This window comes from Rhododendron vialii, chromosome 4a (assembly GCF_030253575.1).
Source record: "Rhododendron vialii isolate Sample 1 chromosome 4a, ASM3025357v1".
Lineage (NCBI taxonomy): Eukaryota > Viridiplantae > Streptophyta > Magnoliopsida > Ericales > Ericaceae > Rhododendron > Rhododendron vialii.
In genome coordinates, this window is record NC_080560.1 from 3,263,470 (window position 1) to 3,402,554 (window position 139,085).

General features: G+C 39.7%; 13 protein-coding genes and 2 long non-coding RNA genes across 28 annotated transcripts; 8 read left to right on the forward strand and 7 right to left on the reverse strand.

The window, feature by feature from the left end:
* Positions 1-823: 823 nt before the first annotated feature.
* Positions 824-21,019, forward strand: LOC131323331 (uncharacterized). 2 transcript variants are annotated; one of them, XM_058355067.1, is made up of 4 exons: positions 824-833; positions 12,037-12,184; positions 16,859-17,064; positions 20,417-21,019. In XM_058355067.1, exons 2-4 carry the CDS (start codon positions 12,101-12,103, stop codon positions 20,676-20,678), a joined length of 552 nt encoding a protein of 183 aa, XP_058211050.1. In that variant the 5' UTR covers positions 824-833; positions 12,037-12,100; the 3' UTR covers positions 20,679-21,019. The 2 variants fall into 2 exon arrangements, with proteins under 2 accessions (XP_058211050.1, XP_058211049.1); XM_058355066.1 differs by lacking the exon at positions 824-833 and having other exon boundaries at positions 12,003-12,184.
* On the reverse strand, positions 8,738-10,290 carry LOC131323332 (uncharacterized). The gene is made up of 2 exons (XM_058355068.1): positions 10,122-10,290; positions 8,738-9,167 (listed from the first exon to the last, which is right to left on the reverse strand). The coding sequence occupies exons 1-2, from the start codon at positions 10,213-10,215 to the stop codon at positions 8,872-8,874; spliced, it is 390 nt and encodes a 129-aa protein (XP_058211051.1). The 5' UTR covers positions 10,216-10,290; the 3' UTR covers positions 8,738-8,871.
* A 1,573-nt stretch (positions 21,020-22,592) lies between the features above and the next one.
* Positions 22,593-27,609, forward strand: LOC131323334 (protochlorophyllide reductase-like). 3 transcript variants are annotated; one of them, XM_058355072.1, is made up of 5 exons: positions 22,593-22,847; positions 23,194-23,292; positions 25,384-25,921; positions 26,437-26,795; positions 27,262-27,609. In XM_058355072.1, the coding sequence occupies exons 1-5, from the start codon at positions 22,818-22,820 to the stop codon at positions 27,415-27,417; spliced, it is 1,182 nt and encodes a 393-aa protein (XP_058211055.1). In that variant the 5' UTR covers positions 22,593-22,817; the 3' UTR covers positions 27,418-27,609. The 3 variants fall into 3 exon arrangements, with proteins under 3 accessions (XP_058211055.1, XP_058211056.1, XP_058211053.1); XM_058355073.1 differs by having other exon boundaries at positions 22,639-22,841; XM_058355070.1 differs by having other exon boundaries at positions 22,643-22,877.
* Positions 24,215-25,003, reverse strand: LOC131323335 (uncharacterized). Its single transcript, XR_009199155.1, has 2 exons — positions 24,927-25,003; positions 24,215-24,882 (listed from the first exon to the last, which is right to left on the reverse strand). It is a non-coding gene; the product is annotated as an uncharacterized LOC131323335 (long non-coding RNA).
* A 68-nt stretch (positions 27,610-27,677) lies between the features above and the next one.
* LOC131323333 (lanC-like protein GCR2) lies at positions 27,678-30,938 on the reverse strand. Its single transcript, XM_058355069.1, has 6 exons — positions 30,570-30,938; positions 29,675-29,853; positions 29,024-29,135; positions 28,753-28,869; positions 28,343-28,657; positions 27,678-28,109 (listed from the first exon to the last, which is right to left on the reverse strand). Exons 1-6 carry the CDS (start codon positions 30,738-30,740, stop codon positions 27,771-27,773), a joined length of 1,233 nt encoding a protein of 410 aa, XP_058211052.1. The 5' UTR covers positions 30,741-30,938; the 3' UTR covers positions 27,678-27,770.
* A 4,216-nt stretch (positions 30,939-35,154) lies between these two features.
* On the forward strand, positions 35,155-36,489 carry LOC131323336 (uncharacterized). Its single transcript, XR_009199156.1, has 2 exons — positions 35,155-35,215; positions 35,867-36,489. It is a non-coding gene; the product is annotated as an uncharacterized LOC131323336 (long non-coding RNA).
* A 1,702-nt stretch (positions 36,490-38,191) lies between these two features.
* LOC131323337 (CBS domain-containing protein CBSX5-like) lies at positions 38,192-40,961 on the forward strand. Its single transcript, XM_058355074.1, has 2 exons — positions 38,192-38,651; positions 39,964-40,961. The coding sequence occupies exons 1-2, from the start codon at positions 38,320-38,322 to the stop codon at positions 40,799-40,801; spliced, it is 1,170 nt and encodes a 389-aa protein (XP_058211057.1). The 5' UTR covers positions 38,192-38,319; the 3' UTR covers positions 40,802-40,961.
* A 2,378-nt stretch (positions 40,962-43,339) lies between these two features.
* LOC131323338 (nuclear/nucleolar GTPase 2) lies at positions 43,340-55,697 on the forward strand. Of its 4 annotated transcripts, none has more exons than XM_058355077.1 (12): positions 43,340-43,497; positions 43,662-43,907; positions 44,876-45,009; positions 45,769-45,898; positions 46,113-46,273; positions 46,634-46,735; positions 46,817-46,921; positions 47,789-47,917; positions 48,532-48,672; positions 49,173-49,273; positions 49,814-49,871; positions 50,205-50,786. In XM_058355077.1, the coding sequence occupies exons 2-12, from the start codon at positions 43,676-43,678 to the stop codon at positions 50,505-50,507; spliced, it is 1,596 nt and encodes a 531-aa protein (XP_058211060.1). In that variant the 5' UTR covers positions 43,340-43,497; positions 43,662-43,675; the 3' UTR covers positions 50,508-50,786. The 4 variants fall into 4 exon arrangements, with proteins under 4 accessions (XP_058211060.1, XP_058211058.1, XP_058211061.1 ...); XM_058355075.1 differs by having other exon boundaries at positions 43,343-43,497; positions 43,602-43,907; XM_058355078.1 differs by lacking the exon at positions 50,205-50,786 and adding an exon at positions 55,247-55,697 and having other exon boundaries at positions 43,360-43,559.
* On the reverse strand, positions 50,830-56,912 carry LOC131323339 (uncharacterized). The gene is made up of 2 exons (XM_058355080.1): positions 56,720-56,912; positions 50,830-51,795 (listed from the first exon to the last, which is right to left on the reverse strand). Exons 1-2 carry the CDS (start codon positions 56,874-56,876, stop codon positions 50,984-50,986), a joined length of 969 nt encoding a protein of 322 aa, XP_058211063.1. The 5' UTR covers positions 56,877-56,912; the 3' UTR covers positions 50,830-50,983.
* An 811-nt stretch (positions 56,913-57,723) lies between these two features.
* LOC131323340 (choline transporter protein 1-like) lies at positions 57,724-65,150 on the reverse strand. Its single transcript, XM_058355081.1, has 10 exons — positions 64,857-65,150; positions 63,435-63,793; positions 63,154-63,299; positions 62,272-62,455; positions 61,875-61,948; positions 61,680-61,793; positions 60,989-61,345; positions 60,073-60,333; positions 59,223-59,450; positions 57,724-58,015 (listed from the first exon to the last, which is right to left on the reverse strand). Exons 1-10 carry the CDS (start codon positions 65,039-65,041, stop codon positions 57,830-57,832), a joined length of 2,094 nt encoding a protein of 697 aa, XP_058211064.1. The 5' UTR covers positions 65,042-65,150; the 3' UTR covers positions 57,724-57,829.
* A 20,541-nt stretch (positions 65,151-85,691) lies between these two features.
* On the reverse strand, positions 85,692-90,259 carry LOC131323342 (omega-amidase, chloroplastic-like). Of its 3 annotated transcripts, XM_058355084.1 has the most exons (10): positions 90,036-90,259; positions 89,185-89,301; positions 88,814-89,035; positions 88,638-88,731; positions 87,321-87,395; positions 87,138-87,216; positions 86,535-86,550; positions 86,370-86,450; positions 86,183-86,265; positions 85,692-86,101 (listed from the first exon to the last, which is right to left on the reverse strand). In XM_058355084.1, exons 1-10 carry the CDS (start codon positions 90,117-90,119, stop codon positions 86,026-86,028), a joined length of 927 nt encoding a protein of 308 aa, XP_058211067.1. In that variant the 5' UTR covers positions 90,120-90,259; the 3' UTR covers positions 85,692-86,025. The 3 variants fall into 3 exon arrangements, with proteins under 3 accessions (XP_058211067.1, XP_058211069.1, XP_058211068.1); XM_058355086.1 differs by lacking the exon at positions 86,370-86,450; XM_058355085.1 differs by lacking the exon at positions 86,535-86,550 and having other exon boundaries at positions 87,122-87,216.
* A 1,649-nt stretch (positions 90,260-91,908) lies between these two features.
* LOC131323341 (uncharacterized) lies at positions 91,909-100,417 on the forward strand. 2 transcript variants are annotated; one of them, XM_058355082.1, is made up of 10 exons: positions 91,909-92,063; positions 96,370-96,733; positions 97,892-97,978; positions 98,073-98,137; positions 98,446-98,541; positions 98,678-98,755; positions 98,990-99,052; positions 99,136-99,309; positions 99,557-99,652; positions 100,059-100,417. In XM_058355082.1, the coding sequence occupies exons 2-10, from the start codon at positions 96,547-96,549 to the stop codon at positions 100,140-100,142; spliced, it is 930 nt and encodes a 309-aa protein (XP_058211065.1). In that variant the 5' UTR covers positions 91,909-92,063; positions 96,370-96,546; the 3' UTR covers positions 100,143-100,417. The 2 variants fall into 2 exon arrangements, with proteins under 2 accessions (XP_058211065.1, XP_058211066.1); XM_058355083.1 differs by having other exon boundaries at positions 98,079-98,137.
* A 20,465-nt stretch (positions 100,418-120,882) lies between these two features.
* On the forward strand, positions 120,883-123,061 carry LOC131322661 (disease resistance protein RPM1-like). The gene is made up of 3 exons (XM_058354067.1): positions 120,883-121,126; positions 121,319-121,691; positions 122,107-123,061. Exons 1-3 carry the CDS (start codon positions 120,883-120,885, stop codon positions 123,059-123,061), a joined length of 1,572 nt encoding a protein of 523 aa, XP_058210050.1.
* Positions 123,062-131,108: 8,047 nt separating this feature from the next.
* LOC131323343 (F-box/LRR-repeat protein At3g59190-like) lies at positions 131,109-135,105 on the forward strand. 4 transcript variants are annotated; one of them, XM_058355090.1, is made up of 5 exons: positions 131,109-131,350; positions 132,534-132,688; positions 132,810-133,799; positions 133,916-134,062; positions 134,673-135,105. In XM_058355090.1, the coding sequence occupies exons 3-5, from the start codon at positions 132,837-132,839 to the stop codon at positions 134,976-134,978; spliced, it is 1,416 nt and encodes a 471-aa protein (XP_058211073.1). In that variant the 5' UTR covers positions 131,109-131,350; positions 132,534-132,688; positions 132,810-132,836; the 3' UTR covers positions 134,979-135,105. The 4 variants fall into 4 exon arrangements, with proteins under 4 accessions (XP_058211073.1, XP_058211074.1, XP_058211072.1 ...); XM_058355091.1 differs by lacking the exon at positions 132,534-132,688 and having other exon boundaries at positions 132,744-133,799; XM_058355089.1 differs by lacking the exon at positions 132,534-132,688.
* A 166-nt stretch (positions 135,106-135,271) lies between these two features.
* Positions 135,272-138,342, reverse strand: LOC131323344 (pentatricopeptide repeat-containing protein At4g21705, mitochondrial-like). 2 transcript variants are annotated; one of them, XM_058355093.1, is made up of 3 exons: positions 137,938-138,075; positions 137,707-137,842; positions 135,272-136,814 (listed from the first exon to the last, which is right to left on the reverse strand). In XM_058355093.1, exon 3 carries the CDS (start codon positions 136,800-136,802, stop codon positions 135,696-135,698), a length of 1,107 nt encoding a protein of 368 aa, XP_058211076.1. In that variant the 5' UTR covers positions 136,803-136,814; positions 137,707-137,842; positions 137,938-138,075; the 3' UTR covers positions 135,272-135,695. The 2 variants fall into 2 exon arrangements, with proteins under 2 accessions (XP_058211076.1, XP_058211075.1); XM_058355092.1 differs by lacking the exon at positions 137,707-137,842 and having other exon boundaries at positions 137,919-138,342.
* Between the last annotated feature and the right edge of the window lie 743 nt (positions 138,343-139,085).

Sequence of the window (139,085 nt, forward strand, 5' to 3'; positions counted from 1 at the left end):
AAGGGGTGTTGCAGTAGCTGGGGAAATACGAAGTTTACAATTGGTACATTGGGGACCAAAATGGCACGGCGGAAATACTTTGTAGACCAAAAAAGAAAATAAAGCTATGGAGTGGTGAAATACCAAGTTTGCCCTTCATTTTGACGAAGGAAATGAACGCCGTGACCTCCAGGGACCATTTAAACACAAAATTGATACGTTGGGAATGCAATGTTTATAATTGAAATATTGGGGACCAAAGTGACACGACGAAAATACTTTGGGGACCAAAAAAGTAAATAAGCCCATAACCGTTCCCCAATGCAAATATTTTCATTATGTATTACACGAATAACATCAGTTGCTGCGTATAACAATTTCATAAGGCAAATTTCACATACATCCTTTTTGGTTTGGTCGATATGCGGACGGATCCCCTGAACTTCATTTTGTAGCACATATAAAAACAAAACACCCTCCTAGGCTCTTTAAAACTTTACAAATAAAAAAGCATAGGAGATGAATGTATATAGGGTCTAATTGCTAGATTCAAATATTTTGGCACGTGCGTTGTTTATCAACTCAAGTGCCAAAAAGGAGAGGTGAAATTAAGACAACGTATATTTTTTCCTTAAGAAAAAAGATTTTATTAATCTTTGGAAATGATATAAAGATTACGGAGCACATCGACAAAAAGCCACCCGAGAATCAAATCTAAAGAATGGCAAGATGTTGACCGAAACCCCACAAATTAACAAGACCGAAAGACCACATGCCCTAGGAACACCAACACCTACAACCGAAAACCAAAAGGGCCTCGAACCAAAGACCTAGCCGCCGCACTGAAACGGAGACCCAAGCCGGATCACCCTGCTCCAAAAGAACCCTAGCACCGCTGCCTAAGAAAATCTCCTTCTGCCGCCAAGCGGCTGCCACAAACCAACTCCTCGAAATTAAAAATTCAGAGAAAGAGAAATTAAGACAACGTATATGAGGGTGGTCAACAGTACAGACCAACAGAAGTATAAAATTTAAATTCCATTGGTCTCACCATCTTGTAAAACTCCGCAATCCTTCCCAACAGCTTCTGAGAAATCAAAGTAACGAATCCTCCGACTTAATCAAGCCAAGACCGAAACTGATCAACAGAAATGAATGTATGTAGGGTCTGATTGCTAGATTTAAATCTGTCACGTGCGTACGTTGTTTATGGCCCATAACCGTTCCCCAATGCAAACCCGGCCACCATTGACCAAAGTAAAAATCTAGACACTCTCTCTCTCTCTCTCTCTCTCTCTCTCTCTCTCTCTCTCTCTCACACACACACACACACACACACACATTCATGTTGAAGAAGATTGAGATTTGCAGGAAGTTGATCATCGAGTCCCTTTGGATTTCAGATTATGTTGATTTCAGATTGGGGTTCAATGGAGAAGTATTTTGGAGAGTCCTATTGTTGGGTGTGTAAAACACTCATGTATATGTATTTGTACGTGTATGCGTATATGAGCACTAACATAAGTATGGAAAGAGTCTACAATACACACCCCTAAAAAGTGTGTACCATATGCATCTATTTTATGGTCTATTCATAACATTTTAGTGTATTTAGTAAATTTTGTTCTAGAACTCATAATCTTTCAACAATACGATTCGTAATATTTTCATTATGATTCATAACATTTTGATGCATCTCGTAGCTTTTATACTAAAAAATTACAACTTTTTAGCAACACAATTCGTAATATTTAGGATTCGTAACTTTTATACTAGAATCGTAATTTTTTTACAATATAATTCATAACATTTTCTCTATGAATCATAATATTTTCGGGGTGCATATGATGCACACTCAATTAATAAGAGGTGTGTATTGTAGTCTTTCCTGTAAGTATGATATGCGAATGTAGGTATAGTGTTCGAATAGTTGCGACACGAACCACAAGAAATTTATTGGGATTTCGTTCGTTACTTTTGGCATCTGGTTGTCGGAATGCTGACTGATGATCAAGGGATCGCCGTAGTGGTTTGTGAGACTCTGGAGTGAAAACCTGTGAATCTAAACCTCTTGATTATTGTCTCTGTTTTAGGATTGATAATCCTCTTTGATTGTATGCTTATTTCGTATGAATAAAATCTCCAATCACTTTTGCAAAAAAAAAAAAAAAAAAACAAGGAATTTATATGAATTCATTCGCACATTGACCAAACCACAAGGGAGTGTGAAGTTTGCCCGAATATATCACATCACTGATTACCGTAATATCCCTGTATATCCCCCAGGTCGGACTTTAATAGTTAGCGATGCACAAATTAAACCGAATCAAACTTCAATAAATCCAACACAAGGATTAGGGGAATTAATTTTTTTTGAAGGTTTCCAACCTAAAACTAATTGGTAATAGGTAGAGTACCATTTAGATTATATTAATCAAGTTTCAGTGGTTTAAGTGAGCGGTGTGAGATAGTAAAATCTAACACTCTTCCCCACGTGCAGCCCGAATGCACGTAAATATATGATTGTTGAAGTGAGGCGATTAACTCAGGCAGAAAACTCGACCAATGATTAGGTGATGCTACCTAAAACTTAACTCGACCAATGTTTTACTAACAACTCGACTATGAGTTGTTAGAGGGTTTCAACATCAAATTTACTGGTCATAGGTGGGGAGTAGTCTGTAGAATATATTAACCAATTTTTTTTTTATCGGCATTTTATTAACCAAACTTGGTGGATTAGGTGAGCAATGACAGATAAAATCTAACAAGAAGTAAAGCAGAATCAAATAAGGATAATTGAGCACGTTAACGAAGAATCCGAACTAACTCTCTTTGTTTTGGACAAATACCAAATGAATTCATTCTCAAGAAAAAAAGAAGAAAGTGAAATGATCATCATAGACAAAGTGGAAGCTAATTAACTGATTTCTTATTTAGAAAATTAATTTCACATTCTACAGAGGTCTGTGACAATTCACGTTAGTACATAGATCTGTGCCCATAACCTGTGCTTCTTTTCCACAAATGAAAGCAAATCAATAAAATCATCTATCCTAAAAAATGAAATTAAGTACTTTTACAGTTTTATTAGTGAGATGGAAAATATACCAGAAAAAAAATAAAATAAATGGTCTTAATTAGTTCTCAACTACAAGTTTCAGTTCTTAATTGTAGTGAAAAATCGAACTATATAGCAGCGGCCAAAAGCACTGCTAAAGATCGCGAAAACCGCTGCCGGAGACCCACGAGTACTTTAAGCGACGCCGTCCTCAATATTGCCTCGTTATTTGCGAAGCCTGAGCGACGTGCGGGAATGAGATTCCGGTTCTCCGGCGTCGGAGTTGCTCTTCCTCCTGGACTTCTACCAGGCTATCTATCACAATGTCAGCAACACTTGTTACCACATCCGACCAGTTCCTAAAAAAAAAAACATAAACACAAACCATAATGTTAGAATAAGAAATGGCATTACTTCATCGCTTTGTTCCTTTCTAGTTTTCTAACTCTGCCGGGCATCCGATTGTCGTGGTTCTTGTTTCTAAGTGTCTTTCAATGCCAATGTCCTTCAAAAATCATGAAATTAATAGGAGGGACAAATGATTGTCGTTCGGGATACGTTTTTTCATTGGTTATGATGTTTTGTACTTTCTATGCTTTTACTCATTGTAATTTTACTTTGATTAATCAAAAACAAATTAATTTTCTCACTCGGGCATCCGATTGCCGCGGTTCTTGTTTCCATTTGTATAAAAGTGTACTTATCGAAAATTTTGTTACTGTGGTCAGAACCAATTCTACAAAACACTTCACAGAATTGGGTTTTGTCAACAAAAATGCTCATTGTTTTCATATTTTATTGTTGTTACAAAAATGGTTTTTATTTATTTATCCGTGAATGTTAGTATTGTTAGAATAGTAGATGGACTCAAGTCACTTAACCCACCCTTTAACGGAATCAAACGTGACCCCGACGGTGAACTTAGCCTCTTCAAGAGCTGCTTTGAACCTTTTCACTCTCATCTCTGGAATACTCCCCGTGTCCAAAACCCTCAGCTCTGATGGCTTGATGTCGCAAAAGAGCGGAATGATCTTCTTCTTGGACTCCATAAGAAGAGCCAGCTCGTGAAGGCAGAAGTGCGACTCGCAGTAACGGGGCGAAAACACCGTGACGCCGACCTTGCAGTCCCTTACCGCGGCATCGATCTTCTCAAACAGCTTGTCCCCGGGTTTCATGTTCTTGTTGTCCAAGAAAGGCCGGAGGTTCAGCCGGGAGAGGTGGTCGTAGAGCAACGAGGCCACCGTCCGCTTTGTGTCGATGCCCCGGTGGTTGATGAAGACGTCGCATGGCATTTGTATCGGCCGGCTCCGCTGGTTGAGAACCTGGCGTTGTATCAAGCTCATGGCTCTTGAGCTATGGTTCATGGTTTCTGTTTTTGGTATTTTTTCGGAAACCCTAGCTAGGAATCTCTCTCTCTCTCTCTCTCTCTCTCTCTCTCTCTCTCTGTGGTAAGCTGTTTTCTGTCGTGATTATGGCGATTGTACTTGTGCGTGTTACGTTGGTTAGGTGCTCCTTAAATAGGGCTTTCAAAACCCTAATAGGGGTCTTGTTTTTTTTCGTTTCTAGTCAGAGAAAATTTCAAGTTTATACTAAAAAAAGAAAATGTACAAACGTTGAACGTGAATTCGATAAGCGTGTAATTTGACAGAAGACACAGGAAACAACAAAAATCTTTGACTCTTTGAACAGGCCTTTATAACGCCCTTGGGAAGTTCGGTTGACGGGTAAATTGCGTTATCTATCCCTGTAGTTTTAACAAGAGTTCAATATGGCACTGTAACTTGGAAGATACTGTAGTAATTATATGGAGTGAAATCCACACATTTTAGGGTGAAACTCATATCGGTTTGTTGAAAAAGACCATTTGAAATATTGTTCTATGTGTAAAGAATAATTTTACCCACCCTAAAAACCACATGAGCTTTTCCCATGTGTAATTGTAGCCGTAGAAATACACCACATTTTCGCTTGTTGTTCTGACTTCGGTTTCCAATTGGCTCCTCACCAACTATGTTTTCTAATTCTTTTCCTAGGCCTAAGATAACATATGGTTGCCGAGGGTCAGGTGCCAACCTAATGGGGATGCCGATTTCTCTGTAATAATGTCTGATCTTAGGTCTGTTTAATTGTTGTATCCATTGTTTTAATGTTTCAATGATTAACAGTAAATTCCTTTTTGCCAAGCCTAAAAAAAATTGTAACAATGTCCAACCACGGTGAAAAAGAATTGAAGTGTGAAGCTAAAAGTTGGTCAAATTGAAGCACCATGACCTAAGTAAAATGTTGAAAAAACTACAGGACCAGATGGCGTAATTTCCCTTCAACGGCCCTTCAAGTACGGATTCTCTAGGTGTCTCGATAAATTTTGGGGAATGCTAGGTACAAAAAAACTTACCTTGAAAGTACTCCGAAAACAGCAATCGATGGTTGAGAATCACTTTGATGATTGTGTCACACATATCAAAGTAATCTCAACCACTAGTTGATCTTTTCGGGGTAGTTTCGGGGTAAATTTTCTTTATTCCTAGCATTTCTGATAAATTTTTTGGTCCTGAGCGTATCCTTCGGTGATGCCAATCGTATTTTTTATTTACTCTTTTTCCTCACCCCATCACTCTCTCTCCTTTTTTCTTCACTTTAAAATTCGGACCGTCCAAAACATGTTTGGACAACAATGATCGCCGATAGAGTACCATGTGGGTGGTACCCACCTGACAAAAAAAAAAAAAACATATCGTGTGTCTCGCCTTCTCTGTATGCACAGTACTATAAAGGGATAGAGAACTCCTCCATTGGCCGACCAACGTACCACTTTTTCCAATTTGATGCCGGGGGCGGCTGAATTGTATTGTCTCTGAAAACTGTAGTACTCGATCAACTATTAGTACTAATTCTTTTGTAGTATGTTGCGGGGAAATTAAGGATTTGATTGAACAGAAATGTGTAAGCGTATACCGATTCTTCAGTATCTTGCGAAGAACGTAAGAATTATTTTTAACAGAAATGTGTAAGCGTATACAAATTTACATTTTTATATTTTCCACCTAATTAGTACTCCGACTAGTGTTCTACCGTGGATGGCTCGCCTTTAACCTGACCGGATGAGAAAATAGTCGAGGTGCAGGTGAGCGACCCTGACACTCTGGATGGTCAGGCAAAAATAAATAAAGAAAACTAGTGTCCCACAATGCATTCGGAACAATAAAAATTGCTAGATGGGATTTGTGCGAATCTGATCCATCCATTTTTGAATTTTGAACTATTTTAATTGAAAGACTGCTGAAACCATAGATTTTGCCTTACAATCTAGTTTTTTTGGGTAATAAGTGGAGACAGAAATAGAGAAATAAGAGTGAAAATTTATTACGTACCGTGTGCAAAGAGGAAAATTTGAGTCTAGAGTCCCAAAACGAACATGACCATATGTCGTGGCAATGAAAATCGCTTTTGCCGATAAAAAAATGAAAATTGCTTTTCTATGCGTTGTTGTAATCATCCATGTAGATATGACCTTAGGGAGTGTTCGGACAAATAAGCCAAAGTGGCTTATTTTTTGTCCTTATTTAAATTTTTTTCGTATCACTTGCCTTATTCTCATTTTTTTTGGGATTATTGCATCTTCATGACGAGAGGAATCTAAAAAGTATAAAATTTTGATCGAAATCCAATATTTTTTGAATAAAGACGAAAAAAGTGACTTATTGGCTTATTTTTGTTTTTATGTGGGTTTGTTTGGCTTATTTTTGGCGGAAAGCCAATGGCTTTTTTAGAAGAACAAGCCCTTAGTCACATAATAACCCTTGAAAATATCATGAGTTCCCACTCCCAATTCTTAACTCTGCGCTCGAGCTCTAATCCTCATGCTTGCAAATTTTAGTAATTTAGGATGTGTGTCAAAGTCGCTTTCACGTTTGTGCTTCTGTCGACGCCTGTGAATGCGAATTATCGGAACATAATAGTACGGTGAACAAGTGGTTTCGGAATGACCGTACCTTTTTCTTCAGCTTCGTTGTTGTGGTTTCAGAATGACCTCAGCTTTTCTGAGATCGAAGACAACCGTGGGGATCCAGCAAGGTACGTAGGTCGATCGGAGGAGTCGATGGCAGACTATTGAGGTATTGTTTATTTTTTCTTTTTTTTATCGGCAAAATATTTATTAAGGAGTGTTTTCCAAGTTTGTCTGGTTGAAAGATGGTGTTTGAGTGTTGACCCCACCTCGTAACAAACGAGGTTTTGGGCCGTGAGGGTGTATTGTTAGCTGGGTTACATTCGCGTTTTGGGTGTTTTACGATTTTTTTGCATTTAACTTTTAGTTGGATTTTCCTCTTCTGCTTCCGACTTGAAAAAACCTTTTTCAAGTTTTATTGAATAGAATGTTACTTTTGCCGATTAAAAAAATTTATTTTGGGATGAAAAAAATAGAAAGATGGACAAAAGAATGGGACGGAGGGAATGACGTTCAACAAAAATTACCAAAAGGCAGAATACATGAAACGTAGTAAACCAAAAGGACTCCGCCGGCCAACTCCAGTAAGGTGTAAACGATCATCACCAAAATCAGATTTTGCCAATACAAATTGTTGAAAATACATTCAAAAAATAAATACTAATTTCAATCAACGTATACAATTCGTAGCATATATATCTTAATCTATGGCTATAAATGCATGAAAATTATTTATCCCTGTCCCTATCCATTAAAAAGACAAAATATTATTATAGAAAACAATTATTACAAATAACATTAATTTTCTCAAAAAATCTTGGCAAAGGGACTTGCGTGATTTCAAATTGTTGACAAAAAAGTTACTATATTTCTAAAGAAAATTTGAAGCGTGAGTAGGGCGGCCGTCCAAGTCTATCGGCCTCTTGGTCTGTCCTTACATAAATCGACACATGTAGTTTGAAAACATGAAGTATAGTCCTAAAATTAGTTTTTTTTTTTTAATCATATCAACATTGAACAAACCTTAATTAGGCATCGTTCCGCTAACTAAAATAAGTACTTATTTTTCAAATAAGTTCTTATTTTTTGAATTAAAAGTTATGTATTGTAAGTTTACCAAAAAAAAGTTATGTATTATAACAGAATGACCTGTCTCGTAAAACAAAAAATATGTACTTAAAAGTAAAAAATAAGTACTTAAAAAATAGAACATTAGCCGAACGGGGCCCAAGAATGGTCTATCAGTCTCTTGGTCTCTCCTTAACATGAATCACCGCAAGTAGTTTGAATATGAGCAGTAAATAGTCCTAAAATTAGTAGTTTTTTTTTATCTATCAACTTTGAACAAACCTTAGTTAAGTTGATGTGGACTGGACAATTTGGTCTTGGGTTTCTTACAATATCAACTTGTTGGTCAGTCGGTATGCATTTATAATTAATTAATGACCCAAGTTCAATTAATGATGTTTATTTTATCTCATTTGTAAGGTGAGCAAGTCAAAAATTGTAGAATCCCACTAATCATCTTTGATATACTCCATAATCTTTAATTAATGCTGCATTTTCAATGTGTCGAATCATGTCATGATATAGATACATACAAAATTCATGTACCCAAGAAAGAAAGAAAAAACTTATGTAGACCAAATTTTTCGTGGGTGTAGCATACAACACACGAACTTTGTATATACGCCATACATACAAAGTTTTCTTTTACCAATCAGAAAAAAAATATACGTCATACATTTCACCTATTAATAATAATTAAAACTCCTGATCAGTACAGAATTTGATAGTAGAAGATTTCGACTTGACGGACATTGGAAGAAGACAATACTATGAGAGAGAGAGAGAGAGAGATATATGATGATGATGATGATGATGATCATGGAACAGGGAACGACTTGGTATTGCAAATGCACTTGTAGGCCATGGGACATGTCTCGGCCTCGGCTAACAACGAGCATTTGAAGCTAACCATAACAAGTCGACAAGGGGAGCACGAACCACAGGCGTGAGCGCAATCTGGTAGTCTCGAACCTGCGATTTGGACCGTCTCATGACCTCTCCTCTTTCTCATCGGTCTCCTCTTCACGTGCAAATCACGTTCAACCGCATTGCTCGTGTCCAATCCCACCGGGCTAAGAGTATGTGGAGAGAAATCAACGTAATCACCTACTCCTGTTGATTGATAGATAGAGACAACAATATTTAGAGCACTAGTCAAATTTACCAATCACAATCAGTTAAAGCTAAATTTTGTTTCCCTTACCCAATTTTGTTCGTATTAGAGAAATTCCAACCTACTTTTGTGTTTCATTATGCATATACTTCGATTTTGCCTCAATTTTGTTATGTCAAAAGGCAGGAGAATTACATTAAAAGAGTTACGGAAAAAAGAGTTTATTGTATTAATTATGTGAACTCCGGCCGCAACAACTAAATCAAGCTCAATACACAAAGAGAAATGGTTTCACGTGGGTTTATAAATGCACAAATAATAAAAGAACTATATACTTGAGATCCTATAACCAATTCTTGCATTCCACTAGATTTGATCTTTTGACTTCTAATTTTGGCCTCTAAGTCAACAGTGTTCATGGATGGCCAACTAAGCTGGACTTACTTGGGCCCTACTCATATTATCCTTCAAAATAGTCTACGCTCTCTCGATTATCGCTCTGCACTCGGGTTCGATATCCTCGCACTCACGAATTTTAGTTGTTTTGGAGGTTTTTGGAAGACGCTTCTGCGCTCATGCTCTCGCACCCACACTGCTCTTTATGTGACTTAGGTTGAGCTCTAAGGGTTAGTCTGGTTGGTTAGTGGGTTTGTTCCCAACACAATTGATCAAGTTCTATTCTTAGGGTCAGACCACCAGAAAATAATTTATTGTGAATTCCGTAGTCCAATCGTGGATAGTCTGTCTTTGACCGGATCGAAAAGGAGATTAGTTGAGTTGCGCGAAAACTGACCTAGACATCCCTGACCGTAAAAAAAAAAAATTAATTGAATCTAGTTGGTCTTTATTTCTGTCAGCTCATTTATTCCATAGCCAAAATTCATGCAACCAAAATTAAAGAACTACATACATAGTACATACAACTCAAGAAAAAGATAGACATATGGCATTACTTGGATGAGACTGTGCTATGTTTCTTGCGAGCATGACGTCTGGAACAAGGAGGAGAAAGGACAACAGCACCAATATACAGATGAACCCTTTCATGGCTGAGAGAGAGAGAGAGAGAGAGAGAGAGAGAGAGAGAGAGAGAGAGATGTGATTGAATTACATTGGAAGGGGAGAGGGAGAAATGGTTAAATACACGAGTAGTTAAGGCATGTTGAGGCAAGGGAGGGTATATTGAAACCAATCACAGGCAGAATATGAGAAGGCCGTGTATGGGGATTATGGTAATCAAATCACATGAAAGAAGAAGAGCTCATGAAGAACAAGTTCTCTCTCTCTCTCTCTCTCTCTCTCTCTCTCTCTCTCTCTCTAAGTCACATGGTTTTCTACTGCACAGTGAATTCTGCATACAATTGCTCATGTTCACGTTCAATGCAACACCTCCTTTCTTGGAATTTTTTGTGGTCCTATTACGTGGAAATTTCAGGCCCAACAGTAGGCTTTGATGGGTTTGCATAATGGGTCCATGAGAGACAATGGGCTGAAAGATGGGCCAGTTTAAATACCGGGTTCGAATACCGGGCTCCGAAGCCCATATAATATGGACCGTGGTAGTAAAGGGCCGGCCTTTTGAGCGAGCGCTCCACATAATTATTCGCGTGCGTGTGCTTGAGCGAAAGCGTGATGCTCTCTTAAAACACATTTAGAATTATCAAAATCTATGAGAGTGATGATTAAAAGTGCAAATGCTCTGGACACTTTCAAGATTACAGGACTAGACTCCACTCTTCTTGACTTTTTTGCCTAAAACTTTTTCCGTTTTACTTTTCATTTTTTTTTGGATAATTTTTCATCGTAAATTTTAAAATTAATCATTCGTCTCGACAAGATAAATTAGAAAAGTATAAATATATTGATGGATGTTGAAATAAATGTCATATAAGACCATACTTTAGACCAAAAAGACGATTATTTGATACTTCCTCCGTTCCTTTTTAAGTGTCCTGCTTCGTAACACCAACTTATTAAAAAGACATCATCATTATACCTTTCACATCAACTTTTTCCTCCATTTTCCCTACTTACCCATCATCATTACACTTTTACTCACTAACTTTTCAAAATGAAATCTACTTTTAGGGGCAAAATGGAAAATTCACCAACTTTTACCCACTTATTTTACAAAATGGACACTTATTAAGGGACAGCCCAAAATGGAATACTGAACTATAAAATAGGGACGGAGGGAGTATTTTTTTTGTCTTTATATAGTAAAAAAAATTGTTTTTATAATAAAGTTTTACTTTTTAAACTCCTCTTGTAAATATAGATAATTAATCTAAAAAATATAACGTGAATTTAACAAAAATTTAAAAAAAAAAACGAAACGAAAAAAACAAAAAGTTAAAAAGAGAATGGATTCCTACTTTCTTCTTGCATTTTCAAGGAGAGCAAGACTACACTTCCCGACCGGGAATTCCCAACCGAATTTCCGACGCCGCGCTGGGCCCATTCCGGCCACCGGACGGCTGATCGAAGCCGACCAAAAATTCTAAAAAAATATATACAAAAAAATGGAATGTTTGGATCGGCCACTTACACACATCGGATGCCATTGATTCTCGCGTAGACCCACTCAGTTTTTTTTTTTAGAATTTTTGGTCGGCTCCGATCAGCCGTCCGGTGGCCGGAATGGGCCCGGCGAGGCGTCGGGAATCCCCGGTCGGGGACTTTCTGTTTCAAGGAAGGAGAGAGAGAGAGAGAGAGAGAGAGAGAGAGAGAGAGAGAGAAAAGTGATTGGGCGGTTGACTTTGCTGTTGCAATGCCTATTGTCAGTCAACACAACAGTTCGCCTTTGGGGACTTCTGGTCATCTGCTTCACGAACTCTCCGGCCTAAATTGGAGAGAGAGAGAGAGAGTGTGTAAAAAAGGATAAGAGATATACTAAATCAGTGTGAAGGAAGGGAGAGCTTTAATTCAATCCATGGCGTCAAGAATCTGGCTGGTTGTGATCTTCAATGTCATTGCTTTTTCCCTGGCTGTTGCGGCTGAGCTTCGGAGAAGCACCGTGAGCTCTCTCTCTCTCTCTCTCTCTCTCTCTCTCTCTCTCTCGTGGATTGTTTGGCTTTTGAAATCAAAATCGTGTTGATTGATTCGAATTTCATTACAACTGGGACCTTAGGGAAAAAGCTAAACTTGAATTCCACTGACCTGGTCCTGACGTAGTTGTTCTCTCTTAACATGTGGAATATGACAGTCCATGAACGGGGTTTGAAATGTGGACGGGAGGTCGGTACCAATATCATTTCTGGTTTGGAATCAAGGTAAATTGGACGGGGTCGCTTTCTCACACCCAAAATGAGATTTCTTGTTCGCCAGAACCCTAAATTTACTTTCAAGACAGGAACAGCTTCTTTTTTTTCCGTAACTCATGGGCAGTGCCAGTATGTGTTGCACTAATAAAGCATGGTTACGTCTCCTGGCCTTTGTATCCGTATCGCAGGACAAGCTCCGACATGTGAAAATATTTTTCTGAGTATTTCTTGTTTTTTCAGAATTGGACATGTTTTAGACATGCTCCGACACGTATCTGGCGCGGTTAAAATCGTTATGTAATATATGAATTTTATATGTGTATAATATATAGTATCAATTTAGTTGTTAGTTTTTAGCATCTCTCAACGTGTTCGTGTTCTAGACTTTTAGTTATTGAAAAAATCACGTGTCTATGTATCCGTGTCGTGTCATATCTGTGTCATGTGCTTATGTGGTGTTGCCCTGCCAATGATTAGCCGGAGAACCCACTGATGCCTAATATGTTTGGATTGAGATTTGAAATTTTTTTTGAAAAATAGTATGTGTAATAAATGGAGAGAGATAGAAAGAGAAATGTTCGAAGTAAGGAGAATCTAGAAAAATTTTTAAAAAAAATGCATTTTAAGTTGTGAAGAGAACAAAGCAAAGTTCGTGAATCGGGAAAAACTAGGAAAGAGAGCACAAGTTTTTCTGATTGCATAACTTCACTTTTGGGGGTGGAGTTATGTTTATAGGAGAGTGTGTGTGTATATGTATATGTATATGTGTGTGTATATATATATATATATATATATTTTCAATTGAGGAATTCCTCATTTTGTTAAAATGAGGAACTTTCATTTTCCGATCAAATTTTAAAAATCCGAACCGTTCAATGTGTGCAGAACGTAATTTTACGGGTCCCCGCGAGAAATCAGCAAAAAAATGACCGGGAAGGGCGTCATCCGAGCAGTTTTTTTTGAACCGTTCAATGAAAACTGTTCGGATGAAGCCTTTTCCGGTCATTTTTTTTGCTGATTTCTCATGGGGACCCTTAAAATCACGTTCTGATCACTTTGAGGGCTCGGATCATCGAAATTCAATCGGAAAGGAGAGTTCCTCATTTTAATAAAATGAGGAATCCCTCACCGGAACCTAACTCTATATATATATATTTGATGGTACAAGGCTCTACAGCACTTAGGACTTCCCCAACTATAGGCAAGCCCTTCTTTAGGATTCCCTTTCCTTATCAAGATACGCATTAGTGCACATAAATCAGTCCGGGTCATTTCCCAAATCACCTTGGGGTCTCTTTGTTCCTCAGAGAAGGGCGGTGGAGATACTCCAGGATGAACGAGGAAACCAAAGTGATTACGGAAATGAAACCTGCTTTATGAGGGATTGATGCGTCATTTGATGAGAATGGAATCTCCAATTTCTACCCTACCAAACAAACGATGTCTCCTGAAAGCACTTCCGGGCTAATAGCTATCCAATTGGCAAGATCTATAGAATGATTAAAGTTTCGCCCAAATTCACCAACTACTCGATAGCTTTTTACACATTTCTGCATATAGCCAAGAATGCTTTGTTGAACCCTTCATCATTAAGAAAATAAACTAGAATACATCAGGCAAATTGTAGGGCAAAGCCTTTAAAACCAAACAAAACAGGAACAAAGCATGCTGAAAAAGATAAAAAAAAAAAAAAAAGACAACAGCAAGGGACATGCCCCTTGAAGCAAACAAACCAAGGCCTAAACGGGCCAAAGATACAATGGAACACCCTCCAATCTCTAGCCAAGAGCCTATTATTGTCTGACTCTTAGTTGCACGAAGCGGGAGCGGGAGAGCGGAGGTACCAAGAAGCTCCTTAGTTTGAGAGCGGCTATATATATATTTTTTGAATATATATATATATGTATATATCTCTATTACAAAACAGAAAGGTGTGAACCCCACACAAACACAAATTGTTAGAACGGTTGAGATTCATTTGATCTAAGGGCTGATGTGTGCTCCCAACTCTTTTATATTAGGGTGTTCGGACAAATAAGCCAAAGTGGCTTATTTTTTGTCCTTATTCAATTTTTTTTCGTATCACTTGGCTTATTGTCATTTTTTTTGGGATTATTACATCCTCACGACAAGAGCAATCTAAAAAGTGAAATTTTTTAACCGAAATCCAATTTTTTTAAATAAAGACGAAAAAAAATCAATAAGCCAATTTTTTCGTCTTTATTAAAAAAAATTGGATTTCGGTCAATTTTTTTTACTTTTTAGATTCCTCTTGTCATGAGGATGCAATAATCCTCAAAAAAAATGACAATAAGCCAAGTGATACGAAAAAATTTTGAATAAGGACAAAAAATAAGCTACTTTGGGTTATTTGTCCGAACACCCAGAAAGCACCTACATTTTTACAAATATATTACAAAAATGCCATCAATTGAGCCACTATTAAGATTTAAAGAAAAATTTCAATTTCAATCAGGGTGAGAAGTGCCGTAGGCACGCAACTACTAGTATACTCCCCCGTCCCACTTTGTTCCGTCTGTTTCCTTTTTTGGACGTCCTAAAAAATTGTCTATATCTCACAATCTATAATATTTTATATATTCAATATGGAACTTGTTTGATAGATCTCAATTTATTTTATTAAACAAAATTTTTGAAATCATAAAAAACATTATAGATTATGAGATATAGACAATTTTTGGGATGTTCCAAAAAAGAAACAGGCGGAACAAAGTGGGACGGAGGAAGTATATTAAAGCATGAGTATATAGTAGAAAATTGAAATATTGGGGTTAAAACTTGATTTTGGCTCATTTTTCATTGCTCACTACCCATCATAAAAAAGAGGGGAAGTCGGTCATAAAAATAATTTCACTTCACTACCAAAACAAATTCACTTTCCCACTTTTCAATTTACTTTCCCACTTTCCAACAACTATACAGCTGTACACAATACACCAATTTATTACTTTCCAACTGTACAGATGTACTGTCTACAAGCAAAGGAGTAAAGTGAACCTGTCACGTCTTCCCCTCTCTCTCTCTCTCTCTCTCTCTCCAAAATCGAAGAAGCAGGGGAAGATGATGCAACGGTAATGGTAGATCTGTGATCTTCTCTCTCCATCTTCGTCCTGCTTTCATATCCGGAGAGCATCTCCAATCCATCTTCATTTCCTCCAAAATAGAGTATGGACATTGAGGAAAGATTTTGTAATTTATTTCATTTTTTTTTCACTTTTTATACTTTTTGGAAGAATCTTTGAGGAACCCATCGTCCTTTTTAGAGTTTGGAGAAATTTTTGTACTCCAAATTTACTTTTGATCCTCCATTTTTAGAAGACCAAATTTACTTTTGGAGGACCAAACTTTAAAAAGGACGGTGGGTCCCTCAAAAATTCTCCCAAAAACTACAAAAGTGAAGAAAAAAGAGAATAAATTATAAAATATCCCCTCAATGTGTCACATCCATCCTCTATTTTGGAGAAATAGAGGTGGATTGGAGATGCTCTTAGAGCATTTTCTATCCATACTCTATATCTCTATTTGAGAGTACCAAAACATTTCAATCCATCCTCTTAATCCTCCTCCATTTGAGAGTATTGAATTTTGATCCTCTATATGTTTAGAGGGTAAGAGAAAATATGGAGGATCAACTCCATAATACTGTTCACCTTTTTAAAAGACGTTTTTGTCCTTGTAAGCTTTTCTTACTAAATTTTTATACCAATCATATCCTTATAAGAGTATAAAAAAAAGGTTTTTTTTTCGTAAAATGATTTTAGAGTGAAAAATAGAGGGTTTGTGGTTAGAGTAAATAGGAATAATGATTTCCTCTAAAATCTTATGAATAAAATAGAGTATTTTGATACTTTTTCAAATAGCGTATTGAATTGGAGATGCTCTTAGGAGCGTGATCCCTTCTCAAAGGGTTTCTGACTGAGAAGCGGGGATTCGTGTTTCTCGTGTGGGAGCGCCTCCAATTTAGGCGTTTCTTGCAACTAAGGTCTGACTTCTTCACCTTCCTCCAAGAACACATACAAGCTCTAACTTCCTCCACAATCCGAAGAAGGAAAGTTTCAGCAGTGATCTCCTTCTTCTGAAATAACCTGCAATTTCTTTCCCTCCATGGCCACTAAATGGAAGCAGCCAAGGACAGCTTGTGGACAATATGGGGGCAGGAGTTCCCAGCTCTGTTGCCACAAACCCAATCTCCCAAGTTTCAGGATTCCATTCTCCTTAGGTATAGGACTGATTTGGATCTTTGTTCTCTAAATGGGTGCTTAGGATGCAGAAACCAGAAGGCAAAACAAGATCAAAGAAGCAAAATTTTGATCTTTTTATATTCTTTTGGTTTGGTAGAATGGAAATTTGTGCTTAACTTCTTTTAATGATTTTATCTGTTGATCTAACAGTATTTTTAACAACAGGCCACAGTCAAACCGGACTCTGAATTCAATTACAACTACTGTGTCTACAACTCAGGCATTTCTACTTGGTATGGTGTTGGTGCGATGTTGTTCGTCATGGCTAGTCAACTGCTCATTATGGTTTCCAGCCAATGTTTCTGCTGCGGGAAGGCTTTGAAACTTGGAGGTTCAAGGGCTTGTGCAGTTCTTCTTTTCATAACCTGCTGGTATGTTCCCGTATTGAAGCATTCAAGTTTACACTTGCGAACTGATCTTAGCTACAATTGGAAAAGTTGGGTGTCACATTTCTTGACCAAAATGACCACTATACTGATATTTTATCCTGTTAGTGTGGAAAATCCACTCTTGCAATAGAGTCATAATGCATAACTCTACGCTTTAGGGCTGCAAATATAAATGTAGATTGTTCAAAAAAGGGGAAATTGCATACCAATGGGAAGAGGGGCAAAAAATGCCTAGGTCATGGACTAGTTTTTAGGAATTCAAAAGTCATGGGAAGGAGAAGATAATAGGCTAGCAATACCAGTGTTTACTTTGAAGCACATCCAAGAAAAGTTGAAAATAATAGGCTAGCAAGCACTAAGTCAAAATTAGGGGGCACATATCATCCACAATAGGATACGGTATGTATTGGGATTAGTTACGTACCATGTCGCATTTTAACACATCATAACCAACTTGAACAGGGTCGCAATACATTGCTAAATTTGTGATCGTCACTTTGAACTGCAAGTAGATTGGACGGGAAAAAACAAATTTACAATACAACACAAATAAATCATGAATGAAAAGTAAAGTGGCTATGTTACGGCAAAGTCTGGAAAGAAAATGTGATGGGTGACCCTTAGTCGCTCGGGCTCTTTCCTTCAACATCCGCCAATCTCTAAATGTGTACATAACCTACATGTAGTCTTGCGTATGACAGTTAGGCAACGTTATGACATAAATGGAAGTATGAAACATACCATACTAGGCCCCTCGATCGAAACGATTCGGCAACTTCCTTCCGAGTAAGAGGCTACTTTGCCCCTTCAATATGGATCAACAGCTCGTTGTGTCAAAATAATTTGTTAGTATACCAAAATTGGAAAAGAAATAGCATAGTTTCAGAAATCTAAATCATTTCTCGATAAAGATACCTTAAATCATTTCTCGCTTCCCTAATAAGATAGGTGACGATTGAATTTTCTTCTTCTGTTAATTTTGTTGTCCTAACGGAGGGTTGTGCAACATAAGGAGATTCAATACAATGGCTTTGTCGGACCAGTCGAGATTGCTTCCTGCTTTTGCTTGTAGGACGCCGAATCATCTATGATTTTTGATTTGTCCCCCACCTCCCTGTCCTCCTCAATCTGATCCACTTAGAAATTTTCAGTAAATGGTGGCGAATGACCTTCATTTTGAACATTTTGTTGCCTTGGACCATCCCCCTCAATCTGATGCACTTCGAAATTTTCAGTCAGTAGATTGTGCGAATGACGTACATTTTTTTGTCATGGACCATCTTCAGGCGAGATTGAGGGTGACATACCAGGCAACGAACCATATTCAGGGCTTCCAACAACCGCCTCAATCATAGCAGCATCCATTTCATGCAAGCTTTTTGCATTAGCAACAAATTGACGAATTAAGTCTTCATACATGTTAATGCAGAGCTGAAATGGTAGAAGATAAAGAAAAAAATGAGCTTATGTGGAAACTAATGTAGGCAATATAAAATACCCATGAATCTAGGAAATATATAAACTAAGCCAATACCATCACCTGATTGCTCAAATTATGGGGAGGAAACTAAGAAAAAATGGAATCCTCAACTGGCTTATCTTTCGGCTCTTTGGTAATTCGAATATCCATCAATTTCTTCATCCATGAGGCTGATGTTCCTTCCCAATTTTAACATTCATCGTATTTAGGTCGAAATATATGACCTACAAAACATAAGTCTTAATTTTTAACTTTTTACATAAACCATAATATTGTTATTAAAAGAGTTAAATACAATGATGGAAAAATTAAGTAAACATACCATCAAAATGAACAAACTACCACCAACTCCTTCCCCAGATCGTCCACGACCTTTGCTTGTTTTAACCTTGTAATTTCGAATCTCATTAACCAACCAATCCAAGATAAAGGCAGACCACTTATAAGTCTTTAAAGTTTCAACGTTGTCGTCAACCACCCATGAGAACAATCTATTCCCAGTGACTTCCTTTGTTGTGGGGCACAACAAGCATCCCAAAGCAAATAGTATATAAGCCCTTTGAAACTTCCCATCAGTCTTCCCTTCCCGAATCACATTTTCCAATCTGGATATTTCAATACCCTTAAAACCTCCTTCAAAGTCCTCCTCAATATTTTGTCTATGTGACTCAAGGCATTCATTGGGCATGGGTGTGTCCCCAACCGGCATTCCCAAAACCCTCGCCACATCTTCAGTAATTGGGAAAACTACTCCCCTCCTCAATTCAATGCTGCAAGTGTCAGGATTAAGACATTGCACCAACTGCATAGCAAAGGCTCTATGCAAATGTGCACACTTGACATCAAGTAGTGTATGGAATGGATTAATTTCTTTCATTGCCCCAACTTGGTCATCAATCAAAGCAACGAATTTTCTTGGGGGAACTCATTGTCTTTATAAAAAGGTTGTAAGTATAAACAAAAGGAAAATTATATTACCATGCTAGTAATTTCATTTTATTACCACAAAGGTAGCAAATATTGGGTCGTCATTTTGTTGGTTGGCAAGAAAGAGAGGAGGAGAGAGGGAGCAACAAGATGGAGGGAGAGCAACACACAGAGAGAGATAGTGTGGGGTTTCAGCGCTAGGGTTTCAGAGTGATTTGGGTGGGAGGGTTTCAATCAGCGCTGGAAATTCCCCCAACTTCAAACCCACTGAATTTTGACGAAACCTGATCGAGGAAGATGATTGCTCTCTGGTCGTCGGTTGGCAAGAAAGAGAGGGAGCAACGAGATGGAGGTAGTGAGCAACGGAGAGAGAGGGGTTTCAGCGTTAGGGTTTCAGAGTGATTTGGGTGGGAGGGTTTCACGTTTTGGGGAGCGAATAGAGAGAAGGGGAACGACGTTGTGTAGGAGAAGGGGTATTTTTGTCCACCTCTGTTTTGAATTCCATGTATTTGGAATTACTCTTCTCCTTCCCATGACTTTTGAATTCCTAAAAACTAGTCCATGACCTGGGCATTTTTTGCCCCTCTTCCCACTTTTATACAATTTCCCCTTGAAAAAATCGGAAGTGGTTGATATATTTCTCGAAGTATTTGTCAACTATAGGGCTTTGCCCCTAAGATTTCCTTAATAACTTAATTTCCTTAAAGATCTGTTCAATTTTAGTCATTCGAGCCGATCTCAAATTGCTTCAGTCGAGCCAAGAACTAAGTTTCACATATCGATAGCCTTAGTTTGTTTTCACTTTCCACAATGAACTGATCTCAAACTTACTTTTGGCGAGCCGACCTGGTGCAGCTAGGTTGTTTTTACATCTGCATATGGATATATACCTCACCAACTTAAAATCAGCTCCATTATTTCTATCAGGATGTTTTCCATCACGGCAGAGGTGTGGTTGCTGGCGGCTTCAGTGACTAATGCCCACCAAACTAAGTACCGAACGATTTTCAGTGCAGGGTCTGCAGACCCTCTCTTCTGCCAGACCATGAGAAAAGGAGTTTTTGCAGCGGGGGCAGCTTTCATTTTCTTGAATTGTATTGTCTCTGAGCTTTACTATGTGTGCTTTTCCGAGGCCAGGGAAATCTCCGAATCATATGAGGGAGAGGCTGGTATTGCTCTAATTAAGTAAATAACTAAGCTCGTTTATGGCGATAATGAGCATCGTATTGTGCTATCTGCAACTGTGTCAACTCTCAGCAATAAATTTGATCGCTTCATGCTGCCTGTATTGGTGTGATTTGCCTTTCGGGAGTTTAATCTAGTTAGAGACAGCTTGTCTTGTAGTACTTTGTTTCATAACTCTGTTTCAATGTTCTTCTAAACTTCTCCATTCGTATTTTCGTGTCTGGTGAAGCTCTTGTAACTTGTATCCATTACGGTATATTGTTTTCTTTTCCTTCACAATGTACTATAAAATTACAAAAAGTTACTTATGGGTGTGATAGTATCCATTGTTTTCTAAGTGAAAAAGGTACATATTGCAATTTTTCATGTTGGAAGTTTCTGTGGGCTCTTAACATGATTTCGTCAGAAGCTAGAGGGTTAACTCAGCAAAACACTCGGTGGAGAGAGGTGGGGAAGGAGAAGACAATGCTGTGCTTATCCATTCTCTTTCGATGCACCTTATGATAAACATCAATATTTATCCGCGTTACTATGATTGGAGTACAGAGTTATTTGTAGACACTATGGCCTTGTTTGTTAACCCGCATAGCCCGCGGGATTGGATTGTTGAGGCAAGGCAATGGGATACATAGAACTGAGCCACGTACATGTACAAATACATGCCTGACCATTCAGCTTTGTACATGAACACTTTACCTAGGACTCAAGAAATTTCCAGAACCGAAACTTACTCATCTAAGTCAAAATTAACGTCCAACTCCTTCCCCTGAACTTGTTTCCTTTTGTTGAAGTCCTTATTTTTTGAAAGTCTTGTCAATGCGGATTGCAGGGTTTGATGTAAGACTATCAACGTGGTCTTGAAATCCACCACCCACGGAAACAATTCCTGGCCATTTCTTTGAACCTTGACGTCCTCTTTCTGCACACAATCGAAATTCTTCTTCACATGAGCGTGTAATGCTTATGATTCTACGAATTGTTGTCATCTAGTTTGGCCTTTCGCATGGACGTTCCACAAGTCTTTCCATTCTTGAATTTTTATATTTATGTATTCCTTAATTTTCTTTTTTGTTCAACCAATTATCCTCCTACACCAGTTGAACAGATGATTGACTATTGAGGACGAGAATTCGCCATTGCCAGTTGAACAGTTGATCTGCAATTTTTATGTCACCCTAGGTTGAACAGATTTTTTTGGTGTGATTTGTTTTATCAGTCAGTTTTTTACCTTATTTCCTTGTAGGGATCTGATATTATTACACTGTAAGAATAAAACAGATTTGTCATAGTTAGGGAAATTTCAGTTTCATAATTAGATTTGGAAGGATCGAATTTTGTCAACTTGATAAATTGGGCGTGTTTGCGATAGTTGTAGATACAGATTTTAGACTCATTCCTCCCTTTCTTTCCAGGGAGAAATTAAATCCTCTTTCCCCTTTCCCTTCATCCATGCCTTCTGCTTAACAGAAGGATAAGATTTCTCCAATTTCTCTGCCCTGGAACCCAATTTAGCAATTCCGAAAACAAGAGTGTGCCCGAATCCTAATCCATAATATGCTATCCTTGTGCAAATTTCCCATGTCCCAGCCCATAACATATAGCAGAGGTACAACTATTATGGGGATAACCCAAATATCCATTTCTGAAAAAAAAAAAAAAAAAAAATTCTTGGGTCCACACAGATTATTGAAAAAAAAGGAAAAATTATTCAATGTCCCTGGGGCACCGCCAAGTGGTGCCACAGGGCTCTTATCAACCATACATTTCTGTAGGGCTCGAAACTAAATGTATGAACTCCACAACAATGTGTGATGAACAAAGACTTAGGGCATCGCCAAGTGGTGCTCCAAGAGCACTAAATAATCTCTCGAACAAAAGTGTTTTATAAATATCACCCGAAATCCAAAACTCGAAACCTGATTGGTTACTTGGAATTGAAGTGGCAGAATACAACTGCCAAAATTATCTTATCCTCTCTGCCCTTTCACATCCATTTCACAGGAAACCCACTTCGGTTTCTTCATAACATCCATTTCCTCTCCGTATAATTCTGCACACATCACTGAAATTTTTTCTCTCATCCAAACAGTCCTCTACACATAAAAATTGAGATTTTTGTGGAGAAACCCAGTACAATTTGAAGATGCCCATGGCTCTCCAGGCTGCAGCTCTGGTTCCTTCTGCTTTCTCCGTTCTCAAAGAGGTTTTCAGCCCATTTGGATGGAGAGAGGGCGAGATAAGAAAGGGGAGCCATTTTGGTGAGATTTTGTGAGAAATGGGAGAAACCAGTCAAAATATTTCATTTATGTACTTTTGTCTCCATTTCTCACCAAAATAGTCATACAAACGAGTGATCTGGCTAGAAACCAAAACTCTTTCTTTTCCTTTCTTCTGAAATCACTCCATCCAAATGGGGTGTTAGTCCTGTTCGGTAGCTAATTTCCATAGCTTTGAATCTGCAATGAATGATAAAACAACTTTAGTATATCTTGTGGGAAATGTGTTATTACTGGTTGCAGGGAAAGTCCAGTGTATCACTAAAGGAATCCTCTCTTTTTGGAATTTCAATTTCTGACCATGTCAAGTATGATTTCAGCTACTCTTCTTTGAGATTCAAGGTACCAAGTTCTAACTCCATCTATTTACTTGTTTTATACAGAAAAAGAATCAAATTCTGTTTGGAACTAGTGGAAAAGATGGGAAAGGAAAGGAAAATAAAAGAAGGGATAATGTGAAAGAAAGTAAATTCTTTTTTCTTGTTTGGTTGTAGAAAGAAAATGAAAAGAAACTATGAGAAAAATGAATTTCTCTTGTTTGTCTTCAACAGAAAAATGGAAATAAAAGGAAATTGTTTAACTATCTTTTCCTAAAAATTGTGTGGTGGATTTTCTCTTCCATTTTCCTTAACCATTTCCCTTTCCGTAGCCTTCTTTCCTTCCTATTTTATTTTCCTTTTCCTTCAAATAGGAACCAAACAATCATTAGGGAAAATTCTTTCTTTTCCTTTCTTTTCCCTCATTTTCCATAGGTTCCAAACAGAAGTTTTCTGTGAAATTGAAATTTAGGTAAGGAAAATGACGGGTAACCAAAACAATCAAATTTAGCTTACAGTTTTTTTTTTTTGGACAACAAGGAGGTATCCCACACCCAAACGATGAGACTAATCCACCTATGGCCGGTTGTAGGGAACCAACACCAACACCCACGGAAAGCATTTAGAAACAGATAGGAGGGGGACCACTTGACACGCCAATGAGGCTACCCACATGGACTTTCACCTTCCAATTATTGGTTGACCTACCCCTCAGTAATCGAACTCACACCTCTAGGGTGGGAGCAAACCCCCAGCCAGTGGAGACAACTGGAGACAACCCTGGTTGGGTTTAACTTATACTACTTGTTTCTTTCTTTGTTTTTTCTATTACTAGCTAGTAGATTTGGCTTTGATCACTGCATTCTCATATTTTATTTTCTTTCACCTTTTTGTTTTCCTCCATAAATCACTCCACGTACCAATGGTACCATGACCCAAGCAAAGGCCAATTTTCTCTTCTTTTTTTTTCTTTTTTTCTTTTTTTTTTGAGGATCGGCCACTTGTGTTTCTAAAAATGATAGTCCATTCTAAAGCATTACTGATGACAAAATGGTTATGGATTGCTTTTGGTACTTGGAAATCTAATTAAGAAGTTTAAGTGGCAGAAAAGGCATATGATTATTGAAAATGACCAGTAATTTGTCTGAAAATAGAAAATATTGAATGTGAACTTATTTGCCAGTTTGGTGTGTTTCAATGCCATTTTGTTGTTTAGAAGTTAGTCCTTATGTCGAGTTCGAATGCTTTCTGGGTGGTACGCTTTGTTGCCATAGGTACATATCTCTGATTTAGAACGAGGAAACAATGTTCCTTCTCTACGTAGTGACCAATATTTGAAATCTCATGGTTTTGGTGAATAATTTGTTGGGAAAATTATATGATTAGGATATTTTTGCTAGAAATTAAATGCCTAAACAAGAACAATAATCAACCAAGTAAGGCAACTAGATATTATTAGAGAAAAGATAAGAATAGCCTGTGGGGTGGTTGAGGCACGTGATGGCGCCCTCCTAAGGAATGATACATCCCCTTCTACACGGGGTTGGATGGCGTTCTTTCCCCAAGATACAACGACCTTCAAGTTCTCTTCGGTGCAGCGAATCAAACTCACGAACTGTGTAGTTTCCTGACACTTAAAATCCAAATATAATATTGAACCAAATATGTATATATGAACCGAATATGATCAGTCACTGTGTATGTTTTCTAAAGCAGTAGAGAGAATGAGATGTAGATACAGTTTTTTTCCTAATCAACAGCCGAAACAATGAACACTGTTTTATAGTAAACAATAGTTTGTTATGAACTCCACGTTCATGCTAATAACATGGAGAATAAAAAAGAAGCCAAGTATATCTCTGTTTTATGCCAACTGATAAAACCTTTAGATATAGGCAGTACCGATAGTGTTCTAATTTGTTGGAGGAAAAGTAGGAGACCAAGTCAAATTAGTTATCAATTAACCAATCCCAGATATTTCCAACAATAATAACTTGCCCACCATGAATGACACTTCTACGTGGTAAATAATATATCAGTTGACAACTCCAATCAAATATATTAATGTAAAATATTAAATTAAACCAACATAATTTAAGTTGGTTTTTTATCACAGACGAAATCCAACCAAAGAAAGCATTCAATCAGACCATTAAGAGTTCGAGCAGTGGTTACTACTCCATCAGTCAGCAGCGCTACAAACGAAGGGAAGAAAACACTAAGAAAAGGCATTGTAGTGATCACGGGAGCTTCCTCTGGATTGGGCCTAGCCACCGCCAAGGCCCTAGCAGAAACCGGAAAATGGCATGTGATTATGGGCTGCAGGGACTTCCTCAAGGCCGAAAGGGCAGCCAAAGCCGCTGGCATTGCCAAGGAGAATTACACAGTCATGCACTTGGACTTAGCTTCACTCGACAGTGTAAGGCAGTTTGTTGATAACTTTAAGCGATCGGGGAGCCCCCTTGATGTGCTGGTTTGCAATGCGGCAGTCTATTTGCCCACTGCTAAGGAGCCTACTTTTACTGCTGAAGGGTTTGAGCTTAGTGTTGGGACTAATCATCTCGGACATTTCCTTCTAGCACGATTGATGCTCGATGAGTTGAAGCAATCAGATTTCCCATCGAAGAGACTCATTATTGTAGGCTCAATTACAGGTACTGCAGATAATCGTCGTGTGAAATAGTCAATTATAGCTTAACCCTGTTTTCATGGACCTACATTTCTTGCTAATAGTCTATTGATTTGATATTGGTGTCCAAAAGTGTTTGTTGCATCATCTGCGAAGCATTGATGACCTAAAACGGTATTTTCGTAAGCTAACATAAAATTGATTGAGCTGAAGTTGTTGGATAGTTGATGTTTCTATGTTTTATCGTAGACCTGATTGCTTACTCCCCAATTACATGAATCAATAGTTTAAACCGCACTCAAGGTTGTGCATTCCCATTCTTATAGGAACATTTGTACCAGTACAAATGGTATCTCCAATTACAGCTCTCTATAGGATCTAAAAAATGTGTCTCTTCTCATCATCCTGTGGTTGTAGATTACAGATTTTAAGCTTCCTAGAAGCTGCAAACACCGCCTAAGTTAATGGCTAATGGATACTTTTCCTATCAATGTTGATGTACTAATTATGGTGTTCTTGCAAACTTGCGACCTATGATAGGTAACACCAATACCCTAGCTGGAAATGTGCCTCCAAAGGCAAACCTAGGGGACTTGAGAGGGCTAGCTGGGGGGTTGAATGGATTAAACAGCTCAGCCATGATCGATGGTGGAGAATTTGATGGTGCCAAGGCCTACAAAGACAGCAAGGTCTGCAACATGCTGACCATGCAAGAGTTCCACCGCCGATACCATGGGGAAACCGGGATCACATTCGCTTCCCTTTACCCAGGTTGCATCGCCACAACTGGCTTGTTTAGGGAACACATCCCCTTGTTCCGCCTCCTTTTCCCTCCGTTCCAGAAGTACATCACCAAGGGCTATGTATCCGAAGAAGAAGCAGGAAGTCGACTTGCACAGGTAAATATTGCTGGTTCATATATCTTTTGTTCTCTGCATTTTATGTTTTAACTTTTGTTTGTCGTGTTTGGAGGCAGAAGAGTCTGAGATTTCTGAAGCACTCACCCTTTCCGATCGCTTAATAGCCCTCAGAATGCGATAATGTGTTTTGGTCTTGTCTGGAAAGTGGGTGTTTTCAGAAAACATCTGTGAACAGTTTTTGGTTTGGTGTTTCTTGAAAAGTGGAAAGTTGTTATAAACAGTCAATAAACAGTTTTCCGGAGCATTTCACCATAGAAGTATTCTTCCTTCCCTTTAAAACGAAGAGAATACAATGAAACCATGCCATCTGATTATTCACCATAGAAGTATTCTTTGTTTCCTTTAAAACGAAGAAAATACAATGAAACCAATGCCAACTTCATAATCCGAGTTCCCACTGACTAACGTATTTTTCACAAGTCTGAGGAGTTGATTCTTGATTCAGGTTGTGAGCGAACCAAGCTTGACAAAGTCTGGTGTCTACTGGAGTTGGAACAAGAACTCTGCTTCCTTTGAGAACCAATTGTCTCAGGAAGCAAGCGATGAGGCGAAAGCTCGTAAAATATGGGAGCTTAGTGAGAAACTTGTTGGTTTGGCATAAATGGGAGCTTCAAATTGGATTCTTCAAACCAGATTAATCTTCATGGAGATAGAGGATTAACATCGGGATCCTGTTGTGAATGTAGAATTAGGCTATGGAGTTAATTTGTAGTTAAAGAGATTTTCCCTACTGTAATACCATGAAATCTGAGCCAAAGTGCACAATAAGATCTCTCAGTATTTTCAAGCTTAATCATATTCTACCTTTTGCATTCTCTACAAATTACTTGCAACTGGAAATATTACTTCAGAGCAACACAATTTTCATGAACATTGGTTCTCTCATATATTTACAGAACGTTTGGGTCTTCTTACGCAAAGTGGCATGCATACATGTATAATATATCCTGTCAACTACAGCTCATAGCCAGGAAACCTAGCCTCAGATGGTTCACTCATGTCCAGAAAGACATAAGCCATTCCTCCAATGCCTTCAAACAGTGAAAAGGGGCGATCACCTCCGTGCATTACCCCCTCCGATATAAGCCTTTGAGATTTGTCATGTAGAAAGCAAGCAAAAGCTTTGGCCCTGTATAAAAACTCCACTTTACCTGTTAGTCGGTAGAGTGCAAGAAACACATAGGTATTCCCGCTGATGCCGTGACAAAGTCCAACTCGTTTAAGCAACCCCCGGTTCCACACCACCTCCCCTGCATCTATGGCTGCCTTAAGGAACTCCTCATCTCTAAAAACCTGACAATATGGAAATCATCATTGTAAGCAGAATAGGTAAGATCTCAAGACTCTTCTCCTGACAGACTTTTCCTACGGAAGGTAATCCAAGATGTCTCCCTAGTAGGGTAGTACACTACAAATCAACAAGGGCCCAAATTAACTAATAGCTAATTGGCCACAAGTAGCTAGTACGCGATTCTAATTTCAAATAAAAGTTGAAAATAACAGCCCCGAATCCCGATACGCTTTACCTCGGCTGCTTTGACAAGAGTAAGAGCAACCCCAGAAGCACCATGGCACCAATGCACAAGACGGTCTGATTCACTTCCATGACTTGAGGGATAGTTTCCACTAGGGAAACGGTTTCTTATCATAAAGTGCAGTGTACCCTTAACATCCTCCACCTCTTCTGGCTTCAGCTCCATATCCATCAAAACATGCATAATCCCAGCTAATCCATGAGCAGCGCCCCAGTACTTCTTCCCATGCCATTCATACATCAACGGGCATCTTCCCTTGTTTGCCAATCTTCTACCAGAGCTGATAATTTCATCGACAACAAGCCTCTACAGAAGAAATGGAGAGAAAAAAAATGATCTGACCGTCTAAATTCAAAAAAAAAGGCAGTCAGAAAGACGTCAAAGTTTTCACAAGGTCTAACTGTGCGGTTAGAAGATATTGCATCTCTTCCAATATTCTTATTTAAGAATGAGCATGCCCACAAGAACCCTGCTCTCCCATATAGCAACTCATTTGGAAGATCTTTAGGAAGGTTAATCTGCAACCATAAGCCAAAAGAAGGGTAGGAAAAAAATAAAAAAAGAATTATTGCATAAAGCAAATAAAGAAAAACCAATGCTACATTTTATTAAAAGACATCAAATGCCAAAGGAAACAGAATCAAACTGAAATTATGAATGCACAGTCACTACCTCTTTAAATTTGGTCAAATATTGGTCACAGAGCCCTACATCACCGCTGTGCTTTGCCACAACAGCACCAAGAGCATAAACACCACCCCGCCCACAAATGAACGTCACCTGCCTGCCATTGGACAAATCACATAACACAATTCTACTTAAGCAAAATCACCCTTTTCAATGGCTAATCTAGAACAAGTAAGCCTTGACACAATCCGCAAACTAGAGCATCGGCAATCGATCAACCCCACGGCCCACACATAAGATGGCCACCCAAGTTAGCCAAGTGTTACACTCCCAATACATTATTTTTGAGCATTTCAGCATATCTTCACATACCTAACCATCATCTAGTTTAGTATGTGAACTATTTCAATTAAAGGGGAGCTAAGAGTAATTCCAATATAAGGCACAGGTCTAATCAATTTAGTACCCACAAAATTTGAATAACTTCTTATCTGGTCCAATTTGTCCACTTTCTTAACTCTGTACTTAATGTTACTTCCTGAACATTAGCACTATCTCAGTTTTAACTTTTAACCACTTCACGTTTTTCTTTTGAGATAGATCACTGGTGCACGGTTCCACAAGCACCATGTTACACCATTCATTACCACATATACACACATATCTCAACCTATTGATATATGCAGATAAAATTACCTGGAATCGCGAGATACAGTGTCACAGGCCTTAATAATCTCAGAACAAAGGTAAAGATCGTCCTTATTGTTAGTAATTTGATAAGCTTTGAAGAGCAGGTAAGCAGTCCCAAGAGCCCCAGTATAAACGGTATAGTCTAGTATACGTCTCCCACTTCGCCCCCATGTCTCCTTCACAACCTGAAAGGCAAAACCCAGTATGTAAAACAAACACTTTGTGGACATTTCCCTTCGGAAAATTAGCAACAACAAAACGGACGACAGATAGCTCAGAAATAAAAGGTTAAGTGGGTATCTGACTATCTGTCTATTTAAATGTCAGGGCAATATCCAGCCCTTAGTCACATCTTTCATCTTTGACTCAAAACATGATTTTTAGATATATATATTGCAAACCCTTCTCCCACCTTAACTCAATGTCTCTAATTGTCCAAGGCTGCTTTGTGACTTCGAAGAGAATCTACAATGGTAAGCCATTTCTCAAGCCAAAGCCAATATCTGGCATGAGGTCCCAATGAGCTGTCGGTCATTTCTCAACCAAAAAATGGCTTTGCCATTTATCAAGCCAAATTTGGCACAAAATCATTCATCGTCATTCGTTTGTTGCTTACTTTTTTGTCCAAATATGAAATTATTCAAGTGATAAAAATAGTTTTGACACCACCGAGCAACCTTCCCAAGTTTGGCAAAATACTAGTACTATAGCAAGCTAAAAAATAACTTTGGCGCATAAAAGATAGGTCGGTACTATAAACTAACCACTGTGTCATTAAAGAAGTTAATTATTCAAATTTCTGATTAAATCCAAAGCTACAAATGGGAGTGCTTGGTATAATTGAAATATTTATTCAGACTAAGCAAAATTTCGAGTAAAGAAGGGGAGATGGTGATTTAACTGTCTGTTTTGCTTCAATAGCTGCTCGTTTTAGTGCGTCGGCGACTGTGTTGAAAGGAAGAGAGAGTAGCTTTGTGAGCGAATCTCCACTTCTTTCGAAGGTTGATTGCTCCTCTGCTGGTGTTTCTGGGACGAAGTCGGGCATTTCGTTGGGGAAGAAGCGGTCCGCCATCTCTCTCTCTCTCTCTCTCACACACACACACACACTAGGCGCACGCGCCTCTAAAGTCTTCCTATATGTGAAAGAAGTCTCTGGTTCTTTCTCTTGCCTGTCATCGAGCTATGTGGAGAAAAGCTCTTAGGAAGATGCCTTCCGGCGATTCTGAGAACTCACAGCCACTTGGGTAGAGTGGATTTAACAAGAAAACGAAAAAATTAAAATAAAAAGTTTCAAATCATTTACAGTTTAGGAGTAATTTTGATTGTAATTGTAAAAATAAATTATTTAGTACTTTATTGGCTCCTCGTCTTTCTCACTCAAATGAGGAGATTTGATGAAAAATGGCTCCTTTTTTTTGAGTCGCCTCCCCTCCAGTATTTTGTAGGTTTATTTCGGGCCCACGTTAATAATTGGAATCATTCATCATTTAGATCTCGTTGAGACGAGCCACCACACCAAAAATCACGTCTATTGGATTTGTATTGATACGTGATCGAAACACATTTATTTGATAATAATGGTGTTGGGCACATTGGATAGGAACCCACCTAACACCATTTTTATCAAATAAATGTGTTTTGAACATGTATCAATACAAATCCAATGGACGTGAATTTTTGATATGGTGGTTTGTCTTGTTTTACATGATGAACGGTTCCGATTATCAACGTGAGCCCAAAATAGGCCCACAAATTGCAAACTTGACAGTAGATTGGATGGAAGACACTAGAGGGGAGGCGAACTCCCTTTTTTTTTCTCTCATTTTTTCCACCATCCAAATGAACTGTATTATAGAGTAGAGATTAAATTTTTTACACCGCCGGTGTAAACATTTGTTTTTTTCAAATTAATTATATTGCGCCATATCACCATGTTTTATTGATTGGGACCACTGTTTTGCAACGTGACGTGATATAATTAATTTAAAAAAATAAATATTTACACCGATAGTGTAAATATATATATAGATATATACTCTCTCCGTTCCATAATGTTTGTCCGGTCCGTAAAATAAGGACGTAAAAATAATACAATTTTTGCAAGAAAAATTAAAAGTTTTTTTAACAATTTACTAGATATCGACGAGTTCTTTTAATTTATGAAAAAAAAAAAATTTTTTCTTGAGAGAAATGCATTATTTTTTAGTCCCCGTTTTGCGGACCAAACAAACAATTTGGGACGGAGGGAGTATATTTTTTGGGTAATATAATTTATTCTCTATGGAGTAATGTGGAACTGTACAGTATTTCTTTCTTTCGGGTATCTTACGTCGAAGGTTGGGATTCAATTCATCTAACGCTCCTCATTCTTTTTGGTTCAAAATTTGATAGTATTTTCTACACTCTCCAACAACAGTCTAGAACCGTAACAATAATGCTATGGGTACACCGGTTGTGTACATATACCGCCCACGGGACAGCCTTGGTTAAGCAAGAGAGCCCATCTTTTCTACTTGCAATTCAGAATTTCACCCAAATTTTGATCTTAGAGTTTTACCCACATTACTAAAACTCAAACCCACCACCCTCCAGAATATTACTCCCATTATCGACACCATTTCCACCTACCACTGACGACACCGCCGCACCGGCAATCACCACCATCGCCGCCGACCACCATCAAGCCACCACATTATTTTCAATTCAAATTTCCATCCACAAGTGTCCAAGAAATCGAGGAAAGGAGACCCAGATTTTTGGCCCAAACCCAAAAACCATTGACGAACCCATCTCTCCCAAACCACTGCTCCCTTTCTCTCTCTGTCTCTCTCAACCACACAGCTTAAAATGTGCACTCAAAGGTAAATCCAAATTTAATAGTATGTCAACTCTATAACCTCTTCTTATTTCTTTTTTTAATGTGCTCAAAATTATTGGCGGTGGGTTGTTGAATATTAAAGGTTTTTTTTTTTTTCTTCTCTCTATTGTGTATTGGTGTTTACTAAAAAATTATTTATGTATAAGTTTTTATTGTTTTATATATGTAATTTTATTTGCATTTTTAGACCTATATAAGAGTATAAATATATGATATTATTGGTTTGTTAAGACTCATGAATAAGATCGAGTTTGAGTCAAACCTAGGCAAGCTTAGCTCGAGCTCGACTCGTCAAATTTTCATTGAGTTTGGTTCAAGCTCGAATTCATTCAAAATTTAATGAACTAATTCGAATATTTTAGTATTCAGCACAACTCAGCTCGTTTACGGCTCTTCTGGTACACAAAAGCGGTATTGGTGCATGGGGCCCAAAAAATAGCCCCAACCATTGGATGAGAATATTGATCTTGATCCGCTGATTTAGGGGAAAAAAAAAAAGAAGCTAAATAACTTGACTGGCTTTAGCTGGATCCTTGTGTTCGTAAATAAGTCTTATAGACGATGAAACCAACCCACCCATGACTGGTGACATGGCAGTGGGCCTCACACCACGTTAGCAGAAGCCCCAAATTTTTTTTAAAAAAAAATTGAAAATTTTCTCCTAGTTCACGTATAGGGAGGGGGAGAGAGAGAGAGAGAGTATGGGGAGGAGGAGGTCGACACCCACCACCGGATTCACCTCCGGAGACCAACCCTCCGGGCCTCCACCCACCACAATGTCATCGCCGCCTGTCACCTGTGTGGCTATGTCGGTCCACCCTTGTTCTCTCTCTTCTACATGGCCCGTCGCCAACCCGTCCACAATAACCCACCGCGGCCAACCCAATGGTCTGATTTCCTTTTCTTTTCCAAAACCAACGGAAAAATTAATGACAGTATTTCCAAGGAATGGGTTTGCTTTCCTCATGGTGGTAAATGGTGATGGTCATACTGAGTCACCATGTCGACTCGGATCCGACCCAGGACAAGCAGGCCCTCCTCGCCGTCATCTTCAAGGTCCCCCATGCCAGCCTCCTCCAGTGGAACCCAAACACCTCTGCCTACACCTGGGTCGGCGTCCAGTGTTGTCGACGTTGCACTTGATGCCGACGTAGGTGCAGGCAGAGGCATTTGGGTTTCACTGGAGGCGGCTGGCGTGGGGGACGTGGGAGATGACGGCGAGGAGGGCCTGCTTGTCCTGGGTCGACTTCGAGTCCACTCGGCGACTCAGTACGACCATCACCATTACCACCATGAGGAATGCCCAATTAAACCCATTTCTTGGAAATACTGCCATTAATTTTTTCGTTGGTTTTGGAGAAGAAATCAGACCATTGGATTTGCGGTGGGTTATTTGTGGATGGGCCGGCGATGGCCCATGGAGGAGAGAGAGAACGAGGGTTGACCGACACAGTCACACAAGTGACGGGCGGCGATGATGTTGTGACGTTCACTGGAGGCGGCTGGCGTGGGGGACGTGGGAGATGACGGCGAGGAGGGCCTGCTTGTCCTGGGTCGACTCCGAGTCCACTCGGTGACTCAGTACGACCATCACCATTACCACCATGAGGAATGCCCAATTAAACCCATTTCTTGGAATTCGTTGGTTTTCGAGGAGAAATCAGACCATTGGATTGGCGGTGGGTTATTTGTGGATGGGCCGGTGATGGCCCATGGAGGAGAGAGAGAGAACGAGGGTGGACCGACACAGTCACACAAGTGACGGGCGGCGATGATGTTGTGACGGGCAGAGGCTCAGAGGATTGGTTGCCGGAGGTGAATCCGGTGGTGGTGGGAGTTGCCGGTGGCAGTGGGTGTCGACCTCGTCTTCCCCCCCCCTCTTTCTCTCTCCCTCTCCCCCTCCCCGTATGTGAACCATGGAAAAATTTTCATTTTTTTTTTTTTTAAAGTCTGGGCTTCTGCTAATGTGGTGTGGGGCCCACCGCCATGTCAGCAGTCATGGATTGGGCGTGGGTTGGTTTCTGTAGACTTAGTGCCTGTTTGGCAATCTCCTTTTTGCATTTTCATTATTGCATTTTTCAAGTTTTGGAAGTTTGGCAAGGGTGACCCAAAACTCATTTTCTAGAATGATTTCTTCAAATTGTTGTTTATAGAAGAAAAGTGAAAAAGAGGATAGGAGGAGTTTTTTGACTTCTCATTTTTGACTTTTTTTTATTTTGGTTAACAAAAAAACCTACATAATATATTCTGTACATATCTCTCAAACACTAATCATGTTGCAAAATACATTCTACACGTATCATCCAAACGCTCTACTAAATTCAAAATATATTCTAACTATAAGTCAAAAAGTTAAAAATGAGAAAAACAAAAAATAGGCTCTCAAACACCCCTGTGTGTTTCTTGAAAAATGTGGGCATTCACTACAACGAGAAAAGGAGAAAACGAAACAAGAATGATTTAGGTGTCAAGTCTTTTATCAGTTGAGTTACGATATGTCTAAGTCTGGTGAGCTCCGAAACGCTACCTGATGTGATGCTTCTTGTTGAGTCCTTAAAAAACCATGAACTATTATATTCTCCTCACATAATTTGTTTTCCTTATTTCCGAAATGCAGACCAAACCCAAGAAGCATATTTTGGAGTACTACAAAAGCAGTATAAATTTGGGTAATATAAGTTTAAACATTATCGAAATTTGCATATGAATTTGTCCATCCATACTTTCTCTTGTCATTGCCATCATACTATGTTCTATTCCACAAGTTCTTCATGTCTCTTCTGCTTTGCTTAAAAATTGCTATCATGTTGTAAACTCTATTGTTGACTTTACAGGCTTCAATCCATCTTAAGCGTTGTTTGTTTAGCAAGGATTCTAAAGTAACTTTTGCCGGCAGATAGCTGTATCTGTTCATTGATTTGTTTTTAGAGGCACTTTTTGCTTCCTTTCTTCTATTAGTCTTTAGGTTTTGAAAATTTACCGCATTTTGCTGCCATTGAAGTGCTTTGGCTGTGTTTGGATGTTTTTCTCGTGATAGCCCTGTTGAGGAGGTATTTACTATGACACGCTGTATCATAAAAGATGGTCTACAAAGTACACTTCTCAAGTGCTGCAACCAAATTCTGTCAAACCTCCCTATACATCCCTCTCCTCCTTAATTCTTCCCTCAAACGCACTTCTTTAGAAGGCCTTTTGGTTGACATTATATGCAAACAGATCTGAAAATTGACTTTTTCACTTATCTCATGAGCTAACTAGAGTGAAAATTGGTTCTCTTAGTAGGATTTATTGGAGATTTTCTCTGTTTGAGGATGTTGCAGCCTACCTCATCTCAATTGTTTACTAAGTGTGTTGATCCTTGGATGCTCCTACGGGACATCTTGTTGGACTTGTGTCCGTTTATGTTCTAGTACACTTTCTCATGCTGCCAGATTCATGCATTAGAGAAGAGGCAGAAGGCTGCTAAATATGCAAAGAAAGTAAAAGCCAAGAAGAGGAGGAAGATACATGAGCTATCAAATCCCCTGGAGCCTAATGAGTTTGCTGATACGCGGAAGGAGGAATAATGAATCAGTCAGCCATGTGTGGATCACGGTATTCTTATCGCCTTGAGTTTTCTTGTTATTTTTTTTCGTTAAATCACCTTGATTCCAACATGAGATGGAAGGTTTTGTTATGTTATCATTTATTAAAGCCCTTTTTTGACTCTAAAGTTGTGTCTGTGGTAGTGTGATCAGTGATGGATTAGTGTGTGTTTTAATTTCCTACAGCAATGCTCCTCATATCTATAACTTCGTTATTTGTGGTGTAAATTAGAACATTGGTCCCTGTAGCTTTGGTGGGATTTCCATTTGAATCCTTTCTTATCAATTCATCTATTTGTGGTGTAAAGTTTGATCAAATATGGATAAGCTCGTGAACAAGTTGCATTTTGTCTGGTAAATGAATGGTTTAGGTTTGCAATATATTTATCATCAACTTTACCGAACGAAATGCAAATTATTCACATACCTAACATTACCCGATCAAACTAGTTTCTTGTGGTATATGTTAGCCGATCGAACTAGTTTCTTGTAACATTACCAGATTTCGGGAACCCAAAGAATTCCTTCCTTTGGTTGAAAGAACTGAAAGAATACATACGCTAGGAATGGAGCTTGGTATACTTTTGTGCTCCCTCCTTTCCCTTTGTCTATTTCATGCAATGGAGGCAACACACACCCGTATGTTAATTTAGCCCAGACAAATTTTAAACTCAATGAATGGTCAAGCAAAACCCACAAAGAAATCAATTGGGTCGTCCTAATTGGCAAGAACTTATAACTCTCATAAATGAATAATGAGACTGAACCTTAAAGGGCGAACCTCATAAATTTATGATAATTGTCTATTTGTATTTTTTTAATAACTCAGGTGTCTGGACTAATTTACGCATACCTCGACTGATGAGAGACCAATCGATTCTCATGATTTTACTACATCCTAAAGCCCATACTTCCCTATTCAGTATAACAGCTTCTTTTATCTTCTTTTTTTTCCTTTTTGTTATGTGGAGAAACCTGCCATTTCTTGTGATGCTTAGCCGCATGAACTGAATCTCTACTTTTGGGTAGCATGTAATGTGGAGAAATTTTTGGGTGCCGCTGGTGCCCAAGCAGCGCATTTGGAGCGTCTATTTTGGTATTGGACGGTTCGGATTTGGAGAGAAAAAATGGAGAGAGAGTGGTGGGGTGAAAAGAAAGAAAGAGTTTCGATCTGAGCCGTCCAACACACTTTTGGACGGTCTGAATGAGCTGGTCGGACACCGCATGGCAAGGTCATGTGATACCTACCCGGCACCCAAAAATTTGTCCTTAACGTGAGGTATGGCCTGTGATGATTGTCCTTGACAGTAGAGTATTGTGGTGGCAGAGGTCACCCTTCTTTGAAAGTACTTCCCCCCTCCTCTTCTTTATTAAGGGTACTGACTTGATTTGCCTAGAATATAGGCCACAACTGCCTTTGCCCAGGTACCACAAAATGATGTACTACTTAGCTGAAATAGTCCCATTTCTAAAGCCTCTTCAACAGGTAACTGTACAATACGTTTTCTACAATAAGCAAGCATGCATGCACCACCAAAAGCAAATCCAATGTCACCAACATGGATGGATCACTCCCAAAAAAATTCGTAAAGATTTCATATTTTACCACTAATGTTACTGTAATCATGAAATTAAAAGGGTTCATCCACCCTCGGATAATGTTCAAAAACTGCTACTCATTATATAGATTTCTAGATAATAGGAGGTCGCACGTCTAAAGTCGGGATATGATAGAAGCTCGTCCTCAAGATTTGAGCGTTGAATACCGTCTCAATTTTTAAAATACGTCACGACACAATCAGTACTATTGCAATGTGGCTGCATAATTAATGTAAAAACACGATTCAATCAATTTGATTTTTGAGACTTACAAAATGCATAATTTAGATTATCTTTTTACGTCGCATGGGAAATCACATGGAAATGTGAGGATTAGGAATAAATCGACGAAAGGGCAACATTATTTACAGCAGTAATAATCCCGTGCCAATAGAAGTCGGTAAACCCCAAGCTTATAAATATGTATACATGCATCCAGGCTGATTCCCCCAACCCCTCTCTCTCTCTCTTTCTCTCTCACACAGACACTTTTCCTACAAACTCTCCTGAGTCCTGACATTCAACCTCACTCTCCAAACTTTCTCACTCTTTTCTTTCCTCTCTCCAAACACAGAAAATCCCTGCTTCGTATGGCAGTTGGCTTACTTGACAGTGAGGTAGCTGACCTCTGCCTCGGAAAGCCGCCGCTGAGGCCTCTCTCCGCCTCCGCCACCATCACCGACGCCTTGTCCGCCCTCAAAACCTCCGAGGACGGCTTCCTCAGCGTGTGGAAATGTGACCAGTACTCTTCTGAAAACTCCGGGGAGTGCCTGTGCGTCGGAAAAGTTTGCATGGTTGACGTTGTCTGCTACCTATGCAAACCCGAAAACCTCACGTCTCCGTCCTCGGCCATGGATTCCCCTGTTTCTGCTCTGCTGTCCGAAGTTCCAGGTCGGGTCAGGCATGTCGAACCCCATTTGAGGTACCATAATCCAGTTTGATTTTTAATTAGTCTCAGATATAAGAATTCAACCTAAGACAAAAAGAGACTGAGGAATCTTTTTATTTATTTTTGTCTTTTGGTTGAAACGAACCGAACAACAAACAATACAAACAAAATGTGTCTAGGAACACACACCTCTAAAACACAACTTTGGACACAACTATATCCGGAATCGTTAGATATATTTGTGGATTCAGGTGCATCCAATGGTTTCAAAAACAACCTTATCCGTGTCCGAAGTTGCGTTTAAAGATGTATTTGTAGTATTGCTCCAATACAAAATGATTTTAAAATGTGAATTTCCAATTGAAAACTACTCCTATAAAATATTCAAAGAAAGAAGAAAAACATGACTTCTAGACTTCTGGGACGGATGTGGATTCTCTCTCGCTCTCTCTGTTTGACTGTGAGTTTGGAACTCGGGAATCCTGTAGTGAGCAAGTCACTACAAAGGTGTAGTGATCCTCCAGTTCGTCTGTTTCCCTAATCGATGGTTCAGATTCGTTGTTGAACTTTTACCGGTAAAATATATTTAACAAATATATATGAACTATTGATTGTCAAAATAAATGGATCGAATTGCATATTACAGAAAACACTACAGAATTGCTCATTACAAGGTTCCCGCTCCGATTTGTTTACGTACTTCAAATTTTGAAAGCAATCACTTTCTTCAACAAATGTTTGTTTGTTTGCCCATAAATTTTCTTTACTTGTTCAGATCTCCAAACGCCCTTTAATGGAGTAGGCCCGGCCCCCAATTGTTAATGTTTGCGTGTCCTACTTTTCCTCTCCAATTTTTTTTAACCACAACTGTGTTGTTTTTCTCGTTTACAGTAACAAACTGCATCTGCTATTAAAATTTTCCATGATCCACTTCTTCTCTGTTTTTGCTCTGTCTCTTTCTCTGTAGGCCCCAATTGTTTAATTAGCTTCCTTGGAAGAAGAACTCAAGATTTTGCCATATAGCTAGAAAAGCCACCTCATTGTTTGTTTTATAATTCAGGGTGTTCAGATTATCTTATGCATACCATAATTAATTTCTCATCACTTCGTGAACTAATTTCACTATCCACTCAAAAAAATCCAATTAAAATTGGTTCAAACTCCTAAGAACTAGCTTCGGCAAAAGTTGATAGAACTCAAGAGTTTTCGAACACAAGATCTTGAAAAAGAGTAAACCCCGAAATACCAGCGCCTTTCGACCACTAGTCCAACCAATTACTGTTATAATAGCCCCTGCAATTGAGTGTACGGTGTAGGTTGTGATTGTTTTGTTGGTGTTTTGCAGTCTATTGGAAGCCATTGATCTCATCCTTCAAGGTGCTCAAAATCTTGTAGTCCCAATTAAGAGCAATTCAAGAAAAACACAACAGAAATCTTCTATTAATCCAACGTCTCATTACGGCCGTGAATTCTGTTGGCTGACCCAAGAAGACATCGTCAGATTCCTCCTGAGCTCGATCGGCCTTTTCTCATCCATCCCGGCGCTTTCCATCAGCACGCTCGGACTCATCAGCACCAACTTCTCGTCCGTCGGATCCCACTCCCCTGCCTCCTTGGCAATGGGAGTCATTTCAGACTCCTTGGCCGATCAAACCGCCGTCGCAGTTTTAGACGACGACGGAGTTTTGATCGGGGAGATATCTCCCTTCACCCTCGCCTGTTGCGACGAGTCCATCGCAGCCGCCTTCATGACCCTCTCCGCAGGGGACCTGATGGCCTTCACTTGCTGCGGTGGTCCCCCGGAGGAGATTGTGAGGGTCGTGAAGACGAGGCTGAAGGAGATGAATCTGGGAGGAGTGTTGGATGAATTAATCAGTGTCTCCTCTGGCATTCCTTCCACCTCCCCATCGTCTTCATCAGACGATGATTCATCATCCCAAAACACGCCGTTGCCGAGTCCAGGGAGGTATAGTAGGTCGTGCAGTTATTCCGCGAAGGTGATGCGGAGGGCAGAGGCTGTAGTGTGCCATCAGGGGAGCTCTTTAGCGGCAGTGATGGTTCAGGCAATCGCGCACCGGGTTAACTATGTTTGGGTCATAGATGAGGATCGTAGCTTGGTTGGCATTGTGACTTTTTCTAACATGTTAAGAGTTATTTATGAACATCTACAGTCCATGGCCTAAAGATTAAGGGTATAGACCACAGTTCCAATTCTGTTCAACATGCAGGAGATTGGGAAAGACTAAGGTTTGGCTGATATGATATGATATGATCTGTTTTGTTTAATTTAAAATTTCTCCTTTTTAATGGTAGAAAATGAAGAAATCAAGCATTGACAGATTTGATCTTCGTCTCATTTTCTGTTGCGATATAAGTATTGATTTTTTGTTCATTCAACTGGGATATTTAGGATTTGTTCGTTTAGAGTCTCAAAATCCATGCGCATGGTCTCAATAATTTTTTAGTTATTTATTCCTCAACTCATTGCTTTTAAAAAGCTTCTTCAAAATCCAAATCGAACAGGCATTAATGTTCTCTAAACTGGATCGGACTATGTAAACAAATCAATTGCTATAGACTCTTGTGAAAAGGCTAGTTCATGATCCCAACCTTGCCAAATCTTGTGTGTTGTAAAAGTTCCAAAAGCAGCAATAATAAATTTCTTTAAGGTTCTGTCAATTGCAACTTTGGATTGTTGGGCTAAATAAGTTGAGTGGCTTATTTTTTTTGTCGCTATTCAAATTTTTTTTTTGCATTTGTTAGTTTTTCGTCAATTTTTTTTGGAATTATTGCTTCGTCATGACGAGAGAAATCTAAAAAGTAAAAAATTACGATCGAAATCTAATTTTTTTGAATAAAAACAAAAATAAGCCAATAAACCAATTTTTTCGTCTTTATTAAAAAAAGAATTTCGATCATAATTTTTTACTTTTTAGATTCCTTTTGTTATGACGAAGCAATAATCCCAAAAAAAATTGACGAAAAACTAACAGATGCAAAAAAAAAAAATTGAATAAAGACAAAAAAAAAATAAGCCACTTAGCTTATTTAGCTGAACAACTACTAAGAAGTAAGTAATTTTTTTTTTTTTGCCTGGGAATCTTGAGAGATGAGAAGATTTTAAATGATATAATTCAACGACAGAGATATATATACGAAAACACCAGTACAGACAAAATGGTTACAAAGAATTTGAGCGGTGGAAGAGTGGGCTGGTGACGATGACTACCAAATTCCTTTATTATTATTGAATTATTGTGGCTCCCCTCGACTATAAATATCTCGGACAAAGGGCATACCCAGGGTTGAATTTTGAGCGGTTTTGTTTGGACCAGGGACATATCAATTGGGACGAGGATAAGAATCTTGGCTTTGCTGAACCCCGAGGGGCAATGTAGTTGGTAATCGGTCGGGACGGAGGGATTTATCATTTCGAGGTCTCAGGTTCGACTCTTCTGAATTGCGAAAAAATTATTGGGGTCACTCATGTGTAAAATTCCTTTGGGTTAGCAGAGGATGGTGGGGATCGTAAAGATTTAGTCCAGTGATATGCATAAGCTGGTCCGGAGACACTCCGCGTTATTCAAAAAAAATATAATATATCTTGGCTTGCTGACGATTTAGACATTAATCTCAAGTGTTGATTTTTCTCAGGTATAACAGAGTAACCAGACATTGAATTTGCGTGGTCCGAGGAGGAGGTTAGGGTGTAATGTGTGATGCGTCTGGCTCGATTTTCCCCTTCCTGGAATTTCCATCTGGCTATATTATTTTTATTTATTTTTTGACAAAATAAGAACGTCATTTCATATGGGAGAGTATAAGAAAGGAAATACAATGAGTGTAACATGATACAAACCAACAAAAGCAACAATGCAACATATATAAAAACGCTTAGGCTTTGTGTGGAACTTATGGAAAAGAAAGGAAAATTAAAAAAATTTCCCTTCCATTATTTGGTTGGGAGAGAAAGGGAGAAGAAAATAAAAATTTTAAGTTCAGCGACTAGTAATTTTCCCCCTCTATTTTTCGCCCTTTTTTTTTTTTCATATGTTCCAAACAGAGCCTTAGTCTGAATGCCTAAATGTAGAAGAACCATCCAAATCCGTATCATATAAATGTGTTGTGAAAACAACCAACGCCAAAAACACTAATAGATCCTAGCATAAGAAGAAACCAAACTTAGACACCGAACAAGCAACCCTCCCCAACAAAGCCATCTGTCAAAAGCAAACTTCCGAAGCGTTGCAAGGAATTATAGAGGGACTAGAATCAAGAGCAATTCCCAGCAAGAAACAAACACCTGCAAAAAGAGCTTTAAAAAAAAACGAAAAACCATACTCCTTTGGTTAATTCTCCTTTAAATTTCAACCATCCAAGCATAATTTTTCTTTTTTAATCCTCCTCAAGAAAACATTCACTTTAACCAATAAGTCTACACTTATCGCATGAGTCCACTGTTCGGTCCATTGCACGCCTACACCTTCTTCAGACTTCACAAAATTTCTACGAATTCAGAAAACATACCTACTTATATGCGATTGAGAAGCTTTCTTACAAGGCTTCATAAAAAATATTTTAAAATTTCTGAATATTTTTCTGCATTTTTGTGAGGTATGAAGTGGGCCCCACATACTCGCTCGGTGAATGTATCATCTTTGAAAAAAAAAAAAACATTTCACTTTAACAAAGCGTTGTATATGACGAGCCCACAGTTTTGTAAAGGGAGGTCCGGCCCACCTCACATCCAAACTTCGACGTCGGTCCATGAACCCGCCAAAACGACCCACGGGCTCGTCACTCCTTTCGAAACCCTAGCTGGTTCCTACCGCTTCGGACTCAAGACCACCTCTCTCTCCCTCTAAACTCAGACTCTCAGGTACTTCATTTACTTGTCCTACTGAAAAAAAATCAGAACTTTAGGGATTTCGTATATCGTGGGTAAATCCCTAACACATTTTCTTTACATTTTTGGATTTACAGAAGGTTATATCATAGGTGCATGCGTGTTGAGCTGCAACAATTGCTGTGATTGGTCTACAGGGTTATAGGTGAAGATGGCGAAGAGAAAAGAGAAATCGGTGAACGTCTCTGGAAAGCCGAAGCATTCGCTGGATGTCAACAGGGAATCGAAATCGAGCAAGGGCGGCCGCAGCGCCGCCACGGTGCGGCGACTCAAGATGTACAACACGAGGCCGAAGCGCGACGTCAAAGGGAAGGTCATAAAGCACGACCTTCAGTCCTCCGAGTTGCCCTCCACTCGAATTCAACCCGATCGCCGATGGTTTGGTACCTATCTAGTTCCTAGTATTTTCTATGCTCAACTTTGAATGTAGTGCTCCTTAATCGCTTGATAATCTTACGGTGAGATTGGTCCCCAATTAGTTGAGGTGTAAGTAAACTGGCAGGGTCCAGGGACAACTGAGTTATATAAAAAAAAATTGCTCAGACAATCTTGATTACCGCTTCTTTCTTGTGTGCCGGCAGTCTTTCGATGGGCTGCGTTAGGGATGCAAACAAACTGAGCTTTCGTGAGCAGCTTGAGGCTTCGTCTCGGCTTGACTAGTTAGTGATGGAGTAGCTCGAGCTTGAGTTTTAAGCTTGTTTAATAAACGCGCCGAGATCGAGTTAGTTGTAACTCGGCTTGTTTAGTAAATGAACCAAGTTAGTTTGGCCCGCTGCTCAATGTCCATGCTACTTTAAGTCCATTTTCTACTACGATTGTCCTTCTGCTACTGTGTGATGATAAGTGGAGGCAATTGTTAAGTGAGGCTCCCATGTGGGTGAATCACTCAATCGCAGATTCATTGAGCTTGAGCTCAAAAATTGATTTTGCTGATCACTCATTTTTCAGCCCCTTGGAATTGTGAGAAAGGGTGAGAAAAAGAAAGATAGGGGAATCATATCACTTGTTTGGAACTTTGGATAGCTAAAATGTGTGCAATAGTGACAAAGGATGAGAACTGAAGAGAAAAGATGGATATTTAGTGGTCCATTTTTGTTTCTCACCAATCTCTCGAGAATGGTGAGATTTGGCGCAAGAAACTACATTCCATTCCTTTCTCTCCCTTTCACGCAATCCAAAGGGCCTGTCAAATTAGGCGTGTCCCCAATTGGCTAATGGTGAACCAGAGATTAGATTCTACGGTATCTTCAGAAGAAGCAATCTCAAGAGTATGCGTCTTTGTTTGCCATGTGTACTTATTTTGATCATTAGGAACTTATCTAAAGTGTTTTCTTTCAATCTTAAATTGTAGGTAATACTCGAGTTGTAAACCAGAAGGAGCTTGAGTTTTTCCGTGAAGAGCTCCAAAGTCGAATGTCGAGTAACTATAATGTCATTTTGAAGGAGAAGAAACTTCCCATGTCTCTTTTGAATGATCACCAAAAGGTAGGAACTTTCTATAATTCGGAGCTAGCTATGCCCTTTTGGTCATGTTTGATTCGGTTTGGGTATGCGCCATAGTCCACTCTGATTAATTTCACCTTTATGTTGTTAATTTGAGGTTTTTCGTTTCTGAAATTTAAATGCTTTAATTTCACCTTTATGTTGCTAATTTGAGGTTTTTCGTTTCTGAAATTTAAATGTTTTAACCACATTGCTCACACAAGGTTGTCAGTAAGAGAGTCTAGCACGTTAATTAAGTTTGATCAAGTTGGTTTAATAAGCTGATCAACTATTGCATACCTTTGCTGTTCAAAAAAAAAAAAAAACTATTGCATACCTTCTTGGTGTCTGGTGGACTCATGAGATAGGGTTTGGCTCTACCCACGCAGTTGTACTATTTCAAAGACTACATGGTCTGTCAATTCCTAGTTAAAATCTTATGTATCTCCTTGTTAGCTGCAAACAAGCGTTTGTTAATATGGTCATCTTACCTCGTCTTTCTGTTGTGCTTTCACCAAATGAGTTATGTATCTCAATTCCCCACATTTCACCGATGATCTTTTCTGCTTGAGCTGTCTTAATGGTTACCGACCCATCGAACTAACAGTTCATGGGCCACTGTTTGGTTGTCAGACTACATAAACTAGTAGTTGAATGTTAAACAGTTTTCATGTCCTCTTAACAATACTATAAATGTGAGCTAGAACAAATTGAAGGTTCCTATTTACGGCTGCTAACTTTGTTCTTTTTATGTCTACCCAGCAAGCAAGGGTTCATCTTCTAGATACAGAGCCTTTTAAGGATGCATTTGGACCTAAGAGGAAGAGGAAGCGCCCAAAGCTCATGGCATCAGATTATGAGTCATTAGTTAAGAAAGCTGATGGTTCTCAAGGTAAGTTAATTGCTTGCTTTGCTGCTGCCTATACTTTGACATCTTTTGAAGAATATTATAGTGGAAATACGGCAGAAGAAGTAGGACCCCACTTTTGCTGATAATTTATGATAAGCCTTGAAACCCTCAACCCCCTCCGCCATTTCTTTTCCCCACTTATGTAGCTACTACAATACATTCTATTTACTTCTGAATTTGTGCCTGAATTTTGTAGATGCCTTTGAACAGAAATATGATGCCAGTATGTCTGTAGACGGTAATGAAGGGGATGGATTGAGAGACCTAGTTCGGCATACAATGTTTGAGAAGGGTCAAAGTAAACGCATTTGGGGTGAGCTCTACAAAGTTATAGACTCTTCAGATGTTGTTGTCCAGGTTAGTGTGTTGTAAGAAAATGATAACACATTACTCTACAGATTTACTTTTGCAGAAGTTTGTAGTAAAAATGTGGAAGCTTTGTGTTGGTGTTGCCCCAACTGTAATTATAATACTATGTCCTGGTAGAGAACCATCATGATTGTGCATCACAGTGGTTCGTTTTTTTTACAAGTAAATAATTGTATTAGAAACAAGGCATTAAGGGAATGCCGCCCGTATACCATCGCAGTGGTTCCTTTTGTGACCCTATGATAGTTCATTTTGTTGGTTTTTGCAGGCATATTGCGGTGTTGATCTTTTAGGTCCGTATGATAGTTTTTTATGGACATGTGTTTGGTGCTGGTGCTTTTGTTACAGGTTTTAGATGCCAGAGATCCGCAAGGTACTAGGTGCTATCATTTGGAGAAGCATTTAAAAGAGCATTGCACACATAAACACATGATTCTTTTGTTAAACAAGGTTTGTTGTTTCCTACCTCTGATTTTTTTGTGGGATTGTTGTTTTCTATGATTCTCTCACAGAATGTTTTACTTATCTCAGTGTGATTTGGTCCCTGCCTGGGCAACAAAAGCCTGGCTTAGAGTGTTATCCAAGCAGTATCCAACTCTAGCATTTCATGCAAGCATTAACAAGTCATTTGGGAAGGTATCTTCACTAGTTTCAATAGAATACATATGTTCGTACACTGCAGGCACACCACCTTTTGGATCTAGGATTCTTTTGGACTCCTTTAAACTCTGATTCCATTGTTGATCAGATCCGGAATTGTATAAATATATATCATATTAAATTTATAGAACTCTTTTTATGTTTTTGGCTGTTTTTCGCTTCAAAAGGGCGTACTGAATCTTAAGAAGAAGTGTAGTGGTGGACTGGAAGGTACTGAGGGAAAGATTGCATACAAACCTGGCTCGAACTTGCAATATCATTGGACATCCAAACCCATACTTTTACAATTGCACCAGTGGCCATGATTCCATGAAAGGGAAGTGGGAAAAGAAAAACAGCCAAGGCCCACAGATGGAGTTGATACTTTTGTGTGCAGACCACCTAGGTGACTGATATCAAATATCCTGATGCATAGATCATATGTTTTGGAAGATGATGTTATCGCATTTTGTCAACTACACGATCAGCATTTGTTGCAGTGCCCTTCGGCTTTACACGTTTATGAGATAAAATTTGATGTACTTATTTATTCTGTTTACCAATGGGTTCAAAAAATTGGTTTGATATGCTTATTGACCAACATTATCTCTCAAGGGATTGCCCAATGTCTTGGCTTGCATTCTTCCTTTGAAGAGGTTCATGTTTGAGTCTCATGAACTGCGTATACAAAAAAAAGGAAGTATATCAATTCAACAAAAACCCTGTGTATCTGACTCTAACTTTTATCGGTAGTTAGCAATCATCACCCTTCCTTGTGGGGGAAGCTTGTAATGTCCACATTTTGTGTAGTTTCATTGCAAGGTTTTGTGATTGTTCATTAATTTGTTTCTTTGTTGCCTTCAGGGTTCTCTTCTATCAGTATTGAGACAATTTGCTCGCTTAAAAAGTGATAAGCAAGCAATATCTGTGGGGTTTGTTGGGTATCCGAATGTCGGGAAGTCATCAGTTATCAATACACTTCGTACGAAAAATGTAATGCCCCGTTGCCATTTTCTCCCTCTTCCACTTTTGCTGTATAATTACTTGCACTTATGTATATTTGTTTTATTATGTATCTATTACTAATATTTGTTTTGAAAATTAACCATGATTTGATAACCTGGTAGATTGTTTGTATGATATACTTCGCATGCTGCACGGGGGTTATGATTCAGCAGATTATCATAGTTTTGGTATGGTTAACTGAATTGAGCAATGTCATTCTCACGTCGTCGTTCTGATGGTTGTCAAGGAGATATATGTGGACCTTGGAAGGGGATAACAATCAGTTATGTTTTACTCGAACTAAACAATTATTTCTTCGACTAGTTGAATAGGAGTGATTCTAAGCTCTACCTGTTTCTTATATTTCAGTAGCCTTATAACTATGTAATTAATGGACTCAAAATTTTCTTAAGAGTACTTGAGAGCGTATTTCTGCTTTGATTTCTGTATTCATTTGCCTTTGCAAGCCCTCCTCGTTTTTATATTTGTATCATTGCTTGCTTTTTTAAGTGTTGAATATTTGTCTCCCATTCTGCTTTTAAGATTGACTTGATGAATGCTATTCAGCTGGCTCATAATTATTCATCCTTCCCTTTTGAAAGGTCTGCAAGGTTGCTCCCATTCCAGGAGAAACTAAAGTGTGGCAGTACATTACACTCACAAAGAGGATCTTTTTGATAGACTGCCCTGGAGTTGTTTACCAAAACAGTGACTCGGAGACAGATATTGTATTGAAAGGCGTGGTATGTCATGGCTGCTTTAGGGTTTATCCCTTGTGAGTTGTGTGTTTGTCCTTTCTTATTTTACATTATTCTTATTGGATGAGTTTCCCTGTTGTTGATGTAACCCGAGATGATCAACATAAATATACGATAACTTTCAAAGGACTTGTTTGGTTGTTTTTTTTTTTGTTGGTTTGAAGTAAATAAAACATGGGCGAAGATAGATCGATCGCATTGTTATGTCTGTGATGTGGGAATGCTTTGTTGATGTTTTTTTTTTGAACGGCGAAAAAGAAATTTTATTAACCTCTGAAAGAAATGCTGTGTTGATGTGGGAATGCTGTGTTGGTGTTGGGTAATTAACATTCTATGAAGAGATTTATCCCACTTCATGGATCGACATAAGCCGATTATCCCTATGGCATGTACATGGGAAAACATTCTTTTGTATTTCCATTGTGCTGACATAATTTAGTTTTCACTTGTTTGGACCAGTGAACTGACTTTGCTCTGGTCTCCAGGTACGTGTCACAAATTTGCCTGATGCTTCTGAACATATCGGAGAAGTTTTGAAACGTGTGAAGAAGGAGCATCTCAAAAGAGCATATAAGATAACAGACTGGTTACCTTTCTTATTCTTTCTTTTTGTTAATCCTGTTTCGCAACTCTTTCATCTACTTATCCCTGTTTCTAGTTTTTTTTAATCCAATCCCTGTTTCTAGTTGACTTGTAGTTTCTGTCCATAGACTCCCTTCATCTTAAATTTTGCCTATGAACATTTGTGCGGTGTTATGACCCTTAAAACTCATCACATGCCTTGGATTGTGAAACTAGTCCCCCACGCTCCCTCCTTTTGAGGGCAAAATATTATCAGTAACAAAATGGATGTTAAAAAAAACAAAAAGCAAAGTTGAAATAGTTTCTAGAATAACTGAGAATAAACATTCTGGTTCATTTTCACTTCTTGATTTAGCTAGTTGGGCAGGTCAAGTGGAACCTTTGCTCATACAGTAAAAGTTTTGTTTTTTTAAATGGTTCATTTCGTTATGCTTTACATTTTTTTATTGTCATAACTGGACTTGATCTCTTTATGGATTTTGAATATTTCCCCCATCCTATTGTGTGCGATTCATAATATGACTATCTATTGTTTTGTTTTCAGGGAGGATGATAACGACTTTCTTGTTCAGCTATGCAAATTAACAGGCAAACTGTTGAAGGTAACTCCGTATTATGCATGCTTGATTTCGTTGTTCTTGAGCTTTGTTAGAAGTCGATTAATTTGCTTGGTGCTTAGCCAAGCCCATTTTATTTTATTTTCTAGAATATAGAAGCATCTGTTTGTCCAAGATAGTATCAGGTTCACAGATCTCCGAAGTCAAGTTTTTCTAACTTAGTTTTCTATCGTACAGTTCCTTATTTTTGTCCGTTTTGTAGGGCTCCGAAAGTAGCTTCTTTTGTTTATATTCCTCAACATTTCAACCGTTCGGTTTGGGTGCTTGGTAACGTCGGGTCACTGAGAGTTTATTAATTATGACGGATTTTTCATGTAGGGTGGCGAACCTGACTTGATGAATGCAGCCAAGATGGTCCTTCATGATTGGCAGAGGGGTAAGATACCCTTTTTTGTGCCACCACCGAAAGAAGAAGACGGCTCGTTAAAGGATGAACCCAATGAACCTGATGTTGAGAAAGACAATGCTGTTGATAAGGACCAGGCCTCCGCAGCGCGAAGAGCCATTGCCAACGTTATTTCATCCCAACAGGCAAAAGATGTCCCTGTTCAGAAAGATCTTTTCGATGAGAACGAGTTAAAGGGTGAGATTTCGGATCAGCTTCCGTCCACCGAGTCGTAGGTTTTTGTTCCTAGTGTGCACTTCCAACCCTTCCCGGCAAAAGAGGGAGGGCAGTATCTTTCGTTTTTTTTTTTTTATTGGCACTGAAAAGGAAAATGACCCATCTTTAGTTCTGTATTTTTTTTCGCCCTTTACGTAGCCTGTGTAGATTTCAACAACTCCATTTTCAGCTTGTTTTGTTTTTTTGTTTTTTGTTTTCGCAAGATGTAATGCTTGGATACACACAATGGCGCAACGTAAAACAGGAGAGAATTAAGCTAAGTTTTCATTTGCTTTCAACTTTTTATTATATTCAGCTTGTTTTGTTTTTTTTGGCAAGATATTTGACGATTAAAAGTACCAGTTTATTTAATGCTTCGATAAACACAATGACACGGCTTAAAACAGGAGAGAAATAAGCTAAATTTTCATTTGCTTTCAACTTTTTATTGTACTCAACTTGTGCCTTCTAAGCGACTTATTTGATAGCAAATGATTTATGTTCTCGGATCGCCAACCACCATGTGGTTGCCCTTCGTCACCTTCTGATCCTCCCTTTCATTCCTTTCCGGGGCTGACTCATCCGGTGGCGCCGGTTCACTGTCGTTCGTTGCGAACTCAAACGGCCCATAACGACTGCGGGCCCGATGGGCTTCCTGATCTTCCTTGGGGGCATTAGAACTTATGGGATCATTGTTGGCTCCAATATTGGACCTGCCACCGGGCATCACCATTCTTCCAGCAAATTCGGGCTCAAGTTGTGCTGCAGTCTTACTATGTGATTGAGGCTCACCCCACCCACCTTCTCCCGGACACGGGCACGTACAAGAGCCCACACTGGGGTACGGGTTGTATGGGGGCTGCAAGACAATGGACCCTGTACCCATACCTGTAATCCCGACACTGGGTATACCCGTACTTTTAGCTAATTCCGGTTCAAGATGTGCCGCGCTCTTGCTATGTGATTGAAGCTCACCCCACCCGCCTGATCCTTGACATGGGCAGGCACAAGAGCGCACAGGGCGGCAAGTCCCACATCCTATGTCAGGCATAGGCGTGGGCACATAGATAGGCACAGGTGAGGGCTCATAAATAGGCACAGATTTATAAACAGGTACAGGCTTTGGCCGATAAATAGGTTGCCCAAATCCAGGGTAGGGTGGCTGCCAAGGTCCACCAATGATCCCCACGCCTCCACCATGACCACTGCCAACCCCGTATCCCCTGCCACCTCCGAAGCCACCACCCCAACCTGAGCCGCTTCCATAGCCAATCCCCACACCCATACCTGTACCCATACCCGTAATCCCTACACTGCCACCACCTCCGGCCAAGTTGGATATAGATTCTTTTGGCATGCGAGGGTCATAGGAGTCTAAGAGGAGCCTATGAGCAGAACTAAGACCTAAACATGTTAGAAGCAAGAAGCCCATGGAGATGCACTTTTGTGAAGCCATTTTGTGAGGTTTGTTTGTTTCCTGGTCTAAACCATTAAGGGGCTTCGCTATATATAGGTATAGAAAAAATGAGACTGCAGAGAGAGAGAGAGAGAGAGAGAGAGAGAGAGAGAGAGAGAGAGAGAGAGAGAGAGAGAGAGAGAGAGAAGGAGTAAAATTTGCATTCCCCTAAAAATCAGAAGATTTTGCGCTAGTTAGTTCCAAGATTTCAGAGTCACGAACTCTGTGTGGGTAGAAGTATTTACGTGTTGAATACCTTTGTGAAAATGGCATTAGTAGAGTCAATTTCCCCAAGTCCAGTATTAGACGGTCCTATCCAGTTAGTGAGCCTCCCAGAAACTCCACTTTGATGATATGGACTATATGTATTTTCTCCCCTGTGCGCATGGAGGCCTAATAAACGAACCAATGGATCATTAAGGCGAGTCACTTGATAAACCTTGTTGTAAGGTGTCATACGGGATGATATCCATCTATGATCGCCCTAGCGTTACTGCTATTATACACTGCAAAACAACACACTGCTGACAGAAAAGTAAAAGATGCTAATGCTTCCCAAACAAAATATATGCAATAAAGGGAAAGGGGTAAGAACTCAACAAACAAAATGGTTTTTTTTTTTTGAACATAACAAACAAAATGGTTATGCTCAAGACACAGAAGATGAGTGCGGACCAAAGCATATAGATCATATTATACATTGAGGATTCTCAAGTTCCATTGCATCTCATTTTGGTCATTGAGTGTCTCAAGGAGAAGGGGAGGGGCAAATTGAGCAGTGCCTTGGTGCTCATCAGAATCCTGGCAGAATGAGAGGATGATGGTATCAATAGACATCTCCACAACACCAAAGAAAAGAGTAGCTACAACATAGACGAGACCCCAGCATACCTGCATTAACAAAAATGCGATTACTTCTTCAATCTCAACTCTGTAACAGAAATTGAAAAAAGAGCAGAAAAGGTTCTGCTATGGCAGTGTTTGGATCTTGGATATGTATGGGATTTCGGTTGGGGAAAAGAAAGAGAAAGAGTGAAAGTAATCAATTTTGGGTCTTTCCCCATTCCTTATATTTTCCCTCCACAAATCCCTCAATAAATCCTAAACACAACCTTGTCTTGGATTTGTGGAGGAAAAAGAAGAGGAATGAAAAAGGAATTCAAACGTGTCCAAGTTTTCGCTTTGTTTTTCCCTTCCTTTGCAATACCCTCTACAAATTGCTAAACAAACCCTTACAAATTTCCCATGGTTGCTTCATGCTGTTGTCTATAACAAAAATTTGCCTAAATCACATCATAAAGCACACATTTTTTTTCTTTACGACCTAACCTTGTTGCTTTCACTTGCTTGTAACCAGCTATTCTCAAATTCAGCACTTCATATGGTATAATTTGTTGTTCTATTTATTAATAGGAAATAGATACCAAGAAACATACCAGCATGGGAAATAGCGGGGAGGAGATCTTGTTGTGGGCAGAGTTGTATTTGTGAGTGTTCAACATGAGGAAAGCAAACACTGCACTTGAAAGGCTGACACACAACTTCCCAAGAAAGAGAATAACATCACCAATCACGTTTCACTTTCCCTATCCGAAGGATGTTGCTGATGATCAATTCTGTCGCGAACTCAGAAGCCTTAAAGAAGCTTTTTCCCGTGATAGCAATCTGAAAGTATCGACAATGTGCTATACACTTGTATTGGCATTGAAGTCCCCCTTTTTTTGGTAGATAGATTAAGGTCTTACTTATTCCAAGTACCATAGCTTACAAAGGGATGATCTCAAACAAAGAAAAGTCGGCACAAATGTAGTAGCGTCTGGTAGTCTTGTTGCAACATGTAGTGAGAATATAAACAAATTGATCAAATTCTTAACTTTCACTTTGTTTTGACGCACAGGGAACAGGACTTAAGTTGCCAGGTATCCTCCTTGTTATGGTTTAGACTTTGTCATGTAAAATTTATTGCCTGCGTTGAAAGTTGTTTCCATAGAAAGGAAAACGATGACATACAGTCAAATGTTAGATGACGATATCATCAGCTTAAGTTCATTTCGAGAAAATTCTCAACACATTCAATCTTAGGAATATGTAATATCTCCACAAGGGAAAGTGCATTCTCCGCCTTCCAGGCCAGTTTAGAGTTTTCTCCACGTGCAAGTCATTTTCTAGCTTATCAGCTCCATGAAACACAGACAAAAAAACACAGTTAGCTTGCTTATTCTTTCTTTTTGTTAATCCTGTTTCGCAACTCTTTCATCTAATTATCCCTGTTTCTATTTTTTTTTAAAATCTGATCCCTGTTTCTCGGTGACTTGTAGTTTCTGTCTATATACTCCCTTCATCCTAAATTTTGCCTATTTGTGCCGTGTTATGACCCTTAAAACTCATCATGTGCCTTAGATTGTGAAACGAGTCCCCCACGCTCTCTCCTTTTGGGGGCAAAATAGTATTAGTAACAAAACGGCTGTTCAAAAAAAACAAAAACAAAAACAAAAAACAAATTGGAAATAGTTTCTAGAATAGTTGAGGCCAATAAACTTCTGGTTCATTTTCACTTCTCGATTCGGCTAGTTGGGCAGGTCAAGTGGAACCTTTGCTCAAACAGTAAATGTTTTTTCAGAAATGATTCGTGCACAGCAAGCTGTGCACAGCAGCCTTTTTCTCCCGCCCCGGGTCGCACAAAGATGATCGGAGCCGCTCATTTTGTTTAAAAATATGTCTAAATTCTGAAGTGATTTTGGGTGTTTTGTTAACGCCTCTAACTATATCGAACGAAGCTCATTTTTTACAGAAACCTTAAACGACATATTTTGAACAAAATGAGCGGCTACGATCATCTTTGTGTGACCCGGGGCGGGAGAAAAAGGCTGCTGTGCACAGCTTGCTGTGCACGTAGCACAGCTCATGTTTTTTAAAAAATGGTTCATTCGTTACTTGCTTTACATTTTTTTTTTTATTGTCATAACTGGACTCGATCTCTTTCTGGATTTTGTATATTTCCCCCCAATCCTATTGTGGGTGATTCATAATATGACTATCTATTTTTTTTAAGGGAGGATGATAACGACTTTCTTGTTCAGCTATGCTAATTAGCAGGCAAACTCTTAAAGGTAACTCCTTTTTATGCATGCATGATTTCAGTTGGAGCCCTACAAAACTGACAAAAATAAGGAACCGTACGATGGAAAACGAAGTTAGAAAAACTTGACTTGGAGATCTGTGACATTTTCAACAGTTCAGTTTGGGTGCTTGGTAACGTCTGGTCACTGAGAGTGTATTAATTATGACGGATTTTTCATGTAGGGTGGCAAACCCGACTTGATGAATGCAGCCAAGATGATCCTTCATGATTGGCAGAGGGGTAAGATACCCTTTTTCGTGCCACCACCAAAAGAAGAAGACGGCTCGTTAAAGGATGAACCCAATGAACCGGATGTTGAGAAAGACAATGCTGCTGATAAGGACCAGGCCTCCGCAGCTCGAAGAGCCATTGCCAACGTTATTTCATCCCAACAGGCAAAAGATGTCCCTGTTCAGAAAGATCTTTTCAATGAGAACGAGTTAAAGGGTGAGATTTCGGATCAGCTTCCGTCCACCGAGTCGTAGGTTTTTGTTCCTAGTGTGCACTTCCAACCCTTCCCGGCAAAAGAGGGAGGGCAGTATCTTTCGTTTTTTTTTTTTTATTGGCACTGAAAAGGAAAATGACCCATCTTTAGTTCTGTAATTTTTTTTTTTTGGGTACCTTTACGTAGCCTGTGTAGAATTCAACTTCATTTTCTGCTTGTTTTGTTTTTTTTGGCAAGATATTTGATGATTAAAGGTACCAGTTTATGTAAACACAATGACACGGCGTAAAACAGGAGAGAAATAAGCTAAATTTTCATTTGCTTTCAACTTTTTATTGTACTCAACTTGTGCCTTCTAAGCGACTTATTTGATAGCAAATGATTTATGTTCTCGGATCGTCAACCAGCACGTGGTTGCCCTTCGTCACCTTCTGATCCTCCCTTTCATTCCTTTCCGGGGCTGACTCATCCGGTGGTGCTGGTTCACCGTCGTTCGTTGCGAACTCAAACGGCCCATAACCACTGCGGGCCTGATGGACTTCCTGATCTTCCTTGGAGGCATTAGAACTTATGGGATCATTGTTGGCTCCAATATTGGACCTGCCACCGGGCATCACCATTCTTCCAGCAAATTCGGGCTCAAGGTGTGCTGCAGTCTTACTATGTGATTGAGGCTCACCCCACCCACCTTCTCCCGGACACGGGCACGAACAAGAGCCCACACTGGGGTACGGGTTGTATGGAGGCTGCAAGCCAATGGACCCAGTACCCATGCCCGTAATCCCAACACTGGGTATACCTGTACTTTTAGCTAATTCCGGTTCAAGATGTGCTGCACTCTTGCTATGTGATTGAGGCTCACCCCACCCGCCTGATCCCTGACATGGGCAGGCGCAAGAGCGCGCAGGGCGGCAAGTCTCACATCCTATGTCAGGCATAGGCGTGGGCACATAAATAGGCACAGGCGTGGAGTCATAAATAGGCACAGGCGTGGGCTCATAAATAGGCACAGGTTTATAAACAGGTACAGGCTTTGGCCAATAAACAGGTTGCCCAAATCCAGGGTAGGGGGGCCGCAAAGGTCCACCAATGATCCCCACGCCTCCACCATGACCACTACCAACCCCGTATCCCCTGCCACCTCCGAAGCCACCACCCCGACCTGAGCCACTTCCATAGCCAATCCCCCCACCCATGCCTGTACCCAAACCCATAATCCCTACAGCGCCACCGCCTCCGGCCAAGTTGGATATAGATTCTTTTGGCATGCGAGGGTCATAGGAGTCTAAGAGGAGCCTATGAGCAGAACTAAGACTTAAACATGTTAGAAGCAAGAAGCCCATGGAGACGCACTTTTGTGAAGCCATTTTGTGAGGTTTGTTTGTTTCCTGATCTAAACCATTAAGGGGCTTCGCTATATATAGGTATAGAAAAAATGAGACTGCCGAGAGAGAGAGAGAGAGAGAGAGAGAGAGAGAGAGAGAGAGAGAGAGAGAGAGAGAGAGAGAGAGAGAGAGAGAGAGTTTGCATTCCCCTAAAAAACAGAAGATTTTGCGCTGGTTGGTTCCATGATTTCGGAGTCATGAACCTTGTGTGGGTAGAGGTATTTACGTGTTGAATACCTTTGTGAAAATGGCATTAGTAGAGTCAATTTCCCCAAGTACTACCCACCTATGGGTTGTCAATCTAGTAAGGGCAAACTTGCGTTTGCAACATAGCAGGATTCGATTTCCCCTGGAGGCAAACCTTGATTTAAGTTGGGGGCCATGGCTGTGGGTTGCTGTACTAGTCTTCCCCGAGGTTTGGATTGCGCAATCGGGTCCAATAACGGCTCGGCTGCAGCGTTATTCCTCGGTTACCAAAAAAAAAAAAATTCCCCAAGTACTAGACGGTCCTATCCAGTTAGTGAGCCTCCCAGAAACTCCACTTTGATCATATGGACTACATGTATTTTCTCCCCTGTGCGCATGGAGGCCTAATAAACGAACCAATGGATCATTAAGGCGAGTCACTTGATAAACCTTGTTGTAAGGTGTCATACGGGATGATATCCATCTATGATCGCCCTAGCGTTAATGCTATTATACACTGCAAAACAACACACTGCTGACAGAAAAGTAAAAGATGCTAATGTTTCCCAAACAAAATATATGCAATAAAGGGAAAGGGGTAAGAACTCAACAAACAAACTGGTTGTGATCAAAACACCGAAGATGAGCGCGGACCAAAGCATATAGATCATATTATACATTGAGGATTCTCAAGTTCCATGAAGAGAATACAACAAAACAAAACAAGCATTGGAAGGTTTACAAAGGGGTTATTGGGTAAGTCTTTGCATCTCATTTTGGTCATTGAGAGTCTCAAGGAGAAGGGGAGGGGCAAATTGAGCAGTACCTTGGTGCTCATCAGAATCCTGGCAGAATGAGAGGATGATGGTATCAATAGACATCTCCACAACGCCAAAGAAAAGAGTAGCTACAACATAGCCGAGACCCCAGCATACCTGCACTAACAAAAACGCGATTACTTCTTCAATCTCGACTCTGTAACAGAAATTGAAAAAAGAGCAGAAATGGTTCTGCTATGGCAGTGTTTGGATCTTGGATATGTATGGGATTTTGGTGGGGGAAAAGAAAAAAGAAAGAGAAGTATTCAATTTTCAAACATTTTCGGGTCCTTCCCCATTCCTTTTATTTTCCCTCCACAAAACCCTCAATAAATCCTAAACACAACCTTGTCTTGGATTTGTGGAGGGAAAAGAAGAGGAATGAAAAAAGAATTCAAATGTGTCTAGGTTTTCGCTTTGTTTTCCCCTTCCTTTGCAATACCCTCCACAAATTGCTAAACAAACCCTTACAAATTTCTTGACGCAAAATTATCAAGGAATCTCACTGCAATGTACAGAAAAGGTTAAAAAGATTAAAGTGTTATTGTGAGTAAATATGTTCATAAGGACCCAAGCATAGAAATGTGACACGTAACACACCATCTGATTGAATATGTTGTTGGCATCAAGATTATTATGACTAGATGTCATTTTATCTTCTCGTAAAACTTTTTTGAGAGCACCCACTTTGTGCACATATTTTTAAAGGTTAGGTCTGCCTCAGTCTTCACCAGCCCATACCCCCATTGGTTGGGGATTACACGGGTACTGTTATTGTTATTTGTTGAGACGTCATTTTATCTTAAACCTAACAGGTTGAAAGGTTAATGGGAAAGCAACTCAACATATCATGATAAATAGTCTGCGCGGATAGATATTTTACAGTAGAACACAAAAGTATAAAATCATGTTGCCTTGCATTCTTCACAGAAGTTAGTGCTGGAAAAAAAAATCTGAAAGGTCATTGTAAGAAAATATAACCACAATGAAAAAAAAAAAAAAAACAAAGCCACCACCTACCAGCTTTCGACATGAACAAAAATTTAAATCATCACGAAGTCATCCAATATCATAGCAGTAAAATTTCATTTTGGAAGCTGTCAATTTAAGAATTACATCATGAAGACGTTCCATGGTTGCTTCATGCTGTTGTCTATACCCAATAATTTGCCTAAATCACATCATAAAGCCCACATTTTTTTGCTTTACAACCTAACCTTATTGCTTTCACTTGCTTGTAACCAGCAATTCTCAAATTCAGCACTTCATATGGTATAATATGTTGTTTTATTTATAAATAGGAAATAGATACCAAGAAACATACCAGCACAGGAAATAGAGGGGAGGAGATCTTGTTGTGGGCAGAGTTGTATTTGTGAGTGTTCAACATGAGGAAAGCAAACACTGCACTTGAAAGGCTGACACACAACTTCCCAAGAAAGAGGATAACATCACCAATCACGTTCACTTTCCCTATCCGAAGGATGTTGCTGATGATCAATTCTGTCGCGAACTCAGAAGCCTTAAAGAAGCTTTTTCCCGTGATAGCAATCTGAAAGTATCAGAAGCATGTTTCTAAATACGTACACATCAACAATGTGCTATACACTTGTATTGGCATTGAAGTCCCCCTTTTTTTGTAGATAGATTAAGATCTTATTCCAAGTAACATAGGTTACAAAGGGTGATCTCAAAGAAAGAAAAGTCAGCACAAAAGTAGTAGAGTCTTTGCAGTCCTGGGGCAACATGTGGTGAGAATATAAACAAATTGATCAAATTCTAAACTTTCACTTTGTTTTGACTCACAGGGAACAGGACTTAAGTTCCCAGGTATCCTCCTTGTTATGGATTAGACTTTACCATGCAAAATTTATTGCCTGCTGTGAAAGTTGTTTCCAGAAAAAGGAAAACGATGACATTAATAGTCCACATGTTAGATGATGATATCATCAGCTTAAGTTCATTTCGAGAAAATTCTCAACACATTCAATCTTAGGAATATCTAATAGGAGTATCTTCACAAGGGAAATTGCATTTCTCCTCCTTTCAGGCCAGTTAAGTTTTCTCCACGTGGAAGTCATTTTCTAGCTTATCAACTCCATGAAACACAGACAAAAATACAATGCAAATGAAAAGGTACATAATTTGGCTGAAAAGAAGTTTCAGTAAATTACCATAATATAGGCATTGCGGTTCACGGATTTGGTGGTCCATTCAATACATCGTCGGAAAAACTGAGAAGAGTGAAATGCCAACCTTCCAATGTGGCTATCAGGTACCACATTAGCAACTTTCAATTTGCGACGAATAGCCTCAAGTATAAACCGGATGGACTCAACAAAGGATACAAGTAGGCAGCCAATAGCTACAGAACCAAGGCTGTAACGCATCAGCCGCTTCATGGAGGAGACAACAGGAAGAAATGGAATCTCTGGCTGCATTAAAATATTACCAACTATCAGATGAAAGAAAATGCACGAGATATTGATATTGAAGTGTAAATCTGAACCTAAGGAAAATTATCCTCAACTCCTCAAGTACCTTGTTTTGCAGAAGTAGCAGTCTATCCCAATTTTTTTCCCTCAGACAGAAGGATACAATCCCCAAGGACCCCTACATAGTAAGCTAGAAAGGTCCAAAATTTCTGCTGTATAGTATAACTTTGTCCACAGGGCAATCAAGGACAGTATATTGAAGCCTGGGCAGACTGGAAGATGGGAGGATGTATAAATCTAAAACCTTGGACTAGCTGATCTAAGCCCAATTCGTCAACTGAGGGCATAGTAATCCATAGGCATCAATGTCAAATGGAGTAATACACAAAAGAAGGGATGCGGCAATTTACAAGAGCACATTATAAACTGAAGATATTATGCTTCCCATCCACCTATACTCAAAAGAATCTCACTTTCCTAAAAAGAAATTAAGAGTACACCATCTTCCCTTACAAAACATATAAGGTAACACCACAACGCAAACCCACCCCAAGAAGAGAGAGCCTATTCGAAAAAGATTCTACGATTGATCCAAGGTATCATGTAGACTATGCGTGTAGAGAAAATTCTTAATGGTTATGATTGAGTAACTTACCGATGTTTCACCACGTGCCCAATAGTAGGAAGCAACAGAACCCGCAATCACAGTTGAAGAGCATGCTATAAAAAACTGTGTGGCCCAGTAACAGCCAAATAGGTGGAAAAGGATTGCAGCACCGATATGGGAAGTATAATGGATGCTATAACCGCAGCAACGATCACAGCTCACCCTTTTCAACCCAAGCTCATAGGCACAGCAGTTGGAGTTGCAGTCATTTTCGAGGACCTGACCGGAACTGAAAAGATGGAGAGCAGCCGAAAGCCAGAACATGTAAAAAATTGCAAGGATAAAGTAAGGTATGACTGGAAAGATTATAAGTGCCTGAACTTCTCCGATGACCTTGGCAGCAACCTGCATACAGATGTAGTAGCAACTGCACTTATAACCCCATAAAATCGTCTATAAACCAGCTCATCGACCTAATAAAAGGAACGGCAAGGCTATAATGTCAATAATCCAAGTTCTTTTTTTGGGTATGTAGGTTTTGTCCAAGTTGAAGTGAATATTGATGGGTTAAATGTCCTAGTATTTGATATGATCCTCAAAACTAGTTCATGCTTCCGTACTTATCAGAGTTTGACGGAAAGTTAAGGGTGACAAACTCATAAATTAGGATCAAATACTAGTTATTCAAATGTTTTGTCGAGTTTCATATTAATTCTAGAGGAATAGACATAATGATTACCTTGAGAACAGATGTTGCCATAAGGATGCGGCGGACTATTGCAATAGATGAAAGAATGGAGATAATCATCACAATGGTCATGAGAATAGCAACAGCTTGAAGATGTTTAAGCTCCTGAAAGTTGAAAAATGCTCGAGTAAATAACAAATCTATATCAACTGCTATCAATAATAGAGGGTTTAGTTAAGAACCCACCCTGGAAGATACGTTATAATATGGATCATGCTCACCAATAATAGGAGATATGGCAGTGTTTCCCATCCATCCAGCTAAAAACAAAAGAAGTCATCGTCACAAATGATTAACTGAGTTATAATGCTCCAAAGCAGCTAAGACACACATACTACTTTAAACAGCAAGCAACTTAAGTATTGTAGATCCTAGCAAACAAAGTTAGGAACCTACATAAAACTTGACGCAAGATGTTTTATTCCCTAAGACGAACGTCAACAGCTAATTTCATCATAAAAAGGGTGTAAATATATGTAGCATAACATGTGCACATATGGAAGACAGCTCGAGAAGCATGAAACCACCATTTGATTTTTTCTAAACAGCTCAGATGGAAAACAGTAGTAGGAAATTTGCTTACCCTTCAAATAATAGAACATTGTAAATGAAATTATGAGGACGTTGAAGAGGATGACTGTTATCCATGGCATCCCAGCCACAAAATGTCTAATCATCAAAAGCCATATTACTGATAGGAACAGTGGCAGGATTCCTCCACAAACAATCAATACAGGCCAAGACTTGCCAATGTCAGCGACATATCTCTGCAAAATAACAACGGTAAATTTTCCTCAAAAATCAATGTGTGAGAAAAACCAAATAACCGCCAGTGTTGGGGGCAGGGGTAACCACTACCCAGTGAAACTCCATAAGAAGAAAAAAAGGATGTCTTCTCAACAACCAAAACTGTTGGCAAGGTTTACTGAGGTGAGTAGGTTGTAGTTGTTGGACCAGCAAATGTGTGCATCTCCACAAACAAGTCACTAGGCCTTAAGTCTAAAAGGCTACACATTGTGATCGCATTCTAATTTTTTAAAATATAGATTCTTGCCAGAACATAAGGTGTACAAGCCTGCACTAGCTACAGATGGGTTAACCCCATCGTATACTAAAAACTGAGTTGGGGAACCACTCATGTGCAGACAAACATAGATTGCAGAATTTTCACGAAGACAAGATTGGTCCATCAAAATTAACACGGTCTCAACATGGTTCTACAAGTCTGAACCCGTGTAGCTAGGATTAAATAATATGATTGATATTTTGTAGTTTGTACCACTGTTTGCATGTCTCTATCTCAATGAAGAAGAGCAAGCGGTATGTTCTGTACTGTCTCCCATTTTCTTAAGACTTTGAACACAAACAAGAACAATTTTATAGTGTTTGTGAACAACTTCAAAGCAAGAGTGTTATAAAGTAGGGAGACACACACACACACACACACAAAGAAAGACTACTCAACCTTTAAAACTGCTGACTGTGAATTGACGGACTTGTGGATTGATTTATCTATGAGTATGTCCTCAACAACGCTTACTCCACCCATTTGCTGCCAATGTCGCAAAGACACATTTGATGCACGTGCAATCAACTGGCAGCTCCAGTAAACTGAACAAGAAAAGGATTCCCACAGTTTAGTGGACAAGTAATAAACACATAAACTAACAAAAGCTCAATCAATGTGATACAGCTTTATCTCCATCAAAGTGATTAAAGTGCAAACCGTAACTCCGGATTACTTACCGTTCACGCTTGGAAAGATAACCGGATAACAGGGACCTTGAAGTTGAAGAGAGGTGTTCCTTAGAACAGGAGTTAGATCAGCAAAATAGTCATAATTCCTATCTATCCAGTCGTCAGTTGATAGATGGATATCTCCCTCTGGATAATCACACACCCAATTGAGAGAATCTTCGGATGGGATAGGGCAATCCAACAAACAGATACTCCGGGCATTATCAAGTGTGAATTGGCTGTTCTTTAATCCACTCTGGTAAACCTGGTTGGGATTCAACCAATATCTGAGTTCCAATTGCCGAAGGTCGGGATTTCCATGCCTATCGCCGCACACATTTCCTTTGTAGTCCAGCCCATAAGTAAGCCTAATGGTCCAAACCACATATCACGATCATGAAGAAAAGAAAAGGATCATCTAAGTAAATGAAGGGAGCTTAAAGTGAGTACATCAGCATGCACTCATACATAAACAATCCCATTGTAAAAATGCATACAAGTTAAACTAATTTCTAAATAAATAAGCAAGCAAAGCTCGTGTTCTGCCAATATTTAGAAGTTTCAGTGAACAATTGAGCAGGGTAGAGGGTGGTCTTACAATAGAGCGACAGTAACAAGTTCACTGACAGCTTAAGGTACTAGTATCAAGCACCGTTTGCAGCGTGCCCCTTAGATAACAGCAATGTCGAAAAGAACCCAACTTTTTGAATTTCAATAATCCTACATCCTGGTAAGAACGCGGAAGAACCCGCAATTCTCTTTACCATTCTTACATGAGAGGTTCACATAACCAGAATCATCCAAAGCCAACTAGCTCGTACAAACCATAATCAATAACTATTGATATCGCAAGAAATCATGAAAAACAACTGCTATCCAGCAAAATGGACTCTCAGTTCTATCGAATCATCAGCTACAGCACTGTAACCTACCCAAGGAACACCCATCTCACAAACCCAGAAATAGTGTCCCTAAAGATCAGCATTACAGATTTATTTACTAAACAAAACATCAGTCTTTACAAAAGAAAGAGGGGAGGAGGAGAAAAGAGACCACAAATTTTAAAAATTGGAAGTGTTCCATTTCCCAGAAGCAGAAGAACTATAAGCTGCCAATCAACAGCTTGCTCTCAAAAGCCAGTATAAAATACAAAAAAGAACCCAAATTTGGGATTTTAGTTAAGCCTACATCTTGGAATCTACCATTATTTAAAACTTCAGTCCACACTTCCATGGGAAACAAAACCATCAAAGAACATCACTAACAAATGAATCACATTGGTGATAAAGGTGAGAAATTTCAGCAAAAGAAACAAATTGGAGAAACAGAAAATCTGAAAAATTCGTTTGGAGATGAAGCAAAGATTTTTGAAAAAGAACATTAAAAATCAAAAGATACCCCATGAGGATTCTGAAACCAATTGTTGCGTACCTCAATGGGTTTCCTCTGTTGAATCCAAAGCTGGAGTTAACAATCATTCCCACCCAGAAGGCAATGAAGATGACAAGGAACACAACATCTCTGCATTTCCTGTTGTGCTTTATGATTCCACCCGTTTCGGCACTTCCGTCGCTTGATGGGTACCTCCCTATCACTGCCCCCATAGAACTCCTCATTATCAAGTTCTTGGGGAGAGAGAGAGAGAGTACAGCTGGGATGTGTGAAGTGAGGAACTGTGTGTGATGCAGCCAAAGGGGTTTTAGCGAAGAATTTGGGAAAGTTTGTCGAAAGCATTACTATTACACTTATTATATATAGCTGTATAGGAGTAATTGGTTATAATTATATAAATTTTTTTTTTTTATCAAAGGTTATAATATTTGATGTTAACATTCGTTTGAGTGACTTTGACTTAAGACAAAGATTATGTTCAGAATCTAAGGGCCAGGTGGCTCGGCTCTTTCCTTGAGTTCAAGTTGGCTCGGCTTTTGCCGGGCCACTTCCGACATTTATTAGATTGGGTTTTTGCATAAACTAAAGTATTAGTACAAGTAAATTACAGTGTATATTTTTCCCATGCTTATTATTTTTGGTTTTGTTAGTTTTACGTCAAGTTTTTTTTTATAATTTATTAATTGAGTCGATAAGAGGACTCAGAACAGTAAAAATTTATAAATCAAATTTAAAATTTTTTTTGTCTCTTTTTAAAGTTTTTGATCATATTTTTTTTACTTTTAAAATTTATCTCGTGCAGGCAAACTAACAATCTTTGACAATCTGACGAAAACCTAACCCAAAATGAAAAAAAAAATAGCGACAAAAAAATTACTGTAATAATTAATTTAGACCAAATGAGGCCTTAATTTCAAGGAAAACAAACCCAAACACTTTTTCTTTCTTTGAACATTCGACAATTTTATTACAAAATAATGTAAAAGTTGGTCACGATTAGCCAGAAAAATGCTAAAAATGTTGTAAGTAGTGGGGAGGAGAGCTAAAAAATGCTAGGCTTACAACAAAATTCTATAACATACTTACAACATCCTTACACGTTAGTACTGGGTATTTCGCGATTTTTGTATTTTGTTTTTTTTCGTTTTTTTTTTCTCGCATTTTTAGACCGATAGTGTCCTTTTTACTTTTTATTATGAACACAATATGTTTGTGCTCCTTAAAAAAAAAAAAAGAAGAAAAAGATGTTAGGAATCAAACTACTTGTTCAACTCACAACGCCCTATGAATCTTGGAAATTATGATCACAGAAATCGCAAGCAAACAAAAAAATAGTGCGTAACAAACAAGAAAAGAAAGAACACAAGATATACGTGTGATAAGCCCTCAATAATGTAAATAATAGGGCTTATCCCTCTCATTTTTGTCACACACAAGTGCATAACTTGCTTGATTTGAACGATATTGTACGAAAGGTGTGTTTTTGGCGTTTTCAGGTGAATGGCGTGAATAAGGCATGTTTTGACGCCATGGATTAACTCTAAGGGTTTCCGTACACCCGAGGCCTTGTGGCACTCCGCCATCGAGTCCCAAGAATGATGAATAGTAGCTTCGGAGGGTGTGCGGGACAATGGAAGGCCAAAGGGCATAGAAAGGCTGAAGAAACAAAGGAAAAAGAAATCTGTCCAGCCACTACCCGTAGTTCCAAAATGGTACTATCTGTAGCCAGTGATCAGAAATTGTGTCAAAATTGCAAACCGAGACTACTACTGGTAGCCCAAAAATGGTCCTACCCGTAGCACTTGGAATTTTCTGCAGATTTTATGTTTGACTTTTGGACATTTTAGGGGTAGTTTAGACTTTTATATCCCGAATGTTTGGGACTATAAATAATTTTTAACCTCATTTTGAGAGGATATCTTTCATTTTCAATCCTAGGAACTTCTCTCTCTACCTCCTCTCATCTCATCTCATCTTCTCAATCTCTCTACAAAAGGAGGTTGATTACTTGGATTTTAAGGTATTTCACTTTTATTAAAGTTGTTCGTATTGTTGAGATCTTCATTAATCTTAAGTTTATTTTCGTTTTCGTCCATGAATCACGTTTCTCTTTTTATGCTTATGTCTTGTTCTTCGAATATGAGTGAGTAGTCGAATAGGCTTGGTCATGGGGTGATTTCTACGGTTCTACCCCATGATTTAGGTAGTTTAATGGCTTCTCTCATTTTTTGTGCTTAATGTGGTTTGTGAATGGATTAAGTTTATTTTTATGTAACAAAACCTAGGGTTGTTAACCTCTTTGATTATGTTCAGGCAAGGACTTGATCTCTTGTCACACATAATGTTTGGAGCTATGTCACTCTAAGTGTTTGCCAAAATGCGTCAAAGAACTTGTTGAACTCTAATATTTGGTCTAAACTTAGGGTTGTTAACTTCGTTGATGTCATGTCGACAAGTCTCCTTGGCACACGACATGCTTGGAACTCTGTCACTCTAGGTGTTTGATAAAATGCCTAAATGAGTTCCTTTCCATCTCCAAACCTTGTTGTATGAGTTAAACTTGATTTTCCTGGTTAAATCTTCCGAGTAAGATCACATGACAATGACTCTCACTTGAGTTATCGAAGAGAAGCATTGAACGACCTAAGTTATGGGCGGAATAAACCCTAGACCTTGCCGCTTTTTAATTTCTAGACAAACTTCATTTTCAATCAAGTTAGGAGGTAGAGAGAATTTCAATCGCTCAAAAGTTAGCCGTCTCAAAGCCGAACCTAAAGGTTGGCGATCCTAACGCTAAAAACCCTTCGTACATCAAACCTCCGGCCTAGCTCCATTGGCTCCCTGTGGATTCGATCTCGGACTTCCGAGTTTATTATGCTGCAACCGACCTAGCCCTACGCTTGGGGCGCTCTTTACTACGTCACACTTTGGTCGAGCAAGCAACGTGAAAAACCTCAACGTGAGAAAAAACCACGGGAGCCACACCAGTCCGCTATGAAATCGAATCAAAAGTACAAGTCTTCTTGCAATCTCTCTAGGACCTACGTTTTCTCTCGCCTTTCTTTGTTTTTCTCTAAAAACTGATTACCCTAATTTCCTCACACCGTATTCACTTTGTAGGATTTTATTTTTTGATAACTAGATGTTCGTATAGGTTTATTCGTATATTAACTAATTCTAAGAGACTATAAACCTACCGTACACTACCTAAAACCCACTTGTTCATTTCGTATGGTTCACATAAGCTACCATCAACGACTCTTCCATTTGAATTTTCTACTCTTCCATTTTTCCATTTACATTTGTTGTAATCCATTCTGACGGCAAATTGTTTGTTAAAAAGTAAAAACCTCAAAGCCATAAGTTTTTTTTGGGTAATGTAAGGTGTCTCGGGCCAGTTTGAACGCACCTCGGACTAATTCCTACAGCCCGCTTCACATGCTTACGCAGGGGGTGAGGTGGCCCTCCAAAAACCATTGTTAAGGAAAATCGAACCTAAAACTTTAGAATAGATCTTAAGTCTCGGCTAAAATACTTGGCCAACCCCAACCCGGTTGGAGTTCTCATAGCCATAAGTTGGAGTCTGCAATGGAAAGAACTAATGTCCACGTGAGAGTGGTGGTTAAATCTTTTTTTTTTGGTAAAGAAGTGGTGGTTAAATCTTGATTATTTACACATAATATTATGTTAGACTTTGGCAATTGGGATTTGAAGAATCAGATGAGAATATAGCTACGGTGCTTACACAATTTTCACTTGTAAAACCTCGCCATTGGGTATTTATGTCTTTTGTTAATCACCTAGGATCCCACATTGGTTAATTATCACTCGATGGTTCACTTTGTAAATTATAGCATTGCACTTTCTAAATGCCGAGCTCAGTAGCATGAGCTTGTAACCAAGTGAGGCTTCAAAATATTTGGACAGTGGTCTTTGGGACCCTAATAGGACAGGTGCATCGCTTTCTCTACTCCACAACAAAAAATGAAGGTGCGCACCCATCCCACCATGGGTTGGCCAAGCAAACAAAAATTGACTTATTAAAATTATACGACTTATTTAACAAACAGTCTAAAATTTTAATTTAGCTTATTAAAACCTACACCAAACACATCTGAAGTCAAGTATATGCCCAATTTCTATCCCATAGAACATTTTTGATGGTTGAATCTGTTCAGGGCAAGAATCGATAATTTCTCTCTTGAGATGGGGTCTTCCTTTTGTTTCTTGGGAAAATAACGATCCAAGACGGGTTTTGATAATTAATACTTGCCAAGAACATGCTGAGAATATTTGTTAATGCTGAAAATGTCCTTGACATTTATTAATTATCAAAACATGTCCTTGATCGTCATTTTCCCTCGTTTTTTCTTTGTTTATTTCCTACAAATGATGGGCTTATTTATTGTGTTAGTTGAGTTGTATGTTGGGCTATGTTATCTCGTGAACTTCAAAAAAATATGTAGTGTCCGTTGGTTTGTATTTTGTAATTCATAAACAATGTATATATATGATCTCTCCTGTCAATCAACAAAAAGAAAACAAAAAAAATTGACGGCGTTATATATTCTTAATTTAGGCAATGACAAAATAATTTGAGTCAAGGGGAATTTAAAATTTTCAACAATACCTCAAGGTCAGCTAGCGAGGCAGGGGACCAGATTAAGACTAGGATGGCAATGTGGATGAAAGCAAAGTTCGATATCAAGGTGTACTCAGTGGAGGATTTTAAATGTTTTCTTGATGGTATTCAAAAGCTAAAGCTCTAATTATGGGTTTGAGGTGTTGCACTTCCAACCCCCGGTTGGATGGTGTGTTTTTAATTTTTGTGTTTCTTATTTCGTGGTTGGGCAAGTTCACTCTTTCTTCTTTTTCTCTTGGTGTACCTCCTTCGAGATTTATAAAATTGTTTCGTTTGTCGAGAAAAAACGAAGAAGATAATTTGATATGTGGTTTATTATCTTGAAAAAGTTAAGACAAGTATTCAATGGGAACGAGGAGTTAATAATCTCATCGTCGGTCCACTGACCGAACTATTTTTCAAATATATTACTTGTAATTTTTCCACCTCAGTTATGATAATTGAAAGGGAAAATGACGGCCCAGATCACAATAACAGCTAATTAAGCTGCTTATAGAATTTCCACTCATAAAACATGGCCATTACGGGTTTTGTTAATTAGGTGCGATGTTAATAATTCAGGATCCCACATCGGTTAATTATCACTCAAAGGTTCACTTTATAAGGAACTATTTCACACTTTTTAAATGCTGAGCTCAGTAGTGTGGGCTTGTAACTAAGTGAGGCATCAAAATGTTTGGACGGTGGTTATTTAGGACTCTAAAATGGCAGGTGCACCGCTCTCTCTACTCCACAACTAAATGATGGGGCGTACCCAAGTCCCAACCCAACATGGGTTGGATGCCAACACACCTTTGCGGGATCAAAGTGGGGGGTTTCCCAACTTGCTACTCTTAACTGAAGTACTCTAACCGAGTTTCAAGCGAGTTCTATAGAAATGAGGGGTCATCTTTCATAATCGCACCAGGAATCCAACTACCGAATAAACATTTTTTTATAACCAAGGCAAAAATCAATTTCTCAAGGTTAATTATATGTAATTCCACATCAATGAGGAACTGATAATCTCGTAGTGCAGGTAGTGGACAGTGTGACACCCTATTTTTGAACACATAACTTTTTTTTTTTTTATGCTCAACGTGATACAATTAGGTTTTATTGGTATGCGAACAATTAATAATTTATACACGTAAAGTGAAAATTACAATTTAAAAAATGGTTGGTTCATATCAGGAAAATCATATATATCTCAATGATTTTCATTTGAGTACCACAAGAAGATTGGACCAAGAATTTATTCTTTTCAAAATAAAAATAAAAATAAAGCCAACAAATAATTATATGACTCTACGCTTAACTTTGCTATTCGCTCCCATTTTTTCGCTTGACATAAGTAGATTCCTATCAAGCGGTGCCACTCCCTCTTTCAAATCCATACTCCACCACATGGTGTAGAAGAACTATTTTCAAAGGGTTGGAGTTCATCACTCATGTGTGACTTACGGATCCGAAAGTTTTGTACGGTACTAGGTGAGAAACCCTAAAAAATCAATTTGATTGTGAAAAATTGCGGGTAAGTTTATTTTTACTTAGTGAGAGAAAGGGATTCAAGAATGCTTCTTCTATAGAGCAAAACCTCATAGTCATAGTTGGCATTCCACCTTGACATTATTTGTGTTGGGTCGTGACCCCGACCCCAATCCACACCTCTAAGCACAAGCACAAAAATAACCAAGCACGAACGAGAGATATCCGAGGAAAAACTCCACTATGTATAAATCACATATACAAGTATGAAAAAATATCACTGAGAGAGCCACAAACCGGCTTCCCCACTCCTCTCTCTCTCACTCCCTAATCCGGTGGATCTTCGACGGAGTATCCAAGCATCTGCTCTTCCCAATTCCCCGAAGGAGGAGCCTAACTCTACACATCCCCGAGATCGTCTCGACGAGACGAACAAAGCCCAGTGCTCCAATCTTGTATCCGAGCAATTTGAGCCAAGAATTATTATGATCTATATATCTAAACTAATTTAAAAACGTTTCGGATTCATAGAATCAGATCCTCGTAATACCTATGGTGCCATGGAATTTTCTCTAAGAACATCTAGCAATGGGGTAGTATTAATGGCGTTTGTTTCTTACGGGAGATATCAAAAAGCAATTTAGGATCCCACATCGGTTAATTATCTCTCAATTGTTTACTTAATAAATAACGGCATTGTACAATCTAATTGCCGAGCTCAGTAACGTGGGCTTGTAACCAAGTGGAGCATTAAAATGTTTTGGATGGTGGTCTTCAGGACTTTAATATGGTAGATGCGCCACTCTATCTGCTCCACAATTAAATGATGGAGCGTACCCATCCCGTCATGGGTTGGCCAAGCAAATCCAACTCTTGATTATAGGGGTCAAAGTGGGGGGCCCAACAACTCGCCGCTCTTAATTGAAGACCCGATGATGTGGGTTGTATAGAAAAGAGAGTTCATCTTTCCTAACCGCACCTATTAGAGGAACCCATCTACTAGACAAACATTTTTTTTCTCGCCAAACATAATTTAGATTATTTTTTTCTTTTCTGAACTTGTTTTAAAAAATCAGATTGTTATTTCTCGTAGATGGTGTGAGTTGCATAGAAAAGAGATGCCATTTTTCCTAACCTCAACTATTAGAGGAACCCATCTACTATACAAACATTTTTTTCTTGCCAAGAATAATTCGTATTATTTTTTTTCTTTTCAGAACTTGTTTTTAAAGTCAGTTTATCTTTGAAGAATATATGTTGTTTTCTCATATTGAGACTTATCCTAAAATTCATATATTTTGAAACTTTAAAAAAAAATCAGCAACAATGAATTAAAATAAGTCATTAATTGTTTAACAAAATAAGTTAGTTTATTCCAAATTCCTAAGCTACTAGGGCATATCTCATTTTCATATTTACAATACCCAGCATAGGTTGGACGCCAAAAATCCTTTGAGGGACCAAAGTGAGAGGGGTCCCCCAACTTGCTACTCTTAACTGAGGTACTCTAACCGAGTTTCAAGCGAGTTGTATAGAAATGAGGGGGTCATCTGTCATAATTGCACCAGGAATCCAACTACCGAACAAACATTTCTTTAATGACCTTGTAATTAATACCGAAACTTGTCTATGGCTTGTTTTTCATCTTAACCTTATAAATCTGAAACGGATATGGTCGGCTAACCTATTATTCAATCCTGTTTTGAATTCGATAACTTTGTCCTAATAAATCCTCCTTCTGAATAATATTTTTCCTAGCTAAGGCTTATGCTAGAATTACAATCTCAAAATTGGCTTAGTTTTTGGGGTAAATTGTGATCACCTTGCTCAATCTCCCCTATTAGAGAAACCTATCTACCAAACAATCTTTAGAAGAAAAAAAAATTCAGAATACTCAATTTTTTGAATATTTTCTTTCTTTCTAAACCTATTTGTAAACTTGGTTTTGTCTTTTTTCCATAAATTTTTTCCCTTGTTGACTAGAAGTTTTCATTCAGCCTTAACAACGGAAATAAATCATTGTCCAATTTATTTATTTTTCACTTCAGTTGAAACTCATTTTCATATTTTACTATAGTTGAATAATTTATCAAAATTTGTTTGCTATTTTCTATTCCAAAATATATTTACTCCTAACAATTAATTTTGTTCTTATTGGATGCTAGGAAATATTTGATGGTTCAAATATCATTAATCTATTGAACCATATATGTTTGCGTTATGTAGAATAAAAGCATTATATACATACAAAAAAAATATTCCATGGCAAAGGCAAAAATCAATTTCACAGGGTTAATTATATCATAAGATTACGACAAGTAATTCCACATCAATGAGGAATTGACAATCTCGTGGTACAGCCAGTGGACAGTGTGACACCTTATTTTCAAACACAAACATTATTTTTATTTTTATTTTTTATGTTCAACGTGATATGATTAGGTTTCATTGGTATGCAAACAATTACTATTTTTTACACGTACGTAATGTGAAAAATACAATTTAAAAAATGAAAGTTCATATCCGAAAAATCATATATATCTCAATGATTTTCATTTGAATGCCACAAGAAGAATGGACCAAGAATTTATTATTTTCATAAAAAAATAAGGCCAACAAAAAGTCTAATTATATGACTTAACGCTTAACTTTGCTCCTCGCATTTTTTTGCCCAACATAAATAGATTCCTATCGAACGGTGCCGCTCCCTCTTTCAAATCCTGATTCCAACACATGCAGCCTATCCAATAGAAGAACTATTTTCAAGGGTTGGGGTTCATCACTCATCAGATCCGAAAGTTTTGTACAGTACTCGGTGATAAACCCTAAAAAATCAAATCGATTTTGAAAAAAATTGCAGGTAAGTTTATTTACTTAGATATAAAGGGATTCAAGAATGCTAGCTTCTTGTATAAATTAGTTGTTATGTTAGTATAAGCCCAATTTCTATCCCATAGAACATTTTTGATGGTTGAATCTGTTCAGGGCAGGAATCGATAATTTCTCTCTTGAGATGGGGTCTTCCTTTTGTTTCTTTGTTTATTTCCTACGAATGATGGGCTTTTATTTATTGCGTTAGTTGAGTTGTACGTTAGGCTATGTTATCTCGTGAACTTCAGAACAATATGTAGTGTCCGTTGGTTTGTATTTTGTAATTCATAAACAATATATATATATATATATATATATATATATATATATATATATGATCTCTCCTATCAATCTACAAAAAGAAAACAAAAAAATTGACGGCGTTATATATTCTTAATTTAGGCAATTACAAAATGTTTGAGTCAAGGGGAATTTAATTTCAATCGAAAAGATAATTTGATAAGTGGTTAATTATCTTGAAAAAGATAAGACAAGTAATTCAATGGGAACGAGGAGTTAATTAATAATCTCATCGTCGGACCACTGACCGAACTGTTTTTCAAATATATTACTAGTAATAATTTTTTTTCCACCTCAGTTATGATAATTGAAATGCTGAATCACAGTAATTTGAAGAATCAGATCACAATAACAGCTAATTAGCTGCTTATAGAATTTCCACTCATAAAACTGGCCATTACGGGTTTTGTTAATTAGGTGCGATGTTAATAACTCAGGATTCCACATCGGCTAATTATCACCTAAAGGTTCACTTTATAAGGTACTATTTCGCACTTTCTAAAAGCCGAGCTCAATAGCGTGGGCTTGTAACTAAGTGTGGCATCAAAATGTTTGAATGGTGGTTATTTAGGATTCTAAAATGGCAGGTGCATCGCTCTCTCTACTCCACAACTGAATGATGGTGCGTACCCAAGTCCCAACCCAACATGGGTTGGATGTCAACACACCTTTGCGGGATCAAAGTGGGGTGTCCCCCAACTTTCTACTCTTACCTGAGGTACTCTACAGGCAGTGGGCTATTTTCGAACACAGACTTCTTCTTTTTTATGCTCAACGTGATATGATTAGATTTTATTGGTATGCGAGCTAGCAATTAATATTTTGTACACGGAATGTGAAAAATACAATTTAAAAAATGGCTGGTTCATATCAGGAAAATCATATATACCTCAATGATTTTCATTTGAGTACTACAAGAAGATTGGACCAAGAATTTATTCTTTTCAAAAATAAATAAATAAATAAAGCCAACAATTAATTATATGACTCTACGCTTAACTTTGCTATTTGCTCGCATTTTTTCGCTTGACATAAGTAGATTCCTATCGAGTAGTGCCGCTCCCTCTTTCAAATCCATACTCCACCACATGGACTAGAAGAACTATTTTCAAAAGGTTGGAGTTCATCACTCATGTGTGATGACTTACGGATCTGAAAGTTTTGTACAGTCCTAGGTGAGAAGCCCTAAAAAATCAATTTGATTGTGAAAAATTGCAGGTAAGTTTATTTACTTAGAGAGAGAAAAAGGGATTCAAGAATGCTTCTTCTATAGAGCAAAACCTCATAGTCATAATTGGAGTTCCACCTTGACATTATTTGTGTTGGGTCGTGACCCTGACCCCAATCCACACCTCTAAGCACAAGCGCAAAAATAATTAAGCACGAACGAAAGATATCCAAGGAAAAACTCCACTATGTATAAATCACATATACAAGTATGAAAAAATCTCACTGACAGAACATCTCCTCTCTCTCTCACTCCCTAATCTGGTAGATCTTCGACGGAGTATCTGTTGGTCCAAATAGCAACCCAAGAGGGGGGGTGAATTAGGTATCTCAAATATAATGCGGAATTAAAAAAATAATTGCAATCTATTCAACTACAATTCCAATTTCAATGATATACTATTTTACTCTGCAATATTGATATGCAAAACGGAAAGTAAAGAGAGTAGGGAAGAGAGAATCGAACGCAAGGATTTATAGTGGTTTGGTTCGCAACTTCACGGCCTAGTCCACTCCCCAAGTGTCCAACTCGGGATTTGCTGCACTATCTCCAATAGTTACAATCCTTCTAGCTTCGCGGGTGCTAGACAACCTTTACAACGAGCAATCTATTTCCAATCGCTCTGACTAATTTTGACTCCGGTGTTAGTCACACCTATTCCAACTAGTTTTGACTCTGGTGCTAGTAACACCTAACCACCAAGTGATTTTCTCTCCAAAACCACTCACAAAAAGTAATCACTCACAAGAGTATGAATAAGGATGTACAATCCCTTTTACAATGGAGATCAAACTAAGCACTCTCACACAAGTGTATAGATATCTAGATAAAGAATTGAGTATTGAGAGATTTAATCAGAATGTGTCTTGGAGTATTTTTCGTGAAGCTCTCCTCTGCATCCCTTTAATCTTCCTTGGCCTTTTATATATATATCCTTGAACCAATGAACATGGAAGCACCACTTCATATTTGGAAATCAATTACACAATTCCGTCCTTTAATTTTCACTTGACTTGTTCCCATCATTTAGCCGTTAGAGATAATTCTTCTAATCAACAAAAATGTAGCCAATCAGTTATCTGGTTTCCATTTCTTTGCCACCGAAATGAAAGCCATTTGTAAATTGAGAAGTTCCATTACCCGTTGGAAATATAAAATCATGCAACCAAAAATTCCATCCATTTGAATCAATCTCTAGTTAATTAATCTAGGAGAAGATTTGTCCTTAAACTTCCTCCTTTCAATTTATCTTGGCTATTCAAGATAGTGATTTGGTGTAGCAATGTTTGCAGTGTACTGCAACCAAATCCTACAAAATAAACATGAATTCAAATGAATACCAAATATCACAATAGTAATTATATTTCAATTCCAGTATGTTTTGTTATCATCAAAATCAATAAGGTATTCTATAGAAACCTTTGGGCTAACAGTATCCGAGCATCTGCTCCTCCCAAAGGAGGAGCCTGACTATACATCCCCGAGATCGTCTCGACGAGACGAACAAAGCCCAGTGCTCCAATCTTGTATCTGAGAAATTTGAGCCAAGAATTATTATGATCTATCTAAACTAATTTAAAAACGTTTCGGATTCATAGAATCAGATCCTCGTAATACCTATGGTGCCATGGAATTTTCTCTAGGAAAATCTGGCAATGGGGTAGTATTAATGGCGTTTGTTTCTCACGGAAGATATCAAAAAGCAATTTAGGATCCCACATCGGTTAATTATCTCTCAATTGTTTACTTAATAAATAACGGCATTGTACATTCTAATTGCCGAGCTCAGTAACGTGGGCTTGTAACCAAGTGGTGTATTAAAATGTTTGGATGGTGGTCTTTGGGACTTTAATATGGTAGATGCGCCGCTCTGTCTACTCCACAATTAAATGATGGTGCGTACCCATCCCGTCATGGGTTGGCCAAGCAAATCCAACTCTTGATTATAGGGGTCAAAGTGGGGGGCCCCATCAACTCACTGCTACCCCATGATATGGGTTGTATAAAAAAGAGAGGTCATCTGTCCTAACCGCACTTGTTAGAGGAACCCATCTACTAGACAAACATTTTTTTTTCTTGCCAAACATAATTTAGATTATTTTTTTTCTTTTCTGAACTTGTTTTAAAAAATCAGATTGTTATTTACTTATTTCTCATAGATGGTGTGAGTTGCATAGAAAAGAGATGCCATTTTTCCTAACTTAGAGGAACCCATCTACTATATAAACATTTTTTTCTTGCCAAAAATAATTTTTATTATTTTTATTTTTATTTTTTATGTTCAACGTGATATGATTAGGTTTCATTGGTATGCAAACAATTACTATTTTTTACAAGCACGTAATGTGAAAAATAAAATTTAAAAAATGACAGTTCATATCCGAAAAATCATATATATATATATATATATCTCAATGATTTTCATTTGAATGCCACAAGAAGAATGGACCAAGAATTTATTATTTTCATAAAAAAATAAAGCCAACAAAAAGTCTAATTATATGACTTTACGCTTAACTTTGCTCTTCGCATTTTTTTGCCTGACTTAAATAGATTCCTATCGAACGGTGCCACTCCCTCTTTCAAATCCTGATTCCAACACATGCAGACTATCCAATAGAAGAACTATTTTCAAGGGTTGGGGTTCATCACTCATCAGATCCGAAAGTTTTGCACAGTACTCGGTGAGAAACCCTAAAAAATCAAATCAATTTTGAAAAAAAATGCGGGTAAGTTTATTTACTTAGGTATAAATTAGTTGTTATGTTAGTAGTTTTCAGCTACTGTTTCACGGTGGTTTGTGATTCTGAGACTGTTATTTTGCCCGTCGTGGCCATGAGGATTTGACGGTGGGTCTACGGCTCGCCGGTTGTTTTGCTTCTCGCAGTCAAAGCTCGTCGTGTCAGTGGGGGCTTGCTTTGGAGTAGCGTCCTATGTTTATGGTTGCGAGCTTGTGTATTAGGTCGATGACACGCCAAACCTGATATCAACGTGATAGAACTTGGAATTTTTTTAGTCCACCTGAATTATGATCTATCTAAAGTACTAATTTAAAAACGGTTCGGATTCATAGAATTAGATCCTCGTAATAGCTATGGTGCCATAGAATTTTTTCTTATAAAATCTGCCAATGGGCAATGGCGTAGTAATGGGGATTTGTTTAGCACGGGAGATGTCCAAAAAAGTAATTTAGGATCCACATCCGTTAATTATCTCTCAAATATTCACTTAATAAGGAACAGAATCACACATTATAATTGCCGAGCTCAGTAACGTGGGCTTATAACCAAGTGGGGCATTAAAATGTTTGGATGATGGTGTTCGGGACTTTAATATGTCGGATGCGCCGCTCTATCTACTCCACAACTAAATGATTGTGCGTATCCATCCCGCCATGGGTTGGCCAAGCAAATCCAACTCTGGATTATTGGGGTCAAAGTGGGGGGCCCCAACAACTCGCTCCTCTTAATCGAGGAGATGGTATGAGTTGTATAGAAAAAAGAGGTCATCTGTTCTAATCGCACCTATTAGAGTAACCCATCCACTATACAAACATTTTTTCCTTGCCAAAAATAACTCAGGTCATCTGTCTTCTCAGTAATGAACTTCGGCTCGATAGACCACTAATATACAACAGAACGTAATAATCTCGAAGTTGTCAAGTTGTCATCATCGTACACAGACAGCTCGATCTATTAACACCCCGGAAACGGCATCCGCAAGCCCCAACTCCAGAAATGGCATTGTGACCCATATAAGAAGCATCACGTAATAGCTCGACATCACCACGAAAACAAAGAAAATGACCGTCTTGTCCGCGATTCGGTTCAATTCGAATCCAATCAGAAGCATAACACAGTCAACGATGGTTTTCTTCAACCAACGGTAGCGACGAGGTCGACCCGTTCTCTCCTGTGGGCTTTTCCCCTCGGGTATAATCCACACGACGCTCACATGGACAAGGATAACAGATATGACAATAAATGCTCCACTGACGGGGTGATTAGCAAGTAGCTGGTTCACATTCTTGATTTGTGAACTCAGTATGACCGAATTGGTAAAAAGGATCGCCAAAAAGAACTTGATCGCGATGAATAGCCTACGGTCCATGGTCACCAAATCTACATAAGAACAAAGAGGTATAAGCAATCCTGCAACAAATTAAAAGGCAGGCATGGTTTGTAATTGACAATGAGGGTTTTTGTGCCTTTAGAAAACTAATTGGTTATTGCGGGCAATATTATAGGCATGGTTTATGTATGTTGTCTCTACATTTTTGCCTTGCAGAACAAGTAAAAGCGAGGGTACCGTTTTAAGGATATAGGCCATGTGCATTGTTTGTCGTTTGAGAATAAAATGGACAGTGGAAGACATTGGGGGGTGGATAAGTTTTTTCTCTTAGTACTGCTTAATTTTCTTATGTTAAAATAGGAAAAACTCTCATAAGTACGTTGATTTTCTTAATTTTCAGTTGTTTCACAAGTGGGGTATTCAAATCGATTTACGTGCACCTAACTCGATCGATCTTGAGACCTTGAAATTAATGAAAATACAAACTTTACAGTAGCCCAAGGATTTTTCCGTTGGCAACTCGATCGAGAGTCGACTTTGTCGTACAGAATTCGACTGTATTTTTTCAATTTTTTTGAGATGTAACCAAAGTATAGTACTCCACTGAATATGAATTAGTTCAAGAAAAATCTTTATTGTAAATTGTTAAGGCGGGTTACATGCATGCGTCAATATTGTCACTTGATAATTAAAAAGAAGAAGTGGTACAAAAAAAGGGAATTACCTCCGTGATGGGCCTAGCATGGCTACACTTGATACTGGTATACGTTGGCTTCCAACTTGTTTCAGTCATATATAATGAAATTGGTTTGGGGTTGGGTTGGGTTAATTTTTTGGAAAATGACGGCTAAGAACGTATTTTGATAATTAATACTCACTAAGGACATTTTCAATGTTAACAAATGTTTTTAACTTATCCTTGGCGGGTATTAATTATCAAAACACGTCCTATACCGTCATTTTCCCATTAATTTCCTACCCATATTTGAATTCCAATTGCCCATAAGATAATAGATGTGAACTGGTTAGCCATTATTTCAGGTCACCATGGATCTTAAAATCATGAGAGGTTATTTGTTGAAAATCATTGCCGACAGTGTTGATGCAGTCAAAGTATATGTAGTATCATGTAAATAAGATCCCCCGAGGTTTAGATTGTACAGTCGGATCCAATAGTGGCTCGGCTGCAAGGTTGTTCCTCGGTTACCAAAAAAAAAAAAAAAAAGATATTGAATTCCAAACTTCATCATTCTCGATCAATCGTCTCGTTTGGAGAGCCACGATACACGATCGATGACTCCCAAAATTTTGCTGGATTCAACTCTCGTTAGCGGCAAACTTCTAGCGTTCCGCATCAAAGTACTTTTGCTATGCACACATGACACACACTTGCATGGGAGAGAGAAATGGGTTGCATAAATATCAACCTCTTAAGAATATGGTTACTACAGTAGTAAAAAGGTATTGGGGCGGCTGGGAAAAAATGTGAAATGGGGTGGGTTAATGAGATAGTGACTGGCAAGAGGATTGCGCCACAGTTTTCAGCAAAGTTTGATGTTAGCCTAAGCTAAGCTGGAGGTACCACATGGCTAGTTAGCTATAGCATGATTATTAGTATAAGATGTTTCAAAACTTAAAAGAAAAGCCGCCACCAACGACTTGCATGGTCTTCTCCACCGTTCGTGTTGCCTACTGCCTGGCCCTATTGATAGATAGTGTCTTGTACTTGCGTTTTCTAATCGTCAACATGAGAAGAGATGGGTTGAGATGACGAGTGATGCGGAGCTAGGATTTTGATTCAAAAGGGTCAACAAAGGGACAATTGGTGTGGTTGGGAATAGATCGTTAGGAGGAGATATCAGGGGCCCACATCCAAAATATTTGTTGATTGTCGATCACAAGTTTTCTGGTTTTTACTCAAAAATCTTGGTTTGAAAATGGAACTGAACACAGTAAATATAATTAATGCATCTTTTTGACCTGATGCAAGCATAAGTATGTAAATTTATTTTGTTTTTTCTTCGAGTAGCTAAAAATACACATGGACTTGCTACTTGTTTATGAAAGTAATTGAGAAGATTTCATGGGTTGAATTGAAATTATTTGAATTTAACCTAGATTAAGCCGTAGATTAAAAGATACAAATACAATCACATATAAAAAAAATACTCAAACCCTAGTCATCCATTGAAAAAGAGTAGGTGGCGTCCCACGGAATGGGAGGGGCTGTAGTGCACCCGCCGCACTATACTGTGTAGTGTGGCCGATCCGACCGTCCATCTCGGTGTGAACGGCTTGAATTTAATCCGCACTCCTACAAATCCTAGTTGTCCATTGTTCGGATGAAAATCTGAGCCGTCCATTGTTCGGATGAAAATCCGAGCCGTCCATTGCCAAGATGGACAGCCGGATTGGCCGCACTACGGGGGTGCACTACAGCACCCCGGGTCCGAGGTCCCATAGTAGTTCCGCCCCTAGGTATATTCGTCTGAAAAAAATTTATACAAAAAAGTGCAAAGAAAAGAGCATCGCAAAAATTTTAATGGGTGGAATTTAGATTTAAATCTGGCTGGAAAAGTACGCAGAAAAATTAATGTATGGTCTGATTCAAATTAGAGGTGTCAAATGGGCCGTGCCGGCACGGCACGACACGGGCACGGGGTAGCATGGCACGTCACCGGCACGGTATTGGCCTGGCACAGCACGACACAGCACGATTGTAGTGGGCCCGGGGCACGGCACGGGCGTGGAAGTGGGCGGCACAGCACGGGCACGACACGAAAGTTGGCCTGGCACGGCACGGTTGTAGACAGGAACGACACGGGCACGGGCACGAAAAGTGGACAGGAACGGCACGGCACGACATGGTTCTAGCAAGGCACGGGCACGACATGGGCACGAAAGGGCATGGCACAAGGCACGGGAAAAAAAATTAAATAAGCCAAATGGCTTTTTTTTTAAATTTTAAAAAAATTAAACAATTTCTATTCGGTAAAAAATATTTTGTTTACCTTTTTTTAAAGGTAAACAACTAAGATATTTAATTTTTTTTAAAAAAACAATTTATTAAAAAATCATGTTTTTAAAAAATTATTTTTTCACTTTTAAAAAACTATCAATTTTTATTCGGTAAAAATATTTGTTTTGTTTTTGTTAGTAAAATTAAATAGGCTTTGGACCTTTGGTTTGCAAATTTAACATTACAATACAAGATAACAAGTAAAATTAAAAAAACTTATCAAAATATTTATGGTGCAAGAGTAATTTAATATGAAAGGAAACGTGCAAAAGTCATATATTATTTACCCCAAATCTAACAAGAAATAAAAAAAAAAAAAGTGTCAAACAAAAAAGAAAAAAAATACATAGTAGAAATAAGGGGAAAAAGCATATAAATAAAGGTTAGCTGGACAGCCTGGACTAGGACAATAGGACCATTTGTAATATGTTATTTTTTTAATTGTTAAATTTTACTTCATTAAGACCAAGAATTTCTTTTTAATTAGGAGTTGTAATATGTTATTTTTTTAATTGTTAAATTTTTTTGGCGTGCTATGGTATATGAAAATGCAGAGTCCATTGTTATTTTTCTCCTTTCATTGTGAATTGTCCTCTCCTTTTTCTCTTCTGCAAGTTACAGAGTGATTATGATATTCTGAGACCGAGTGTAGACCTTTTGCCTAACATAATTCTCGTGCACTAGTAGGAGCGTAAAACGGTAAAAGAATTTTTAAGAAAACACCTCAAACTATTCAAATGTGCAACAATAAGAATTGAAAGCGCAACTGCAGATTGATTGAGCCATTTACCAAACTCGCTTGTATACTAACCAAAAAGTAGTTTAAGATTTATTAAGTAGGAAGCTGGAAAAGCGAGGAAAAAGAGGGGACGTTCAAAGAAAAAAAAAGAAAAAGAAGGGGCAGCCGAAGCTGAATAGCAACTTCGCTCTCTCTCTCTCTCTCTCTCTCTCAAACACATACACTCATCCCTTGTTTTTTATGAGGATGCAGTGAATGCAATGATCTCTCTATCCTTACCCAATGTCGCTGAGTTTCCAATGTCAAAAAATCAAATGCATACAATGGTTACATGTCTGATGCAAGATTAGTTATGCTTTAAGTCAACCCACACATGTTAGGGCAGACTAAAACGACACGACTTAAAACGGCCCGGCCCGGCCCGATCTGACACGACACAACGCGATTAAGTAAATGGCCGGCACATCTTGACACGATTGAAAACGGCACGGCACGACATGATTTAAGAACACGGGCTGGCACGACACGACACGATTTAAGAAAACGGACCGGCACGATTGAAAACGGCACGACACGACACGATTTAAGAAAATGGGCCGGCACGACACAGCACGATTTTAGAAACGGGCCGGCACGGCACGGCATGACACGATTGGCAAATGGCACGGCACAGCACGACACGATTTAAGTAAACGGGCCGGCACGGCACGGCATGATTGACAAACGGCACGGCATGACACGACACGATTTAAGTAAATAAAGTAAACGGGCCGGCACGGCACGACACGAAGCATGGTTAGCACGAAGTTAAACAGGCCGTGCCGGCACGGCACGGCCCATTTGACACCTCTAATTCAAATCTAGATCTAGAAATAGACTACAAAAATTAGGAGAGTCACATATACTATATTGTTTCCATTTAAGATCCGACCTATGCACGATTTGGTACAACTTGATAACGATATATATTGTAAGCTCAAATTTGCAAGGTGCATGGGATTAAGGAATAATGTCTAATTAAGACGGCGAATTCTATAGGGAATCTTTTCATTTCTTTTTTGTCTACAGGAAGGGAATTTATAGCAACCAAATTCGATCTTATTGTGTTTGTTTAAAATTGTGGCTCCAAAATTCTAAGCAAACACGATAAGAAAATATTCGTTAGACTCATGATTAGGTGGTCGGATCTCCTCTGTCACGAAAACTCATGTGCCTTTGGGCCGAGGGGTTTTTCGGTCATCATTTTTCATCACAAACATTATGATATTTTTGTGCCAGCCTTGCTCAACACCCTCATTGGTCTCCAACTGATATAGATATCCAATTTAATGAATCAACCAATGACAAAATTTGAATTATTTAAGTTTGCTCGGGCCACCCTGCATTACCAAAAAGATTAGAATTATTTACGAAGCGTAGAAAAATCAAGTCGCTAGTTTCGGTCACCTTTTATTTCACTGTCATGGCTTCGAGTACACACAGAAATTTAAAACAAGTCCAACTTTAGATCCGTGACTTCAATATGCTTCTATGCTTGTCAAAGTTCGGTCGGACTCGACCGTTTGCTAAAATTTTCACCTGATTTTTTTTTTGGGTAAAAGTTTGCTCAGTTGTTAATTTTATGATCTTGAATTAAGACAAGGTGCATGAAAGTTGCCAAAGACATTTGGCTACTAAAAAACTTTAATCGAGATGTACATAAACTATCCTAAAATATCCAGTTATAAAGAAACACTTGGCATGAGATCATCTAGTGCATTATGCATCTAGACATTATATGCGTCTTGTGATAAATAGATCAATTACGTTCGCATACGTTCGTCTCGTAAGGGTTGGGAGGCCCATGGTGGAGTTGGGGGAGCTGAAGGGACAGCAGCCTGCTGTCTCGGCCAAGGGGGCCATGATCCAGTCTCGCTCCAATGATCGGAAACGTTCACTTCGTAGAGCTCGTCGAGTTTAACAAGTATGTAAAAAATCAGCTCGATCGGATATCATTAAGTGCCTAATCGAAACCTTTTTGTCATGAAAAGAATGGATTTGAAACACTGGATCAAATCTACTAGAACTCATTATTGCCAAATTATATGTGTTCCAATGAGGCACTTAATGATATCCGATCAAACTGATTTTTTGCATACTTGTTCTACTCGACAAGCTTTACTAAATGAACATTTTTGATCATCGAAACAAGACCGGAGTGGGGCCCCCTCAGCCGGGAGGGCACGCTGCTGTCCCTTGAGTTTGGATGGCAGCTCCCCCCAGTCCGCCCAGGGTAGGGTGCCCCACCGAGATGTAAGACTCGGCCCTTGCGAGAAGGCTGTGTTTGGATCTGTGAAAACGGAAGGTCCGAGGGCCTGCGCGAGAGACAAGTTGGGTCAAACTTGGTGATTGATTAGTTGGGTCAAATGACTCAACTTTGGTGTTGATTTTACTGGGCCAGAGTGGAAATCCCATAAGGAATAAGCTTGTTTATATTGGGCTTCAGCCCACTTGAGCTTCACTCCATCTGCACTGGAAACATAGGAAAAATATGACACTGGAGGAAAAAGGAATCTGCATGCTAAAAGCATCAATTTGGTCACAAGGCAAGGGTCAGAAAATACTGCTAAATCAGGCCTTCGAGAGAACTGGTTCACATTTTTAGGAATTAATGGGGGTTGCGAAACGAATCGCGGCTACTTGAGTTCGGCTTGTTCATTCGAGTCGATCTTGTTATGAAACAAGACGAGCTAATAGACATGTTCAAACTCGTTTATTTTCTGAGCTCGACTCGATCTTGTACAATAACAGAAGATAAAGCTTCTTGAGCTCGGCTCGAACTTTAAACCAGCCAACCTTCAACACATTCGTAAGTATCAAAATTCTTGTACTTCAAGGCTTCTGCTGATGCACATCAACTAACCGGTACACATCTCCCCTCCTTTGTTTCTCTAGTGGCAGAGCCTCCCTGTAAGTGTATGGAACTTCTATCAAGAAAGGTAAGCAGTTTCTTGTATACATATCCACAGCTACAGAAATAGGTAATCACCTTAGCTGTCGAGTTTTGGAATAATCAACCACAGCAATCACTATTGTCTCTTCGTGCCCCGAGGTGGCGACTATTTTGCTAGACTGCTCAGCCAAAAAAGAGAACCATAATTTGTGATCCAAATGTTTTGCTCGTGTTGTTAAGTTCAAATAGTTAGAGTGGAATAACTAAAGTTCAATTTTGTTACCGGTCCAACAACAGTAGAATGTCCCCATATCATATAGCTACCGACGGATTCTCGAGATGGTGAGCAAGTAGCAACATACAACTACCACCACAACACAAATCTACGCTGAATTCTACTTTTGAGCTGTGAAAAACTTTATACGCGAAAACAAGAGAGTAGAAGTACCTGGTTATCAGCTGCCCTGGATTTTGGAAGTAAAAAATTAATACATAGAGATTAGCAGATAAACATAAGACACCCCGAAGTCTTCTCATTCGACAACACTAGAAAGGTGAAACTACAGATACGGATCAGAAAATTTTGAGGAACTAAAGACCAGATGACCACAAGATACAGACCAATGCCCTAACATTCAAGTTGATCACAAATAACGACAACACTGTGTATTTTCTGATTTATTATCTATAAGCATTTTAGACTTCAACTTGATGGTGTTATGGAGCTGCTCTCTCATTTCATGCAGATTTCCGCGCAAACAAATAATAAAGAAAAGAGAGAAAGTACTTCATTGTTCTATTCTGGTCACTTGCACAGAAATTCTCTTATGATCTTGCCCATCTCTAACTTATTTCATCAAGTAACTAAAAGAACTCAGTTAGCTAAATTGAGTTATATCAAGTTCAATACTTGAATAGCCCCAAACCGGAACTAAATTTTAGCTTCAACTTTAATGTATTATGTTGTAACGATGTGGACCCTGGCAATGGCATGTTCATGCATTAAGTAATTTGTTGCTCACACAAGGTTTTCACAGATAAATGTACTTGCCTTGCTCTTTGCTCCAGCTCCCACAGCAATTCCCCCGTACTCATGTTAAACGCCCCCGGATAGCATATCAAGTGTGCTCCTAGTTTTGTCAAATACACACCAAATCTGAGTGATGCACTCATATAAGTACCACTTGCAGAATTCCACAATTCCCCTACAACTATGCAGAAAAAAAATGAATACCTCTCGCTTGGTATAGTGTCGCAAGTTCAGGGAAACGTAGGTCATGGCAAATTCCAATTCCAATTCGACCCACATCTGCATTCAAATGTAAGTAATAAACCATTACTTCTGAACTTGAGCATGCAAAAGAAAACTACGGACAAAATAGACTTGTTAAAATCTGAAATAAGCGTAAGGAAAATTGTTCAAGTGTATGATGTCCGGAAAAGATTGTAGGAGAATGTTCTGTTCCTTTGCACTTGAAGAACTTCCAACAGGATTTGGATCAGAAAGTGAGGAAAAAAATTACGATCAACAAATGTCATATGCTTGTGGTGAGGATGATACAAATAACAAGATGTCCATAAACATTGCAGCAAGCTGTTGGCACGATAAGTTCCCTTGAAGCTTTTGTATTCTGCAGTTACTTAATTGTGAATGCTTATCTCATAAACTGAATTTTCAGATATTTGGAGCTTTTTTTCGTTAAAAGAGAAGAGCATGCGATAGCAGGCATGCCGGAGTAATGCATATAAAAAATTTCTGAATTTGGCAAATAGTTGGGCTTGTGAAAAACTCCGCAAGTTTTTGCAATGTGAATAACTTGGATTATTCGGCGACAAAAGTTTGAGATGAACACTTCGCGAATGAAGAATTCCACTTCCTAGAGAGCAAGAGTCCACCTCCACCAAATACGAAACCAAAACTACTTGTTTCTTTAAACATTAGGACAATCCATTTAGAAGGTGTACGATAACTTGAATCCATCAGCTAGTCTTATATGTGGTAAGACAAATATATGACCTCAACCAAAATATCTGTTGGGATTTGTCCCACATCGGTTAATTATCTCCTCCAAAACTAGTATATGCCTGGGCGGCCTCTCCACTCTTTGCCAATTGGTTTGGAGTTGGATGCTTTAACATGGTATCAAAGCTAGGCTTTCGGAGGCTTTTCCCCTTTGTTTGTGCCATAGTTGCACTTTGTTTCATTGTGATCCGTGTGTTTCGGATCCTTTGTTGACCTCTTCACGTGCGAATCGGGGGTCGCACGTGCGGGGGAGTGTTGGGATTTGTTCCACATTGGTTAATTATCTCCTCCAAAACTAGTATATAAGCCTGGGCAGCCTCTCCACTCTTTGCCAATTGGTTTGGAGTTGGATGCTTTAACAATATCTCCATGTCATCCGCTACGACATCAATTTCAACATAGAATGCTGTGAATAAAGGACTCCATGTCCATGTAATACATCACAATTTCATTTTCAATTTGGAATACTGCATAGAAATGATCTTAAGTGCTTGAGCAAATTTACTTGCCTATGAAATTGATGCATACCTGTGTCGACAATGGTAGGTTGATCTCCTGCTGTGAAGGTGTCTGACTCCTTAAATGAAATATCTCCTGGAAGGTTAATATCAAACAGGTGCATCTATACGACACCACAATTCTTGATTTAGTTTCTATAGCACTTATATCCTTTTATTTATCTTCTCAAATTCTTGTGTACGTACTTTACTATGCTTGGCCTTGAGGTTTCCATCAGGTCCAAAAACACAGCAGGTGTTATGCAACTGATTTTTTCTCCTTTCTGGCATAGATCCACCAACAATTGTAATCCCGTTGCCAAGAGCAACTTCAGATAACATAGCAAACGACGGAGAGCCATCCTTATCATCAAAATCCTCAGCAAATTCTTCAAAGTAATCTGTCGAATAAGGACAGTTCCACATTTCCTATAAGTAACAAGTAAAACCAACATGAGTCATAGAAATACTTAGTTGCGAAGTAATTTTTTTAAAATCCAAATAACCAGTGGTTTTCACCGTTGCCACATTTTGTTCTGGAAAAATAAATAATGTGAAACGAATAGTAGTCAACTCACAGGTAACATAACAAGGCTTGCACCTTGCTTGGCAGCAGCTTCGATTAATTTTCGAGCATGAGCCACGTTATCATTCTTGTTTGAAGTAACTGTTAACTGACATAGGCCGATCTTGAACTGCCATATTAAAAAAACCCACTAATGTAAAGTCAGCTTCTCCACCCATTAGTACAAAAGCTACAGAACTTCCATTTTTTAACTGCCGCAAGAAAACTAAAACTAATTTAAAGTCACCTTTTTCTCCCATAAATACAGGAAATTAACCTACAGAACTTTCATTTTTGCAGTAAGAAACGTCGAATTTGATTAGGTAATGACCTGGGAGTGATTGTACCACTTGAAGCTGTTTCCCAAATATCTAACAGTTGTGGATTATTAGAAAAAGGTAGCAAAACCTGTGCAAACTTTTGGCATTTCCGAAGGGCTCGGAGGAAGTGAAAACTGTAATTAGCCACGCAGTTCAAGAGGAAAGGGCAAACATAATACTCCACAGGAATGAGCATACTTACATTTGTACATATAATCTTGTAGACAAGCAGAGAAATCTATCTAAGAGGATGGAAAAATGAAAGGGAAAGGAACATAATATGAAAAAAATGAGCAAACCAAACAGAGAAAAAGAACAGAACATCTGGCTTTTTTTTTCTTTCCCAGAAATACCTATTCATTTTCGTCTCAGTTAACAAAATAGACATTCAGTTTGTTTACCCATTTCTTCTTTTTGTCTGTTTCACCGCAATTGAAGATCGAAACATAACATAGATCTTATGTAGCTACTAACAAGTTGCAAAACTAAGGAAAAAACAGTACAATGTCACGAGTTTAGGATTAAAAGAAATTGACAGCAAAACCTTTGTAATTTTGGGCATTTCAAAGGGCTCAGAGGAAGCTGAAATCTGGGTGTTGACTGTGCTTCTTGAAAGCCGGGATGTCATTTGTTCAGTGCTGATACCTCTTCCAGGTTTTCGTTGAATCAGTTGAGTTTTATGATCTGTTCGCCCCTTTCTACCACGTTATTGGAAGCAGAGAGAGAGAGAGAGAGAGAGAGAGAGTTGATCCATACCACACGATGTGATAGACAATGTGATTAAGGCTCTGTTCCGGAAACCTTTTTAAAAAATAAGTATTTATTTTAAAACTTCTCATTCAAAAATAAGAAGGATCATTTCACAAAACTCAAATAAAAAGTTCCTTTCACATTTTCAAACTCAAAAATAATATAAATGGAAAAAAAAAATTCAATTTTTTTTGCACCGTATTAAAGATCTCAATGAGATCTATCAAACAAGATCCATAGTGATAAGAAAATTATTTGCGTAAACACATGATTTTTGAGCTTGAAGTTGCCTTATACAAAAAATAAAACTGTTGCTATGAGAATGGGCGCCGGTGGAAGAAAATCATACCGATGGCCGCGTTGGGCCGTCTCCGGCCACCGGACGGCCGATCCGATCCGTCCAAAAATTCTAAAATAAAAAACCGAGGGGGCTTTAGCGAGAATTAACGGCATCCGAGGTGTGTAAGGTGCTTGATCTGAGCACCCCTTTTTAGTGTATACGATTTCACACAAAAAATGGGTGCTCGGATCAAGCACCCTAGACACCTCGGAAGCCGTTGATTCTCGCCAAAGCCCCCTCGAATTTTTTTTTTAGAATTTTTGATCGGCTCGGATCGGCTGTCCGGTGGCCGGAGACGGCCCGGCGTGGCCGTCGGTACGATTTCCCTCCTCGGCCGGTCGGTACCTATATAAATTCTTCCAAAATAAGTACCAACCTTCTTATTTTCCGGAACAAGGCTTCTTATTAGACAAAAAAATAAATTTTTATTTCAGTTCCGGAATGTCCCCTAATTCATTACCTATGTAACGTGATGTGAGCGGATCAAAAAAATAAAATAAAAAATGTAACGTGATGTGACAAGGTGACGATGATCTTGACAAAGATAGACGATGATCTTGACAAAGATACATACCTTAAAAAAAAAAACTTTACATAGCACAGTTTTTATAACACGGGATGCCATTTGAATATTTGATTCGTCTGGCCAATCAAGTCCAACAACAACTGCAAGAATCTATCCGAATTTGTGCCACCTAGTATTTTCGTAGAGATTACTTGGTCTGTAATCCCCCCAAGAGGAAATGGCTAGCTCTACCTCCATCCCCCACATTTGCATGAAGTGTTCACATTGATTCCTAAACGATTTTGGTTTTTTTTTATTTTTGCTCAAAATGATATGATCACGATTTTATAAGAAAACAAGAAAAACATCAAATAGGCATCCGTCCCCCTTGAGGGTAGATAGAAGCCACGATGGAGGGATGTATTCCTCTCACAGCTCTCTGGGTCAAGCAATGAGACCACAATCCTAGACTATTTTGAGCGTATGGTTCCCCTCTTTTTGGAGTGTAGTTCTATTTTAAGGCAAAAGTGTCCAATTCGCACACGGTTACCATGTACAGGGCCTGCTGAAGAGGCCTGGGCCTTAGGCATCCCAAAAAGGCCTAATTTTAGAGGCACTCTACCATTTTTTCTCTTTGGACTTGAGTAGAAGTCTTTTTTGGCCCAAAAGAAGAAAAAAGAAGAAGGCCCATTTCAATTTAAAACCGGCTGTGACCCAATGAGGCCCAAAAAACACTCGGTGGCATTTTTGTAAATAATGGATTTAAACGGTCCATTTAATTCAAACCTTATCAGCTTTTCTCCTATCTGCCTCACGTTTTGCCCAACAAAAAAAAAAAGAAACGAAGAAAAGAAGAAGGAAGAACAAAAGATTCAAAAGAACGATTGGAAGAACTACCACCAAATCGGCTCATCATCCTGATCCAGTTCTTCGATTGCGCTCGTTTCATCTCCTAATCGCTTATTCTCCGTCCACAGGTTTCTCTCCCATCTTTTCGCCATATATATATATATATATATATATATATATATATATTGTTCTTTGGCAATTTCGCACATGAAAAGGAACTTGTTTATATGGGGATTGGGGATGGGGAGGAGGTAAGTCCTAGTTTGTCCTGTTGATTGTCGGTTGGTCTCAACTCTCAAGTCTTCATTGAATCATTGGCAAATGACGGAATGAGTGAACTGGGTAACCGTGGTCAGCCGCTAATGTGTCTGGATTCCATTGATAGAGCTAATATTTTACTCCTACATCTAAGGCTTCTGACTACTAACGTGGTTGGTTACGTTGGTAATTGGATTTATTTTCTAGATGGAAGGAATTAAATTAAATTAAATTAGTTATCGAGATAAAGCTGTACTGTTATCTAGGCTTATATATTAATAATTTTATAGGCTTTTTTATTTTATTTCTAAGTTCAGTTGAGCAGTGATAGTGATATTAGGGCTTTTTTTATTCTCCACTTGATTTATGTTTAAGCTTATTGGAAATTGAAATGCAGGACCAGTATATACTAGTATACTACACACTACGGAGTCTTAGAGTATCTCTCTCCCATTCGCTTGCGACTTCTGAGGCTTCAAATTCCTAAGTATTCTCTTATTATGCAGAGCCGTGGCTGGTGGTGCTTAGATGGGTAATTGTACATATGTTGTTAAATGCAGAGCCCTGGCTGGTGGTGCTTAGATTGGTAATTGTACATATGTTGTTAAATGCAGGGCCTTGGCGAGTGGTGTGTCACCACCCATCCCAATAGTTGGATAATAGGAATGTCGTGACTGGCCAGTGGATCTCACTTCCACCCAAGGCCTCATAACTACTCAGTCAAAAAAATACAGAAATTTACAAGAATTTAAAAATTGCGGAAGCATTTTTACATTTAACAAAACACCATCAGAGCCTTAGCAAATTTACAACTTTTACAAAACGTAGGTGATCTTACACAAAATGGGGAACAGCCAATTCCTGGTTTGGTTTTCAAAATTTAGCTATACAATAACTACATGTCCACTGGGCCGCAACATACTTCATTCCTACGCGCCATTACCTGTAGGAAAATAGTAAATTTTCGTAAGCCGATAGCTCGTGTGAGATACAACACCAAAGTTATACTTTTTACCATGGAAATAGCTTTCAGAAACCTTATTTATTGACATAGCAGTCTAGCATATCATAGCTTTATCATAAATTTCATAAGAAGAATTGCATATCATCAACTTCGCATATGTAAACGATGCACATCCAACAGCTTAACATACATAGAGGAGCGACCCCACGTGGTGTGAAATGATCAAATCACTGGCAGCTGGTGCCACATAACAATCCTTCCTTAGAACCCCTTCGTTGGTCACGGTATCTTTGAAATCCGTCCCCCTGACCCGGGACACCGCTGTCTGGATGCATCAATGAACTTTAAGCTCATAGAATCGTAATGTCATTTCTTTTTCACCTTTAGATGGCAAGGTGTTCGTAGAGTCATCGCTTCTCAAACATAATCATCCTCATAAATCATCTTTCAGTACACAACTCGTAGCATATTTCCATGGCATACAGTATAAGATATAAAAACATTTCATCAAATCATGCTTCCATAAAACATATCATAACTTTTGAGCATAAGAAACGCAGAACATAATTTGCTTGAGAAAGCAATATAACCAAGGTTAGTGTATCTCACCTTTGATTTCTTGAGTGCTACGCTAAAGACTTGGATCGTTCTCGTTCTTATCCCTCGAACCAACCTATTGCCAATTACTTGAGTCACATTACATTCAAAACTGTAATCGAGATACATATATTTTAGGCCTTCTCGATTGTGAGTCGGCCTACTGGGCTTGAAGGTGGCTCGGTCGCATAACAACAATTCTTTACTTTAAACGACACACAATCTTCTAAAGAACAAGTTCATATACAACTTTTATCCTAACTATAGGAGCTGATCCTAGTTCCCAATTTTATAAGTTCCAAGATCAAACCATAGTTCTTAGAGTTTGATTAAACTAAATAGTAAGAGTGGAGCTAGAATCTGTAATACAAATGTAGGGTCAAAACTTACAAGTTATGTAAATCAACTTAATTAGACTTCCTGACAAAACTAAAGCCGTAACTAGCTATTACTCAAACCTTAATAATTTGAAAGCTCATATGTAGAATATACCTACAGTTGTACCCAAACACACCAGTGCATACACGAACATATATACACATACTTTGATTTTATACTAGATGCAAAGATACACAACATACTTCTCGCACAGCAGCGGCGGTGCTGCTGCTACTCCTACATCTGATTTAGGTCGAAGGAAGAGGGGAAAAAGGTATGGGAAGATCCGCCATGGCCGTCGCCACGTGCGGTGCCCGCGTAGGGAATACAGAAAGAGAGGGAAGAAGAAATTACCCATTGAAGTTTTCCGGCGGTAATCGAAGGGTCTCGGAAGTCGGATCTAACCAGAGGGGTTCGCTAGTTGCTCCTCTTTCTCTCTCTTTCCTTCACCGTTTTCTTCTTCTAGCTGTTTCTTTTCTTTTCTTTTCTTTTTTTAACCCTTTTTATTTACTATTACTAGTACATATATATCTCTTCTTTTTGTAAGGTGAAAAGCCCTGAGTCATTCTTGACTTATGAGATATGAGGACACATGTGCCAATTAAATTCCTAGCTGTGGAAATAACTGGTACATGAAACACTAAGGAAATTGGAATTTCAGAATTTTAATTCTACTCCCTAATAAAATTTGTTCTAATTCAATTATTCATGTCTGGGTTCCAAACTCAAAAAGATTACATCGTAGACTAATTAAAACGTGTAGCTTCTTAGGGTGTCGTTCGCTTTCTAAAGAAAAGTATTAAACCCCTAAAATTATATCGTGCTATACTCGTATCCTAAAAATATTCACTAAAGTGCATTTTTTTTTAATCTCGTAACCTAATTAGGATCACATAAGTGTACTTTTAGATGCCGGGCCTGACATGGTGTTTAGATTTGTAATTGTACATATGTTGTTAAATGCAGAGCCCTGGCTGGTGGTGCTTAGTTTTGTGCTGATTTAGTTGACATTAGTTGGTGTGCTTAAATTTAAAAATATTTGATTTATCTGATTACCAATTAGTGCATCATTAATAATAATCTTATAAGCCTTTTTTTTTTAATTTTAAATTCTTACTTAGGTGTATCATGCCTAAACATCAACTATCTGGTCATCAAAAAAGAACAAAAGACAGAAGCATTAATAAATTCTCATAAACGGGCTATTAAAAAGTTCTTTTCAAGTAACGCAAATGTACAAAGCTCAGTTGAAGAACACGAAAATTTGGTTTCTTCTTTGATTTGGAAAAGGCGAGTTTGAGTGATGAATGCTTGAAAAATCATTGTACCAATCTTGAAGAAGTTTTAAAGCATGGCGGGGCTTCCGATATTGATGGGAGAGATTTGTTTGTGGAGTTGAAATGCTTGAAACAAGTATTGCCAAGAGGAGTGCATAAACCAATTGAAGTGCTCAATTTTATCAAACTTATGGCGGACTCTTTCCCAAATGCATGGAATGCGTATAGAGTGCTTTTGACTATACCGGTTAGTGTTGCCACGAGAGATTAGTAGAACTTTATATTGATTTGGCTTTCTCGTGATTGTTGCTGTAAAAATTGTTAAGTTAATCTCTTTAAGGGCACACTTTTTTTTATTGGCCTTGGGCGCTAAAATCCCTTGGGCCGGCCCTGATCATGTAGTGGTGATTGTTTTTATAAGATACCATGGATTGAGAATTTTGAGATGTTAGACCATCAAAGTGTTTCCTAGGGGTGCCACTGTCCACTAATTCACCCAAAATTTTATCCACTCCTACCTTCATTTTTTTTCAATCACAACATACTCAAAAAAAATGGATCAAATTGGTCCACTGCCCAATACACCACGCTTCAAAATAGACCAAACAGGTCTTGATTTACGAATGGAGAGTAAATTGAGGAATAAAGATCCTCTCATGAATAATCTCTGGGATGGTCCTTCATGCGACATAAAACGTGGTTCAATCACGCATTAATTTGATGATTCAAATCGTTCATTTATAAGTCTTGACTTCTTTGATGTGCTCACAAAAAATCAAGTTCATCGGTCATCAGTATTCATTCGAGCGGATCATATTTGTCAAGAGAAATAGTCTTTTAGACAACTATGATACAGACAACCTTATACAAATGTCCGATCAACTTGAATTTCTGCATGAAACTTAAATTTATCAAAACCTACTAGATCAACGGTTCATATTGGATCTCGTTTTGCATCAGGAAATCTTTATTACTCAATCTATACTCGACTTTATATGGGCCAACTTGATCCATAAAAAGTAGAGAGGGCAAAAGGGTCTGATAACTCAGCGCTATCCGAAGACGGAACAAACGGTTGGATTACCGGAAACGGCAGAAAAGAAGCGCGGTTTACCGAAGGGAGGCTGAATTCCGTCAATGGCGGCCGGTTCACTTTCTTCAAGCTTCTCTCTCTACAATTCCGGCTACTATACGCCTCGTAATTCACGAGGCTATGGTAATAATAATGCCTCGGCCACGTTCAATTTCAGAAAGCGTTCTCTCACCTGTTTCTCATCCAAGAACAAGCCCAACTTCGTCGACCAAATTCTTGACTACATTGAAGGTTGTTGCCCTTTTACCCTTTTGTGCACTTTTGAACTAATTATTCTTTGTAATCTTTTGTTACTAGATATTTGTAAGAACCCGGCTTCTCTGCAGAGAAAAGATGTGTGGTTCAATCTGAACCGTTCATATTGACAATTAATGGTTCAGATTTGTTGAATCTTTTACCTGTTGAATCTATTACCGGTAAGTGTCTTTTATTAACGGTAATAAATTGAAAACATATCTATACTATTAAAAACACTATTCGACGGTTGAGATCATTCGGACCGCACCTCTCCGGTCCAAACTTGGACTACCTGCAGACAAGCCAAATTCATTTGTAATTGGTTTTTCGTAGTGGATATTGTGGTTCATCTTTGGTAATCTAGCCAAATGATCTTTCCAACGGTACTACTAATAAAGGGTAGCAGCAGCCTCCCTCCAATGCAAAAAAGAAGTCATTTCTTGAATTTCTTTCCTAAAATAATCAAGTCCAATTGCATTTTGGGTCCAATCAAGAGAGAGGTGTGAAGGGTGTGGGCAGAATATGACCATTCATTTGGCCGTTGGTTTAGCCATGCATTGGACAATGGTACAGGGTTCTAAATAAGGTCTGTTATGTACCATATCGGCATTTGCGTAACGGGATTTTGGACCTCCGATACCGTTATTTACCTATGTATCGCGGCCGCCGGTTGCACCAATACCGTCACGGTTTCTGATACCGCGGTTTAAGACCTTGGGAGCACCCAAAAAGTGGATAGTGGCCAAACTTTGGCTTTGGAAGGTTGTTTTGCAGGCTACAGCTTCATTGGACTTGCTCTTAAGAATGGAAAGGGGAAGCAACCAATTGATCCCTTTTGGAGGAAATTCGCTACAAAATCTGTTAAATGGTATGCTTTGTGGAATATTGTGAATGATGTCTTTCGATATCATTTTGGCTCTAATTGCCTTGGCCTCACGATACATTTGATGTCCAAACTTCTAAATGAGGGAAAGTGTCGAATCATTCACTCTAGAATCAGAAATTAATTCCCAAATTCCAATTGCTCTGAAACTCAATGGAGCATTAATAGTTCATTACTTTATAAGTTTATATGCTAGACATCTTTAATAAACTGATGAACCAAACTAGTTACAGTATTGATTTATTGGCTTATGAATGTTACATTTGTAGGAGGGCCTAAGTTAAGGAAATGGTATGGGGCGCCTGATCGCCTCCCTAAAGATGGGTCTGTTTTGGAAGAAGATGATAAATTTTCAGGTAGTCTGGTATAGCAACTTATGAATTTACATATTGTTGTTACATCCGTATATTGAATTGAGGCTTTTAGAAAGCATTTTCCTTTGCTTTTGAGGCACAGAAAAAGATGAAGTCAGGGATGCAGTTCTAGTAACTGATGGAGATAATGACATTGGCCAGGTGTGTTATGCCACAAATTCCCCATTTCATGCTTTATGCATCTTGGTGGCCAATGTATAGAGAAAAAAAGAAATTGCACTAATGATTTAAATGATAGTTATGTTCTGGATTCATGTAATGATTTGAAAAAATTATTCTGAATCCTTTTTGATCTTGTAAGATTGAAGGAGTAAAATGGTAATAACAAGGCTACCACATCATCTCTCATTTATATCATCATTTCCTGTTCTTCCAAGTTTCACAACTGTTATTGCTTGAATAGAATATTGCTTTGCTTCCTTATTGTACATGAATGGTATCTTCTGCAGATGATAATATTGTCGTTAATTGTCAAACGAACTCGGGTTAAAGCATTGGTGAAGGATAAAAGATCTGTTGTTGAAGCCTTCGGAACTTACGTTGAGGTGAGTAGGTTGGCAACCTTCAAACTTACATGACAAGTGTATACTCTTTTTTGGTAGTTGTTTTGCAGTGTGTCTTTTGTAGTTCATGCGTTGCTGAGAATATGGATTATTACTGGTGTTTCTGTTGTATTGAAAGCCAATGGCTGGAGATACAAATGACAGGTCATTCCAGAAGAAGGCTCTAAGAGGTGTTCGTGCAATAATATGCCCAAATGTATGCATACACCAGCCTCATGTCTTTTACCATACCTTCCTTTCACCTTTGTCAATGTTATAGTCAAGTGCAATTCATCCGTTATATCCCCACTTGCCTTTCTGCTGATGGGTTCTAGCCCTGCTACGTCATCATCGTTTTACCCCTTTTGCCCTTGCTGCTGCTTCTGGTTCGCATATTTGCACGGGGATGTAAAATAATGGACTCACGTTGATCTAATGTCCTTTTCTCTAGGAAGGTTTCTTATCCCAAGTTGAGAGTCTAAAAGGAGTAGAACATGTGATTGTATTATCCCAGGTACTTCCCCTCTTTCTTATGCACGTGTAACCACACTGTTCCATGATATTTCTGCTTGATATGGTGAATTAATAAGATTGCAGTTATCTGTCTATAGAGGTACCGGTGGGATTCAAGCGATTATGAATAGTAAAGCAAGAAAACTGGCAGAGCAAGATGAGTCAATTGTAATGGCTTCAGGAATTCCTTACACCGTTATCAGAGCAGGCTCGTTGCAGAATACTCCTGGCGGGAAGCAAGGTTTTAGTTTTAAACAGGTACTGGTCATTAGCATGGGAATGTTGCTTTGGCTGCTGCAGCTATTAATTACATCGCTTGGAAAAAAGTTTGAATGGAAACAGTTGCAATCATACTTCTGCTTTCTCAAAATTGAAATTATGCTAAAGGACCACAAAATTAAAACTACACAGAATCACTTAAGATTCGTCATATGTCCAAGGCCACATTTGCAACCCTTTAGAATGCTTTGTAGACTTGTAATTAGTTTCACATTCATCATGGCAGGGTAGCGCAGCACAGGGACGTCTTAGCAAGGAGGACGCTGCCTTCATTTGCATGGAAGCGCTTGATGCGGTCCCAAAAAGAGGACTAGTATTTGAGGTTAGTCAAAACAATTCCAGGGAAGGATTACAGTGACTCCTATGAATTTAGTTTAAGCCAGCACAATTTCATTCATTCCGCTGTTTTTGAAGAAAGTGTGTTGATCTATTTTCTTCGTTGAGTTATGGACACTGGACACGTAACAATTGTCTATGAATTTTTTTAAAGGATTTTTCTCAAGTTTTTGTGTATCAGGGGTGTTTGGCTGACCATGGATTTTTGGACCGGACAAAACAAATATGGACTACGTGAACGTAATAGAAGTTATCTCAAATATCATAACTACGATATAACCCCAAATACTTACTATCCCATTTTGCCTGCTATTGATTTGATTCTAATAGTGTCTGTGGTTTTTATCTATTTGGCGGCTGAATCATTGAAACTCCTCCTTGCGTGATAACAGGTGGTTAATGGTGAAGAGAAGGTTTCGGACTGGAAAGAGTGTTTTGCAATGTTGATGGAGAAAGCTGAGCAGCAGCTTCAATGAAATTGTGAATGTCAATGAATAAGGGGTACTTGAAGTTAATATTTATTTTGTTGGTTGCATGTTCATCTATTTTGGGAAGACTGGTGTTCTTTACCCTTGTACAATGCCCATCTTTCCATTGTGACCCTCCACGTTTTAATTTGTGTATTTACCATTGACCTTAGATTATTAGACCCGATGTGACGATACTGATTTGCAACTGCGATTGAAATGTAATTCCGTACCCATATCTTTGTATCCCTATTCCAAATGCGATTGAATTCTAATTATCCGTACCCATCTCTTTGTATCCCTATTTCCAAATGCGATTGAATTCTAATTATCCGTACCCATCTCTTTGTATCCCTATTCCGGTGTATTTTCAGCCTTTGGATCAAGTAAGCATATTTTTATTCCTTCAGATTCTCAAGCTATCCAATGGCTAAAAATACATCGGAATAGGAGACAGCCATACGGGAGATTCAAGTACGGAGAATTCGACGGGGAGAAAAGCCAACACCATGTATCACTCGCTAACTTGCATTTGTTAGATCTTTCATCCAAATGTGAGTGTGTCACATCCTCAAATTTTTTACATAAATATAAGAGATTTCCACAATTTAATCCTCACAATATTCCATACAATACCCAAAAGATTACTGTATTTCCATTCCTATAATAATACTTTCAGGTTCATAAGATTTTCAAATATTACATCATCGGTTCAACGGCCCAAATTAACGTAACTAAATTAACATAAGTATCAAGCGTCATGAGAGTTTAGAGTTACAAATATTACATAGTTAAAAGAATTATAACTTAAGTTACAAATACATTTTTCAAAAAGAAATTTACAAAGATGAATAAGTAACTCATTTGGTTAGCTTTCAAAAAGGTATGTCCACTCTCCAAGCACTCCAATCATGCAAGCTATGGTTCTGGGTTAGCACCTGAAAATGATACAAGGCTTGAGCTACATTAGCCCAATAGAAAAGTCTACGCAAACTCTATATGCAAATGAGCAATACAGAGTACAAATGATAGAAACCAAACGACAACAGATGCAAGCACAACTTATCATGATCAAAGTGTCCAACTATCACCGATCATTCTTCTTGACATACTTTTAAGTCTTGTTCATTCTATTTGTGTCACAACATCTCGTATCCTTTTATGTGTCTGAGCCGAAGCTCCTACCGGGCTAATTATGGGATCCCGATATCCCCTGTCAAGCGCCCACCTTGTAGGTTAGGCCTTGAGTGTTCAATACGAGCATTAGCTCCTGCCGGGCCAATTATGAGATCCTAATATCCCCTGCCAGGTACCAACCCATCGATGGGCCCCGAGTGATCGCGCGTCGTTCACATGCTCATGTGTATCGTTCGTATTTCAACGTACAATAACATACATTTCTCATTTCTTAACTCAACGAGTTCATTCAAGTCCATCGGATACCACTCTTGCGTGAAACAAGTAATACTCTTCAAAACACTTGAAAGAATGCATAAACAAACCCATTAGAGTTGATGAGGAGTTCCAAAAAGTGATTTGGAAGACGTAGGAAAAACAGCTTCTAGACACTATGCCTACCGGTAAGTGAATGAGTCCTACCGGTAGAAGAGAACAATTCAGCACTTGGCCTACTGGTAGGTGAAAGTTCTGATCAGTAGAAACTGAAAACAGAAAGACCAACATTTTTTCAGGAAACGTTTTGTACTTGGCCTACCTGTAGAAGAAAGTGCCTACGGTAGGTGAATGAGTACGTTTGAGCTGCTGCAGTATGTTTGAGCTGGTTATGAAGAATTTCTCACTTGTCTTACCGGTAGGTGAAAAGTTTCTACTGGTAGGAAGAGTATCATTTAGGCGATTTTTTATAGGAATTTCAGTTTTTGATCTAATCCCACCAACGACCAATACAAGCTCAAATAAGGCACAAGAACACTCAAATAACATATAAAGAGATGTAGAATTTCCTATCTCGAGTATCCAAGTCGAAACCGAAGAGATTAAGCAAGCCCTAGCTTTTAGAATCCAAACCGAACAAAATACACTGAACCAAGCTCTATCCAACGAGATACGAGCTTTGATACGCAAGTAGAAGATGGAGTGGAGTGGAGGTTGATTGTTATGGGTTTTGAATTTGGAGATGAGTTTTTGGGTGAGGGAGTGTGAGAGATAGAGAGAGCCAAGAGAGACCGAGAGATGGAGGAAGGAGGAAATGGGAACTGTTTTTCCCTGCCATACACACATATACACACATGCACCATATTACACCAACACTCATATTTTCCAAACTTTTGCACATTTAACCTCCACATTCATATTCACGTCATTTTCACCATTTTTTCCTCAATTACAAACATTAAAATTAAATAAAGAAACTTATGGGTCTTTACAGAGTGGATCCTAGTCCATATAATCAATACCCATATCACCGAAACACAAATAGAAGTCGTCGATGAGGATTTTCCGATGGACGGAACTGACAACATGCAAACATCGGTTTATCGGTTTTATAAAGATGGAAGGTGACAGCTATGAAGACATGGCTCTGACCATGCACCATGCATGGGCAGAGCATGTCTTGACAGCTCCTTATGAGGAAACACCAGAAATTCCTCGACAGTTGGCCCGGGGGTCAACCTGAGTTCGAGAGGGCCAACCAATCTGTCATCCACCCATGGCTGCCATGGACTTTGTAGACTTGAAATTAGTTTCACATTCTTCATGGCCTGAGTTCGAGAGTACCAACCAATCTGTCATCCACTCGTGGCTGCCGTGGACTTTGTAGACTTGAAATTAGTTTCACATTCTTCATGGCCAAGGCCGGAACTAGGAATTGATTCTATCCTGGGCTAATTAAAAAAAAAATTGGGTGGGCAAATTTTTTTGCAAATTTTTTTTCAATTGTATAAATCATATCGAATACGTATTGCGTATCTTAAAATATGTTCAAGATTTTTGGGAGATAGAGAATACTAAAGACAAGAGTGGGGAAGGAGAGTGTTTGTATTATATTTGAACTCAAATCTTTTTTGGCTTGGTACAAAATGGTTAGAATCTATCCCTATTTATACTACTTCATGTATAGATAATTCTAGAATTACACGTGTGATTAATTCTCACAAAAAACTCTACATACTTCACAAGAATATTATAGAGCTTCAAAAAACTAGGGGCAAAGTTATGTTAGGGCCCGGGTCCCGACCTAGAGTTTTAAATTTTTAAATTTTATATATTTGATTTTGAATATTATCGATAATTATTCATTTAGGTACTTAAAATCTTAATAGTTTTTGTTTGATTTGATAAAAAATCAGTTATTTTACATTCTCAATTTTTTCATAAATGAAAAATAAACACATGACCATTGAAATAGCTTAAAGAAAAAAGCAAAATGATTGGTATACTTTAACTACATTAGGCTAAAATTATTTCAATGTACAAATTTGATGTATTGGAAAGTAAACACTTTATGATATAATAAGTATCCTTCCAATAAAAAAGTTATACTGTAACTATCAAGCCGGCCCCCCTTCAGATCAAAATCGCGACTCCGCTACTAGTAAAAACTATATATTTATAATTTTTTTGGGGTGTTTCTAAAGTGGACTTGGGCTACAACCCAACCCATGGTGGGTGTACTTCCTAGTTCCGCCCTTGTTTGTGGCAGGGTAGCACAGCACAGGGACGTCTTAGCAAGGAGGGCGCTGCCTTCATATGCATGCATGGAAGTGCTTGATGTGGTCCCACAAAGAGGACTAGTATTTGAGGTTGGTCAAAACAATTCCAGGGAAGGATTACAGTTAGTTTAAGCAGAGCACAATTTCATTCATTCTGCTATTTTTGAAGAAAGTGTGTTGACCTATTTTCGTCGTTGAGTTATGGACTCTAGACACGTAACAATTGTCTATGATTTTGTTAAAGGATTTTCCTTAGGTTTTTGTGTATAAGGGGTGTTTGGCTTTCCATGGATTTTGGACCGGACAAAACATATATGGACTACGTGAAAGTAATAGAAGTCATTTCAAATATCATAACTACGATATCCCTCAAAACTCATTTCTTTGGATCTAACTCTATTTGGTGGGTAGATGCTATCTTCTTATTAAGTGAATAATTGAGTGATAATTAACCGACGTGGGATCCTAAATTACTTTTTGATATCTCCCGTGAGAAACAAATGCCATTACTACTACGATCCATTGCCATATTTTCTAAGAGAAAATTCTATTGGCAACATAGGTATTACGAGGATTTGATTCTATGAATCCGAAACGTTTTTAAATTAGTTTAGATAGATCATAATAATTGATGGCTCAAACAAAGTTAAGGTGGACTAAAAAAATTCCAAGTTCTAACACACAATATTCATATTTTACCATCTCTCTCACGTTGATATATATCAGGTTTCATCAATTGGGAACTCCAATTACGACTACGACGTTTTGCTCTATAGAAAAAGCATTCTTGAATCCCTTTATCTAAGCAAACATACTTACCCGCAATTTTTCTCAAAATTGATTTGACTTTTTAGGATTTCTCACCGAGTATTGTACAAAACTTTCGGATATGATGAGTGATGAACCCCAACCCTTGAAAATAGTTCTTCTATTGGATAGTCTGCATGTGTTGAAATCAGGATTTGAAAGAGGGAGCAACATTGTTCGATAGGAATCTACAAGAGCAAAGTTAAGCGTAGGTCATATAATTAGACTTTTTGTTGGCTTTATTTTTTTATGAAAAGAATAAATTCTTGGTACTCAAATGAAAATCATTGAGATATATTCTGATATGAACCAATCATGTTTAAGAATGTATATTTTCATTACGCATACAACATGTTAATTGTTTGCATACCAATATAACCTAATCGAATCACATTAGAACATTAAAAAAGGGAAAAAGTGTTTTCAAAAATGGAGTGTCACACTGTCCACTATCTATACCGCGAGATCATCAATTCCTCTTGGTGTAATTACTTGTCGTAATCTTATGATAGTATTTTTCGTCATGGAATATTTTAGAAATAGGTTTAGAAAGAAAGAAATTATTAAAAAAAAATTGAGCATTCTGAATTTTTTTTTGCTGAGGAGAAAGTGTATGTTTGGTAGATAGGTTCCTCTAATAGGCGTGGTCAGGCAAGTGACCCCAATTATTTGTACAACTGTTTAGGTCAGAGTAAGGAGTTGTTGGAGCTTTTATCGTTTAACCTACATTTTTGGTTTTTCCCAATCTACCCCCAAAACTAAGCCAACTTTGAGATTATAATTCTAGCATAAGCCCTAGCTAGGGAAAATTTCAAAATACTATTCAGAAGTAGGATTTATTAGGACAAGGGTATCCGTTTCAGATTTATAAGGTTAAGATGAAAAACAAGCCATAGACAAGTTTCGGTATTAATTACAAGGTCATTAAAAAAATGTTTGTTCGGTAATTGGATTCCTGATGCGATTATGAAAGATGACCCCTCATTTCTGTACAACTCGTTTGAAACTCGGTTAGAATACCTCAGTTAAGAGTAGCAAGTTGGGGGACCCCCCACTTTGATCCCGCAAAGGTGTATCAGTTGTGGAGTAGAGAGAGCGGTACACCCGTCATTTTAGAATCCTAAATAACCATCATCCAAACATTTTGATGCCCCACTCGGTTACAAGCCCACGCTACTAAGCTCGGCATTTAGAAAGTGCAATGTTGTACCTTATAAAGTGAACTTTTGAGTGATAATTAACCGATGTGAGATCCTAAGTTATTAACACCGCATGTAATTAACAAAACCCGTAAATACCCAATGGCCATGTTTTATGAGTGAAAATTCTATAAGCAGCTCAATTAGCTGTTATTGTGATCTGATTCTTCAAATTACTGTGATTCATCATTTCAATTATCATAACTGAGGTGGAAAAATTATTATTACTAGTAATATATTTGAAAAATAGTTCGGTCAGTGAACCGACGATGAGATTATTAACTCCTCGTTACCAGTGAATTACATGGCTCATCTTTTTCAAGATAATTAACCGCATCAAATTATCTTTTCGATAAAATTTAAATTCCCCTTGACTCAAAACATTTTGTAATTCCCTAAAGAATATATAACGCCATCAAATTTTTTTTTTTTTTTGTGTCAATTGTTGCACGGCTTGGAAGAGCTTGACGATTTCTTGGAGCTTTGGAGGGAGTTCTGAAATGGGTTGTTGGAGAGAGAAAGAGGGATGAGATGATGAAGAAGAAGATGGAAGAGGTGGTGGTGAAGAGAGAGGTGGGTTTGTTGTGGGTAGTCTTTGGATAGAGATTGATTTGAAGAAGGAGAGGCTTTTCAAGATTGGGGAAGTGGGTCGGAGGAGGAGGAGGGACTGTGGGAATTTGGTGTAGAAGAATAGTCGGAATGATGAAGTGGAAATTGACATTTTAAGCCGCTGATGAGAGAGAGAGAGAGAATGAATGGGGACGACGACATCTTCCTCGCCTTGGGCGGGTCGATATTCGGGGCGACTGCAACGACGTCGATCGTGTTCTCTTCAGACCTCGCGCCTTCAACGCCGGAGGTTTAATCAAAACGACGTCGCTCGGTTTCATTAAGACTTTTCATTTTCAACCTGCGAAGTGCTTATTATAGGAACTCCGGCGCCTAATTGGTAAATTGCAAACTCATTTCTGGTTATATTCTTGATCGAGACTGTTCAAGTTGTAGATATTTTGAAGGAGATAAACTGTGTCAAAGATCATGTCAACTGAATATCGATTTATGGATAATCGGGGACGATTTTGGTGAATTTATTTTTATGAAAATAGATGCGGCAACACTTGATCAAATCCAGTTGAACTGCGGCGTCTAATTGATAAATTGCGAACTCATTCGGGTTTATATTCTTGATCGAGACCGTTGAAGTTGTAGATATTGTCAAGAGGATAAACCTTGTTAAAGATCTTGTTAATGGGACATCAATTGATAGATAATCGGAGATGATTTTGGTGAATTTTTTTTGGTGAAAATAGACTTGGCCACACTTGATGACAAAATGTGGCGGTTCTGGTTCGTCGAGCAGAGGAAGCTATGGAAGAAATTGACGGGATTGGTGTAGAAACAGGAGGTGAGGTCTCTTCTAATCTTCCATTGTTTCAGGTTAAGTCCTAGCTCAAAACCAGTTCAGTCAGTCAGCTGGTCATGTGGATTTTGTATAGTAGGTTTCATTTTGGAAGAGGGTATGTTTTTAGCCCGAGAAATTTGGCACCATGATTTACCATAAAAGCTTCTCATTTTGTAGTGGTGCTGTTAACGAGCAAGGAGAAGAAAATGCTTGAGTTCTTCTGTTGTGTTTGATGTTTGAAGTAAATTGAGGCAACTTAACGGGTTTGTAGAGGACCGAACTCGACTCTTGCTTCGTTGTGCTCGGCAACAGCTTAGCCACACCTATCGTCGGTCGTCGTCGGTTGTTGCCGTCACCTTGCATTCAGAACGGAAAGAACCGTGCCAAGCTCGGCCACCCTGGAGAGGTGGACCCGTAGACGAACTTTTGCTTGGCCCAAAATCCCTTCAGGTTCGGCTACCCTTATGCTCGGCTACCCGCACGACCAGTCGGGCTCGGCCACCTGCGCACTCACGTGCGTCACGCGTGCTGAGGCGGTTACACCAAAGGATAATCATGAGCGCACGTGAAGTGTGCCAGCTCACACCAAAACGGTTACCAGATCCGTCCGGCGACGTCATGACGACGTTGCCTGACCCGTGCAAGACACGTGCCCGTGCTTGGGGAGCAAGTCAAGGAAATTCTATAAATACTGAAGGATAACGCCCTTGAAAAGGTACGCACTCTCATACGCAACTACCCATTCAAAACCCTAGTCTCTTTCCTCTCCTCCTACACGCACTTATCCTCTCGCCGGAGGGCCTTGCCGGGCAACTCCCGGCCAGGTCTTAGTCGTGCGTTCATTGTGCAGGCGGCGTGGAGAAGGCTAGGCAACAACTGAACCAACGGAGGAAGGATACGAGCCACAAGAGATCACGGGCCACACAATTGGTGAACCCGACGTGAAACTTCTCAGCCTCTGATCCAAACGGCTCAAACGCTCTTACAATTCACCTTCCTCTCAAAAAGACGAACGAAAACTCAGCGGCGATGGGCGGAGATCCACCAAACGTCTCAGTTTCTGGAGCCAAAGACACCAGTGGAAACGCGATCCTCCCACCGTTTGCAGAAAGGCACATGTCCATCTCACTACCACCGGATTCTGGGCTCTCTCCGGCCGCAGACGACATAACAACGGCCTACATCCGCCTTCTGCAACGGCGAGACGACGAAAGAGACAACGAACTCGCAGCGCTGAGGGCGGAAGTAGCCCAGATGAAGCAACATATGCAGGACGCAACCCCAGCTGCCTCCAGATCCACCGGAGGCGGACGACGGAAGCGAAGAAACTCTCCTCCCCCTCCTCCCCCTCCGCCGCGGGACCACACCAACGAGGCGGGCCATCGCGTCTCCGTCAAAGACCGCCTAGGGTTTACGCCAGAAAAGGGAGACGCCCGGGAAATTATCCTCTACAAACGACCTGCAACATCTGGTACACACCATTCAAGGTCCCACCATGAGCGGACCCGCACCAGGGACACCGAATCATTCACGAGCACGTACTCGACTGGTCGCGCGGAGTTCTCTCGCACGACGGCCTCACGCCGAAGCCGAGACTCCGTCGAAACCAGGCGCCACGTCTCTGAACGCCTCGGGGGGATACCACCAGAAAACTTGGATAATGAAAACGACGTTCGGCGGAATGGCAAAAGCGTGCGGATCGAAGGGGCGGAGGATGGGAACAAAACCTATTACGATAAAGAGAAGTCGGTTAACCACCCCCGTAGGGAGACAACGGACCTACGGGACAAGCTTCGCAGCCGTGTACGCGAGAAAACCTCAGAAAGAGAGAAGCACCCAAAGAGGCCGCGGACGGACGAGCTTGGCAAACCACCGCGCCCTGGATTCGAACGGCAACTAAAAGACCTCGGTATCTCACCCTTCACCTCCCACATCATCAACACTATCGCCGAACCCAATTTCCACCTACCAAAATTCACCAAGTTCGACCCAAGCACCTGTGAAGCTTACACTCACCTCATTCACTTTCGTCAAACCATCGAGTTGTGCACTACAAAGGACGAGATTAAATGCAAAGCGTTCCCATCCAGCCTCGGCTCTCTTGGACTCCAGTGGTTCAACAAATTGCCCGCTGGATCCATACGGAACCTGGCTGACCTTGAACGCGCCTTCAACACCCGTTTTATTACCAGTAATAGAACAGCGAAGGAGCCTGAATCCTTGACCCAGATGAGGAAGCTCCCAAATGAAACACTCAGGCACTACGCGGAGCGGTACTGGCAACTTTTCAATGAAATTCCCGGAATCGATGAGTATTGGGCCGCGCGTACCTTCAAAAATGGGTTAGAATCTGGGAGCAAAATACTCGATGAACTGGCCATTCGACCTCCGCACGGCATGGGAGAATTAATGCGTGTCGTGGAACGTTTTTGTGCTCTTGAAGAGTTCTACGCAGACCGGGCCGCTCAGGGGATTCCCAACTCGACAGCTTCCCTAACAACAACAACCCCTCAGCTGCAGACACCAGTCGCAACTCAACAATCCCACCCAAAGAAGCACGTCAACAACATCAAGGAAGGGAAGAAACGCCAGCCAAAGGAGCACGACTACGTGGCTGAAACCACCCACTTCAAAGAACCCATCTGGTCCTTCCTAAAGGAAATCATGAGGCAACCATGGTTTGAGTGGCCGCAAGGCAAACTGGGCACGGACAACGGCCAGGCGGATCAGAACCCAAGAAAGAAGTGCTCATACCACAATGAGCTCGGCCACTACACAACGGCATGTGCTCCATACAAAGCATTGTTGGAACGACTGGCAGCCCAAGGCCATCTCGACCAATACATTGATCGAGCAAAGACGCCAGCCCGCCCACCTGTCGGAAATCCCAACCCCAACGAGCCGCGGCCAACGATACATGTCATCCACGGCCCAATGACAAAGGAATCCGAAGCACATCTCAAAGCCGACCTCGATCGCGCCTCCACTTCTAAACAAGTGCTTGCGGTAAGACCCGGGTCAAAACGCCCGCGTCCGGACGAAACACCCAGGTGGACCATCACTTTCACGGAGCGCGACCTCGAGTTCGTACAAACTCCACATTCTGATGCTCTTGTCGTCACCGTGCAAATCGGAGTCCATGATGTTAAGCGAATTCTCATCGACCAGGGAAGCTCAGCAGAGGTGATGTATTACGACTTGTTCAAAAAACTCGACCTTCCAGAATCGGCCCTACAACCCGCCGAAGTCCCTCTCATCGGATTCAACGGGGCACCAGTTTGGCCACTTGGACGGATCTTCCTTCCGGTCGCCGCAGGGTCAAAAACGTTGACCGTCGAATTCATCGTCGTCAACGTGCCAAGCCCGTACAACGCAATCCTTGGCCGAACCTGGCTTCACAACATGCAAGCAATCGCTTCAACCTACCACCAAGTTGTTCGCTTCATCGGCTCCGACGGACGACAAGAAGATCTAAGAGGTGACCAAGTCGCCTCGAAAAAGTGCTACGTCTCAGCCGTCCACAACTCCGCCAAAGCTAAAGAAGTACAATGTGTTGAAGTACCCAATTTGAACGTGACCGACGACGTTGGCCAAAAAGCCGAAGACAAAGCAGAGGAAGATCTCGTCAAAATGCCGATCAACGAAGATGGCTCCCGTTTCTTCTTGATCAGCTCTTCTATCACCGAGGTCGACCGCGAAGAAATGTTTCAGTACCTCAAGGAGAACATGGAAGTCTTTGCCTGGACCCCCAACGAAATGCCGGGGGTCGATCCAAATTTCATCAGCCACTCTCTCAATATCAAGAAAGACGCAAAACCAGTCGTCCAAAAGGCCAGGCGCTCCGCAGCCGAACACGCCGACGCCGTCACCGAAGAGGTCAAGCGTCTGCTAGAAGCAAATGCAATTCAAGAAGTGCAATACCCAACGTGGCTGTCCAACACCGTTGTCGTTAAGAAGAAAAACGGCAAATGGCGAGTCTGCGTGGATTACACCAATCTCAACGACGCTTGCCCAAAAGATTGGTTCCCACTTCCAAAGATTGACCAACTCGTGGATGCAACAGCAGGACATGCTCGGCTAAGCTTTCTGGATGCTTACCGTGGCTACCACCAAATTGCCATGGACCCTGACGACATGGAGAAAACTGCTTTCATCACGCCTTATGGCATCTTCTGCTACCGCGTCATGCCCTTTGGACTCAAGAATTCTGGTGCGACGTTCAACAGAGCAATATTCAAGATGTTGCAAGAACAAATTGGCTACACCGTGGAGGCTTACATTGACGATTTGGTCGTCAAGAGCAAGCAGGAATCCAACCACTTGCGAGACTTGGCGGAAGTCATCGAAATTCTCAAGTACCACAAGCTTCGACTGAACCCAGAGAAGTGCGCATTCGGAGTAAGCGCAGGAAAGTTCCTCGGGCACCTTGTCACTCGAAGAGGTATTGAAGCCGACCCCAACCAAATCAAGGCTGTTAAAGAGTTGCGCCCACCAAGAACAATCAAGGAAGTACAGCGGCTCACTGGGATGGCAGCCGCTTTGAACCGATTCATCAGCAAATCATCGGACAAGTGCCACGCGTTCTTCCACGCCTTGAAGGGAAAAAGCCGGCGCAGCTTTGAATGGACCCCGGATTGCGAATCTGCTCTGACCGAACTCAAAGACTATCTAAATTCCGCCCCGCTGCTGGTGAAACCTAAAGAGTTCGAAATTCTATATCTCTATCTCGCCGTGTCCGCCCACGCAACAAGTTCCGCACTCATACGACGGGAGGGCGCCGAAGACAAACCCATCTACTTCACAAGCAAGACGCTCCTTCCAGCTCAGACACGCTACCTACCACTTGAAAAATTGGCACTTGCTCTTGTCACAGCGGCCAGGAAACTTCTGCCTTATTTCCAATCACATCCCATTGTCGTCTTAACGGAGCACCCGCTCAAAGCTATCCTTCGAAAGGCAGATCTCTCCAACCGTATATCCAAGTGGGCTGTCGAACTTGCAAACTTCGACATCAGCTTTGAGCCGCGAACAGCAGTTAAGGGCCAGGTGTTGGCCGACTTCATAGCAGAACTCACCCCAGAAGACACAGTGGCACTCAACGCTCCCACCCCAACGGAAGCTAAAGATACTAGCCCACCAACCAAACAGTGGCACCTTTTTCAAGGAGAAACTTGGCGGCTTAATGTCGACGGGGCATCCAACAGCAACGGAGCAGGGGCTGGGGTAGTCTTGGTCTCACCTTGTGGAACACTTCATGAAAGCTCCCTCACCATCGACTTCCCAGCCACCAACAACGAAGCAGAATATGAGGCACTCCTCGCCGGTTTGCGCTCAGCCGTCGCAATGAATGTCACCAGCCTCGCTGTATACTGCGATTCCCAGCTCATCGTCAATCAAGTACTTGGCGACTATGAAGCTCGGGACCCTCGAATGATGAAATACCAAGCTGCAACAGCCAAGCTCATCTCCCAGTTCCACAATTTCAGCATCGAACAGGTCAACCGTGAGCACAACGCTCACGCGGACGCACTTGCAGGCCTCGCCTCGGCATCCACAGCCTCAGAATTCAGGACCATCAACTTCGGCAGCATTGACCGCCCGTCCTTTGAACCCACTCCAGAGGTACTCAATATCGAACTCGGTCCCAGCTGGATGGACGAGATTGTTGCGTTTCTGAAACACGACTACCTACCCACCGACAAGAAGGAAGCTTACCGTGTGAGAATAAGGCCGCTTACTACTGGCTTTCTGAAAGCGGCCAACTATACAGGAAATCCATCTCCGGGCCGTACCTCCTCGTTGTCCACCCCACCCAAGTACCTGAAATCCTGACCGAACTTCACTCAGGAAGTTGTGGCTGTCACTCTGGCGGCCGCTCCCTGTGTCAACGCGCCATAAGCCAAGGCTACTTCTGGAAGAACATGAAGAAAGACTGCGAGGAAGTTGTCCGCAAATGCCGACCGTGCCAGCTGTTTTCACCGATCCCAAAAAAGCCAGCCCAGGATCTCTCACCCATCACAAGTCCTTGGCCCTTTGCCCAATGGGGGCTCGACATCGTGGGAAAGCTACCTACAGCTCCTGGAGGCTTCAAGTTTCTGATTACGGCAACAGACTACTTCTCCAAATGGGTTGAAGCTGAACCTCTCGTCACAACAACTGAGGCTGATGTTCGACGATTCGTATGGCGAAACATTGTTACCAGGTTCGGCGTGCCTTACGCAATCGTCTCTGATAACGGCACTCAATTCGTCGGCAAGGACCTCACAAACCTTTGTGCCGAGTTTGGGATACGTTTCTTCAACTCCACACCAGCTTACCCGCAAGGAAATGGCCAAGCAGAGGCCACAAACAAAACCGTCTGTGCCGGCATCAAGCGTCGACTGAACTCCAAAAGAGGAAAATGGGCTGAAGAACTGCCACGCGTTTTATGGGCCTACCGATCGACACCAAGGCGATCAACGGGCCAAACACCATTTTCAATGGCATTTGGCATGGAAGCCGTCATCCCATTGGAGTCCAAGTTTCCAACTCTCAGGACAGAAACGTTTGACCCGAAAACAAACGACGACGCCATCACACAGGAACTAATTTTGGCAGAGGAGAAGCGAGATGACGCTCGCCTGCACCTTGCCGATTACCAGCAACAGGTGGCTAAGGGGTATAATCGTGGCGTGAGAATCAAAAAGTTCAAGCCGGACGATTTGGTTTGGCGAAAAGTTGTGCAAGCCAACAAGAAAACAAAGTTCAAGCCTAACTGGGAGGGACCTTTCCGTATCGTCAAGATTGCTGGTGAAGGTGCCTACATGCTGGAGGACATGAATGGGAAAGTACTCACTAACCCATGGAATGCACAGAATCTCAAGAAGGCGTACATGTAATTGAAATCCCGAACAATGTACTCCATGTTCGGCAACTGACTATCCTGTTTTCCTTTAAGTTGGCTTCGGCCCAAGTCTTTTTATTTTTAACTTGTACTTCCATGTTTGGGAAATCAAAGAAACTTATCTTACAGTAGTCATTTGCAAATTCCAAATCTTTGCTCTTTGCTTTTCTTCGGCACATATCAGCCGACCACAAACGATGACCTCGGTCACACCCACAAACGGCTATTACGCCTCCGCTTCGGCCACTATTACTGCCCAAAAGAAGCAAAACGGACATCAGGTCCACCGAGCCCAAAAACAGTCTGGCTGGAATTCGGGCTCCGGTTCGGCTCGGCAAGACACTGAGGTCGGCCAAAGCCTGGTTACACTCACATTTTGGTGAGCAAACCACCCACAACCGCATCAGTTAATTAACGACCGAGCAAAATTACATGCTCGGCACTATCTCCTCTCCATACTTCCACTCAACTTTGGTCCAGGCTCGGCAAATCTACAGCTATTAACTACAACGTCGAGCAAATATCCATACGCTTCAACCGAACGTAGACCAAAGTGGAGGCCACGGATATATATCACGTAAGCAAAAATGGCCAAAACCCAACAAAACACATGAAAGAAACCTGTGGCCACGATAATTTAACCGAACACAACACCATGCTCGGCACATTCTTTATACCATTCTCATACACTACTTTGGTCAAAGCTCGGCATGAACTGAGCAACTACAAAGTTGATCCAAACATCCGTATTATTCAGCCGAACATAGACCAAAGCGGGGGCTACAGTTAACTACGAACTACAAAACAAGCAAGAATATGCCAAAGAAAGCATTGCAAAAGTTCAAAGTAATCCATTAAAGAGAGCATCCATTCAAGTTCGGCAAAATATCCAACAATCATTACATCCGGCACGATAAAATCCGAACTCGGATCCGCCCGGTCCAAAAAAGTTCAAACAAAAACAAGAAAATCACTAAGTAAAAAGCAAAAGCAACAGCCTCGGCAACAACTTCAAACTTGGGCAGCATCTTCACCCTCGGCACCAACTGCACCTGAACCACCAAGACCAGCCGCATCCTTGGCCAGAGCAACTTCATCAACGTTCACCGATCCTCGCTCGGCGACAGCATCCGCCTTGTCGCCAACACCATCCCCCACGGCTGAAGGACCTTCGGCAATAACGTCGGCGTCGGTCAAATCTTCGACGTCGTCGTCACTCTCGGGAAATTCCTCCGGGGGGAGAGGTGCACACTCTTCCTCAGTATACGGAAGGACGAGCTCGGGAGTTGAGGGAGCTGGAATCGACTTCATCAAATTCGTATCAGCCTCCAGCTGCATAACTCCACAAGCGGCCGTCACGCCGTCCTTGTATCCCCCTCGGTAGGCGATGGGGACCCTCATCCTAATGGCGTCATTGACCATTGACCGAGCCTCCCGCATGTATTCGGCACCGGCTCGGTCAAAGCCAGCCTGATAAGCCGCCCCATTAACCTCCTTCATCTTTCTCTTTTCTCTCCTCAGCACTTTGGCCAACTCCTGATCGGCCTTCTTCATCCTCAACTCCATCTCATCCCTCTCTTTTTCAACTTCGGCGACCTGGGCCTTCACAGTCTTCAAGCTCCCTTTGTAGCTCCTCACCTTCTCTCGCTCGACCCGTAACTCATCGAGAAAGCGGGCGCGCTCGGCAAGGGCGAGCTCGGCATCCTTTGTAGAGCGAAGAATGGCCTGCCCAGCCTATCAAACAAAAGATCGTCGGCCTGGGGTGACGTAAAGAATATAATCGAAGAATCAGGGTCGGATCATACCTGAACAAGGTAAGCGCCGGCGTGGATCAAGCTCGGCTGAAGCCCCTGAGGAATTTTGGCCATGTCCTTCGGTAAGGCCAGGCCTTGAAGCATAGCAGATGCCAGCCCCGGTTCAGTCTTCACCGAGTCCTCCACCGTCACGACTCTACCTTCGGCCAGCGCATAAGATGGAGCGAACTCCTGAGCAGCAGAACCGCCAGCCGAACCTGAAAGGTGCTCGGCTACCTTTGAGCCACCAGCTGCAGACGACTCAGTTTTCTCATGCTCGCTGGGGCGAGAGCTCGGCGGCTTGGTGGGAAAGAAATCGTGAGTAACCTTCTGTCGCTTTTCCGCAGGTTCAGCAGAACCCGACCCCTGGTGCACGGCCTTTCCGTCCCGGATGTTCACCCGAACAACGTTGCGACGGCCCATTTCGTTCACAGGTTCTTGAACGACGGTTTGAAGGGGAACGTGAATACCAGGTTGCTCGGCTGGGCGACTCTCCTGGAACCAGAACTCTGCTGGCTTCCGGAACGTTGGCAACTTAACCCTCGGCTGCTTGCTAGCTTTTGACGGTTTCACCTTTTTTCCTCGGTTACCTCGGCTTCCTCGGTCCTGATCTTCCGTGCTCGGCGCCGACTCCCCTCCCTTTCTTCTGAGCTTACCCCTGTAAGACGGCTCGTAACCAAGCAACGTCGGCGCATCCCTACAGGCTTGAGACAAGAGGATATCGACGTGCGCCTCAATGGACAAAGATTGTTGAGTTTTTGTGATGGCTCGGTGATCTGAAGAATAACGACAACCAACAAATTAAGAAATGCATAAATATATATGCTCGGCTGACCAAAAAAAAAAAAAAAAAAAAAAAAAAAAAAAAAAAAAAAATGATGATGACCTACCTCTAAAGTCTTTGACCTTTGGAACGGTGAACCTACGGTTGGACTGGTTGCCGAACTCAAAGTTACCGCTCACTTCAACGTAAAAATTCGCCCATTTGTCAGTATCGGGCAATCCGTCAACAAGGGGTTGTTTCTTACTACGTGTCGACAGATACCGACGCTCGGTCTGGCCGTGCCTAGACATGATGTATGTGTGGAAAAGGTCGGCGACGGTAAACTCGAGGTCGTGCAGTTCCTTCAACTTTATTACCGACATCACTATTCGGTAACTGTTGACGGCAAAATAATGAGGGACGATGCTGAACCGAGCAAGGATTTCCCTCAAAAATGGATGCAGAGGGAATCTCAACCCTGCCTCACATATCGCCATAAGAGGGACGGTGATGTGCTCGGGGTGGTCTTCCCTAGTGTCCTTTATTCTGTTGCTTGCCACTTGATTGATCACAACATCGTCGGGGATGTTGTATTCTCGGCAAAAGTTTTGGTATTCCCTAGCGTCTCCACAGAAAAAATGGGCATGGGGGCAAACTTGGCCCCTCTCATAGAGATCGGCGACCCCTCTACCCTCAGAGTGAGACTCACTGTACCCGGAGTGGATGGAAGATGGAGCGTCGGCATACGACACGAATCTGGATTCGGCCTCTGGCCCAGGGCGAGGCTCGGCCTCAGAGTGCGTCGACGTGCTAAAAGAGATCTCGGGATCGGTGCCAAACTCGTCGGCACCGTACTCGAAAACACGTTCGGCATTCGAGTCATTGGTGTCGGTAGACATATTGGAGGCGATGGACGAAATTTGTTGTCGGCGTCTGTTTTGTTCCAGCCACTCGCGGAACACAGAATCTCCAGAATCCCCACTCGAGCTTTCGGAGTCGGAAGAAATGACTACAATTGGGTGAGCCAGACCTATCACACAGAGAAAAAAGATGAGAAACCTTATCGTCGGCGACGGATGAAGATCTCTCTACGCTCGGCTACCCTACTGGCCCACCCTATCTTTGTCCTATGAAGAACTCAAGCTCGGATGAATCTACAGCCCTTGTGTTGGGGCTCGGCGTCGGCCAAGCCCAGCCCACAACGAAGCTGGGGCTCGGAAGAACAGGTTGAAGGGAAGATGAACAGTTCGTTCACCCCAGGTCTTGTACTGTTCACATAGAACAGGAAATGCTCCAAGAAACCCAGGAAGATCGAGAAAGAGTTGGAGAAATAGCAAAAAAAGTGAAGAGAGGCAGAAAGCGGACTCATACCTGAGATCTGTAGCAAGGTTTGGTGGCAAGGCGCTGAGAAATCAAGACTGGAAAGAGAACGAGCGTGTGACAGAGCTCTGGCAATGGAGGTTTAGAGAGAGAAAGCGACGGTGGCTTCTCTCTCTAACCCTAACCCTTTATATAGAAGTAGGGTTTGGGGTCCAAATTTCCCGCCCAAATCACTGCACCGCCGAACCTGCATCCAATGAGCACTCGACGCGTGGCGTGATGAGATGTCTTGACAGAGCCTCACGCGTGCCAACCGTCCTCCTGTCAGCCGTACCCAACAAGAAATGGACACCTGGCGTTCCTACATTAGTCCATGATTTGTGACGGTTTGTAAAATATTGGGCTCGGCGAAATTCTGTCCAGCTACCCTATTTCATGATCGGCAAAGAAGTATGTTCGGCCAGTGGAGCTCACGTCAATCCCTACTACGCGCTCGGCGTCAGTAAAGATTGAGGGGCTATTGTAGAGGACCGAACTCGACTCTTGCTTCGTTGTGCTCGGCAACAGCTTAGCCACACCTATCGTCGGTCGTCGTCGGTTGTTGCCGTCACCTTGCATTCAGAACGGAAAGAACCGTGCCAAGCTCGGCCACCCTGGAGAGGTGGACCCGTAGACGAACTTTTGCTTGGCCCAAAATCCCTTCAGGTTCGGCTACCCTTATGCTCGGCTACCCGCACGACCAGTCGGGCTCGGCCACCTGCGCACTCACGTGCGTCACGCGTGCTGAGGCGGTTACACCAAAGGATAATCATGAGCGCACGTGAAGTGTGCCAGCTCACACCAAAACGGTTACCAGATCCGTCCGGCGACGTCATGACGACGTTGCCTGACCCGTGCAAGACACGTGCCCGTGCTTGGGGAGCAAGTCAAGGAAATTCTATAAATACTGAAGGATAACGCCCTTGAAAAGGTACGCACTCTCATACGCAACTACCCATTCAAAACCCTAGTCTCTTTCCTCTCCTCCTACACGCACTTATCCTCTCGCCGGAGGGCCTTGCCGGGCAACTCCCGGCCAGGTCTTAGTCGTGCGTTCATTGTGCAGGCGGCGTGGAGAAGGCTAGGCAACAACTGAACCAACGGAGGAAGGATACGAGCCACAAGAGATCACGGGCCACACAGGGTTGTTTGTGGGGAAAAAAATACTAACAAAATTTGGTGTCGAACGTAAAACGTGTTCGTGAGAAATCAAAATCAAATGAGCCAAAATGCCACCGCCCCTGGCTCACAGTAGTCTCTCCTTTTAGATTAGCTCTTTGTGCAGTGTGTTTTTTGGCTTTTCAAAATTGGCTTATATTATTGCTCGTATCATTGTCATTGTCTTTTCCATTTCCTAGTAATTTAGAACAACTTTTTTTTCACGTGTCCAGATCACACGCATCTCGACTACTTGAGTGACCGATTCCAGTGTTGATGAGCAGGCCCAATTAAAGCTGGGGCATTTCCTTGTCCTTACCTGCTAGTAAAAGCCTAGAAAACTAGAAGTTTTCCTTTCTATCTTTCTGTTCTCGTTTTTTTACGATGCGCTTACTTGTGCCATAAATGATAAAACTCCCTTGGTCATCCAGTTTTGCTGGTGGTAGACCGGAGACGGGCAATCAACTATGTCCTAACTAATTGTAAGCCTTTTTTTTGCCAGGATGTTAGTATGCAAGTATTTGTTAGATTACAAGAGCCAACTTCCTATCCATAAGAGTCGAACCTAGACCTCATGCTCCGAAGGAGCACTACACGACCATTGGGCCGTACCTCAAGGTCGACTAATTGTAAGTTCAATGACTTCAATATGCTGAAGTAAAAATGTTAAGAAAAAGAGTTTCCTTATTGTCTTTCTACCTTATTCTTTATCATTCTAGTCTTCTAGATATGAATAATTCACAAAATGCATCTCTTTTCTGGCTTTGACGCAATCTGTTTTCATCACGAAGTTTATTTTAAGTGGATAAATTTATGTTGAAAATGTATATTCCAGTTTAATATCTACTATCGAGACATCCTTTTCGGTGTTTTTACGCGGAATCATCACATATTTTGCTCGGTACTGAGATTTGTTAGCATCTTAGAAGGGTCTGATCATGCTGTTGGGGGATGCTGTAGTGCATGAGGGCACTGCAGAATCTCCCATCCAACCAATGTTAATCAGCTTGTAAGAGCTGCAGAAATTGCTCGGTACTATTCCAATGCCTGCTGCTATCTCTCCCACAAACCCTCTGAAGCCTGATCAATGGCTTCTCCAAACCCTCAGATATAGTTTTCAAATGGAGTGAATTTTTTCAAAAGGTGAGAGGGCCTCTCTAACTATCTCAAGTGTAATTACTTAACAATTCTGTAGTTTGTCGCCTACATATGTCCAGATTATCTATAATACATTCCCAACTTGCATATTTTGAATGTGAATCTTTATCTAGGTCTTTGTGAGCCATTACTTTCTCCCCCGACTTAAGTAGCAGACATACATAACCACTTGCCTAAGGAATCTTGTACCAAATGTTATGATAATGACCGCAAACCAAACAGCAAGAAGTCAAAATGCTGTTAAAAGAACATCAAGATGTCATTTTTCCCTATCAACTAGCATGGTTATAGTTGACCTTCCATTCATTATCAGGTTAGATGACCTCACTCTACCGTTTGAAGTTGCATTGTAAATTCAAGTGGTGTATGATCCCCTTAATTTGTATAGTGGGATTTTTTGGTCCCCCATATAAGTTGTAGTTTTGGAAAGTATGTCAACAACAAGAGGGGATAGAGTACCACATTATTGTTAGGAAAGGAGAACAAATCACAAGGATTCTTCCTCAAGCTATTGAGGTTGTTGTTGTTGTTGACTTGTTGTCTGGGGAGGGGAGAGATGGCTGAAATAGCTGTTTCAGCAGCGAAGGTTTTGGTTGAGACGGTTTTACATGCACTCAGCCAAATGCAGAAAACCGTTCATGATGAGGTGAAAGGTCTCGGTTTCTGCCTGCACAGATTGGTCGCCTACTTAGCAGACATGGAAGGAAACGAAGGCAGTGAGCAACTCAGAGAACGTGTGAAAGAACTTCGAGATGTGGCATTTCATATCGAGGATGTTCTTGAGGAGTTCATGTTTTTATGTACCCCATAGATTCCACAGGCATACAATTTCCTACCAATATGATGAACTTGCTTATGCTGCCAAGCTCTGGAATCTGTTCAGTTCAGTCCACGAGTTGTTGTCCAAGATAACAGGTGTTAAGGGGATGATCGATAAAATCATAGCCTTAGATAAACTTGGTTTCACAAGTAGTAGAACTAGAATGGAAAAGGCTCAACCTCTGGCCTGAAACCGGATCATCAACTGGCACCCAATATTCCGGGTGATGAGGAAACAGTGGGCTTTGAAGAGTGTGAAGAAGCTATTATCCTTCAACTGACAGACCAAGAATTGAGGGATGTGACGATCTCTGTGGTGGGTCCTGGCGGCTCTGGTAAAACCACAATTGTCAATAAGGTTTACGAGAACAAAAGAATCTGGAGCCAGTTTGATTGTCGTGCTTGGGTTCAGGTGTCCCAATCATTCAATATTGAGGAGCTCTTCTGCAGCATGTTGAAGCAATTTTGTGAATCGAGAGAGGAACCAATTCCCTCAGGAGGAATCAATACACAGGCTAAACTGCGGCACTATCTGCAGCAAAAAAGGTATGTTGTTGTTCTAGATGATATTTGGAGGAAAGAACACTGGGAATGGATTCACACAGTTCTTCCCCATGGTTCCAGTTGCAGTAGAATAATTGTCGCTACTAGAAACTTGGGTGTAGCCTCTTTTTGTGCAGGGTCGGCCCATTTTATCCATAACTTAACTGGCCTATCATGGCCAGTGGCCTGGGACCTATTTTGTAAAAAGGCTTTCCAAACTGCAAATGGACAATGTCCTCCAGAGTTAGAGGACTTGTCTCAAAAAAATTGTAAAAAGATGTGAGGGGTTGTGGCAGTAGGTAGACTGTTGTCAAAGAGACAAAATTCCCATCAGAGGGAGGAAAGTGCATGAAAGCCTTGGATTCGAGATTGGAACCCATTCTGATCTTTCAATCATAAGTAAAATATTGCTCCCCAGTTACACGGATCTACCAACCTATCTTAAAAGTTGTTTCTTGTACTTTTGCATTTTTCCTGAGGATTACTCAATTGATTGTGGGACGCTAGTACGCTTGTGGATAGCTGAAGGATTTGTGTCAAGAAAAGGAGGCAAAACACTGGAAGAGGTTGTGGAGTATTACCTCAATGAACTAATTGAAAGGAATTTGGTTCATGCTAGGAGATTAGATTTTGTTGGACAAGCAAGATATTGTCGAGTTCTAAACCTTGTGCATGAGTTTATCAATCGGAAGTCTGAGGAGGTGAATTTTTTTTCGCAAATCAGAGAACTAGATGCAAGTTCAAACAAGAATGTCCAGCGTATTTCTATAGATAATGGTTGCATCAATTTGGCACAGATTAGAGGTTTGAATTATGTTCGTTCTGCTTTCTTATTCAAGAAAAGCAATCTTTCCACTTCAGCGATTGAACACGTACTTTGTGCCTTCAAATTAATGAGGGTTTTAGATTTGCGTGATGCACCTCTAGATAAGTTTCCAGAAGTTATTCTTCTTCTCTACCTTCTAAGATACCCATGCCTGAGGAATACTAAGATAAAGGAGATTCCAAATTCTATAAAGAAGCTCTCGCATCTCGAAACTTTAGACCTCAAGCAAACTAAAGTGACTATCTTGCCAGAGGGTATCTTACAACTTCATAATCTTCGTCATCTTCTGATTTATTGGTATAACATCAAGAATTATGTGACATGGCATTCCGTGGTTAGAGTAAAGATAGCAAGAGGAATCAGTGCTTTAACTAACTTACAGAAGCTGTCACTTATCAAATCAGACAAGCACCACGAAATTGTAAAAGAGTTAAAAGCTTTAACCCAACTGAGGAAGCTGGGGTTGGTAGATCTCAAAAGAGAAGGCGGAAAGTATTTGTGCGCATCCGTTGAAAAGATGGCACTTGGCAGACCTTTCAACACTTGATATTAGGTCAACCAACAAAGATGAGTCTCTGGATTTAGATGATACGCGAAGTCCTCCTCTCCATCTCCGACACCTTTATCTGAAAGGACACCTACTGCAGTTCCCTAGGTGGATTTCAAAACTTGATAATCTGTTCCGAATTGGTCTGAAGTGGTCAAGATTACAGAACAGCCCACTGAACGCCCTTCAGGAGTTGCCAATCTGTTGGAGCTTGAAATGGTCGATATGCTTTCACTGGGGGAGAGTTGGTGTTTGAAGCTGGAAAGTTCAAGAAACTAAAAGATGTTACATATTGAACAATTTGAGCAGCTGGATGCAGTGGTAGTAGAGGAAGGTGCGATGCCCATGCTTCAAAGATTCTCTCTATGCAAATGTGTGAAATTGGAGATGCTTCCATTAGGGATCGATAAGCTTACTTGGATTGAAAAGTTTGGGCTGTATGATATGCCCGTCTAGTTCACCAATCAACTTCAGAATACTCATGAAGATCATGGGATGGTACGCCACATCCAGTCCATCCAATCTTCTGTTCTTCAAGCCGATGGGTACCTCTTGGGCAGTGGAGAATCTTTCTTGATTCCTGTCACAATATTGTATGTACCCATATCCAGTTAGAACACACCACCTGGTAAGCTTTGCTCTGCATACGTTTCCTCATGGTTTACAAGTTTATATGCTATTGTTAATGAATTAAGGACTTCTATTATGGATGTATATTTAACACTGTCGTTCATGATGGCGACTTTGTTTATGTTCATATTTACTCTCATTATGGAATGGCTTTCAAACAAATACATAGATGTTAAGCCCTTGTTAGATTGATTGTGAATCGACTAGTGCTACTACGGATTTTTCCTCTCATGGAGGACTCTTACCGGTATTTCAATTGCGAGGTATCGAGCTATGCCATGAAATATGGTGAATGAGCCTCAAAAAAGGGATGTGCCACGCCTCCTTGTGTCGGGCCTAAAGCTTGTATGACCAGATGTTGGCTATGTAAATATGAACTTGTGTTGCCTTGTGGCCTAGCTTTTGGAAAGCTTATGAAATGGACGTTTTACAATTGGTTTTACATGAATCGTCATCGTCTAACAATCAGTTTGAGATACACATGTTCATCCAACATATTTTGACAACTTTAAAAAAAAATCAGTAACGAAAATAAGTCATCGTCTAACAAAATAAGTTACTAGGGAATATCTCATTTTTATATTTACAGTACGTAGTTGATTCTTTATCAACAATATCTATTTTCTACTTTTCCTTCCAAACAATATTTACTCCTACTTACTACTAATTTTGTTCTTATTGGACGCCAGAAAAATATTTGGTGTTCATATATCATTGAGATGTAACACCATATTTGTTAAGTAGAATTAAAAAATTAAACGTATGTATAAAATTCTTATATTCAATGATGAAGGCAAACACCAATTTCAAGGTTTAATTATCTTATAAGAATAAGAAGTTAATCCACATCAATGAGGAATTGATAATCCTATGGCATAGGCAATGGAAGAAAACCAATTTTTTTTCTGCCACACAATAGATGTCTAACCTTATTCCTACCCTATTTCCAATGGGATGGGGATCGAAAGGCTACTGCTAAGCGGCATATGAGTGGAACATGCCCAAAGAGCATCAACCACCACACCAAGCACTTGCGCTCTTTTTTTTTTTAAACAACAAAATATTATTAAGAAACTTGATAGGGTACATCAAGTGGAGGGATCCAACCTAAAGTTGGACAAAACACTTGAAGAGGGTGAAGCCCTATAACACTCGAGGGCGAAGAGCTAGCCCGAACACCTAAGGGCTTTAAAATGCCCGGATCAACCAAATACAACACAAATAAAACAAAGGGCCTAAAAATGCCCACATGTGAAAATTAAAGCCCAAAATAGCCAGCCCAAAACCTAAACCTATTTTAAAGGGTTTATGCCTAAAATAAAGGGAAAATGACGGCTCATGACGTGTTTTGATAATTAATATTCGTCAAGAACATGCTGAGAACATTTGTTAATGCTGAAAATGTCCTTGGAGAGTATTAGTTATCAAACAAGTCCTTGGCCATCATTTTCCCTAAAATAAAAGGGCCTAAACTTGTGCTATTGGTGAGGATCAAACTCTCACACTCCATGTGGAAGAGGTGAGAAAGTATCATTGGATTATAATGGACGCGGGGGGGCTGCTGTCCCCAAGGGGATAGCAGCGTGCTGCTGTCCCAATTTTGGGGCCCACCCCGGTCTCGCTCCGATGATCTGAATCGTTCACTTTGTAGAGCTCGTCGAATAGAACAACTATGCAAAAAATCAGCTTAATTGGATATCATTAAGTACCTGATTATAATTGGCTGGATGAACTATTTAAAGGGTTGGGGTTCATCAGTGAGGGATCCAAAATAGTTCTGTATAAATGAGAAACCCTAAAAACATTAATTTCGTTTCGAAAAATTACAGGTGAATTTGTTTAGATATTAAAGGGATTCAAGAATGCTTCTTCTGTGGTTAAAAAACCTCTTAGTTATAGTTGAACTTTGCAATTAAGAAACGTAATAGCAACGTGAGAGAGATGGTAAAATATGGATTTTTTTATGTGTTAGAATTTGGAGTTATTATTTTTTCGTCCAGTTTGACATCATATAAAAATAATTCATCTATCGAAATTGTATGAATAACATTTTGGATTCATAGAATCAGATCTTAGTAATAGCTATGGTGGTTAATCGCATGAGATATATAATTTAGGATCCCACGTCGGTTAATTATAATTCAATGGTTCACTCTATAAGTTATAGAATTGCACTTTCGTAATGCCGAGTTCAATGGCGTGGGCTTGTGACCAAGTGGGGCATCAAAATGTTTGGATGGTAATCTTTGAGACTCTGATATGACAGGTGCATCGCTCTATTCTCCCACTACTAAACGATGGTGCCCACCCATCCCACCATGGGTTCTCTAAGCAAACACAATTACATCCAATTATCGGGGTCAAAGTGGGGTGTCCCCACCCATCCCACCATGGTTTGGCTGAGCAAACACAAAATTCCACATTGGACAAAAGCGGGGTCATCTTCCTAATGGCACCTCAAACAAACTACCAAACAAACACTTTCATAACCTTGTAATTAAATTGTAAGACATCTTCACATCCATGAGATTTTCATCTTAACCTTTGTATCATAGAAATTCGAAAGGGGTTTTGTTGTCCATCCGAATTATTCAATCCTGTCTCGAATTCAATCACTTTCTAACCCCTCCCCCCCCCCCCCCCCCCCCAATAAATCTTCCATTCTTAAAATTCACTACTTTCCAAGGGATTATGTAAGAACTCACAAGTAGATCCCTATCAAACGGTGCCGCTCCCTCTTTCAAATTCTGACTCCACCACATGCAATAGAAGAACTATTTTCAAGGATTGGAGTTCATCACTCGTCAATGATGTATAGATCTAAAAGTTTTGTACAATACTAGGTACCCTAAAAAAAAATTACGATTTTAAAAAATTGCGGGTAAGTATATTTACTTAGATAAAAGGGATTCAAGAACGCTTCTTCCATAGAGCAAAATCTCAGAGTCATAATTGGAGTTCCCAATTAATGAAACCTATATAATATCAACGTCGGAGAGATGATAAAATATGAATATTGTGTGTCAGAACTTGGAGATTTTTTTTAGTCCACCTTGACATTTTTTTGAGCCTTGAATTGTGTGATCTTTCTAAACTAATTTAAAAACGTTTCGGATTCATAGAATCAGATCCTCGTAATAGCTATGGTGCCAATAGAATTTTCTCTTAGAAAATCTGGCAATGGGGTAGTAAATGGAGTTTGTTTGTCACGGGAGATATCAAAAAGTAATTCCGGATCCCACATCGGTTAATTATCACTCAATTGTTCACTTAATAAGTACCGGCATTGCACATTTTAATCGCCGAGCTCAGTAACGTGGGCTTGTAACCAAGTGGGGCATTAAAATGTTTGGATAGTGATCTTTGGGACTTTAATATGGCGGGTGCGCCGCTCTATCTACTCCACAACTAAATGATGGTGCGTACCCATCCCACCATGGGTTGGCCAAGCAAATCCAAATTTGGGTTATCGGGGTTAAAGTGGGGGGCCCCAGCAACTCGCTATTCTTAATTGACAAGGTGGGTTGCATAGAAAAGAGAGGTCATCCTTCCTAACCGCACCTATTAGAGGAACCCATCAACTAGACAAACATTTTTTTCTTGCCAAAAATAATTCAAATTATTTTTTTCTTTTCTGAACTTATTTTAAAAAATCAGTTTATCTTTTTCGATTATATTAGTGTTTTCCTCATTGAGACGAATCCTAAAATTCACATATCTTGACTAGAAACTTTTAAAAGAAATCAGTGACAACGAAAATAAGTCATTGAATAAGTTAATTTATTCCAAATTCCTAAGCTACTAGTGCATATCTCATTTTCATATTTACAGTAGTTGATTCTTTATCAACATCTATTTTCTACTTTTCCAAATGATATTTACACTTATTAACTAATTTTGTTCTTATTGGACGCCAGAAATATATTTGGGGGTTCATATATATTTGAGATATAACACCACATTTGTTAAGTAGAATTAAAAAATTCGACTTGTTATATTCGATGATGAAGGCAAACACCAATTTCCGGGGTTAATTTTATCTTATAAGAATAAGAAATTAATCCACATCAATGAGGAATTGATAATCGTATGGCATAGGCAGTGGAAGAACTTTTTTTTCTTTTTTCTGTCACACGATAGATGTCTAGCAAGGACTACCACTAAGCAGCATATGGGTGGGACATGCCCAAAGAGCATCAACAACCATAACAAGCACTTACGCTTTTAGCGAGAATTGAACCCTCACCTTCCATGTAGAAGAGGTGAGGAAGGGACATTAAACTACAATTGGCTGGAAGAACTATGATAAAAAAAAGAGTTCTCAATAGTACTAAATGAGGAACCCTAAAAACATTAATTTTGTATCCAAAAAATACGGGTAAATTTGTTTAGACATTAAAGGCCAGGGATTCAAGAATGCTTCTTCTGTGGTAAAAAAAAAACCTCATGGTCATAGCTGAATTTTGCAATTAAGAAACCTAAAAGCAACGTAAGAGAGATGGTAAAATATGGATTTTTTTTTTTTTATGTGTTAGAATTTGGAGTTTTTATTTTTTAGTCCAGCTTGACATCATATGAAAATAATTCATCTATCCAAGTTGTATAAATAACGTTTTGGATTTATAGAATCAGATCTAATTAGTAATAGCTATATGGTGGTGCTACTAAATTTCCTATCAGAAAACCTGGCTATTGGGCAGTAATGGGTTTTGTTAATCGCATGAGATATAAAAAAAAACTAGTAGTAATTTAGGATCCCATGTCGGTTAATTATCACTCAGTACTCTATAAGTTACAGCATTGCACTTTCGTAATGTCGAGCTTAGTGGCGTGGACTTGTAACCAAGTGGGACATCAAAATGTTTGGATGATGATCTTTGAGACTCTGATATGGCGGGTGTGAAGCTCTAACTACCAAACAAACATTTTTTTTCATAACCTTGCAAATTGTAGTACACCATCACATCCACGAGATTTTCATTTTAACCTTTGTAACTTAGAAATTTGAAAGGGGTTTTGTTGTCCATACGAGTTATTCAATCCGGTCTCGAATTCAACACCCTTTTTTTCCCCTAATAAATCTTTCTTCTGAAAATTGACTACTTTAATTCCTAGGGATTATGCAAGAACTCATATTCTTGTAATATCAAAGCTAACCTAACATTTTGGGGTACATCGGACAAAGAATATGGAGTATATATCAAGAACGTACATTGACGAACCGATGTCTAAATCCAAGACTTCTCATTACGAGGGGGACCCTGCCGAGCGGCACCCCTGCCGAGCGGGTGCCGAGCGGCCAATCCGGCCGTTCATCTCGGAATCAACGGCCCGAATCGAAACATCTTTTTCCTTTTCTTTTTCTTTTTTTTTTAAATCCGTTCGGTACCTTTACATCCGGGCCATCCAAAACACTTTTGGACGGCCGAGATGCGCTCGGCACCGCTGCCAAGCACCTCTGCTTGGCAGCATCTCCCATTATAGGAGGATCAAAAAAGTGTCATATGAATTAGAGTCCATTGGCAACCGAATTAATTAGACTTCAACATGTAACAAATTGATACTACTAAACAATGAACTCCAAAATCAATGTAATTTCAAAGGCACTTTCCTTTATTTTTTTGGAGTGTCTTCATTAATTTTTGAAATGCTTTTTTTTTTTTGCCACGGCGATATACGTCAGCGGGGGTTAGTGGGGGTGTTAGAGTTAACACGGGGAGACCAGAAGCTATCCATAGCCCTGGTCCCCTAAAGGGCCTGCCCTCTGTGGGGCTCGAACCCAAGACCTTCCACAAAGGGGAGGCAATGACTGACCAACTGCACTAAGCAGAACAAGGAAATACTAGATGTACGTCGAAACTCCACTTCTAGTAGTTGTATAATCGATTAGAATCTGATCATCAGATCCACCTTTCTCATCACCTGAGGAGGGGATCCAACGATTTTGACCCTTCATTATGTGTGGTTCTTCTTGATTATTGTGGGTTGGTGTTTGATCCAGTTCTCTCCAAATGGTCGGGTTCAGATCTGGCTTTGTCTTGAGCTGGGTTGGACCCTCTTCGCCCCCGGTCCGGTCTTTCCCAACAGACTGGCATAAAGATTTGGTGCAATGCTTACGGTTCGACCCAAGCGCTCAACCTCTTGAGATTGCTAATCCGCAGTCCCGATTGGACTATGTGATTCGACGCACTACAATTATATGGAACAAAGCCAAATATATTACTCCCAATAACCAGTGATTTATTCTTATTAAATGTCAGTTGAACACAATAGTTATCTATTGTCACCAGGGTGGAGCCATAAATTTTGATAAGTGGGGCCAAAATATTATACTAAGTCACGCGTGACACATTTTCATGTAGGGAAAGAAATATGATTTGAAACAATATCTTAAATACGAGTTTGACTTGCAAATGCTCTTGGAGATTTATTGGATTGGAAAACGATACATGATAAATTCATTTGATATATATGCAAACTATAAGTGTGTGTGTCTCAGGAAAACACAAGCAAATTCTTTTACTTAGAAAAAAAAAAAAAACTCTGGAAATGATTCTTCACAATCTACATTAGTACCTAGTAAAAAATGTCTTCCTTATAATTGGAATAGTTGATGCGATTTTTTACATATAAAAAGTTGAGTCCGGGCAATTAACCCCACGTCCCTCCGCCTTTGGTTGTCACAAAATTATTACTCCCTCCATTTTTATTTTTTAATCTTTTTTAGGGATTCTAACGTTTTAAAAAAATTTAATCTTTTATAGGGATTCCAACGTTTTAAAAATACATGTGATGATTACAATAACATCATATCTCAATGTATTATTTTCCAAAGAATTCTTTACTTTAACTCATTTATAATACAATAATAGATATTCATGTGGACAATTATAGAAACTTATCCATTTTAAGTTTTTAACTTTTCAAGATGGCATAATATTTTGGAACATCCCAAAATGAAATACTGGACCAACAATTAGGAATGGATAAAGTATTATATGTCACCATATACCTTGAGCGGCATGTTATAAATCAGTCGAACTTCTACTCACTTAGGGTGTGTTTTCGGTAAGCAATACCTTATGGACCACTTCTTGTTATTGAAAATGACAAATTATTTCAACTAATCCATAAATTGTGAAAGTTGTGAGTTAGTCAAAATGCAATAAATTATAGTCCAAAATTGTTGGTGGAAACACCCTTTTAGTTTTCTCAAACATTTAAACAAATATAGTTGAACATTAATTAAAATAAGTACTTATTTTTTGAATTAAAAGTGGTGTATTATAAAAAAAATTAACTTATTTTATAAAATAAAAAATAATTGCTGAAAAAATAAGAAACGTAGCGGGCCCTAATAAAAACATCGATCATAGTACAAGTAAACAAAATAGTGAAAAAAAGGTGGTACTAAAGAGCGCGAAATTCAGAAACTCACGGCAAATCCACTGCTCCTAACTTGAAGCTAGACTGATTTAATTCTTGACTTATCAAAATTCATTGCCTGGCCCAATTTGAAAGATACTCGAAATCCTTAATAAATCTCTCACTCCAACCCCACCCCTCTGCTGCTATAAATACTCCCCCCGAAGTCCTCGTTTTGTTTCATGGCTTGTTAAAGTCTCAGTTTTTGGCGCTATTCGATAGCACCAATTCCAGGTTCTTTTCATCTCCCTTTGTTCACAACTTGATTGATAGACATGTCTCCATCTATATATGTGATTTTTCTGGGTTTTGGATATTGAACTGGGCTTTCTTTTTGTAACCCATGATCGAGAATTGGGTGATTCTAAGATATGAGGTTTCTGATCATTCAGTTATTGATGTTTATGGGTTTTTTTTTCCTTTCTGTAACCCATGCATGTGAATTTCGTGATTTGAGGTTTCTGATCATTCAGGTAACTAAGTTAGGATTTTTTTTTTTCAGTAACCCATTTCCGTGAATTGGGTGATTTCAAGATTTGAGCTTTCCGATCATTACGGTATTGATTTTGGATTTTGTTCTGTTTTTTGCAACCCCCGATCATGAATTTTGTGAGGTTTCTGATTTTTCAGGTTATTGTTTCCTGTTAAATCCATGATCGTAATTGGGTAATTTCAAGATTTGAGTTTTCTATATAGTATATATATATAAATGGACAATGTCATATTCGGAGTGATGACGTGGGTAGGGGTAGTTTTTTATTTTATTTTTTATGACAACTAAGTTGTTCCGACCATCTTACATGCACCTCTAACAATCTTGGGACCAATTCCACCTTCCACTAGGGGGTCCGATTAAAGCCAGGACAAAGACCATACAAACGATAGTGTAGTGGTAGGTTGGCATCCAATGTAAAACTCCTATAGGCACACCAACAAGGCGAATGGTAACAATTGTTCAGATTGGGCTTTCGTCGAACAAAATCAAGTAGAAAAACAATTATCCTTGACTTCATGTAATTGGGACAAATAGTTGTCGAGTTGCAGCTGAGCCAATTAAGTTGTAGCTCTAAATGATACATTAGGTGTTGGAAGCTGTGAACAAATGTTCACATCCACGGTACAACATATCTATAGGTGCTGTGTGGAACGATTCATTTGACACTATCGAGTTGAATGAACAAGTACGTAAAAGTTGTCTTGGAGTTGGTCTAAGTCATTGCGTTTATCATTTGAGAGCAATCTATTTTTTGTTTGCTATTTTTGAGTCAATTTAGTAAATAAACAAAGGAATAATGAATCGGGTTTATTTTTCTTTTTCAAGTTTGGGAAAAGTGAATCAATTTTGAATTAACCATTTGTAAGAATAGTTTCTTTCAGTAGAGGTTGGTTTTTGAAAGTATTCTACTTCCACTTGCAGTTCCATGACAGACGAGGAAGGATGATATAAATTCTGGGAATTTATTTGAATGAACACTTCCAACAAAATTTCTAGAGCCACCACTGGGTGATAGTAGCATGGTGATAACATTTGCTTTGTAACTGACTTGTAGATAGTGAAAATATCTATTATTGGTACGTGCTTGCCTTAACCTCGCTTTCTTATTCTTACAAAGGTGGATTTCTGTAGGAATTTCATTCTGAAACTATACACTTACTTTTTGTACTCCTGCTCTGTTGACAAATTGCAAATTAGTTGGGACGCAAGGATTTGAGGTTACAAATGTCTGGTAGTGAAAACGAGAGGCGGTCTAAGAGATCTAATTCTTGTGATGGGCAAGAGAAGATCAGCTATTTGCCAGAGGCGGTTCTTTGTCACATTCTCTCACGTATTTCTTTCAAAGAAGCAGTTAGAACTAGCATTCTTGGAACCAGATGGAAGGACCTTTGGGCTGCTATGCCCAATCTCGAATTTGATTTCAAATCAATGTATTATCCCAATGGACGTCGTTCAGATTCCAAGGAAAAGCTGAATGAATATATGAATTTTGTGGAGAGGGGGTTAATTTTGCGCGATGGGCTGAACATAAAAAAATTTGTTCTATCGTGTTTTGAAGTATCTGATTTCCCCTCTATTTATGCATGGATTTGCAACGTGATTACATGTAATGTTCAAGAGCTTGATGTACGGATATCAGTTCACCCTTATGCTCAGTTGCCTTGGAGCCTCCTCACTTGCAAAACATTGGTGGTTTTAAAGCTCTCTGGTCGTTTTGTCCTAAATGTCCCCACCAATATTTATTTACCAAGCCTCACAATCCTCCATCTACGATCACTCGTATACTTGGATGATATCTCTGTTAGGAAGCTCTTTTCTAGTTGTCCTATTCTTGAAGAATTGGAAGTGGTAAGGAGCGACTGGGATAATGTACGTTGCTTCATCGTTAAGGTGCCATCACTGAGGAGATTATCACTCTGCTTTGATCCAGTAAGTTCGGAATTCAAGGATTGTACACGGCACAAAATCATGGTTGACACTCCCAATCTGGAATACCTGAAGCTTTGTGATCATGTGTCAGAAGCCTTTTTGTTCAGTAACCTTCCTTATCTGGTTGAAGCTGATCTTGACGTTCAGCTGCCTCACATGAGTAGTGTATTTCATAGTATCTTTGTGCGGCGTGTAATTGAGCTTCTCGCGCGGATTTCTTCTGTCAAATCTCTATCATTATCCTCGGGCACTCTTCGTGTAAGTACTCTTTAAGTATGGTATGTTAACTGTGACCATTCAATTATCAAAAGAATCCCTTACTTTCTCATTCTGTAATATCTTATGCTCTGGGAAATAAGAAAATCTTTATGCAGGTTCTTGGGTTTTTTCTTGGCGATGATTTACCTACATTTGATAATCTGGTGCATTTGAAACTGGGAATTGATCGTACTCAGGACTGGTATTGGTTGCCAAATTTACTTGTCAGCTCACCTAAACTAGAAGTCCTTCACTTTGAGGAGGTAATTGATACTTATCTTATGTAGGAAGTAAAAACGCCATGTTGCTTTACTCTCTTTTCGAAATATACGTTTCATCAAAACTACTTGAAATGGGCTTATGCCGCTTAGCAACAAAATGTTCCTGAAAAATCTTGCTCCCATGTAGCCATTTGTATCTATGCGCATTGGGAACCTGATTCATGGGTCTCTTGGATTGAGAAACAAAAACAAGCGAATCGTTTCTTCTGCCTCCATCGCTTTGATCGTGTATGTTATAATGCTATGGTTCAAAGCACGCTTTCCTATTTGAATATCAATTTGTATTGATCAGCTGCCTCCATTACATTGTTACTGGCAAATAGCATCATTGGTTTTGCTTCTTCCAAATTTTATTGCAGCAGTTGCAGATTCGTTGAAGTTTCATAATCCTTATCCTGTCTCAATAGCCTCTTGGGTGGCATTAAATAATGTTCCGAATGTTTGAACAGAAAAACCTCTATAATTGCTTCTGTTTTTGATTAACCGTTTACATGTTTGATTTGTCAGCTCCTCTCAAGGTTCATAGCTTTTCTGAAGACTAATAATGACGTGAAAATCTTCAGAGAAGTTATTATTTTTCTTCTTTTTGTAGGGACTTTTGGACGTTAAGAACCCTGATGATTATGACCGGCACTTCAGGAGCATGCCATCCGAAGTGCCTGAATGTTTGCTTATGTGCCTGAAGTCTATTGAAATTTGTAAGTTCGTGGGAAAGGCAGATGAGGTGAAACTGATCAAGTACTTTTTGAAGAATGCAACAGTTCTGGTGAACATGACGATCCGGTGTCATTGCTTGAATGTGGTATGGAACATTCGCGAAAAACTGTTAGTGATTCAAGATGAACTATGCAAGAGCCCTAGGGGATCTAGTGCTTGTCAGATTAAGTTTATTGTCTGAAAATCTGATAAGCAAGTTCAACGTGCACATTCCTTTTTGTAATTTCTTTCATACACATTATTTTGGGCTGTTTTGAGACCAAATGAATTATCAATTTTGTGGAATATACATAGAGTTCTAAGTTCAATTTACACCTTTATGTTTATTCACTTTTTTGGCTTGCTTTTAGGCCAATTGACAGTCTTCTCTATTCTCTGTTTTACGGTTCTACCAAACTGTCTTGTCTTCAATTTCCTAATTTCTTTTTCTTTCCCATACGCAAATTCAAACACCAACTCAGCAATGAGAGCAGCTTTTGGCACAAAGAAATTACCAGGACACGCTTCGGATATCAACAAGTTTTTCGAGTAAATTTTCGGAAGTGTTCTTCACACCATCCAATAAACTACATAATTTAGTTTCACAAGAACCAGAAAACTACAGTAATCTTAATCCTCATATAACCATATAGAAAATAAACAATGTCTCCTAAGAGAGAAACTAATTCCTATCAAGTTAAGAGGGGGAAAAAAACTCCAGTACCACCTCCCTTTTACCAATAAGCAACTCAATCTGCTTGGACCAATTCTCATGTATTCTGGCTTTGGAATTGTGAGAATATATTTTCTCATCCCTTCATTCTCCATGAAATCTCCAGAACTCTCATGTAGTCAGGCTTCTCAATTTTGATCATCTATTTTCTCATCTCTTCATTCTCCACGAACTTCTCCCACACCTTCATTCAAGGCCTAGCATATTTGTGTCAATTCCAGCCACTGTTTTCAACGAACCAACAAAAGCTTCTGCTTCTTCAACTTCTCCTCTATCGTTAAGCCAACTCAATATGCTTGAAATTAGTAAAGGCTTAGGCCTCCAACCTGGGTTCTCCTCCTTTACTTCCAAGGCATTCTTCATGCACTCAAACGTCTTCTCCATATTGCCCTTATCTGAATATGCAGCAGCAATGATTGCCCAGCTATTAGGTATCGGAGTCTTCCCTCTCTCCATAATCTCCTGAAGCAACCCCTCAGCTTTCTCAATCAAACCCTTTTGACAGTAGCCAATAAGGAGAACATTGGGAACACGGAAATCGTAAAACTGGCAAGATGATTCCCACTCTTGAAGCAACACCCTAGCTTCTTCAAGCTCACCAAGTTTCACAAGAGAACCCAACATGGTTACATAGTCACGGTTTATTTGCTTCTTACAAGCCCCTTTTTGGAGGCCCCACAATCTCCTTACCTCACCTTTATTTCCAAGGCTTGCATAGAATGAGATCAGGTGATTGTACCCACGCGGGTCTTTTTGTAGCTGCGCTTCTAGTTTCTTCAAATAAATAAGTGCTTTCTCTTTGCTACCGGCTTTTATGTATATATTGGCCACAGTGGAATAAGTAATCCAGTCTATGGAAATGTGAGGTTGATTTTCCATTTCTTTCAGAAGCTTCTCCATATTTTTAAGATCAGATCTGGCCCCATAAGAGTTAATGCAAATTCTATAGCTGAAGATATCAGGAGAGACGCCATCATTCTTCATGTCTGAGAGCACATCGGGGATTTTTTCAAGTTGGCCAGTGTGGGTAAAGAGGCACATGATATCATTGTAATTGAGAGCAGAACCAAAACCCATTTCCTTCATCTTTTGCATATGGGAAGTGGACTTATCAACGAGGCCTTCTCTTACGTAACAGTTCAAGAGAGCGCCGTACATGTTGCCGATTTTTTCATGTTCATTCAACATATCAAAGTAGCTCTCTGCTGCATTGGACCCACGGACCCTACCAATTAAATCCAGCTGCACGGCACGGTCACCTGGTGAAAATGGGCAGAGACCTTTACTACTCATCCACTCAGAAATCTGCTTCAACAAGCATTCAAATCAGCAGACTATATGAAAATGAAATCATTATGATGACTAAAGATTTTACTCTATTGATGCCAAATTACAAATGAGGTGGGGAGGGTATCTTCCAAAATTCTTTTATTTCGTAGACAAAACGGTCAAGCGAGAGCACGAAAGCAAGTACATAGCCTATCCCAAGGGGTTGGTCGAGTGGGAGCATGACAAGAAGCAAGGGGTCCTTGGTGAAGTGGGATCATGACAACAAGGGGCTTATCCAACAAGATCACATGAACATGATCCCACCGCCAGCAAAAATCCATTGGGCCTGCTGAGATTAGCGGAGGAGCGTGTAAGTTGGTTCAGACACCCGCTTATCTAAAAAAATGGCTAACAAAAATGTTCATAAGAGATGAAAAGCCACATCCTTAAGAACACAATATCCTTTTTTTTCTATATTAAAGGGCAATTGTCATCTGATTCTACTGTGACTTCAACGAAAGAGTGGCAAAACTGAGCACCAAAACTAGCACAATCACAACTGGAAGTCTGGAAACCATGAAAAATTTGTTTCTTCCGGGTCAAAACTGTTTATGTAAGAGTTGACAGACTCATCATTCTCCATAATGGCCTAAAACATCAGGTTGGCAATTTGAAGCCATACAACCCTGAAAGACAAATGACACCTCCCTATTACATATGCTACAAAAATACTCCACAGTATTTTGTTATTTCAGTTTCAAACCGGTAAACAGAACAGCTCAAATCAACCAAAAACTGCATTGAGCACCATCAAATGCAGGGTCTTGTTTTTCGACAATGAAAACTCTAGTATTCAAATTAAGCTTCATACAGTTTGCTGCAAATTCTTTTCCCGATTAGTCAGCTGTCTGGACAAGCTTACACGCACCTTGACTAATCCTAGGACCAATCCCACCACCGTCCACTTACATGGGCCCAATTAAAGCCGGAGCAAAGCTCCATACGGATTGGCCGGGTTGATAACACTCGGGAGGTTTCAAACCAACCCCGGTTACATTTTGCTGCTGCATATATTCATCAAGGAAACAAAACCCAGTAAATTTCACAAAAACACTAAATAAGGAAAACAAACAATCAAACCTCGAGTGCGTGAGAGTACCGCTTGCGGCCGCGGAGATCGCGAATGATGCTCCGAAGATTGGATTCTCTGACCTTTTCACCCTCGTGAACCCATTGATCGAGGACCGGAACCATACTGAAATTAGGGTTCCCGAGGGGGCTAATTCGGGAATAGAGGTTATGCCTCGGGTACGAACCTGTAGAGTAAGTTCTTGTGAGAAAAACCCAGGGATAGTTAGGGTTTGGGTTCGATTTCTTGAAGATTGCGAGCATTGTTGAAGCTATGAGAGACTGTGTTTGGGACGGTGTTTTGGTGCGGAATGCGGATGATGAACAGTGGTTTAGCTGAAGTTCTGAGGGTTTTCCAGTTTTCAGGGTTTTGGCCAATTTTGGCTTAATAGTGAAATGACTATTTTTCTTAAACAAAGAAAAAAGTAAGTTAAGTAAAATAATTTTTTTCGTCTTTGTTCAAAAAGTTGGGTTACAAGGCTAGTCGTGGCATGTATACTGACCAAATTTGAGCAACTAGAACCCATAAGTATTCCGGAAAACCCCCGTCTAAAACTAACTCTGCGTGCTTGAAGATTCGCATAGTCATTCGTGTTCATTTTATGGTTTATGTTTGTTATATATTTTTATAAAACTATGAAAAATAATATTCATGGGAGTTTTAAAAAATTCTACCAAGTACGTCCTTTGTCCCTTTTTAAGTAGCTCTTGAGTTGTTTAATTTAGTGCCAAGAAATTAAATAAATTCTGAACGAAAGTACTTTTTTTCTTGATTCTAAAAATACATGTTTTTTTTTTTGTAAAATAACACTTAAAAGGGGATGAAAGAAGTATCAGTACCCAACAACTCGTGTTTAAAGGTGGTAGGCACTCTGGGAATTTGTGTTGGGACTCTTAAAAGTATCATCCATGCGAAGTCCTCCACTAAACATGAGTGTAATTTTTCCAAGACTATAATCAAATCCGAAAAAGAAAGATCCCACTAGAGCCACAATAGTATAGTGGAGTATAATTTATAAGTCAAGCACTTGAAGGGACTTTTCAACTAACATTATCAAGCACAAGATCTACTTGCAGCATAATCCCCTCCCTTGGAACTTTAACCTTCAAACTTGATTTTTTTGAGAATAAGGGAACTGAAAGAGGAATAGCATCCAAAGGCCAAAAAGAATCTCCCCT

Bases quoted from the DNA above. Each gene is read 5' to 3' on its own strand.
- LOC131323337 (XM_058355074.1), top strand. From the start codon at position 38,320: ATGGCAGTTGGCTTACTTGACAGTGAGGTAGCTGACCTCTGCCTCGGA. The intron at 38,652-39,963 runs GTACCATAATCC...GGTGTTTTGCAG, and splicing joins CATGTCGAACCCCATTTGAG to TCTATTGGAAGCCATTGATC.
- LOC131323339 (XM_058355080.1), bottom strand. From the start codon at position 56,876: ATGGCTTCACAAAAGTGCGTCTCCATGGGCTTCTTGCTTCTAACATGT. The intron at 51,796-56,719 runs GTTTGGGTACAG...GTGGCAGTGTAG, and splicing joins TGGCGCTGTAGGGATTATGG to GGATTACGGGTATGGGTACA.
- LOC131323333 (XM_058355069.1), bottom strand. From the start codon at position 30,740: ATGGCGGACCGCTTCTTCCCCAACGAAATGCCCGACTTCGTCCCAGAA. The intron at 28,658-28,752 runs GTTAGACCTTGT...TTTCTTCTGTAG, and splicing joins CAATATCTTCTAACCGCACA to AGGCTTGTTGTCGATGAAAT. The intron at 28,110-28,342 runs GTAAAGCGTATC...CCATATTGTCAG, and splicing joins CTCTTGTCAAAGCAGCCGAG to GTTTTTAGAGATGAGGAGTT.
- LOC131323342 (XM_058355084.1), bottom strand. From the start codon at position 90,119: ATGACATCCCGGCTTTCAAGAAGCACAGTCAACACCCAGATTTCAGCT. The intron at 87,217-87,320 runs GTATTCATTTTT...TGACAAAACTAG, and splicing joins GACACTATACCAAGCGAGAG to GAGCACACTTGATATGCTAT. The intron at 86,266-86,369 runs GTAACAAAATTG...TTGGCTGAGCAG, and splicing joins ATTCTACTGTTGTTGGACCG to TCTAGCAAAATAGTCGCCAC.
- LOC131323343 (XM_058355088.1), top strand. From the start codon at position 131,488: ATGAGGTTTCTGATCATTCAGTTATTGATGTTTATGGGTTTTTTTTTC. The intron at 133,800-133,915 runs GTAAGTACTCTT...ATCTTTATGCAG, and splicing joins TATCCTCGGGCACTCTTCGT to GTTCTTGGGTTTTTTCTTGG. The intron at 134,063-134,672 runs GTAATTGATACT...TTCTTTTTGTAG, and splicing joins AAGTCCTTCACTTTGAGGAG to GGACTTTTGGACGTTAAGAA.
- LOC131323338 (XM_058355077.1), top strand. From the start codon at position 43,676: ATGGCGAAGAGAAAAGAGAAATCGGTGAACGTCTCTGGAAAGCCGAAG. The intron at 46,922-47,788 runs GTATCTTCACTA...TGTTGCCTTCAG, and splicing joins TTAACAAGTCATTTGGGAAG to GGTTCTCTTCTATCAGTATT. The intron at 48,673-49,172 runs GTATGTCATGGC...TCTGGTCTCCAG, and splicing joins ATATTGTATTGAAAGGCGTG to GTACGTGTCACAAATTTGCC.
- LOC131323344 (XM_058355092.1), bottom strand. From the start codon at position 138,170: ATGCTCGCAATCTTCAAGAAATCGAACCCAAACCCTAACTATCCCTGG. The intron at 136,815-137,918 runs GTTTGATTGTTT...TTGTTGAAGCAG, and splicing joins GGTACTCTCACGCACTCGAG to ATTTCTGAGTGGATGAGTAG.
- LOC131322661 (XM_058354067.1), top strand. From the start codon at position 120,883: ATGGCTGAAATAGCTGTTTCAGCAGCGAAGGTTTTGGTTGAGACGGTT. The intron at 121,127-121,318 runs GTACCCCATAGA...AGAATGGAAAAG, and splicing joins TGAGGAGTTCATGTTTTTAT to GCTCAACCTCTGGCCTGAAA. The intron at 121,692-122,106 runs GTATGTTGTTGT...ATTGCTCCCCAG, and splicing joins CACTATCTGCAGCAAAAAAG to TTACACGGATCTACCAACCT.
- LOC131323340 (XM_058355081.1), bottom strand. From the start codon at position 65,041: ATGAGGAGTTCTATGGGGGCAGTGATAGGGAGGTACCCATCAAGCGAC. The intron at 61,346-61,679 runs GTAATCATTATG...ATCTGTATGCAG, and splicing joins TGGCAACATCTGTTCTCAAG to GTTGCTGCCAAGGTCATCGG. The intron at 58,016-59,222 runs GTATGTTTCTTG...TTGTTAGTGCAG, and splicing joins CCCCTCTATTTCCTGTGCTG to GTATGCTGGGGTCTCGGCTA.
- LOC131323332 (XM_058355068.1), bottom strand. From the start codon at position 10,215: ATGAAAGGGTTCATCTGTATATTGGTGCTGTTGTCCTTTCTCCTCCTT. The intron at 9,168-10,121 runs GTAATGCCATAT...ATCAATCAACAG, and splicing joins CATAGCACAGTCTCATCCAA to GAGTAGGTGATTACGTTGAT.
- LOC131323331 (XM_058355067.1), top strand. From the start codon at position 12,101: ATGGCGTCAAGAATCTGGCTGGTTGTGATCTTCAATGTCATTGCTTTT. The intron at 12,185-16,858 runs GTGAGCTCTCTC...TTTTAACAACAG, and splicing joins CTGAGCTTCGGAGAAGCACC to GCCACAGTCAAACCGGACTC. The intron at 17,065-20,416 runs GTATGTTCCCGT...TATTTCTATCAG, and splicing joins CTTCTTTTCATAACCTGCTG to GATGTTTTCCATCACGGCAG.
- LOC131323334 (XM_058355070.1), top strand. From the start codon at position 22,818: ATGCCCATGGCTCTCCAGGCTGCAGCTCTGGTTCCTTCTGCTTTCTCC. The intron at 23,293-25,383 runs GTACCAAGTTCT...TTTTTATCACAG, and splicing joins ACTCTTCTTTGAGATTCAAG to ACGAAATCCAACCAAAGAAA. The intron at 26,796-27,261 runs GTAAATATTGCT...TTCTTGATTCAG, and splicing joins CAGGAAGTCGACTTGCACAG to GTTGTGAGCGAACCAAGCTT.
- LOC131323341 (XM_058355082.1), top strand. From the start codon at position 96,547: ATGGCGGCCGGTTCACTTTCTTCAAGCTTCTCTCTCTACAATTCCGGC. The intron at 99,053-99,135 runs GTACTTCCCCTC...ATAAGATTGCAG, and splicing joins ATGTGATTGTATTATCCCAG to TTATCTGTCTATAGAGGTAC. The intron at 99,653-100,058 runs GTTAGTCAAAAC...GCGTGATAACAG, and splicing joins AAAGAGGACTAGTATTTGAG to GTGGTTAATGGTGAAGAGAA.